The following is a 143,717-nucleotide window of genomic DNA, read 5'->3' on the forward strand; positions in this document are numbered from 1 at the left end:
CAGAATACAAACAAATTTTAGGGCAGTGAAACTATTATTATGATACTTTATGGATACAGAATATTATGCATTTTTCAAAACACAGAATATACAACATGAAGAATGAATGCTAATGTAAACTCTGGATTATCATTAATAATAATATATTATTTAATTAAAATGATTTTACTTGTTTTCATTATTATCGAAAATGTTATTTAATTATTAAATTTAGATGCTACTTAATTTTTGCTTTATTATTATGTTAGTATCATCAACTGTAACTAGTGTACAACACTAATGCAAGATGTTAATAGGGAAATCATGTTGGAGAGGGAGATATGTGAGAACTCTGTACTTTCTTTTCAATTTTTCTGTAAACATAAAGCTGCTCTAAAAAATTAAATCTATTAATTAAAAAAAAATAACTGAGTGGAAAAAGAGCATTTTGCTCATTGGATGGACTTTTTGTCCTCCATGTGATGGAGTCAGCTGGCTGGGCATAAACCTGCAGAAGGTGGAGAAGGCTCTGCCAGCGTCGCCTCTGAGGTTTCCGTCCTCCCATGCTCTGATTCCTGGGGTTATGCTCTATTGCCTCTGGTGAGAGGTGGTCAGTAACTCCATGAGCTGCTTCTAGTGCCTTTATGCTAGACAGATTTTGCAGAGGCAGGTGTGTCAACTACAACCAGAGGCCAATTTCCCTGGAGTCAGATTTCAGACCACATGCTCCTCTCCTCCTCACAATGTAATCTCCTCCCCAGGCTGAGCCCTGCCAGAGGGGAGAGTTAGGACTGGTGGGAAGGGCTTGCCCCCTTGGCTGCAGGAAGCTCAGGTGGCACCTTGGGGAGAATCCTAAAAAGATGCTCTTCTTCAAGATGCCTCACATCTACCTGTCAGAAAATTGTCACACTGTTCTGATGTTTCAGAAAACTCACTTTCATCTGCTGGAAAACTGTCTAGATAAATACAAGCCTGTGATGTCTGTACCTCTGATGACATCCCATAGACATGGTGTCCTCCTCCAGCTATTGTCGGAAGGTGGCCCATCTGACCTCCTGGTGGCCAGTTCCCTCCATCCACTAGGACAGGCAGGCTGCTGGGAAGCGTCCTTCTCCACACCCACAGGCCCTGTCCTTGGGAGCCAGGAGACATCTCAGATGACATACAGAATCCCTTCGTGCAGGCTCATCACGAGCCCTTTGTTCCTTAGAGTAACAGCAAACAAATGCACCGTTGTTCCTCATTTCCATGTATTTCCATCAGTTAATTGGAAATGGTTCTGCCTGAATAGGAAATTTTTCTATCTTGGGCTTCTTGAATAGAGAAGCTTTGGGGCACAATCCTAAATCTTCAGAGGACAGAGAGCCCACATGCCACCCTTCCAGTACTGAATAGCAGCTTGGGTCCTGAGAATTTCCAATATCCGTATTTTAGAGACTTTTTGTCTACCAAAAGTAACAGTTTCATTCAGGACAAGAGGTTATTCAAAAATACATAATTAATGGCCTCTACTGAGGACTTACATTGTGTAGAGAATAACTAATTGGGAAATGCTAAACTCCCTAGTGAATAGCAAGTATGGGGGCAGGGAGGAGGAACAGGCTTCCCTCTTGATTAAATGAAAAATAAAATAATGATGCTTTCATTTTTATCAGACAGGATGTCATATACAAAATCCCAATTTTTCTCTTACTAATAGAGAAACCCCATCTTGCTCTGCGGAGAGGACCGACTCTCTCGGTCCACTCTAAGCCTGTCCTCCTTCCTATCTCAGCATTTGCTCCACCAGCTCTCATTCAGCACAGAGCCTGGGGCACTGGTGCCATGAAGATGAACGCGGGAGAGATCTTAGCCTTAAGGGGCTCATGGCCTGGTAAGTGCATAAACAAAAGAATAATTTTTAATACAACACGGTAAATGCTAGGATACAAATTATGTACAATACACATGTGAGCAGAGAAGGAAATGTCTGATTCTACATGGGGGTTCCAAAGAAATCAGGTGACACTTGAGATGGTCATAGTAGAGTAGGTAATTAGGCAGATATGAGCAGGGCAGCATAGGGCCCCAGAGAACATCAGGTGACTGTCAGGTGACTGTCGGGTGATTGTTGACAGCCAGGAAGCTGGCAATAGGGAGGGGAAATTTTCCTAACAAACAGGAGACATCTTGAGCTTGTGGGCAACAACTTCCCAATAAAAACTTAAAATGGTGAAGTTTGATCTTCCTCTGGGACATGTCTAAGCATGCACAGTAAAGGGCAAAATGGCAGCATTTGACCTGTGTATGACCTTCCTCTGGGGGTGCTAGACCGGTGAGGGAAAATTGTCCTAAGACAGCATGCACATAGCTTCAACCACCAAATGGCACATGTGGTCCCTCATACACTAGCAAGTCACTGTGCACTTGGCAATTAGCCAACAGCCCACCCAAAGGGAAAGACGAGGGGAGGAGATTGGGAGAAACTGGGAAATTATAAATAAGAGCCCTGAGCCAACAATCAGGCAAAGCATTCGAATCTTTTGAGTTGTCCACTTGGTCCCTTCCAAGTGTACTTCACTTTGCTTCAATAAACTGTCATGTCTGCCTTACATCTACCTCTGTCTCTTGGCTGAATTCTTTTTCCCAAGACAAGGATCAAGGACTAGGAGAGCCCATCCAGACTTGCTACCAGTTAACAGTCACGGCAGAAATGATCCAGAAATAGCTCTAATTATTGCTAACCATTTAATTCTTTCCTGGACACTCAGGAGGATCATATTTACCCTTATACCTGAGTAGAGCCATGAAACTCATTCTGACCAAGGTGGGTATGTGGGCAAATGTGATGTGTGACACTTCCAGGCTATCCCATGAAGTGTCTAGTACATCCAGTCCTTTCTCCTCCTGTGGCAAATGTGAAGCTACATGTTGGGGACTGCAGTATCCCAAGATGCAAGGAGCCTGGATCTCTGAGTCACTCCACTGCCTGGAGAAGGATGACTTAACTGGAACATCCTCACTGGACAACAGGTGGGTGAGAAATAAACTTTTATTTTGTTAAGTCACTAAAATTTGGAGGTCGTTTGCAACAACTGGCATGATTTATTTAATACTATGGAAATTGGTATTCTGAAGTGGGTTGCTGCAGTAACAAAAATATGTGGCCATTTTCTTAGCAGCTGAGCAAGAGGTGGGGTGGAAACAGCATGCTGGGTGACTGGACATCTGTGTTACATAGTGACAAGATATCTGGCAAATGGTTATGTGCAGAAACTTGGAAGGCTCACTCCATCACTATAGGCTCATGGCAGTTATTGGACAATGGAATGTTAGAAATGTGTACAAATTAGAATTTATTCTCTTTGGAAAGGCAAGAAATACAATAAAGAGATAAGCACAGATGTAATTGGCTATTTTGGAAACAGAAAACCAAAGGTAACAAGAGTCCAGAAATTTAGGGCCTTATAGGGTTGTAAGAGGTAACCGCTTTTGGTCCCCAGACAGTGAAACATGAAAATAAAAAATTATTTGAGCTGACAAAGATCTAGTGAACTTTCTAAGCTAATTAAAGTAACTCAGAGCAAATATGTGAGTAAGGGTATAGACTTCCCACTGAAGCCCAGTGACATGAAAGAAGCTGCCATTCCACTGAGTGGGAGGAACACCGTGGAGAAGAGGTGGGAACCAAAGGAGATTAGAGAACAATGTCCAGGAAAGGTCTTTAAATGTGGTTACTGATATATGGAATTGACTGGAAGCAAATAGATCAGAAGTCACTAAGATTTTGGGATAACTGCACTGCCAAAAATACCATAACCTTGGACCAAAAAGTTCTTTGACTATTGGAGACTTAAAAAACAATCTTTGAGTACCCAATCTTTCCTGAACAGAAAGTGACTTCCAAAAGATGCACTGCCCCAAGCCAAACACATTGGCTAACATCTATTCTTAGGTGACTGTGAATAATAATGTGGAAGGAAGAGCCCCCAGAGGGTGAATTCTGAAGCCCCAAGAACAGGATCTAATCAGTTTTCCCGGCATTAAGAACAGGGAAACATCACCATGCAATATCTACAGGACTTAAGTACAGCTATGGGCTAGAGATGGATGTGAGACTTCCATTCCTCCATTCCAAAAGGAAGAATTACACACAGTTCTGTTCTTGAACCATCACTGTCTATCAGAAAGCAGGGTGGCAGATAGCACATCACTCAGATCATAGGAGCTCAGACCAACAGGAGCAGGAGCAGTTCAGTTTCTGGCAGACAGTCCTGAATGGCTCAGGGATCCTGGGTTCCAACTACGTACCATGACTGGGTGGGCAACTGTGCTCTCTCCCTTGGGCAGAGGGGGAGCAAGTTTTATCATATGGGAAGAGAAGCAAAACAATTTGGTGACCAGAATGGTGGATAGCTATGCCTTCATTAAACTGTTCATTTCCCTCCCAGGCTCCAGGAGACCACATTCCCCAATCCTGTTGCATATGGATGGAGCCATGTGATCGGCTTTGAGCAATGTAATATGGGTATTACAGCTGCTGGCGCCTGGCTAGGGCAAACAGGCAGGAAGTTTGGTCCTCTTTGCTTTCTCTCTTTCTTCTGGAAAGGGACACTTTTCTGCTCTGGCCTTTGGATATCAGACTCCAGGTTCTCCAGCTTTTGGACTCTGAACCTGGGACCAGCAGCCTGCTGGGAGCTCTTAGGGGCTCAGTGGGGGCTGCACTGTCAGCTTCCCTGGTTCTGAGTCTTTGGACTTGGACTGAGCCGCTGGCTTCTCTGGTTTTTCAGCTTGTAGTTGGACTATCATGGGACTTTGACTCTGTGATTATGTGAGCCAGTTCCCCCTAAAAAAAATCCCTTTTCATATATCCTGCTGGCTCTATCTCTCTGGGGGAACCCTGACTAAAATAGCCACTGAGACTTGGGAGTTATTATGGCTTCTCACATTACTTGCATGAATAGCATAGTATTGAATAATGATTGTGAGTTCACAAGGTAGACAAGGGGGAAGGAAGAAAAGTATTTCAGGTAAGAAAGGACAACAATGCTCAAACATATTTATTAGAGGGAGTTCAGGATAGTTTCTGGATGGCTGCAGAACTTGGTGATTCCAAAGGCCATGTGCAAAAGAGGAGGAAAGGACAGCAGGACCACATAATAAGGAGTCCTTCTGTCCCGATGGCAAGTTGAAGATGTTATTCTGCAAGTGATATGGAAGCATGGATGTTAGGCCAGAAATACTATGACATAATATTGTATTTAAAAATACTTCACAGAACCCAGATGAAGAGGCATTCTAAAATACCTAACCAGTGTTCTTCAACTATGTCAAGGTCATGAAAGACAAGAAAAGAATGAGGAACTATCACAGCCTGGAGAGGACTAGGGAGACAAGACAGCTAAACAAAATGTGGGATCCTGTATCATACCCTGGGGTAGAAAAATGACATTAATGGAAAAGCTGTCAAAACTTCAATAAGATCTGTAATTTAGTTAAAAGGGCAGCACCCTTGTCGATTTCCTGATTTGATAATTGCCCTAGGGATTTATGGGAACCCTGTACTATTTTGAAACTTTTCTCTGATCATCTAAAACTATTACAAAATAAAAATAAAACAATAAAAAAATAAAATGCAAAGCATGGGATCCAACTGAAAATCTAAATAGCTATCAGGGAACTCCACCAAAAGACCCCCAGCAAGAGATGAGGAGAAGGACCTGGTAAGACAAATAGGGAGATGAAGGTGACCAAGAGGATCCTAGCCATCAAGGAACCACACAGGTTGTTAGGGCAAAGCCTCCAACTCCAGGGCACCCAGATGTCCACGCACACATAGAGGGCATGAGTCAGACTCAAGCAAGTGGCAGGGGCGACTTGACACTCAGGCTCAGAGATTGAGCTGGTGCTTCTCCCATCCTTTATGTGTTCAGTCCAGAATCATCCTTGGAGCTGAGACATGGCTAAATCCAGAGATGGAGACCAGTGAGGTAAGTAGGAAAAAAGAGGCCGTCTCTGCCCACAAAAAGATTGAGATGGTCAACACTCAGAATTCTGAACACCTGGAACCTGGTTCTATGAAGCTGTCATGCACTGGGGAGCCTGAGGGAGACAGATGCACAAGCTTGAGTACAGGACACTTTATGAGCAGCTGGAGTTTTGGTCCCAAACCTGTGTGCGTAGGGCCCAGCATCGTGTCACTTTCTTTCCCTCAGCCCATCCCTGGTTCATTCATTCAGAAATTATTCACAAGCCCCCTATGTGTCTGGTTCTGTGCTAGGTTCTGAGAATCTCAGAGTGAGCTGAGCAGACATACCTCTGTATTGACAGAGCTTGGAGTCCAAGGGGGAAGACAGTACTGTTACTGAACTACTAGGTATACAACTAAAGACTCTGCAATGCTGCCACATATTTGTTCTGTCAGTCTTTCTCCAAGCATTCTCCAAAGGACCAGTGTCCATTCAGTAGGACAAATGTGCGGTGGAGAAAAGGAAATTCTCAGAATTTGGAGAATTGCTAGATGATGGCTCTGAATTGATGCTAATTCGTGGGAATAAAATGATAACACTGAGCTTCACTAGTGAAAGGGAAGGCTTATGTTGTTTAAATGATAAATGGAGTTTTTGCCTGAGCTCCACAGTGGGTCCAGTTGGCCATGGGTCCATTTTGCTGTTATTTTCCAGTGCCTGCCAAGATTAGTTGGAATACATGCCATCAGAAATGGAAAGACTGCACACGTTGCTTCTCTGATGTTTGGAATAAGAGCTAGTATGGGAGGAAAGAGCAGGTAGAATTCCTGGAACTTTTCCTTTCTTCTAGGACAATAAACCCAAAGTAATACCATATTCCTGAGTAGACTGCAGAGATTGGCATGACCCTCAAAGATATAAGAATGGTGGCACTGGCAGTATTTCTGCAGTAAACTTTGACCAGGTTACTCTCTTTGAGTAACTTGAAAGACTATTACATCCCCATTTAGCTTACCTATTCAGCTTTTTCAGAAGGTATGGGCTGTGGATTGCCATAAATTTAATTAGGCAGTGACTCCAAAAGCAGCTGCTCTTCCACCTTTATTGGAAAATATTATCACAGCTCCTGGCATTTGATAGGCAGCTATTGATCTGACAAATGCTTTCAATTTCTTTTCCAATTTGCAAGTACTGTATGCAAAGGGGTTTGCTCTTACCAAGCAGGGCCAACAATACACCTTCACAGTCCTGCCTCAGAGTCATGTTCACCATTTTTCACTCTGCCATAACCTAGGCTGTGGGGAACTTGATTATTCTGACATCCTGGAAAATGTTATACCAGCCCTCTATATGGCTGGAATTATGCAGGTTGAATTTGATGATCAGGAAGGAATTTTAGATACTATATTAGCTCAGGCTGCAATAACAAAATCACACACTGGGTCGCTGACACAACTGAAATGTATTTTCTCACAGTTCTGGAGGCTGGGGGTCCAAGATCAAGGTTCCAGCAGGGTTGGTTTCTGGTGAGGTCTCTCTTCCTGTCCTGTGTATGGCACCTTCTCGCTGCATCCTCACCATAGCCTTTCCTCTGTGTGCTCAGAGAAAGAGTGGGCTCTGGTGTCTTCTCCTCTTCCTGTAAGGACACCAGTCCTATTAGATGAGGGCCCCACCCTCATGGCCTTGTTTAACCCTGAGAGCCTCCTTAATGCTTCCATCTGTAAATACAGTCACACTGGGGGCAGGGCTTCAATATAGGAACTTGGGGACACAGTTCCATCCATAAGAGTTGGTGTGTGTGGTGGTGTGTGACTATATCTGTGGTGTATGTGTTTGTGTGTCACTGTATGTGTGTGTATATGTGTTGTGTATGTATATCATGTGTGTACATGTGCTGTGTATCTGTGTACCTGTGCAATGTGTGCATCTGTATGTGTGGTATGTATGTGGTATGTGTGTGTATGTATCTGTGTGTCATGTATGTGTGCTGTGTATGTGTGTCTTTGTGTGCTGTGTGTGTGTGGTGTGTGTGTGTGTATGTGGTATGTATGTCTGTGTGGTGTATCTGTGTGGGGTGTGTGTGTATGGTGTGTGTGTATCTGTGTGTGGTGTGTGTGTGCAATGTGTATCGTGTGTGTGTGTGTGTGTGTGTGTGTGTGTGTAGTCAACAAAAGCTGGCTACTACCACAGTGGGGAAATAAGCTTCTTTAACTTTCAACATGAAAAGTCCAAAATCAAGTAGCAAGTGGGTGGGAGCTACTGAAAGCCTAGAAGCCAAATTCAAGGGCTTGCTCAAATCCCTCACAGGAGCAGGGCTGCCTCAGAGGAGCAGGGGCCAAGCAGTGGAGCTACAGGGGTGCAGCTAGAGGAGTAGGGCAAGAAGGGTCAGGTTAGGGGTGGGGGTACAGGGATGGAGCTAGAGGTGTGGTGCTAGATGAGTGGGGCTAGAGGATGGGGCCAGAGTGGCTGGAGCTAGAGGGGTGGGGCTAAAAGGGTGGGGTTGGGGTGGGGCTAAAGGGGTGGGGTTAGAGGTGTGGGGTTAGACAGGTGAGGCTAGAAGGGTGGGGTTAGAGCAGTGGGACTACAGAGGCGGAGCTAGAGCGGTGGGGCCAGAGGGGCGGGGCTAGGGGGTGGGGCTAGAGAGGTGGAGATAGAAGGGCGGGACTAGAGGAATTGGGCTAGAGGGTCGGGGCTGGAGGGGTGACGCTAGGGCTCAGACTCCAGGACAGACAAGTGACGGAGATCGACAGGCTCTGGGAAGTCTCGTGCCTCGTCTGCCTCCCATGGCTGGCTCTGCTGCGCTGCTGGTGATTTGTGAACGTGAAGATTTTACTCTGAAGTGCAAAAGCTGTTCCATTTGTTGGCCATAAAGACATTTTTAGGCAAGTAAGTAAATAATTAATGAAATGTTTTGTTTTAATTTTTTAAGAGAATGATTCTATGCCTTACATTTGTATAAAGCAGTGAAAAACAACGCCCTATCCCCCCCTTAAGAGAACCAATTCAAAAAAAATACAAATGTTTATGCAGTTTACATTTTTATTCATAATGAAAATGCTTTATTAAGTCACATGGGAATAAAACGTAGATTCTTACAAATTAGATGACGTATTCAACGAATACAAGAGCATCATTGTCAAAATAAGCCGTGCAATGTTCGTTGTCTAAGGGCAAATGAAAAGTTACTGCAGAAAAGCAGGTTTCCAATTTTTTGCCCTGTTGTGTTGCACAGCGTTTCATACACTATCCAGTGTGTGCTGTGTTCAGAAGTCAACACCCAGCACTGTCTTGAATGTTATGAGTCTATATTTCAACAAATAAAACTTACTAGAAATTAAGACAAATAAATGTTATACTCTAGTCAAAACTTAGTAATTTATTCTGTAATATACATAGTAATATAGCTTTTCTGTAACTGGCACAGAATAGCTTCACATTTCATACTTGATGTTGGCAATAAGTAATTATTTTATTTGAGATAAGTTAGCACACTGTGTTCCTTCCTTTCCTTCTACCTTTTGGACATAGAGCAGATGTCACTGGAGCTTTTGGCTTGGACTGTGGCTAGCTCCAGGCTGCCCACCTTGGGTTTGTCATTAACCCTGCACAGGGGTAAGCTTGCACTGAGGCCTCAGTCCAGCACACTCGACAAATGGTTATTTGCACCATACGCTGGGCACGTGTGGCCTAAGGGCAGAAAGGCTCTGCGGGCTTGCGGAGAGCGGTCAGGCAGGCAGGCAGGTCCTGTGGCTCCTCATAGGTGGAAGTAGATGTGTGGGATGCGAGGTACCCACTCACAGCGGGTCTCACCTGCTTCTCTTGATTCTGCCTCGATTCACTCTCACAGAGGAGATTTATCCCCAGGTATTAGATCCCCTCTACAATAACAACAGCAGGATATTAATTTTCCTTGCAAAATGACACTATTCTGTAAAACAAGTAGTAATCAGATGTTTCATATGCATAGACAATGTGAAGTTAAATGTGATACATTAATACTGTTGTATATCAATAGGTTTCTATAAATAATCAAATCATAACATGTAGCTAAGTAACATTAATTACACATTAGTGATTTGATTTCATCTCAGATTCTTGAGACGTAAGAAAAACAAAAATGACAGAAATTTCCCAATTGACTTCATTCAATTGATTGATACAGAAAGTCAACCAGATACCTCTATCAAAAAGCTTATACTTTATATGGGTGTGTTCGTCTATTCCTAATGCAGGTGTTTTGATACCTGTATTATATTTTAAATATGTACATGTATCAGTCAGAGTTCTCCAGAGAGATAGAACCGATAGAATGGATAGATGGATAGATAAATATATTTATTTTAAGCATTACCTCACTGAGCTGTGGGGGCTGGCAAGTCTGGAATCTACAGGCCAGAAGGCTAGAAACCCAGGCGGGAGATGATGCTGCCATCCTGAGGCAGAATTTCTTCTCTGGGAAACTTCAGTTTTTGCTCCTGTGACCTTCAACTGATTGGATGAGGCCCACCACATTATCCGGGGTAATCTCCTTTACTGACATCTACAGAATACCTTCACAGCAACACCTGCATTAGTGTTTGACCAAACAAAGAGGCACTGTATCCTAGCCAAGTTGACACATAAAATTTACCATCACAGTAACCTTTACAAATTAGTGTCCTGCCCTTTTCAGAAGACTTGGAACTGGAAAATATCACGACATACACAAAAAATTACTAATTTCAATGGAGAGTAATTCATAGAAAGGGTTTAAGACCCTCCTGGTTTGAGGCCAGCCTAGCCAACATGGCGAAATGCCGTCTCTACTAAAAATACAAAAATTAGCTGGGCATGGTGGCTCGTGCTTGTAATACCAGCTACTCAGGAGGCTGAGGCAGGAGAATCACTTGAACCGGGGAGGCGGAGGTTGCAGTGAGCCAAGATTGCACCACTGCACTCCAGCCTGGGTGACAGCGAAAGACTCCATCTCAAAAAGACCCTCTGGGGCAGGCAGAGGCATAGACACTGTGCAGAGGCTGTCACGGGTGGCCCTGGGGAAGCAGACGTGCTTCTTCCCGCAGAGCAGACAGTGTGCGACGCACAGCCTGTGCCTGCTCCACTGTGTTCAGAGCATGACTCCAGGACCAGGTGAACGCTCAGGGCCAGGTGAACCCCACGGGTTCTTGGGTTTCCACCTGTGCCATGTGTTGGGGTGGGATAGGAGAGAAGCTGACAGTTCAGATGCTCGTGTTCCTGCCTCCAGGCCCCTGTGCCTGTGCTGTCCCTCCTTTCAAGGTGGATTCACTCCATCTTTGTGCATGCCACTCCTGCTGTGGGTCCTGGAGATGCGAGGGTGAGGAAACTGTGGGTTCTACTCCAACAGAGCCCACAGTCTGAAGGGGGTGGCTGCCAGGAAAACCATGACTGAGGGTGGAGGGGTGATTGTGGAGACACATTAGCCTGGAGGGAGGGCATTGGCAGCTCTGAGGTTGGCTTTCGGGGAGGAAGGAACGACCTTCCCACACTCCAGGAAAGTCAGGGAAGGCTTCTGGGAGGAGGTGACCCTTGGGCAATTTTGAGAATCCTTCAACAACTCCATAAATAAAGATCAAACCACACATGTCTCAAGGCTATTTGTGACAATTTTGAACTGTTGCAAGTAGTCTCAGGAAAGACGAGTACTGATCCTGAAGACTTTTTCTATAGCATAGATTATAAAAATATGAATTTCTAACCCTGGCTGCTCACCCTTGTCCCCATTCTTGTGTTTCTGACAGGGTCATCAGAAATTATCTCCTGGGGTACCATAAAAACCTCTCCAAAACAAACACATTTAATATGTAGTGTGATAAAGCAGCTTAAAGTTGAGCATGTTAGGGGAAAGTCACTAAAACTCAAACAGGTAACAATGGCATTTCCCATTTCCAAAAGGGATGAAATTCCCATCGCAAGTGTGAAGCAGGTCAGATGGCTGCCATGCGTGCCTTTGAAAAATCAATCAAGATGTGTTCAGGAACCAGAAAACTGACTAACCCAACAGGAGTATTTTTGAGTGTACATTTACTGTCTGAGCCCTTATATCTGAAGGAAATTAACTGCCTCACCACCACACTACAGTTATTTATGGAACCACTTGCTGGGTAGGCAGTGGAAGCCCCTATTGACGGGCAACTCCTAGATGAGAAAGCCAATGAGCCAGTACCCGTGAAAACAAATGTGCGATTAGAATCCAATTCACGCACGTGTGAACCTCATGGGGCACAGTGCTGGGAGGGACAGGGGGGCCAAAGAAGGCCTCTCCAAGAAGGTGACATCATAGCAAAGGTGAGGCAGGACAGGTGAGAAAGGTGGAAAGGAGCCCATCCGTCCAGGGCTTCCAGACAGGAAGTAACAGCCCAGTGCTCCAGGCAGGAGGAGCCTGGCCTTCTGGAGGCATTGACAGTGCTCCAAAGTGGAGGGTTGGAAAGGCAGCCACAGCAGATCAGCAGGACCACTGTAAGGGGTCTGGGTCGAGCTTGATGGAAATGAAGGGAGGACTCGGTACAGTTTTAACCCATAAGTTTTTCTTACTTTCCTGGTAGATATTTCCTATTATGTTTGGCAGAGTTGGGCACCTGGAATGTTCTCTTGGTCAAGTAATTTTGACGAGAGTTCCTTTCTGTCCTCAAGGTCAGCCAGATATGCTCCCTCTTCCCATTATCCCCAACAGGTCTGCTGAACAAGTGCACTCAACTGCCTGGGTGCAAGTTTTCCCATGACATCAAATGTCTAGCTTGTGAGGGCTGCACTGTCTTGCAGGTGCTTCTATTTCTTGCTCTCAGCAGTACTGTAGCGGGGCCTGTATCTTGATAGAGGCAAGGAAACCTGGGTCCTGGGGCTCAGAGGTTCTTGACACTGGCTCTTCGGTAGGATCACCATGAACACTAGAATGTTTCTGTAAAGCCCAGGGCCCCCACTCAAACCTGCCTTTCTGGGCTGTCCTGGCCCCAACTGCCTTGTTCAGGTTTTTGGGCATTCAAAGAGAAGAGTCAAGGTCAACCAACATTTATGCCGGCAGATGATCAGATTTCTCTTAGGAGAGTAGACATTTTCTTTTCTTTCCTGTGAGTCCCGAATTGTAAGTTGAAAATTGTTCCCTGCTGCTCACACACAGCCCCCGTGAAAAGCAGAAAAACTTTCTGAGGTTTGAACGAGGTGTTTTAACACCATGGACAGCGCCCCTGCTTCTTCGACCCGGATGCGCTTCCTAATAAAACGGCATTCCAGGTTCTAGAAAGTATTTCGGTAAAACAGGCTCAGAAACACCAGATTCAAGAGAATAACCATTATATGTGAATACATTTAAAAATAGATCACACCCTCTAACAACTGAAATGTACAGAAAAGATGAAAGTGCATCCGTGAACGTTTAAATGCCCATTTCTACTGATGGCACTCATCTGCACGCTCAGCACAGCGGAGCAGCTAACCTTTAGGACAGCGCCCGGGGCAGAGCCAGCACGGAGCCAGCGCTGCACAGCTGTGAGGGGCTGGCTTTAGGCTCACACCGCCTGTATCTGAAACGCTGGGACGGGTATTTAACCCCCTGAACCTCGCTGCTCTTGCCTGTGAAATGTGGATGCTCCAGCGGAAGTTTCTGAAGATTGGAAGCTTGGCATGTAAAGGCCTTAGCAGAAAGCTGCCCTTGGTTTTAGGACCACTTAAATACACAATCAGGTTCCCTTCACCGCTTTCATTAAAGCTTTTTTAAAAATATGATGCTTCTTCAATGGAGCTATTTCCTCCTTCTCTCCACACCCAAAATGCAAACAAAAACACACCCACCCGCACACATTCGCACATGCACTCAGTCACATTCACAAGCATTCACACACTCATATCTGTGCTCAATATCACTCACACTCAGTCACACCCACCTGCACACTCTCACACTCCCGACGCACATATTCATGCATATGTGCACACACACATTCACTCACGCACCCTCACACACACACAGCAGGCTCAGATAAATAGGAGATGTCCCTCCAGCTCTCCCACATCTCAGGGATTATGCTCAGAGCTCCTGGCACTGATGTTTGGAAAATTTGAGATACCTCTGCCGCTAGACCACATTATTATATTATTCATTTTCTATTTCTTCTATATTTTTGAGTTTTATGTTTTTTATTAGAAAAATGATGTGTGCTCATTGCAGCTGAAGGGGGGGTGAGAGAGAGAGAGAGAGAGAGATTTAGATACTTCTCCTGACTTCAAATCTCTCACCTCTGAGATAGCTGCTGGTTTGTTTATGTAGTTATTCCTAACTGTGGTCAACTGAAAAATAGCTCCAAATATGTCCTAATCTCTGGCACCTGTGATTGTGAACTTACATGGCAAAAGAAATTTTGCAGCTATGATTAAATTAAGGATCTCGAGATTGGGGATTACTTTGGATTTTCCAGGAGGACCTAGTGTCATCTCAAGGGTCCTTTAAGAGGGAGGCAGGCAGGTTGAAGAGGAGAAGGCCACGTGATGCTGGACGCAGAGGACTAAGTGATGCGCTGTGAAGAGGGAGGAACAGGCCACAAGCCAAGGAATACAGGCCACACTGGAAGCTGAAAAAGACAAGGAAAGGGACCCTCTCCTTAGAACCTTCAGAAGAAAGCAGCCCTACCAACACCTTCACTTTAGCCCAGTGAAACTCATTCTGGACTTCTGACCTCCAGAACTATAACGTAATAAGTTTATGTGGTTTTAAGTCACTAAGTTTGAGGTAATTTGTTACAGCAGCAATAGAAAATTAATACCCCAAATGTTTCCTATACTCTGTGTGTGTGTGTGTGTGTGTGTGTGTGTGTGTGTGTGTACTTCACTTTTTTGGCCAAATGAAATTATATAAAGTATGTATTTTTAAAAACTTGATCAGGAGGCTGAGGCAGGAGAATGGCGTGAACCCGGGAGGCGGTGCTTGCAGTGAGCCAAGATTATGCCACTGCACTCCAGCCCGGGCGACAGAGCGAGACTCCAACTAAAAAAAAAAAAAAGATTGATATCAATAATTCCTATAACATTATCTTTTTTAAAAGTTCTATGGTAATCCTTTGCATGGGTGAACATATTGTATTTAGTCTATTATCAACATATGCATACTTATTATCTTTGCATTTCCACTATTAGAAATGATCAATGAATACTCATATCCATGTCACTTTGGCCACATATGGCTGTGTTTCTGTAGGACAGACCCCCAGCGGTAGAAGGATGTCTAGGTTTGATAGACACTGTTGAATGCACTTCACACACAAGATGCTACCCACATCTTAGCAACAATAGATAACATCATCCTTTGCCCACTTTTTTCTACTGGAAATGTCCATTTTTTTCTTATTGATTTGATATAGATCTTTATATATTAAATATATTACTTATATGTTGGATAAGTTGCAAATATTTTCCCTCTTTGTGTTTGTCTTTTAACTTTTTCCTTTCAGCAAGAAAATGTGCTCAGTTTTTATGTCTTAGAAGTAGGTAAGGCTTTTTTAAACCCAAAAATCTATCAGAAAAAGATTGTCTAATAAATACCCTCCTATAATTACATCTAAACTTTGTAGTTTCACTTTAAAACATCTTAATCTCTAATACATCTGAAATTTGTATGTGCATTGGGAAATAGAAATACAGCTTTATTTATTTATTTATTTTTATTTTTTTTTGAGAGGTTGTCTCGCTCTGTCGCCCAGGCTGGAGTGCAATGGGACCATCTCGGCTCACTGCAAGCTCCGCCTCCCGGGTTCATGCCATTCTCCTGCCTCAGCCTCCAGAGTAGCTGGGACTACAGGCGCCCACCACCGCACTCGGCTAATTTTTTTTTTTTTTTTTTTTGTATTTTTAGTAGAGACGGGGTTTTACCGTGGTCTCAATCTCCTGACCTCGTGATCTGCCCGCCTCGGCCTCCCAAAGTGCTGGGATTACAGGCATAAGCCACCACACCCGGCCATTTTTTTGTCTTAAAGAAAAGCCAGTCATTTGTATTTTCCTCAGGTATTTTAAATACTACCTCTTTTCATCTACTGGGTTCCACAGCTATCTGGGTCTGTTTTAGTGTCGTCTGTGTGCTTATTAATTTACTATATATGAAGCCAGGTGCAGTGGCTCACAACTGTAATCCCAGCACTGTGGTAGGCTGAGGCGGGTGGATCACCTAAGGTCAGGAGTTCGAGACCAGACTGTCCAACATGGTGAAACCCCGTCTCTACTAAAAATACAAATTAACTGGGCATGGTGGCACGTGCCCGTAATCCCAGCTACTCAGGAGGCTAGGGTGGAGAATCGCTTGAACCCGGGAGGTGGAGGTTGCAGTGAGCTGAGATTGTGCCATTGCACTGCAGCCTAGGTGATAAGAGAAAATCTCCATCTCAAAATAATAATGATAACAATAATAATAATTTACTAGATGTAAGATTCTGGGAATACAACATTCTTACAGTATTTTTGGATCTCTAGAAGGTAAACTCTTCCCTAATTATTTTTCTTTTTTTTATTTTTAAAACTTTTTGAATGTTTTAATATACTTATTCTATTATTTTATGTTTTTAGTTTATTTCACTTTAATTTTTAGTCAATGGAAGCAGCCAAAACAACCCATAACAGACTCTGCCAATGTGTACTGAATACTCAAGTTTTCAGCAGAATGAGTTACATGAAAATGTGCTCCTACCGGCTGAGACAAAGCAAAAGCCAGCACTGAGAAAGACAAAGTTATAGACAAGGCTGGGAGCGAGCACAAGACTGTTAGAATACAAAGAACAAAATTATTCTCAAAAGAGAAGATTTGGAATGCAAAATAAAATAACAGTGCAATTAAATAACTGCATATGAGATGCCAGATTCTGTTAAACATGTGGAGAAGTGACAAACAGAAGACAATTAAAATCATTGTGGAGTATGTGTGTGCACTTGCAGGTATGCAACGGGCAATTGGGTGGATTAGGGCACTTGGTGGTAAATTTTCAAAAGCATTTAAATTTTAACTCTGAAAATTAAGGAAGACACTTATATTTAAAAATCACCAATATAACCATTTCTAGAATTAAAAGCCAAGATATATAACTTCAAAGTAGTAGAGAATATAAAGTGCCTCCTCAACACCAGCAAAAAAATTAATTAATTAAAAGACAAAGGATGAAACAATAAGGAAGTGGAAGATAAATCCAAAAAACAAGATAATAGAAGCAAGCAAAAACGCATCAATAAGATTTTTAAAAAATAGATGGTACAAGTACCCATGTAAGAAAGAAAACTTTCAAAAAGTTCTTTAAAACAAAGCACAAGCAAGTGGCTGGGAGCAGTGGCTCATGCCTGTAATCCCAGCATTTTGGGAGGCTAAGGCAGGAGGATTGCTTGAATCCAGGAGTTTGAGACTGGTCTGGGTAACACAGCAAGACACATCTCTACAAAAAGCAAACAAAAAAACACCACACACACATACACACACACACACACACACACGCAGGCAAGTGCCATTTATGAGTCGTGCCTACAAAAAACTGATACTAACAGGCTGGAAGTTGAAGGGACAGAGGTCTACAATTTTGTTCTTTTAATTCAAGATTCTCTTGGCTAATCTTAGCATTTTGCATTTCTATATGCATTTTAGAATCAGCTTGCTAATTTCCACAATAATAATGTGGGAATTTTACTTAGGACTGCATCTAACCTATAGATCAATTTGAGGGAATTGTGGCGCCTGTAATCCCAGATACTCAGGAGGCTGAGGCAGGAGAATCACTTGAACTCAGGAGGCAGAGGTTGCAGTGAGCCAAGATCACGTCACTGAACTCTAGCCTGGGCGACAGATTGCAATATTGGTTTTTCCAATCCACGGAGATGACGTATTCCTCCATTTACATAAATATTCTTTAATTTCTCTAAAGAGTTTTGCAGTTTTCAGTGTAAAAATCCTATACATCTTTTGATATATCTATTTGTAGGTATTTTATTTTTATGATATTGTAAATAATATATTTTTTTAAATCCATGTTCTACTTATTTATTCTTAGTATGCAGAAATACAATTAATTGTTTTGTGTATTGACTTTGTATTCTGTACCCTTGCTAAATTTGCTTATTGATTTGAATACTGTGTAGATTTCTTTGGATTATCTGTGTACACAATTATGTTACCAGCAAATAATGGGTTTTATTTATTTCTTTATAATTCTTTTGCCTTTATTTATTCATTTTTCTTGGCTTATCACATCAGATAGGACCTCTAATATAAGGGTGAATAGAAATGTGATAGTGGATATCTGTGTCTCATTTCTAATTTCATGAGAAAAAGTTTTAATATTTTATCATTAACAGGTTTACTTTAGTTTTTTTGCTAATTTTTAAATTAAATTACAGATGTACCATGCTATTTCTGATTTCTATTAGATTTTTGTGTTTTCTTTTTAATCACAAATAGGTGTTAAATCTTATTTTAAAAACTTTTCTGTATCTACCTAGATGATCACATATTTTTCTCCTTTTTATGTTAATGTAGAGATTACATAGATTGACTTTCAAATATTAAACCCATCTTATATTGTCATAAACTCACATTAGACCTGATGTATCATCATTTTTATATATCGCTAGATTTAGTTTATATTTTATTTAGGATTTTTGCATCAATAGTCCTAAAAGAGATTGGCCCATAATTTTCCTTTCTTGTAACATACTTGACAGATTTTGGTTCAAGGTTACACTGGCTTCAAAAGTGACTTGGAAGCTGCCTCTTCTTCATTCTCTGAAAGAGTTTGTGTAAGATTGGTGGCTGTAGGATGTATAGTAATTTCCCTTTCTCTATTCTTGATGTTGGTTATATATAGTCTTCCTTTTTTCTTTTTCTTGATCAGTTTTATTGTGTGTGTGTATTCATTTTCAAAGAATGAGCATTTTTTGCTTTGTTGATTATCTGTATTGCATATTTGCCTTCTATTTCATTAATTTCTGCTCTTGTTTTTTATTGCATTCTTTTTTATTTATTTATTTATTTAATATTTTTTGAGACAGAGTCTTGCACTGTCGCCCGGGCTGGAGTGCAGTGGGTCAATCTCGGCTCACTGCAATCTCCGCCCCCTGGGTTCAAGGGATTCTCATGCCTCTGCCTCCCGAGCAGCTGGGATTACAGGCACCCACCACCATGCCTAGGTAATTTTTTCTGTATTTTTAGTAGAGATGGGGTTTCACCATGTTGGCCAGGCTGGTCTCAAACTCCTGACCTTGAGATTCGCCCCCCTTGGCCTCCCAAAGTGCTGAGATTACAGACATGTGCCACCACGCCCGGCCTCTTCTATTTTTAAAAATTTGTTATTCTTTTTCCAGTTTCTCAAGATTATGATGAAAACTAAGATTGACTTTTGGTCTTTTTTTTTTTTCATTGTAATACATGAATTTCGGGTTGTGCATTTTTATTTTAAGAATGGCTGTTTTAGTCCATTCTCACACTGCTATGAAGAAATATTTGAGACTGAGTAATTTATAAAGAAAAGAAGTTCAATTGACTTACAGTTCTGCATGGCTGGGGAGGCCTCAGGAAACTTACAGTCATGGCAGAAAGCACCTCTTCATAGGGCAGCAGGAGAGAGAAATGAGTACCAGCAGGGGAGATGCCAGAAGCTTATAAAACCATCAGATCTCATGAGACTCCCTCACTATCATGAGAACAGTATGGGGGAAACCGCCCTATGATTCAATTACCTCCCACTAGGTGCCTCCCACAACACATGAGGATTGTGGGAACTACAACTCAAGAGGAGATTTGGGTGGGGACACAACCAAACCTTATCAATGGCTTAAAATCTTTGCCAGGTTTTCATGTGTCATATAGTCTTTATCACTCAGTTCCACATATTCTCTAATATTCTTTCTGATATCTTCTTTCACCCATAGGTTATTAGAACTGTATAGCTTAATTTTCAAACAAGTAGGGATTTTCCAGTTTCTTTTTTCCCAAGCTAACTTTCTGAGAAAATTATCTTCATTATTTAAATTTTTTGAAATTTTGGGAGCTTGATTTACTGACCAGCTATAATCAATTCTGGGAAATGTTTCACATGCAATTAAAAAGAATGTGTATACTATGGATTTAGAGTGCAGTATTCTATAAATGATAATTAGGCCAACCTTGCTAATTGTGTTATTCAAATTATCTGCTTTGAAATAAATGCATTAAAATCTACCATTATGGTTGTGAATTTATTTACTTGTTGTTCATATTTTGTTAGTTTTGCTCTACATGTATTTTGAAGTTCTGTTATTAGATTGATGCAGATTAAAATTTATGATATCTTCCTAGTGAACTGACCCCATTACCATTTTCCAATGTTTATCTTTAGTAACACTTCTTGCCTTAAAGTCAACTCTGTCTGATATTAGTATAAATATACTAGCTTTCTATGCCTATAATCCCAGCACTTTGGGAGGCCAAGGTGGGTAGATCACTTGATTCCAGGAGTTCTACACCAGGATGGACAACATGGTGAAACCTGGAGTGTGGTGGTGCATGCCTGTGGCCCAGCTACTTGAGAGGCTGAGGTTGGAGGATTGCATGAGCCTGGGAGGCAGAGGTTGCAGTGACCTGAGATTGCACCACTGCACTCCAGCCTGGATGACAGAGTGAGAATTTGTCTCAAAAAAAAAAAAAAAAAGAATATATATATGTACATTTATACTAGCTTTGGTTTGGTTTTCTTGGCATACCTTTTCTCATCATTTTACATTCAATCTTTTTGTGTCCTGATATTTAAATTATTATCTCTTGGAAGCAGCATATAGCTGGTTTTAATAGCCTCAACTGACAATCTTAAATCTTTTTCTTGGAGCGTTTAGACCATTTATGTTTAATATAATTATTGATACAGTTATGTTTATATCTACCATGTTACTATTTTCTTTCTGTTTGATTCACCTGCTTTGTGTTCCTTTTTCCTCCTTTCATGACTTCTTTTACATTAATCAAATATTTGTATCATTTTGTTTTCCCTAAGGTAACATGCCAGCTGCTATATAAACTTGAAATCTCTGATGAAATAGACATTTTGTTATAAAGGTGCAAATAATTCAAATGGATTTTTAAAGAAATAGAACACCAGAAAGGGCTCTTGAAAATTTAAAATTTATCAAAAATCTGTATTCAATGTTGGGATGGCCAGATAATTCTTACAAATAATCATGATGATAACTTTAAGAAACAAATACCATGATTTAAACTACAGGAGTATCACAGAAGTGAAACTTTTAATAAAATATTACTGTATATTGTCTAGCAGTATAGTCTAGTAATAATATAGCATGGCTAAACAGATTTTATTGCTTGAATGTGAATGTGATTTAACATAAATGAAGTCTCTCTATAATTCTTGAATGAATAAAAAGGTCAGGAGAGAAAGACTATAGGATATTTTGATAAATATAAAAAAGGTACTTCAGAGTATTTCTTTCTGAATTTTAAAAAGCTTCTAGAACTAGGGATAGAATATCATTTTCATAATAACATAATAACCCACTGGAAGCAGCAACTAAAGAATATTTAACAATTAAAGAATATAATGATTTTCATTAAAATCAAGAACAACAGAAAATGCCTACTATTACTCGTATGGTTCATCATTGATTTGCATTTGCATTGTGTAATGATTTTAGATAATGCAATAAGATAAGAAAAATATGAAGCTGCATACTGCAAAGTAGGAAATGATACTATCTGTCTTTATAGATGATTTGATTGTCTATCTGAAAAATCGAAGGGAATCAATTGATTAACACTACTTTAATTGATAAACTCTAATTGGATGGCTGGTTAGCAATCCAAGACACAGAAATCAGTATTTTTCCAACATAGCAGCAATAACTTGAAAAGCTGAAAAAAGCCTACATATTTTCATTTAAAACTATGTAAATACTAGCAATAAACTTAAAAAATGTGCAGAGTCACTGCAAAGTAATTAACACTTTACTTCAAGACATAAAATTTTTGAATAAGAGCATTCTTCTGGATTGGAGACTTGTGTTCTTTTTTTTGAATTATAGAACCACAAATTTACATAATAAAATATGATTTGAAGCCTCTCTCATGCTCACACTCATCGGCAACTTCACATACTTTTAGTTGTACATTTACATCTAAACACAAACATATAGCTTCCATAAAAATAGAATCATACTGAATATGCTATTCCCCAGGTTGCTTTCCATTCAAGAACACATTTAGGAGTTCTTTTTACAGTTGTATAGTTATATCTCATTTTTAACTCCTACAAAGGATTTCATAGTATGGATATGCATGATTTATTTACATATTTCCTTTGTAATGGATTGTTTATAATCTTTTAATTTATTAAAGCTATTTACATATTATAGATATCAAACCTATGTCTATTTATTTTTTGAATTTATTTTATGTTTTAATTTTAACTTTAAATTTTTAATTTCAATAGCTTTAAGAGTCCAAGTGGTTTGGGGTTACATGGATGAATTGTATAGTGGTGAAGTCTGAGATTTTATTGTACCCATCACATCACCCAAGTAGTGTATGTTGTACCTTATAGGTAGTTTTCTATCCCTCACGCTTACCCACCCTCCCCGCTTCTGAGTCTTCAACGTCCACTATACCAGTCTGTATGCCTTTGCATACCCATAGCTCAGCTTCCACTTATAAGTGAGAACATGTGATATTTGGTTTTCCATTCCATTCCTGAGTTACGTCACATGGATAATGGCCTGTAGTTCAATCCAAGTTGTTGAAAAAGACATTATTTCTTTTTTTTATGGCTAAGTAGTATTTCATGATATATATATGGTTATATATATATAGGATATATATGACACATATATCATATATATGATATATATATACGATATATATGATATATATATCGTATATATATGGTGTATATATATATATATTTTCTATATCCACTCATTGTTTGATGGGCACTTAGGTTGATTCCATATCTTTGCAATTGTGAATTGTGCTTCGATAAACATACATGTCCAGTTGTCTTTTTGATTTAATGACTTCCTTACCTTTAAGTAGATACACAATAGAGGGATTGCTGGGTTGAATGGTAGGTTTAGTTCTTTGAGAAATCTCCAAACTGTTTTCCATAGAGAATGTGTTAATTTACATCCCCACTAGCAATGTATGAATGTTCACTTTTCATCACATCCACTCCAACATCTATTGTTTTTTGACTTTTTAATAATGGCCATTCTGGTTGGGGTAAGGTGGTATCGCACTCCAGTTTGAATTTGTATTTCCCTGATGATTAGTGATGTTGAACATTTTTTCATATATTTGTTGTCTGCATGTATGTCTTCTTTTGAGAATTGTCTACTCATGGCACTTGTTCGCTTCTTAATAAGATTATATTTTTTCTTGCTAATTGGTTTGAGTTCTTGTAGATTCTGGATATTAGTTATTTGTCAGAGCCATACTTTGCAAATATTTTCTCCCATTGTGTAGGTTGTCTGTTTACTTTGTTGATTATTTCTTTTGTTGTGGAGAAGCTTTTTAGTTTAATTACGTCCCATTTATTTATTTTTGTTTTTGTTGCATTTGATTTTGGGATCTTAGTCTTAAATTCTTTGCCTAGGCCAATGTCCAGAAGAGTTTTTTCTAGGTTTTCTTCTGGAATTTTTTTATGGTTTCAGGTCTTAGATTTAAGTCTTCAATTCATTTAGAGTTAATTTTTTATATGGTGAGAGACAGAGATCTAGCTTCATTCTTCTACATGTGACTATCCGATTTTCCCAGCATCATTTATTGAATAGGGTGTCCTTTCACCGGTTTATGTTTTTGTGTGCTTTGTCAAAGATCAATTGATTGTAAGTATCTGGCTTTATTTATGGTTCTTTATTCTGTTCCATGGGTCTATGTATCTACCTTTATACCAATAACATGCTGTTTTGGTTACTATAGCCCTTGTCGTAAAATTTGAAGTCAGGTAATATGATGCCTCCAAATTTGTTATTTTCGTTTAGCATTGTTTTGGATATTCAGGCTCTTTTTCAGTTTCATGTGAATTTTAGGATTGTTTTTCTAATTCTATGAAAAATGATGTTGGTATATTAATAGGAATTGCATTGAATCTGTAGATTGCTTTGGGCAGTATGGCCATTTTCACAATATTGATTTTTCTAATCTATAAGCATGTGATGTACTTCTATTTATTTGTATCATCTATTATTTCTTTTAGCCGTATTTTGTAGTTCTCCTTGTAGACATATTTCACCTTTGTGGTTAAGTATATTCCTAGCTTTTTTTGTGGTTATTGTAAAAGGAATTGAGTTCTTGATTTCATTCTCAGCTTGGTCATTGTTGTTGTATAGCATTGCTATGGATTTCCCTACACTGATTTTATAACCTGAGAGTTCACTGAGTTTATTTATGAGATCTAGGAGTCTTCAGGGTTTTCTATATATACATAATTATATAATGTATATAATTATATCATTAACAAACAGATAGTTTTGACTTCCTCTTTTCCAATTTGAATGTCTTTTTGTTTCTTTCTTTTGCCTGATTGCTCTGGCTAGGACTTCCTGTATTAATTCTTACATGTATTTAGCACAAGTTGATAAATTCCATTTATAGAATCTAAAAATGTAATATAATACATTTAAATTTATAGAACTCCGTTGGGGTTTTGTTCTTGAACTTACCAAAATTGTCCTGATTTATCTAGAACAATACATTTGCTTGAATATACAAGATTTTTTCGGTAAAATAACATTTAATTTTGGAGGAGAAGTATCCTCTTACTAGATAGTAAACATCAATTTACAGTCTAATAATCAAAACAGTATTTTTTTGGTCAACAAATAAATAGACCAGTCACTGGAATGCAATAGAAACTTTAGAAATGTACTCAAGTTTCTGTAAGAATTTATGATATCATAATCTCAATAACTGGAGAAATAGTATATTGGAATGCATTATCATTTAGAAAAAAATAAATTTCCTATTTTATGTCTTACACAAAATAAATTCAAAATGCATTAAAGTTTTGTTTTGCTTTTTTTCCTCTGGAGACAAGGTCTCGCTCTATTGCCCAGGCTGGAGTACAGCAGTGTGATCATAGTTCACTGCAGTCTCGAACTCCTCAAGCAATCTCCCACCTCAGCCTCTGGAACAGCTGGAACTATACAAGTGCATGCCACCACATCTGGCTAATTTTTTAATTTTTATTTTGTAAAGACGCAGTCTCGCTATGTTGCCCAGGCTGGTCTTGAACTCCTGGGCTCTAGTGATCCTCCTGCCTCAGCCTCCCAAAGTGCTGAGATTACAGGCATAAGCCACTGCACCTAGCCTGCATTAATGTTTTAAATGTGAAGTGTAAAGGCAGATGGTGAATATATGTATTTGATTGGGTGAGGAAATTCTAAGCATGACTCATGGTCAGAAAAGGTACTCTAGGAATATTTTTCCCCTTCACAGTGGTTGGTCATTATTCTTAAAATATTATACTAATCCACTGAACCACTGCTTTATGTTTCATGATCCACTAGTTGGAAACTTTTTTTGTCTTCAAATCTTTCTCTCATAAAAAACGTGCATATTTAGAAGATTTATCCAATAATGGGCTTACATTTAACATAAATATCATTTTTTTCTCCCATGAAATTATAGGTCACATTTTAGACATCAGGAGACTTTCAGTCCCAAGAAGTTACAATGTGAAATTAAACTTATCTAGTTTTTAAGAACTTCTAAGCTAGCAGGATATAAATAATGTGCTAGTGTTGGCAATAACTGTTCATAGCTGTTTCAAAAGTTTGAATTCTGGAAATGAATTCCCTCGGCAGCATGTTTTGTTTGCTTCAGGCATTTTGCAAATACAATACTTTTAGAACACAGCTTTCTATCTCCCCCATGAAATAATTTGAGAACCACCTTTATGGTTTGTCATTTTATTGTTTAGACTTGAAATGGATTCATCTGTCTTACTAGTCAAGCCTTTAACTAATAATATAATTACAGCATTTATGCATGTATTTCTTATGACACTCCAAACTTCACAAACTCCTCCTTAGGAATTAGTGTAAAAGAAAGAGGTGAAATTTCTCCCATCTCCCTCCAATAGCTGTGTGCCTTCTGGAAAACACGTGTTATGATCTGTGTCTCTAAAATATGCTGAGTGCTTTGTCCTGGAAAGAGTCAGCTTCTCTGGAAAAAAAAGTTAGCCAAGATCCCTCTCTAACTTTACGATGCAAAGTATCATTCCAGTTGAGAAGCACAAGTCCCATTCAAAAGGAATGGAAGTGAATTTTACAAAGATTATGTGATTGACCTGAAGAGGAAGACAAAGCAAATTGAATATATCTTCTTGTACCATATGTGACAATTTCTTTGAAAGTTTTAGGGCCATGAATATGACTTTCCTAATTAAGCAACCCATTTCAATTTTTTTTTTTCCTTTTGAGATAAGGTCTCGCTCTGTCACCCAGGCTGGAGTGCAGTGGTGCAAACGCAGCTCACTGCAGCCTTCGTCTCCCAGGCTCGGGCCACCCTCCCCAGTAGCTGGGATTACAGGTGCACACTACCGTGCCCGGCTAATTTTTAAAAGCGTTTTGTAGAGACAGGGTTTTGCCATATTGCCCAGGCTGTCTCAACTTCCTGGCCTCAAGTGATCCTCCCGCTTTGGCCTCTCAAAGTGCTGGAATGAGCCACCACACCTAGCCAATCTTTTAGTTTTTACTTAGTAACTACTTACATTTTCAAGCAAATGTGAACACCTAAGTCTTTTGTGCTCTATGTTGATCTCTTCCTGAATGTGGTTTGGCTCAGAGCTCAGCATCCTTGGCATTGACTCGGTTACTCCTTAAATATTTACAGTCGTCAATACTTTTCTTGTCCTCAGCCTCACTCTTTTGCTGTTTGGAGCACTTGTAAGTGCATAATGTCTCTCTCAGTTTAGTTTGAGACTTTTGTGGAGAGTTTCTGCCCTGTGATGCTGGGGATGCCTGTTGCAATCCCTGCTGCAATGCCTGTTGCATTGCCCCTCCTGGGAAGCACAAAGGAGTGGAGAGGCAGGGGGGTGAATTCACACCACGCCAGCCTGTGTTCACTGAGGGCTTCCTGCCTGCAGGCCATGGAGCTGGGTCTAGTGAAGGGCTCAGATTCCGGGGGGTGGCAAGGCTCCTGCTGGGACAAAGCCTATAGTTCACTGGCGATGCTGAGCAAAAGGGTGAAAATTAAAAAGTGGAAGAGCTAACGTAATTCAAGGCAATAAGAAAAGCCCTATTATTCATTTTCACAATCACCACAGTAATTTTCACAATTGTTACAAATTTCTCTCTCCGAATTTCATTACTTTAAGGTTGATGCAGCCAGGAAAGCTTTGCAGAGGTTTTGGTTGGACCTGGGTCTGGAAGGCTGGCACTGCACTGGGAGAGGCAAAGGTGAGGTGAGGGGAGTGTCCAGGAAGCACTGCACCCTGAGGCACAGGTCAGAGACAAGGCAGCCCGAGGCTTGCGCAGGGGCTACGGGCAAACCAGCTCTGGTAGGTTCCAGGCTTCAGCAAGTGGGTGAGTGGCTAAAAGTCAGGCTGGCCTGGAGATGAGGGTCTAGGATTAGGGAGAGTCAGCGACTTTGTTTTTATTCAGTCAACAACTATGCATTGGACACAGCTGTCTGCCAGGCCCTTTGCTGAGCTTTTCCATACAAGAGTGGACAGAGTTGGCATCATCGCTATCCCCAGGTACAGGCAGCTAACACAGGGACATAAGTGAGTAAACCGGCAATGAACTGACTATGTGTCAAAGGACCAGAGACACAAGAGAGGGCCTCCCTGAGGACAGCTGAGCCAGATTCCAGGGTTGACAGAAAGTTGGGGGTGGGGCGCTTGAACGGCTCACGGACAGCTTTCCCACACAGAGAGGGCAGTGCTCAGGCTCTGCAGCGTGGAAGCAGGCTGCAGCCGAGGGTCTGAAGGGGTTCGGGGTGGCCGGGGTAAGAATGCCAGCAAGGTGGTGACAACACTAGAACCTAGAGAAGGAGGAGAGAGTGGAATCATGACAAATGGACCCAATAGAGGTGTCCAGGCAGGGGCTGGACCGCTGACGGTAAGGTAGAGGCTGTGGAAAATGCCCCTGAATGAGAAACTGTTTGTGCAATGCACATGACAATTTGTGTCAATGGTGCATCTTTTCTGCTGTTTCCAGTCTCTAGAAACTCTTTTATTACAGAACAATTACAGAACAAAGCCAGCATCCCTCCGAGGTGACTCACATTCTACCCGCTGCTCACTCTGTTAGTAACACTGACGTTTTTTTACACAGAATATTGAACACCTGCCCTGAAAACCTTGCCTTTGTGCCTGCTTTCAGGTACAGGAATAACGCTGGGGCCGTGAGGGAGTCTGACCGTCAGTCGTGATTCTGAGCCCTTGATGGGAAGCGCCACGGGGCTGGATTCCTGCCATCCATCGCTGGCCATGCACCCTGCACCCACCACATGGGAAGAACCACAGGTAGAGTCATTGAATAACTGAATATTAAACGCACAAGGAGATGCACTTAACCATCTAAGAATCAAGAGGTTGCTGGCCACAAAGACAGGGCAAAATTTTTGACAGTGTTGAAATGTTTTTTTCCTCTTGTTTCTGGACATCTTGAAGTCAGAATATCCAGTGCTCTTTAAGGTGATTGCTTTTTATCATAAAAATGCTTAGTAGTGGCTGTGTTTAAAGCTAGCCAGACCGAGGCGGTAAACAGCACTCCATTTATTAGTGTAGGGGCTGTGAACCTGAGCACCAACTGGGACCTCCACGCGTGGACTGGGCCATGGTGAGAGAGAGGCATGGGGCATGGTACATGGGAGAGGCGTCCTTGGTCCAAAGGATGAGTGAGATGGTATTAGAACCTCCCATTCCTGCTGCATCGAGACGTCAAAAAAAGAAGAAAAATAGAGCCTCCCATTTATTCTCAAGTATTCTGTCTGTCCTCTTAGTCAGAGGCTCACACATCCCACCCTCACTACGTGCCTTGCAGGGCTCCCTGGCATTGCGTTGGCCAATGGTATGGAATTTGGCATGACATTGCTACATCCAGCAGAATCTTGAGGGCAAATGTGTAGTTTCGCCATGTCTCACCTTCCTTTGCCATTGACTGAGATGGGTTGCTACTCCAGCCTGGGTGCCCAAACACGGGAGACAAGATGAGGGGTAGTGCCTGGGAGGAGAGCCACCACCAATGTGTGCCATGTCGTTCCTACGAGCCGCTGAGGTCCTGGGGATGTATAAATGAGCAAGTATAAGTCCTGGGGATGTATAAATGACTGCAGCATAAATGAGCAAGAGCTAACTAATAAAGAGATTCACTAAACATTGAAAAAGCATAGAGCGGGCCAAACAGAGCACACCCTGGGCCAGCATGCTCTTTGACACATCATGACTACTTCCCACTTTCCAGAGAGGTGCATGGGATCTTCCGCAACGCTAGGCAGGCTGCCTCTTTCCTTTCCTTTTTCCTTTCCTTTCCTTCCCCTCCTCCTCCCTCCCTCTCCCCTTCCCCTCTCCCTCCCCTTCCCCCCTCCTCCTCCCTCCCCCTCCCCTCCCCCTTCCCTCTCCTTCCCCCTCCCCTTCCCTCTCCTTCCCCCTCCCCTCTCCTTCCCCCTCCCCTCTCCTTCCCCCTCTCCCTCCCCTTCCCCCCTCCTCCTCCCTCCCCCTCCCCTTCCCCTTCCCTCTCCTTCCCCCTCCCCTCCCCTCTCCTTCCCCCTCCCCTCCCCTTCCCCTCTCCCTCCCCTTCCCCCCTCCTCCTCCCTCCCCCTCCCCTTCCCCTTCCCTCTCCTTCCCCCTCCCCTCCCCTCTCCTTCCCCCTCTCCCTCCCCTTCCCCCCTCCTCCTCCCTCCCCCTCCCCTCCCCCTTCCCTCTCCTTCCCCCTCCCCTTCCCCTCTCCCTCCCCTTCCCCCCTCCTCCTCCCTCCCCCTCCCCTTCCCCTTCCCTCTCCTTCCCCCTCCCCTCCCCTCTCCTTCCCCCTCCCCTCCCCTTCCCCTCTCCCTCCCCTTCCCCCCTCCTCCTCCCTCCCCCTCCCCTCCCCCTTCCCTCTCCTTCCCCCTCCCCTTCCCCTCTCCCTCCCCTTCCCCCCTCCTCCTCCCTCCCCCTCCCCTTCCCCTTCCCTCTCCTTCCCCCTCCCCTCCCCTCTCCTTCCCCCTCCCCTCCCCTTCCCCCTCCCTCCCCTCTCTTTTTCCAGACAGGGCCTTACTCTGTTGCCCAGGCTGGAGTGCAGTGGCGCCATCATAACTCACCGCAGCTTTGACCTCCTAGGCCCAGATGATTCTCCCACTGCAGCCTCCTGAGCCTGGGATCATAAGCATGCACCACCACACCTAATTTTTTTTTCTTTTTTTAATAGAGATGGGGTCTTCCTATGTTGTCCAGGCTGGTCTCCAACTCCTGGGAAACATAGGAAGACCCCATGTCTATTAAAAAAAAAAAAAGAAAGAAAGAAAGAAAGAAAAAAGAGGCCGGGCGCAGTGGCTCACGCCTGTAATCCCAGCACTTTGGGAGGCTGAGGTGGGCAGATCACCTGAGGTCAGGAGTTTGAGACCAGCCTGGCCAGCATGGTGAAACCCCGTCTCTACTAAAAATACAAAAATATTAGTCAGGAGTGGTGGTATGCACCTGTAATCCCAGCTACTCAGGAGGCTGAGGCAGGAGAATCACTTGAACCCGGGAGGCGGGGGTTGCAGTGAGCCGAGATTGCGCCACTGCACTCCAGCCTGGGTGACAGAGTGCGACTCTGTCTCAAAAAAAAAAAAAAAAAAACAAAAGCAAAACAAAAAAAGAAAAAAGTGACCCTCCGTCTCAGCCTCTGTGCCTGGCCTAAGACAGATTGCCAAGATCACTACCAGTATGTGCTGTCCTTTCTCAAGGTGTCTTCAAGGAGAAGTAAGTACACTGTGGACAGCTCCCTGGCAGTAACACACCTCCTGCAAGCCTCTTTGTGTAGCAGGATTCGTTCTCCTGGACCCTCCTTCCAATACCAACGCCTTGAATTACAGTTGTAAAGCAGAGTCCGGACCTAGGGTTGAGGTCCTCAAATACTCTCATGGAAGAGACCATGTTCTCCCAGCTGCATGGAGGCATTTCACAGCTAAAACCACTCTTCCAATTCAAGGAAGTAAATGAATGGACAACAGCTGTGAATAATGTCTTCTGTGTTTTTCCCTAAACATTGGTTTTGTGGTCATGTCTTTGCTGGTGTTGAAACTCTTTTTCACAACCAATGATTATGTATGTGATTAAAACCTCAGAAATGGATTGCCTCAGTCACTCACTGATTTTCAGGGATGCCACCACCATGTCTAGAATGTGGCTGTCCCATGCTTCTCCCCACCCTTGCCCCTGGCCTTTGTGCTTCTGTGCCCTTTGTGATTTTAGCCGTCATCCGGGTAATGGCTAAAATTCAGAAGGAAAGTAAAATTACAAGCAGCATTTTTCTCAACAAACAGCCCACTGGTGAGGGCACCAGCCATTGCCTATGCCTGTCCTTCTGGTGGCACAGAATTCACTGGAAAGGTCTCGGCCAACCAGGCTCTGTGTCCAGCCTCTGTCTGTGTCTCTAAGGGGGGCCTGCACCTCCCGGGCTGCCTGGCAGGGCCTGTGAGGCCTCACTGTCATGAGAAAAGAATCCACAGGTCTGTAAACTTGCTATTTTTAGGCCTCAGTGGACTTGCGCCAGTTTCCTGAGTGTAGTAATTACCCAGATATTTTATTGAATAGGGCCTTGAAAACTTACAACACAAACCTCAAACCTACTCAGAAATTTAAACAGGTTTAAAATGCCACGCAGCGAATTCTCAAAGACAAATGACAAGCCCACATCTCCGTCCACCTCCCCCCACACCCTCAGGCTGCTCTTACCCTGCTTCTGTGTGCTTTCCACACCCATCCCCGCCCGGGTGAGCTCACCCCATGCAGCTCTGCTACATGCCAGCCAGGCAGGGCTTGCTCTGTGACGGCCCTTTCCAGACTGGCTTCTCTTCTAAATGCAAGCCTCTGTGTCCAACTGTCTCCTGGGGATGTACGAGGGACATCTCCAACCTAGCGTTTCCTAAAGAGGGATGCTTCCTGCTCCGCCCAGTGTCCCCCATCTCAGGAAATAAGACTTTCATCCATGGCTGAGGCCACCAACCCGAACGGATGCTTTGTTCACTCTTTGCCTCCCTCCCCACTCGCTCCCCATGGCTGGCTCTACTTCAATATCCATGCTGCATCCAAATCCATGCTGCTTCCCATTCAACCCCCACCCCCAGAATCTCCTGCGGGACTGCCATAGCCTCCTAACTGAGCCCCTGTCCCAGTGGGTCGCCTGCCCAGTACTGTTCCACACGGCATGTAATCTTCTAGAGTATGTCAATTTGACCTTGATCGCCTGACTCACAAATTGACAAGTCTTCACCTTCTTACCATGGGAGAAGGAAAGCCTGGCCTGCGAAGAAGGCGCACAAGCCTGTGGGTGGTTTCCTTTCCGAGGCCCATGAGGCTGCACTTCCTTCTGGTTGTTGAGTGTGACGTATAGAAGATAATGACTCAAGTGCCTGGATTAGCAATTATGGGGACTAGCAATGCCCCCAGCCTACCCTCAAAGTCCGGGCTTGAACAATAGAACAAAACAGACACCCAGAGGGTTTGGCAGGGAATAGAGAATGATTAGAGAAATAGAAAAATTAATTAGTTCATTAGAGCTGGGAGCAGGAGAGCCATTCTCTTCCATTAATGGGGAAGTTGGAGCCCGAACCAAGAGCAAAAAGCATGGAGCAGAAGCCATGGACTGATTCTTCCTTCAGTTAGAGGAAGCAACAGGAGAAGCAGAAGACTGAAAGAAAACTCCAGCTTCTTCAAGAACCAGGGAGAAGGAACAGTGGATGAGTAGGACGCACAGAATAGGTACGCTGCGCTGGTCCCTCTTGTAAGCACTTCACGGACATGCCTGCTTTTCATCTTCACATAATCCCAAGCATGAGTTACAACAATTTTCCCCATTCTGAGGACAGTAAGTTTAATCAGTTTGCCTGAGGCCACACAGCTAGGAAATGGCAGAATGACAGCAAAGTCAGGCAAATTCGTTCCACAGCCCCTGTTCTTAACAAAAACAGAAATCTAAACTTGAGAACGGGCTGTATGCCCTGTTGAAAGACTCTTAAAACAGAGAGAAAATCCAGCAAACTTACCCTGAGATGAATGGTCTAGGTTTCTTCCCATTTCCTAGAACTGCTTACCTGTGCGGAGCCATGCTTACTAACCCGTTGCCCTTGATGCCAGTGAGGCTTGGTGCTGGGCTGCCAATGATCTCAGTTATGGGCATGGCAAACTTGGTGACTTTAGCTGCAAAAAGTGTCTGGGGCGGCGGTGCCTGCAGTCTGGTGTGCTGTAATGTAAACACCCAGGAAGGCTTCTGGTTGTTGCTTTAGGCCCAAGGCAGGGAGCCAGGAGAAATAGAGAAGGGAAGGGGTCTTCATTAGATGAGAAACGAATATTGAAAAGTGAGGATTTTTCTGTGTCACTTTCATTTTATTTGAACTTTTACATTGTAAATTATATTCATTTAAAAAAATAAAGAAAAAGAAACATTTCTCCAATAAATGGAATGCAGGACACATGTTAAAACAGGCAGTGAGTGTTAAGCTACACAGTGATTTTAAAATGAACGCACCATCTTACTTGCTCAGGCAGTGGCTCCTGTGTTCATGATCTGAGGCATCCTGTTCTGACCTCCTTGGTGGAAACCTGGAAGCTCTCTGAACTTCCTCTCTCCTTCTTCCACGTTGAATCAATTACAGAGCCCCAAAGATTTTACCTCCTAAACATGTTGTGGCAAACTCAGTGTGCTGTGTTTGCCAGACCCAGTTCCTTTTTGTTCTGGGCTCTCAGCTGGACTATATATTCCAGCCTCCCTCAACTTGGATGTGGCCAGTGTCTGAGTTCTGGCTACCAAAATATGCGTGTGAGTGATGTGCTGGCCACCCCCCAGACCTGGAGCCTAAACCTCCTGCAGGATGCTCCATCCTATTTCTTCCCCTCACCCCTTTGCTGGCCCTCTGCAGAGAGCTAGCTGAAAACTCCAGGACCCAAGGGAATGGCAGAACTTCTGCATGAAAGAGCCAGGATTCCTGAATGACTGTGTGGAGCAGAGTTCTCCTTCCCCATACCCCAGGCCCCATGCAGGCCCACAGTGGACTGGGAAGTGAGTAAGAAATAAACTCTTAACATGTCATGCCACTCTGATTTGAGATCGTTTCTTATAGCAACTACAATGACTGACCCTAATTTATTTTCTCCTAAATAATCCTTTCCATACCTAATACTGTGCCCATTACTGATTTTCTATTTCTCTCAACAGGCAATGCCCCCAACCTTTACCTCCATCTTCAATCTTGGTCTCTCATAATTCCATCGTTAAGACAAAGTGAACTTTTCTTAAAACGCAAGTTAGACCATACCCCTCTTCGGGGTACATCTTTAAAAGTGCTGTCCATGGCACACCCTTCCTGTGCCTGGCCTTGGCCAACAGCCTCACATTGGATTTCTGCTGCCGTGCTTGGCCCCTGGCCACTGACAGCCCTGGGGAATTTCTGTCCTCAGGGCTGTATCTCCGGACATTTCTCATCCTGGAATGTCCTCCCTCTGTTAGGCTAATACTCTGTATCTTCTAGGATCAGTCCGGCAACACCTCTGGGTTCCCTTGCCATGTCTCCCACTAGTACCCTGCACATGTGTGTACATCACACACGTCTCCGTTTGTTGAGCTGAGAGCTTCTTCGGGCCCTCACTCAGAGACGGAATTTGTCATCTGTATGTGCTTGATGCTGGGGCCCAGCAACTACCCCTAGTCATGACAATCCAAAGTGTCTCCAGACGTGGCCACACGTCCCATGGGAGACACAGTCAGCTCTGGTTGACAACCTGCTCTAGAGTGGTTGGAAAGAAGAGGCATTTCTTGTGGGTTGTATTCTCTTGGTGGGGCTACTCTATTCAAGGACAAAAACTAGACTTCATCAGAACATTCAAGCCTCTGTAGCAGGCCAAAAAGTGTCCTCCCAAAATTCACGTTCACCCAGAACCTCAGAACAAGACCTTATTTGGAAATAGGGTCTTTGCAGGCTCTCAGAAACAGACTTGTATGGACTGAATTCAGAAGAGATTGCAGGTGGCAGACACTGGCAGGACATGAGACCCACTTCCTGCTTCTTTACTAACAGACCCAGTTTTTTTTCAACATGGTCATAAGTCCACCACAAACAATGGCTCACGATTGGTTTAGGTCATTCATGATCATTCTGTGTCTCATCCTGTGTCTTAATTTCCCAGACTCTCTTGCAGTTGGGGTGGCCTTATAACCAGCTCTAATCAACAAGATTTGAGGACAAATCTGACACGAGGTTTCTTGGAAAAAGTTTGCTTTTCTGATACAAAGGGTCACAGACAGCAGACACTGTCCTTCTTCCCCCACCTCCTTCCTGTGGACATGAGGGCTGGAGCCAGAGCAGCCTTTAGGTAAAGGCCAGGGGAATGTCAGACAGGTCAGCTCGGACATCCTGGGGCACTGGGCCACCATGCCAATGGCCCTTTCTTGCTGGATTTCTTATTGCAGGAGTAAAATAACTTTCTTATTTAAGCCTCTGTAGTAGGTTGCAAAGTGGTCTTCCCAAAATTCTGGGTGAATTTTGGGAGGACACTATGCAACTTCCTAGTGTCCACCCAGAATGTCGGAACAAGACCTTATCTGGAAATAGGGTCTTTGGCGGTATAATCAGTTAAGAATCTTCAGATGAAATCATCCTGGATTTAGAGTGGGCCCCAAATCCAATGACTGATGTCCTTACAAGAAGAGAAGGCATAGAGAGATACACAGGGGAGGATGTCACGTGATAACAGAGGTAGAGGTTAGCATAATTCACCCCCCGATTCTCCCCCTTCCAGTGCCCCACACCCCTTGCAATGTGATGCAGCTCCTTCCATCAAGAGGTGGAGGCTTCTTTCCCACTCCTTGACTTGTCAAGTCCTCGCCACTTGCTTTGTCTCACAGAATGGTAAGGAAGTGATGGCATGCCAGTTCTGAGCCTCGTGCATGTCTGCTTGCACTCCTGAAACGCTGTTCAGCCACCTGAGAACAAGCCTGAGTCAGCCTGTTGGATAACAAGAGACTGATGGTCCTTGTCAACTCTGTCAACTCTGGTGCCCCAGCTGCCAGCCAGGCTACTCTAGCCCAGCCAGCCTTCAGCTGATTGGCCAGCTGAGTGGAGCAAGATCAGCTGTGTTTGACCCAGAGCAGCAAAACCACCTAGTTGATTTGTAGACTTGTGAGCAATACCAAACACTTATTTTAAGCCACTAAACTTGGGGTGGTTTCTTACCCAGCAGTAGCTGACTAATACCTACACACTTTCAGTTACTTGGCACCTGTGAGCAATTGAATTTGGGAACCCCGTTTTAGGTAGAGGTTTTCAGAGTTCACTGTGTTTTAGAATTACTCAGAAAATTTACTTAAAATAGAGATTCCTGGGCTTGCTCCTAGAGAGTTTCGGTAGATTGGGTGAGCTCTAGGTATCTGCATTTTGACCAGCATTGCTAATTCTGGCATGGGTAGTCCATGGAATACACTTTATAAACCATTTTTTTCATGGGAATAAATCACTAAAATCGTGGTGTAATCTCTAATATTATTCCTCTTCCAATATCCGAAGAGAGAGAGGAGAGGGTTTTGGCCCAAAACGGGAATGGGCTGCACTTCTCTGTAGAAATTGATAAAGAGAAAGATCTCCCTTGCCCAGCATCTCAAAAACTGCATTTTACATTCAGTATTGTTTCTTGATTGCATTAAGAAATACACTGCAGCCGGGCACGGTGGCTCATGCCTGTAATCCCAGCACTTTGGGAGGCTGAGGTGGGTGGATCATTGGAGGTCAGGGGTTCAAGGCTAGCCTGGCCAACACAGTGAAACCCCATCTCTACTAAAAATACAAACATTAGCCAGGTGCGATGGCACACACCTGTAACCCCAGCTACTCAGGAGGCTGAGGCATGAGAATCACTTTAAACTCTGGAGGCGGAAGTTGCAGTGAGCCAGGATTGCGTCACTGCACTCTAGCCTGGGCGACGGAGTGAGACTCTCTCTCTCTTTCTCTCTCTACACACACACACACACACATATATATGTATATGTGTATATATACATATATATACTGCTTTTAATTTACATAAAAATATGATCATATATAAATAACAAAACCTTGGTTTTAATTACAAAATGTTGTTTGGTGGCTGGTGGATCAAATTAAGGAGGATTAGCTAGAGGCAAACTGCAAAGACGGAGTATGAGGCAATCAAGAAAAACTTAAAATACCTAAACAATGACAACCTGTGTAACAGATCCTGGAAGCTGGACAAGGGCAACTGCCCGTGTCCATTCCTGCTGGGCCAATCAATCAGCTGCCAGTCATTCTGCCAATGTTCACTGAGGACTGATGTGTCAGACAATCCTTCAGCTGGTGCACAGCAGGGACAGGCCAGTCCTATCCTCTCTTCACGGAGCATGCATTCCAATGGGGTGGGGGACACAGATGATAAATGAGATAAAATATATATGAGGTGGTATAGTGTCCCCTAGAAAGATATGTTCAAGTCCCAACCCTGGGTGCCTGCGAACATGACCTTATTTGGAAACTCTTTGCAGATGTAATCAGGTTAGGAGGAAGACACTAGGGTGACCCTAATCCAATGCCACTGGTGTCTTTCTGAGAAGAGACACGGACACAGGGAAAATGCCATGCGATGATGATGACAGAGAGTGGAGCGATGCATCCGCAAGTCAAGGACCCAGGGAAACGTCATGCGATGACGTGTCAGAGAGTGGGGTGATGCACCAACAAGCCAAGGAATGCCACGGTTTGCCAGCAACACCAGAAGCTGAGAGGAGAGCATGGGCAGACTCCCTTACAGCCTTCAGAGTATACACGGCCTTGATGACAACTTGATTTTGGACGTTCAGCCTCTAGGACTGTGAGAGCATGCGTTTGTTGTTTTAAGCCACCCAGTTTGTGATATTTTGTTACACAGCTCCAGGAAACTAAGGGAGAAAAAGCAAACAGGGAAGGGAAACAGCGGATGCTGAGGGTTATGTTTGCAGTTTAGACTAAAGAGCCACTCGGACGTCCTCACTAAGATGGGGAGGAGGGAACGCATGCCAGGCAGATGGAACAGCAAGTGCAAAGGCCCTAAGGCAGGAGTGTGCCAGCTGTGCTTTTGGCTGGTATTGTTTGGGTTAGGGAAAGCACTGGGAGGTGAGGGCGGGGGAAGAGGGGAAGGACCAAGGAATAAGGGACTTGCAGGTCATAGCAAGGTTGTTCCATTTTGCTGAGTGAGAAAGAAAGCCACTGGAGGGTTTTGAGCAGAAGAGTGGCATGAACTGAATTTTTTAAAATGTCAATTTTTAATTCTGGGATACACGTGCAAGACGTGCAGGTTTGTTACATAGGTAAATGTGTGATATGGTGGTTTGCTGCACTTGTGAACCCATCACCTAGGCATCAAGCCCTGCATGCATTAGCTATTTATCCTGATGCTCTCCCTTCCCCTAACCCCCAACAGGTCCCGGTGTGTTGTTCCCCTCCCTGTGTCGATGCGTTCTCATTGTTCAGCTCCCACTTATTACTGAGAACATGCGGTGTTTCGTTTTCTGTTCCTGTGTTAGTTTGCTGAGGATAGCGGCTTCCACCTCCATTCATGTCCCCACAAAGGACATGATCTCATTCCTTTTTTACGGCTGCATAGTATTCTCAGAGTGGCATGAGCTGATTTTCAATAGTAACATCTTTTTTCTTTTTTAAAAAGGATCACACGAGCAGCTGTGCGGAATGTGGGAAACCAGCTAGAAGGCACTGCTTTAAAATGGACGGGTGACGGGAAGGAGAGTAAACAGGGGTGGAGGGAGGAGGAGGAGGGGTAGCAGTTGGGTTCTGGATGTTTCGGGCAGTGGAGCCAAGAGGATGTGTTCATTGTGGACAGAGAGAGGAGCCAGGCATGACCAAGGATTTTGGACTGAGCCATTGGAAGCAAAGAGCTCCAGAATAACGGCTGTTTGATTTGTGTGTGATTTTCTGTTTACTGAATGCACGTTCTAATCCTTGGTCATGATTTCCACATGTACAATATGAAGGCATTTGAAAACGTCTGAAACATTCATTTTTATTACTAAACACCACCACTTGCCCCAAAGCCTTTGTATGGAACACACGGACCTTTCCTGTTGGAGCGATGTTTGGAAGGTCAAGTGCTTAGTAATGTCTACTCATCTGTGCTAGAGACGAGGGGTAGCATTTACAACACGCCGGTAGGAAGGCCAGGTCCCGTTCTACCTAAAAGGCTTGGAGCCCGGGCGCCACTGGGCAGCTTCAGGGCCCTGGCCCCGGCAGTGCACTTGCGGGGACTCCCCCTGAAGACAGGTCGGCAGCCGCGGGGCCTCACGTCGCCCAGGCTCGCGGGGCACAGCGATGATCAACAACGACACTGGCGTTTGCTTTGGACCTCACAGGATGTGTGGTTGGCGCTGTATTCCAAACAGTGCCACTGTCAACCCGGCTTCCATCGCGCTCGGGACACCGGGATGGCAAACGGCAGGCTGTGGATGGCGGGCGGTTTCCCACTGACTCCTGCCCGCTCGGTGCAGCTGGAAAAATCGAAGCCGGCGGCCGGACGCGCCGCCCACCAGCCGTTCCTCGGCTAGCACTGCCCATTTTGCCCAGGGAATTAACTTGGAAGTTTTCACTTCACTTTGCGCACACAAAATCATTTTAAAAAGCAAACCAAACGCCTGTAGGCAGACCCGCTAGGCAGCAGGACTCCGCCGCGCGTCCTTCCCGGCTCCGGAGCGGCGGAGCCAGCCACCCGGCACCGCACGCTGGCTGCTCACCCCGCGAGGTGCAGTGAGCACGTGGGCCGACGCGCGGACCCCAGAGAGCGCAGCGTGACCTGCTGCACGGACCCTCGAATGAGAGACCTGGGGCGGGATCTGCGACCGGGGCCCGCCCTTACGTCAGGAGGGAGGGCCGGCCGGCGGGGGAAGCGCCTGCGGTGGCGTTCGCTGCCCCTGCCCGGCTGCTCGGAAACTTCCACCGGTGGCGGTGGCGCTGACGGCCACGCTGCCTTGCGCACGCGCAGCGTGGCTCAGGCGGCAGCCCGGCGACACCGGCCCTAGCGCGCATGTCTGCACGCCCCGGTCTGCGTGCCGCGACGGGCCGAGGGCGGCGTGCGGGCCTTCCAGCGGCTGCCCATTCCACCCAAACCCGGCCTAGTCTGGAAGGGCTCAACGCCGCCGCCTCTCCCTCCAGCCCCTCCCAGTCGCGTAGCTTCTGACGCCGTCCTCACCCCGCCCGCGCCGACTGGGCCCCAACGCGCAGGCGCGGTAACCACGGCGGCGGTGTCTAGTGAGGATTTGAAATCGGTCGCGCGTGCGCACCGGCGACACGGCCCGGCGACCAAGGCCGCGCTTCCTCCTGCCGCCCCCGTCCCCGCCCCCTCCCCCGCCCCTCATTGGAGCGGAGGCGGTGGCGGTCCCCTCCTTCCCCCGCGCTGTCGCCGCCGAGAGTGTCTTTTCACCGCCGCCGCCACCGCAGGAGCGCCGAGCCAGCGGCGCGAGCGTGACTGAGGGTTAGGCGCACGGGCGGCGGCGCCTCCCGCGGGTCCCTCAGCCGCGCGGCGCCTGGGCCCGCCCCCTCGGCCCCGCCGCCCGCCCCTCTCCGATGGCCTCTCCCCGCGGCCCGAGTGGAACGCCGCCGCCGCCGCGGCCCCCGCGCCCGCCCCGCGCCGCGTGAAACAGGAGCCCCGAGACCGCAGCCGCCCGCTGGGACGCGCCAAGCGCCGGAGCCGCCCGCCGCGGCCTGCCCAGGGCCATCACCGCCGCCGCCGCCGCCCCACGCCGGAGCCCGACGGGAGCGCGACTCGAGCAGGAGGCCGGGACTCGGCCCGCCCGCCGCCGCCGCCACCGGCCCAGGCCCGTCCGTCCGTCCGTGCGCGCGCGGCCGGGCCTCGGGGCGCGGCGGGGGCGGGGCCGCGTCGGGGCGGGCGGGCGCGCGGGCCCCGCGGGGGCGGCGCGTGGATGGATCCGCGCGTGGCCTGGATCCAGCCCGAGCAGAAGGGGCCGGCCAATGCCCTGTGGATGCAGATCTGGGAGACCTCGCAGGGCGTGGGCCGCGGCGGCTCGGGCTTCGCGTCCTATTTCTGCCTCAACTCGCCGGCGCTGGACACGGCCTCCGCGGCGGGGGCGGCCGGGCGGGGCGGTGGCGGCCTGGGCACCGCGCTGCCCGCCGCGTCGCCCCCGCCGCCGGGCCCCGCCGCGCCCGCCGCGCTGCCCCCCGCGCTGCTGACGGCGCTGGGGCCCGCGGCCGAGGGCGCGCGGCGCTTGCACAAGTCGCCGTCGCTGTCGTCCTCGTCGTCGTCCTCGTCCAACGCGGAGTCGGGCACCGAGAGCCCCGGCTGCTCGTCGTCGTCCTCCAGCAGCGCCTCGCTGGGCCGGCCGGGCGGCGGCCGCGGCGGCGCCTTCTTCAACTTCGCCGACGGCGCGCCCAGCGCCCCCGGCACAGCCAACGGGCACCCCGGGCCGCGCGGCCCCGCGCCCGCCGGCTCCCCGTCGCAGCACCAGTTCCACCCGGGTCGCCGGAAACGCGAGAACAAGGCCAGCACCTACGGCCTCAACTACCTGCTGTCCGGCAGCCGCGCGGCCGCTCTCAGCGGAGGGGGCGGCCCCGGGGCCCAGGCGCCGCGGCCCGGCACCCCCTGGAAGAGCCGCGCGTACAGCCCGGGCATCCAGGGGTGAGTGCGCGGGGAGGCCGCGGGGGCGGGGACGGGGACCATGGTCCTGGCCGGCGCCCGTGGTGCAGACACCCGTCCCAGGCGCCCAGGCTATTGGAGGATGGATGTTGAAGGCGAAGGCCAAGGCCCTACTCTGCACTGAAAGTTTTTTTTTTTTTTTAAATGTCAAACTCATTTATAGTGGAGTGACTTGCCCAGATCCTACAAGTAACGGTGCAAGAAAGGGGTTGCTGAGTAGGACCTGCAGGTATTTGTCTTTTTTACTCTTGAGATTGGGAACGGGAAATCGACTCTCTCCCCCTCCACCCCGCCTCCGGGCAAGTGAGGAACCCCTTGTCAAAGTGGGGCGTAGATAAGCGTGGAATTTCATGTAAGTTAAGTTGCAGAATAATTTAGTATTGCCAGGAACTCAAATCACGTCGAAGGTAAATATTAACCTTTTTAATTTCATTTTTTAAAAAAATTTAACTGTCAAGTTAGAGGTGATTCATGTTTTGGGGGTGTTGGGTGCTTTAATTTCGTGCTGCAATTAACATAAGCATCGCCTATGGTTTATAATCATTGGCTTAATTCAAAGAAAAAACAGATTTGTCATATGTGTCTATTCTTTGGAAGATGCCATTTTTATTTTAAATATTTCTACATCCGCCTAGAGGGAATTAGAGGCTCTACTTAAGTTTAGTGCACTTACAGACTGCAAGGAATGAAACGAAAGGTGGTGTGTGTGTCGGGGTTGGAATTGTCCCAGGTGAGGCTGTTCAGGTGTGATGCTGTTGACGCAGCCCCTTTGCCATTTTGGGCTTTTCTGAGCGTCTGCAAGTAATTTATGTGTAGATTGTATGTCAGTATTTTAAGACTTAAATGATAATTTTTCCTTGCACAATTTTTTCCCCCAATTTAAAAAACAATTAAGGATTTGCCGGGGTATGAGGGTTGTTGCATGCAGTAGAGTCCTACAAATAACCACAATTGCTAGGTGTTGGGAGTTCTTACAGTGAACTTTTTCTTGTAACTCTGTTTCTCATTTGAAGTATGTTGGGAAACACGAGTTGATACTTCTTTAAAGCGTGTGATACACTGTAATAGCTGCATGTTCTGTAACTTGTTTCACCTGGCTTGGGCTACAAGCGATACCTTCTAAATTCCCCGAAGTGTAAACAGGCAGTGCAGACGCTGGCGGGAGCGCAGACTCCTCTCCTCTCCCTCCAGTTCTAACCTGTAGAACTTTCTGAGAGCAGGTGGTTGGGAGCAGTTTCTTCTTGATGAATAGCAATATATATACCTAAGGGCTCGCTTGGGGAGGACCTTTAGGTTTCCAGCCTGTTATGTAACTGGAATGGACTCCGTTTGTCTTAGCACTAGAAAAAACAGGAAGACACGTGGTCTCTGCCAGTCTTGGGTTGTACCTCTGCTCTTAGAAAGCGGTAGCGCATCAGGCCCCGTGCACCTCACTTGGGCTCCCCGAGCTGTTTCCTCCTGGTAACTCTAGTCAGGCTCAGTAGGTAGTGTTGCTTTTGTTAGTGAATGAACCCACTAGGGTCAGGTGCTGTGCTAGAATCTGGGGATCTGGGGCAGGGACGGCATGGGAGACACAATCTCATGATCTTGACCCACCCTGAAACCTGCCTGCAAGTGCCGCCTGCCTAGAGCACAAGAGTACCCTGCTCAGTTGTGCAGGTCCCCTCTCACGCTCTTCGTCACCCACGTCCAGTCTCTCATCACATGCTGTTTGTTTGGCCCTTTTAATCTCTCCACCCCTCATCCTCCCTCATGCAGGCCTTGTTACCTCTGTGGAGATTGCTCAAGCAGCCGGAGGTGCCTTTGATGCACTCTGGTCGGTCCTGCTTGAGTCCTTTCCCATCACGGCTAATGGGGCAATCTTCTCTGCCAGCAGGTCTGGTCAGATTCCCCTTCACCCTGTGATGTCACCTCCCCCATCTCCAATCCCCCACATTAAAGACTAAAGCCTAAAACTCAGCAACACCTCCAGGGCTCTTCTGCTCAGATGGCCCTGGGTCCTGGCTCCTGGCCCCACCCCTTGCCAACCTGTTAGAACGTATCTGTAAGGCAGTATGGTGTAGGGCATGAGAGGGCTCTGAAGCCCGCCAGGAGGTCTGGTTTGATACTGCAGTCATGCTCTTGGAACTTTCCTTTTCCCCTTTGCTGGAGACCTCTCCTTGCCTGTCTCTGGGTGGTGTGTACCATGCCTCCAGTATGGCCTTGGGTGCATCCGCTTCCTGCCGTCTCTGCCCAAAAGGGCCTGTGAGGACCACCTGCTATGTGCCCAGAAGGGCACGGTGACCTCTGCTTGGGCTGCTACTCCAGCTACTCTTTCAGAAGTAAATCTAAGCGGTGGTAGAGTTGGGCCTGTGGCTAGAGGAGGTAAGGTCCCCCCGGTGATCATTTCCACATGGCCCCTTGGTCCTATATGAACTAACCTTTTTGTATGAAGAAATAGTTCTGTCTAGAACTTGCTTCTGGCCATTAGCTTACCCAGAGTGTTGAGAAAGGACACCAAAAAGTCTTTCAGTTGTGGCTTAGCTAAGGAAATAACTGAGTTTTAAAGGCACACCTGGGCTGGCCAATAGTAAAGGACCTTGTTGCTGAGAAGCTGCCTGGGGTTGTGATATAGTCCCAGGACGTGCACTTCTGAAAATGCAGTGTGCATTCCTCATGGGAGGATGAGCCTGCTGTGGAGCATTGACTGAACCCAGTTGGGTCTTTGCCTGGTAGCCCATGTGGCAACCCGCACTATTTGTCCTTTTCTAGGGAGGAGTTTTCTGCCCTTGGACACTTTGCCTGGTGGCTTGGCCTTGTGAGACTGCCAGTCTGCCTTCTGCCTCAAGTAGGATGAAGAAAAAGCAGGTGAAAGAGGACAGGGTTTGGTGCAAGAACCTTCAGAGGAGAGGAGGTGAAATGCTCCTTTTGGCTCTGGTTCTTATTCCATTGTTTGATTGAAATCCCAAGCCTTTGTTTTGGGAATGGTGTGCTTAGCGTGAGCTGTGCTGTCTACCTGGGCTTCTGACCTAGAGATGTTGGTCAGGTGTGTGGACGGGCCCTGGGCCCTTTGCATCCCAGCCTCTGGCTGCTGTCACTTGGAAGTGCTCTCATCCCCTGACCCAGCAGGGCTTTGGGCTGTTGTTACTTTGTCATGGTCGTTCTAGCAGCTTTGGAAACCTCTTCAGGTTAAAAGTCTTGCATAAGTGAGAGTGGGAGCATAGCCCTCAGATATTTGGCCACATCCTTACTGGTGTGTTACAGAGACCCAGGAAGAATGGAGTTGAACGAAGACACGTGCAGGTGTCCCGGGCCCTGAACAGCTTCTATTCAGAGTTTGGCCTTTCGAGGGCTGTGCCATCTCAGGTGTGCCTGCAGTGTACAGCAGGTGTATGCAACTTCCTCTCTGCAGGTTTCTTGGTATTTAATCTCATCTTTTGATATCTTCTATTAACTCAAAGGAAATTCTGTTCTTAGTTTGAAGTCTGAGAGAGACCGACCACTGTCGGCGTAGGACATAGTCAGCCATGCCCCACAAGGTCCCTGGTGAGAGTCGTTTCCAACTTGGTGCATGTTTTTCTCAATTCTTTCTTGCGAAGGAGTCAGAGCTTGGAGGCGCAACCAGGATCCCCCCTCTCCCTCTAGCCTGACCTCACTGACATAAAGTAGAACAGGTGTGACCTGTCCGGAACATCCTTGTGATGCTCAGCAGGGCCTGCTGCAGAGCACGGGAGGCATCACTCTTAGGGGTCTTTCCCTCCCGTACTTTCCTGTGAGTGTCCAGGATGCATGAGAGAGGTTGTTGTGAGACCTGCGTTAAAGGGTGGCGGTGGCATTTGTGGACCTTGCTTTCTGAGTTTCACTCTCTGAGTCCCAGAGGTATAAGCTTGTGAAGAGAAGCGTGCATGATCACACTAAGCAGATACTTGCTCCTGCACTGTTGCAGGAGGAAGAGGAGTTAATTTCATCCATCAACTCTTCCAACACTCCTTCCATTTAGTAATAGCATCACTTGTTCCTGTCTTTTGTTCCATGGCCAAGCTCCACAAGGTGAAATTGAAAATCGACTGCAAGACACTGGCTGTGCTGGAGTTGAGGAAAGTTTTGCTGGAGAACTGCTTGCACCGTATGTCCAGTCACTGATAGACGAGGACTGGCCAGGTCAGGACAGCTGACACTTGGAGAAGGGGCTGCCCAGGAGGGCATGACAGACTCTGGAAAAGGAGGGTCGGAGTATTAAACTGGCTGGGAATGAGAGGCCTCCAATCTTTTAGCAGAAAAAAAAAAAAAAGGCTTAATGCTCGTGCTGTGGAAGTCAGAATGAAGCAAAGTGGGTTCTGTCTTGCTGCTGTGAGCGTGTGATGGAACAACAGTGTCATTTGCTTTTTCTCAGAAATATTTAATGCATGTTTGTGACATAATTTTTCAAAGTAATTTTAAGTAAATATTTTAAAGTAAAAAGTTCTAAGATTTGTGTCTCAAGGTAAAGTCTCAAACGTTCTTTGGTCACTATTTAATATGAGATTTTGTCCTCATTTTAAATGGATTCATGTAAGCGTCCTGTGGAAGAAGAGTTAATAGTTATCCTTGGAAAATAAGAACTTTTTATGCCTCAGTTAGGTCATATGGTTTAGGATCTGATTTTGTAATTGTGGAGTAAAAAAGGTTAAGAAGAAAAAAAAACAGTAAACCTTGAGATTCAAATTCAGAAACTTGATTTTTGAGGATGCAACCAGAATTTGGACTAAAGGTACAGAGGGGTGGCAGAGTCAGACCACCCAGACTTGCAGAAGATTGAAGAAGCCGCAGTGCTGCCGTGGAGAGGCCCTTTTTAGGAGGTGTGGCTGGCTTGTCAGTGCTTCCTCTTCTTTGCAGTGAATTGGATGGCAAGCCTCGCCCTCTTTGAAAGCTGCCACTCTGAACCTGCCTTGAGAAGCACCTCAGGGAGGGCAGGCAGGTGGTCTCAGTCAGCACTGACAGGTGTCCAAGTTACCTGACCTGTTGTGGACATGTGCTTGAGTGAGGTGGCCAGGATGCCTTTTCTCCCAACACTGGGGATGCACACTCATGCAGCATCCTATTTTTGAGATTTCTATGTTGTGGTAGTTCTCTGTTGCTGTGTAGCAAATTAGCATAAACTCAGAGGCTTAGAAGAACACTCACTTATGGTCTGGCGGATTCTGTGTGTGAGATCAGGGATGGCGGGGCTGGGTTCTCTGCTCAGGCTTTTGCAAGGCTGAAGTCAAGATGTTGGCGAGCTGTGCTCTCAGCTGGCACTCAGGGTCCTCTTACCAGCACATTCCTGTTATTGTCAGAATTCAGTTCCTTGCAGGATGGAAGTCCTTGATTGCTTGCTAGCTGCCAGCAGGGAAATTGGGTAGGGCGCTGTCAGCTTCTTAAGGCCACCTGCATTCCATCTGCAAAGCAAGGTACTTTGAATTTCTCTGATGTTTCCCGCCAGCTGGAGGAAGCCCCCTGCTTCTATGGGCTTGTGTGATTGAGTCAGGCTGCTGCAGATAACCTGCCTACCTGAAGGTCATGTAGTAGTACAACATGATCATGGTGTGATAACCTCATCAGAGCCACAGGTTCCAAGGAGTAGGGTGTAGGACCTTGAGGGGAGGAGGTTCTTTTGTGGGTAGACTTCCCCTGGCGTGGAATCGGTTGATGAGGATGTTGTGGTTCTTCTTGTCCAACACTTTTCCCCTGACTGGACTCCAGCCCATCGCAATGACTCTTGCAGATTGCCGGTTCCGTCCTCTGGCTTGGTGGTTACTACTGAACTCAGGCAGCCACCATAACCAGGAGAACCTTTCTGTGCTGCACTTAGATGGACATTCTTTAAAATACGTCATTTAAGAAAAGTTTGCAGGACTACTCGGGAGGCAGAGGCAGGAGAATCCCTTGAACCAGGGAGTTGGAGGTTGCAGTGAGCCAAGATCGTGCCACAGCACTCTAGCCTGGCGACAGAGCGAGACTCTGTCTCAAAATAAATAAATTAAATAAATAAATAAATAAATGAATAAATAAATAAAAGTTTTCAGGAAAGCTGTGTGAATATATGAAAATACGGTGATTGAAAAGTCCTGTTCACAAGGTGTCCTGCATTGGCTAGCTTAGGAAAGGGGTCTTTCCTATGCAGGTGGGTGTTGATGACTTACCCAAGAGTCACCTCTGGAACCCTGTTCTCTTAAGTTGATAACAGTCCATCTTTGCTTTGCAGAAGATGTGGGGAACACTTGTCCTGCAAGCCCAGGTTCGTAGGAATGTTGGCTTCCCCAGAACCTTGGCTTCAGAGCACCGTGCCTCCTTTAGGAGGCACAAGAAAACTCCCACACGGTTCTTCCCTCTGTCCCTTCCTGAGCCCCCTCTGAGTGTTTGGCTCTTGTGGAGTTGCTGCTATTGCAAAGCTGACCCCACTGCCCTCCTGAGTCTCCTCAGGGAAGGCGGGGCTGTATTGTAGCCCGCATTCTTAGTGCCAAGCACACGGTAGCCACTAAGTAAGTATCTCCCAAGAAAGAAGAGCAGGAGGAGGATCTGCCAACTCAGGAGAGCAGGTGGGGGATGGCAAGTCTTCGGAGTATTAATAAACCAAATGCTAAGGGAAACTTTTGTTGTTTGTCTTAGAATTTTAAAAAAGTCTGTTGCAGTTTATCTGCTTTCCTTCCTGGAGAGTGGCTAAACTAGTGTTCTGTTTTACAGTGTAGAATGCAAAAGCAGAAAACAGTCAAGAAAATTCTATACTGTATTTGAAAAACGTCATCATTTAGTTTTAACTGCTCTTTCTTTCTTATTATAAAAATTAATACCTAACTATGAAAAGTTAGAAAGCCTGGAGAAGTATGGAGATGAGTTGTCCACTATTGGGCCACTAGAGAGCGCCCTATGAGCCTGTCCCTGGTGTCCTGGACTCTGGTGGTGTGCACTGCATTTGCTGGCAGTGAGCCGGGGGTGGGCCACATCTGGGCCTGGGCGGGGTGGGTCTCTGCAGAGGTTTATCCGTCTCTCGGCTGACAGGGTGGGTGAGATGGGAGCAGCTCTGAGGGGCCCTGTTGGCAGAGAATGTCTTTGATTATCAACAACATGCCTTTTTGTTGTGGGCTTGTGATCCTTTTCTTTCCTAAATCAGCTGCTGTGCACAACCAGTTAGGCTCTCCTGTGGCTTCAGATTGGAGTTAGTTTCCCAGGTGCTAGGATGTGGGTGTTACGTGATTTCTGTCTTTCTGTTTGAAAGAGATTTCAGATCATTGTAACATTTCTGGAATCCTGTTGATCTGAAGGAATGGCTAGGATGTGAAAAGTCGAATATATTTTGATGTTTCTGCTTCACACCTGCTGGGTGGAGTCCATTTCTCAGCTTCGGAAGTCCATTTCTCAGCTTTGGGAGCCACGTGCTTGGCTCTTGAGAGCCTAGCTCCATCAGCCCATGTCACACATTCACAGGTCTGGCTTTGGCTGGTTTCGCCACGGTTTCTAACTTGAGCCTCAGTTTCCCCACCTATGAAGCAGAGCCTGTGGCACCCACCTCAGAGAGCACATGCAAGACTTGGAAGCACTCTGTGAGTTGTCATGCGAGAGATTAAAAAGGCCACCGCTGCCCTTTTCTCCTCTCTTTAAGGAAATTGAAACCAAAAATTAAGTCCTTCTTGTTGCCAGCTGGACAGGAAAAGCCTTTTTCTTGGTTTTTGAAATACAACTTTCACTTTCAGACCAAAGTGAAAACTGCTAAAGACTGAATGTTCTGAGTCTTGGGAGTGGGGGGCTGGAGGGGTGTTGTGAATTGAAAGATACCTTTCTATTTTTAAAACATTTTAACAATGCCTTAATAATGAATAATGTTTGTTCTAGTTTTGTGTTTTTTTTTTTTTTTTTTAAACAGTTCTGAAGGTACATCAGCACTGTTCTACAGCTTTAAATAAGAATCTCATCTCCCCAGAGGCAAGGGTACTCTTGATGTATTTGCTCAGGCTTGTATGTGCTGCTCTGTGTAACTCGCTTAAAGTTGGTTAAGGTTTTTTTATTTCATGCACATAGTAGGAGTGGATGAAGTGTTTTCTGAACTCTTTGCAGCTTCTAACATAGTGTTCTGTGTATAGCGAAGGAAAACAAAATTAAGGGCCAGGGAACATTATGTAGGCAACTGGAACAGCACTGTCCAGTAGAACTTCCTGTGGAGATGGAATAATTCTATTTTTGACTAATACAGTAGCCACTGGCCATATGTGACTTTTGAGCACTTGAAATGTGACAAATGCAACCGAGGAGCTGAATTTTAATTTTATTTACTTTTAATTAAAATTTAAATGGCCATGTATTTAGACGGCTCTGAACTGCAGTAACTTTAGACTCTATTTGAAGCAGTGTTTGATTCACTAACTGTTGCTGAAATAAATTGAAACTCATACAACAGTAAAAGCTGTGTTACTCAGCAAGTTACCACTGTGAAAGCTCTAGAAATTGTTTGCGTTTCCAATGCAAATCCTTTTCAAAAAGCCGCTGTTTTAATAGCACATGAAGCCTAAAATAGGTTCGTAGCAGAGCGTAACACAGAGCAGCTGTTGTGACCTGGAGTGTCTCCAGTCCAGCATGCAGGTGATAGGTCTCAGCGTTTTTGCACGCAGGTTAATGATGGTGCAGACGGTCACTTCCTTCTCTCAACAGTCTTCCTGGTCACCAGCACCACTGTGGCTCATGTGTGTGGGACTCTTTTGGCTTAGCTCTCTGCACGAGTTTGCTCCTTGAGTTCCCAGAGCTGACCCATGAAATGAGTGATATTACTCTTGTTTTGTAGACAGAAAACTGAAGCCTTGACAGGCTGACGTGACCTGGCAAAAGGTGCTGCAGTTGGAAATGTGAATTCACGGCTGACATCTGGGTACTTTACACCTAACAGTGTTCAGTGAGCAAGACGTCGCTAACATGCGGGGGATGGAACCTAGCAACTCTTTCTACAAACGTGGTTCAAATATGTTGGTACAGGGCCTTTTGCTTTGTTTTCCTAAAGAGGTTAGACGCAGATGTGGTGGAGCGCTTTGACAGCCACCACAGGACAAAGTCGACAGCTGTGGGGTTGGGGAGTGTTGAGGATTTCGTAGGGAAGCCAGTCCTGCGCAGTAGTACGCTCAGGTTCGTGCTTTCTTGAGGTGTTCCAGAACTGGCCTGGAGGGAGCCTGCAGTGCGGGAATGGGATTTCTGTCACCTGGAGTATTCTTAGAAGTTGCATTCTATGAAGAGTGGAGCATCTGATGAGCTGTTTACTCGCTGTTTAATCTGACGGCAGTTGAAAGACAAAGCAGGACTGGCAGCGCAGCCGCCTCAGTCAGCACTGCTGCACTGGGGACTTGACCTGCAGTCTCGCAATCCTGGACGATAACTCATTTTGAAGAGAGAAAAATTAAGCATTAAGTGATTCAAGCGTCTTGCCCAAGGCGCTACTAGAAGATAAAGGCACTGGTGCCCAGATGCAAGTCTGCATGGTGTGCCAGCCTGGGCTTCTTCCCACCTCCCCCACAGAGAGGGCACTGGTATGTTGGAGTGAAGAACCACGCAAGACCTCTGTGAGTGGTCAGAGATGGGCCCGTGGCGCAACACAGTAAAGTGTATTTTGGTTATAGGCATCGTCTCTAAACTTACGTAAAACATTATAAAAAAATGGAAGGACAATGATGAAATGATGGCCAAAAATATAGAAAAGGATACCTTGCACGTCCTGTGAAATGCAAAGAAATTCTAAAGTGTCATTATGAGTTACCTCATGGAAGAAAGCAAAAGGTGAATCTGTCTGGAGTTTGTGGTTCTGACTCACAAGACACTGATGTTCATGCTGAAGGACAAGTGTGGCGGGTGGAAGGATAGAGCGCCGAGACCACACTGAAGAGTAGGAATCTATGGGAACTATTCAGGGAGATGAAAGCATGGAATGAACTGAAGCTTGCAGACTCATTGAGTAAAAAGGGCATTTTAGGATTGGTTTTAGAATAAAATAACAAGGCCTGTGGTTGGGGAAGACGACTTGCTGTTCACAGAGCCTCCCTTAATAGGTGGGGACCTCAGCTTTTCCTTTGCTGTCATCAAGTGAGTGGTGTATAGTCCTAGCCACAGTAGTGATCGCCACTGGCCCGACTGAGCCCTCACCCTTTATACAGTGTCTCCTGCCACCCTCCTGGGAGAGGCTGTTCTCGGCACAGCTGGCCTGGGGTCACACAGCTGGTAGGTGTAAAGCCGGCGTTGGAGTCCAGGTAGTCTCACTCCGTAGCCTGTCTATTTAGCCACTGCAGATGTAGAGCAAAGCGATAATTGTCCAAAGAGGTAAGCTAATAAAGAGGAAAACAGGCTGGGTGCAGTGGCTTATGCCTGTAATCCCAGCACTTTGGGAGGCCGAGGAGGGCGCATCACAAGTTCAGGAGATTGAGACCATCCTGGCTAACACAGTGAAACCCCGTCTCTACTAAAAATACAAAAGTTATCCGGGTGTGATGGCATGCACCTATAGTTCCAGCTACTTGGGAGGCTGAGGCAGGAGAATCTCTTGAACCCAGGAGGCGGAGGTTGCAGTGAGCCGAGATCATACTACTGCGCTCCAGCCTGGGCGACAGAGCGAGACTCCGTCTCAAAAAAAAAAAAGAAAACAATTATGCTGAGTTCCAGAGAAGTGATGTCTGGCTTCTCAGGAGAGATGCCGATGCTGTCTGAGGGCCTGCCCAGTCTCCAAATGATTCAGAGACTCCAGAGATGGACAGCTAGTGCCCTGATTTTCCCAAGAGGATTCTGAGGGTGACGTCTGTCAACCAAACAGGAGGACTTGGTGCTGTCATCACCAGTTGGAGAGAGGCTGCTTTATGAGGCTGGGGACCACCTGCTGTGTGTGCCATCTTACACTGCCATTTGCTGATTGCTTTAAAGCTAGAGGTTGTTTCTAAGAGTGCTTTGTGCTAACTAACTAAAACATAATGACATTGTTTTTACAAAACTGATCCGTGGTTTGTTTTTTAAAGCAGAAAGCTCTAAAGTCACTCAATCCCACCACCCAGAAGCACAGTCAGGTGACTGCCACTGTAGGACCTCTCTCTCTAGGCTCGTGTAGATGGACACATGGATTGGTCAGTAGAAATACTTACATTAAAAGTCTTATCTTTACATAAATTTGCCAAATTATTAATTTTGCTTGAAAGGGAAAGATGTCCAACTTCAGTTGGAAATACTAGTTTCTAAGAGATACTGCTGAGACTAAGAGCATAAAACATGATGAAAACCTGAAGTGGCTAAGTGCAGCAACGTCAGAGTAAAAGCTTTGATGAAGTCTTGGTTTGCTTGGGCTGTGTAGGTTGGAGGCTCAGCCTTTGTTTCTCCCTCCTGTGGTGCCCAGTGGTGGTGTTTCTGTGTCCATGAATTTTCAGCCTCTGTAGTTTGTTCGTAGTTAAGACCACTGTTGCACCGAGCCCTTACCGAGGGCCAGGCCCTGTGCTAAGCACTTGCCAGTGTGGGTTCATTAAGTCCTCATGACAGCACCATGTAGGGGGAGCTGCGTTCCTGTGTTGTACTTGGGACGCGATCTGACCTCAGGCACTTCAGGCTTCTGAAGGGTCTGCAGTCTCGTCTCTGCCTGGGAAACCACGATTTGCAGCATATTCCACAGACCTCATGCTCATCACCAGGAGGCTTCCCGGGACTGCTGCCTGAGATTTCTAAGTTCCTAATGTGGTTCATGCTTCTGGTGAGTTTCTTTGAGGCGACGCCCCCCGTGTTGCCTCTGGTCAGCTCAGTCCTGTGGTCCTGCAGGGCATGCTGCAGTGTCCTCTGTCTGTGACTTGTGCCGCGCCACCTTGACCTGGCATCCACTGTCCTCTACCACGTTTGCAGATAGGAGCCACTGTTGGTGCCTTTTTGTCGTGTGTGTTGAATGGTCAGGGTCCCAAATAGCTGATTGGGAGTACTCTCCTTGAATCTGCCATGTGCCTGGGTCGCAGGTGACTGGGCCCCTCTTTGCTTCAGAACCCACGTGTGTTGCCTGTCCTCTCTGGCTTGGAGGGTTGTGTGGAATCAGAGGTGAGACCCAGTTCCCAGGAATGGGCGGTTGCCTTTGATTGCCCAGCTGTCCTCAGCGCCCTCCCTCCCGCGCCCAACTGCTGCCTCAGTTGCTTGCTTGAGGATCCGGATATAGACTGAGGTCAGCCTTAGCGTGGTGGGGGGGTTTCTCTTGAGTCTTGGATACTTTGTTACTGGTCCCATCTTCCTGTGGGTGGGAGTGTCTGTCTTGCTTGGCCCAGCCTCCCAGAGACCTTAGCTGTCTTAGTACATGGGCTCTGCCTGCCTTGGTCCCCAGCTCACCACCCTAGTGCAGTTGCTTCTTCGCTCTTGTTCCACTCCTTGTCGCCGTCCACCCTGTGCTTTCTCAATGTGTCATTACTCGGTGTTTCTGTGGAGCAGGGCATCCTGGGCGTCCTTTCTGATCCCTGGCTCCTGTGCTCTTCCGTGCTGGGCTCCCTCTTCCCTTCCCTTTTCTGCTGTGTTGCCCTCACACAGCTGGCATGCCATGGATGTCGCTCACCCAAGCCCTTCCTAGTGTTGCTCACCGAAACCCCTCCCACCTTGCCGCCGGGACCTTCTCCCCTTCCAGGTTGCATGCAGGCTGAGGGCCTGGCATCTCAGCAGGAGGCGGTGGGGCCTTTGCTGGCACCTGGGCTCTGCATCCTGACCTTCTGAGGGCTTAAGTCCTTTTGGTCCATCTTGAATCTCCTCCAGGCTTCAGACTCTCTGCTCTGTAGGTGGCCCATGGGGACGGGTGCACTCAGGCCTGGTCTTAGACTCTGCTGCTTGGGCTGTGCTGGTGCCTTTGGTGCCCACTTAGTCCATCCCACCTGGGGGCCCCGTCCTGCTGTCCATTGTGCCAGAGTGCTATCCCCTTGTCTTTCCATAACTGGCTGCTCGTTACCTTTCCCATGTCAGCCTCAGTACCAGCCACTTGGTATCAGGGAGGCTCTCCCTGACCAACCTAAAGTTCACAGCCGTGGTTACCAGTTTAAATTTCTGCATAGCAACTTTTTGGTTTATTTTGGCTACTTATCTCCCCCATCATGCCCCCCTGTCCATCTCATCATCCTGCCCACAGCTCTACTGTCTGTATCAGCCAGGGTGCGCTGCGCAGAGGCTCATGGTAAATAACTGCAGACCACGAATCCCATCTGCTTGCTGTGCTTTAATATTGGCTTACATCTTTGGATTCAGTGAGTTCTTTTCTCTCTCTCCTTCTCTCTCACTCACTCATACTTACTTTATGTAATTGGTGATTTCCAGCCTTTTGTATAGTCCTTTCTCGAATAGTTGTTTTCTGTCATCTTGGCGGGGCCTCAAGGGGTTGACTGTGCAGAGGGCAGGGGCTGCAGAGCTGCAGCTGCTGCCTGGGGTCTCATGGCGCCTGTGAGGTGTAGGCAGGTGCTTTGCCTCTGAGCCTTCTGTAGAATGGGGTGACGGTGGTTTCATCAGACTCAGTGAAGCGTGTCATACAGTGAGTGCCTGGTCACAGCAGGCAGATGGTGAATGTCAGCTAATGAGTATTCATCACCAATGAATAGTAACAGTTTTTTCTACTAAGGCTATGTAATGTAGCCTCAGAATCCCACTCAGCACAGCCCCCTGGCAGCAGTGCCTTTGAGAGCTGGCATGATGGAGAGAGCCTGGTTGGCCTTACTAGTGTGGTTGGGGCACTTGAGAGAACACCTTCCTCACAAAGCTCATCTGGAGGTTTTTCAGGATTGTAGGATAGCTTTTTCAGGGGCCTTGCCTTTGGCAGGGCAGGGACGTGTACTGCTGCAGTCTGGGGTATGGGATAACTTTCTAAACCAGACCCAGAACTTTATGGCCGAAGGGGCCTTTTAGCCATGCGGGGCTAGGAGCTGACACAGGGTCAGCAGCATGAGGGCCTGTGGTGCTGGGCGGCAGAGCCCAGAGGGAGCCCCTGCTGGTGTGACTTTAGTGTAAAGGCTGGGGGATACCAGATTCTTACAGAAGACTTAAGACGGGCACAGTGATGTCTGCTCTTTGACCCTTGCAGTATGAATTAGTAAAACTGAAATTATTACATTTCCTTTATTAGGATTATAAAAGCAATGATGACTTATTGAAGAAAATTTGGAAAATACAGAAACTACCTATAAGTTTTCCATTGTTAACATTTGAGCATATTTCTTGTCACTTTTAATGGTGCTTTAAATATGTAGCAAATGTATCATTTTGTATTTAAAAAAATGCTAGGTAAGCATTTCCTCCTGTCCTTAAAAAGCTCTTTTAAACAACTTTAAAATATTGTATAGATAGATGTACACAATTTTCTGAATAATTGGAGTTATATTTACATCTTTTCACTCTTTAGGAAAGGACTGGCCTATTTCTGTGTTGGGTTCCTTCGTGAGTGTGGCTTCCAGCTCAGTGGCTCAGACTTCAAGATGAAGACTGCGTCCTGGTTGTGTATGATCTTGGGCCAGTTACCATATGTCTAATGAATACTTAGTTTTGTCATCTATAAAATGAAAATAGTAATATTTGCCTCAAAGACTATTATTTGGGAGGATCTAGTGTGAATGTTAGTAAGGATATTGTGTAGTGTCCCAGGATATTAATGTTTTTAGCCTCTAGGCTCTTATTCTGTATTGTTGCCCTAAAAGATGATGCTCGCTTATCTTTCATCCAGTGTAAGGATATCTGGAAAGACAACAGAAAGTATAGCTCTTTTCATTTCAAAAGTGATCAGCTGCTTGAGCTAGCAAGCAAGGCTTGCGCTAGCTTCCAGGCGCAGTCACGCAGTTTCACAGCAGGTGCGGTTCCCTCGGAGCACCCAGAGCTGCCCTGCGGTAGTCAGCAGTTGTGCTGTGGCTGCACTGCCAGGCTGGGTGGCAGGTGGATCGGAGCCAGCAGACGTGGCTCAGGAAGTGCCTTCTTGGCCTCTCCTTAAATCTCTTTCAGAGTCTGTGGGCCCTTGATTGCACTGTGGGTTGTTTCAGACTCCAGTATTAGGAGACTGAACCCCTTGGTGGTTTTTTTTTTGGGCTGAGCTGGGTTGAGGACATGTTAGGCAGGTGGGGTGCCTCCCCTGGGTTTGCTTCAGGTGGTACCTGTGGTGTGGGGTGGTTCTGAGTAGTTCTGGCCCCACTGCTGGAGTATCTACCCACTCAGTTTGTGAGATGGCAGGGCTTCATCCTGGTCTGGTGCCTCATTTTCTTCTTTAGCAGTGGGCTTAGAACCAATGCAGATTCCCAAGTTAAGTACTTTTTCTGTAGCTTAATTATTACAAGCTTCTGGTACCTAAGCCCTTTCTTACTTTCTGTTCTGAGGGGAAGAGAAGATTTTGTTGTTTCTCCCCCCACCCTTCGAGTGGCCCCAGGACCTTTGCATGGCATTTGCAGCATTTGCAGTGTGCTTGGGTTTGCTTTACCAGGGTGAAAGTGTCGCACCTCCCAGCACCCACAAAGGCACCTCTGCTCACCCTCCGGTGAGGTTTTGACTGACCCTGGGACATCACCTGCTCCAGGATCCTATATGGCTCATCCCAGGAGAGATGTGGGAGGGAAGGGGAAAAAAGGCTTACATTTGCTGGGTGGAATTCGTGTAGATCTGAGTTCCGCATTGATTCCTAAGCTGCAGAGCCCTTCTGCCCTGGCTGTTTTGTGAATGTTAGTCGGTCTTAACCTTTTTAACCGAGTTAGCATTGGTTGTCTCAGGAGACTCACAGCTCCTGCTCCTCCTCCAGGGGAGTGCACCCTCCTCCTCTGTCGGTAGCTGTCAGGCGCCCCTTTCCTCTGCAGCAGACTCTCCTGGGTCCTTGCCTGGCCTTCCCCTTAAACGTGAGCCTGCAGCTTCATTCGTAGCCCCTGTGTAGAAAGGCACATCGATAGGTCCCTCCCTGCCCAGAGTGGGAGGAACTGAGGCAGGCAATAAAAGCAGCTGACTGGCAGCCCTAGAAACATGAAGGGTTTCATTTATAGTTTCAGTCCTTTTCCTTCTTTCGAGCCTTGATTTAAAAAAAAAAAAAAAAAAAAAGCCTTGAAGGCCTGCTTCTGGGTTTTCTAATTTGTGCAGGTATTAGTTGCCTTGTAATGTAATCAAAAATAAATAAAAATGATTTATAATTAGCTCATTAACTGTATCAGTAAATGGATGCTTTAAAGAGGATCATTGATCCCTCAAAATAGAAGCAATGCAGACATTCCCTCATTATGCTTTACTTGTGATTTGCTTACAACCCACTCTTCCTAGTTAAAGTTAAACATTAATCCAGACCCTATCAGTGCGACGTAGTAGTGTCTGAATCAGTTGTTGTTTTGGTGTAATCGTATCAAAGCATGTTATAAAATCTACAAAATTGCAGTGGTTAACTCCAAATATTTTCACTAAGGTATTTTTTTGGGGGCAAAAATGCATAGTGAACATTTGGAGCTGAAGTGAGGGAACTTCGATTTCTGAGAAACCACTGGTTTTAAGGGTTTTGAAGGAAGAGTTGGAGGAGGAGAGGGAGAGAATAAATTCACAGTTAATGAGTTTCCAGTATTTTCTGTCGCATTTTACGTTGTAATGGAAAAGACTGGGAACTGAACTCACATGCAGTTTGTAAAATCACTTTTTCCCTAGCATTCAGGATTGATGAGATTAACGGGGTGTTAAAGGTAAACTGAGGCACATAATTAACATGGACAGAACTGTAGACCTGAGTGTTGAGAGTTGTGAAATTTCAGTGAGTTGGGAAGACTGGAAGCACCTGTTCTTCAGAGTGCAGCTCCTCATATTCAGTGGGTTTAAGGTGCTGAAACTTTTTTTTTTTTTTTTGAGATGGGGTCTTGCACTGTTGCCCAGATGCCCAGACTGGAGTGCAGTGGTGCAATCACCACTCACTGTAGCTTCGAATCCTGGGCTGTCAGCCTATCCTCCCACATTAGCCTCCTGACTAGCTGGACTGCAGGCCTGGGCCAACACTCCTGGCTTGAAACTTCTTGTAACCAGATTGGAGGAAGAGGGCATGTTCATTTTTGTGACGTTTCCTTTCCCTTAAACATTGAATGAAATCTGACCTTTGACCATCACTTTGCTTAAAAGAAGCTACTGGATTTAAAGTCTAGGAGAATGTCCTAGACAAGCAAGCCCATAGTATGTTCCTGTATGTTCCCCACCCAGAGACCTGCGTTATGAAGTGTTTGGTGTGCCTCTTCCAGCCCCACTGTTCTTTCTGTATAACACTGTAAAAGTGTTTTATTTTACATACGCTGTCCTGGCTTCAGGGCTATGACCTTTGCCTTTTTTGCCTTTTAGTTTCTTTGCCCTTTACCTACTGCAGTGCAGCTGCCTGTCCTTGGGTTGACTACAAAGAAGTCACCTTTGAACAATTTAGAAATTGTGCCTTTTGGGGAAGGCAGGGCAGAGCCTTGGGGCTGAGATGGGGGAGGAGCCAGCTCTGCCCTGGGAGGGATACAAAGCGCCCACCTGGGTGAGGCAGTGGACGGGTGGGGTTGCTTCACCTCTTTGGCACCAGCTTCAAAACCAGCCAGTCCTCCCTGGCTTTGGCTTTAATTCAAATTTGTACAAACTTGAAAACCAGTTAATCCCATTAGCTCAGCTTCTAAAGCTGAAAATCATCCCCTAAATGGGTCACCTGTTGTCATCAATAGCTTTATTAGCTATGGAATAATATAGTTTTGTTCTCTAACCGTAGGATCCTTCTTTTGCTCTTAAAATAGCTCAGTAAGTTGGGTCTCATAAATACGTACAGCAAGCATATACCAGATACTAAAATACAAAAACATTGCTGATCTTGCTTTTTAGTACTAAAAGCAGAAAATCGGGAATATACTAAATTGAGAAGTCAGTCGTTACCTTTCGATGGGTTTGGACTCTTGCAAGGTAGTGATTGTAAACGAGAGTGATCTTTTGTTTTTCAATGAACTTTATTCTCTAATTTTTAGTAAAGCACACTAGGAAATAATGCTTCAGAATTCTGTTTTCGAGTAGTTTCCTGATTAAAATGAAAATTCGCTTAAAAAAAAAACTCTGCTGTCACCATTTCCTTTTTTCTTAAGATAACTAGGAAATGAATCATTCAGAGTTTGCTCCATGGCAATGGATCGGGAAGCTGCCCCTGCTCTGTGTGGGGCTGGAGCCTTGCTAACGTCCCAGGATTTCACTTCGCGGAGACAAGCATCAGAGGCTTGCTTCATTTATAGATCCTACTTCCTTTCTACACCACAGCCAACTCAAAATGGTGACAAAATCTAAGACGAGGCTAGAAGTCACCACGGAGCAGTTGGAAACTCTGCTCCTGGTTCTGGGGGCAGTGTTCCTGGCGTGGTGTCCTTTGGCCCCACCTCAGTTTGTCCGTTTAGCTCCTCAGCTGAGAATGAGATGTGTATCATATAGGAGTTTCCTGGGCCACTCACAGCCCCCAGCTGGAGAGTGCCAGCCTAATGTGTCAGGAGTAGAGGGTGAGGCCAGAGGGCTGTGTGCCAACTCCTCCCTAAGAAGCCTCCAGGGAAAGCCCTCCCAGGCACTTACCAGGTCTCAGTGGCCGCCTGAGGCTGCAGGGGAGGATGGTCAGGCCGCCTCTTGGCTGGTGCTGCTTCCCGGCGTGCCGCCAGCCTTTGTCGAGGGGAATGATGGCATGCCTGGGGGGCAGCAGGGCCCCGGGGCTGCCTAGGGCTGTCACTGTGTCCTACTGGTTCTGAGATGCCACCTTTGTGATCCACTGTAGAGGGATTTATTCTATTATGGTCGATGCATAGAAATTTCTTCAATTTGGAGACTGAACACTAGTGAGCAGAACTGAAATTGAGCTTTAAAAGATATTGATGACTGGTCTGTGGATAGGAGACTTTAGTGTGGTTTTTATGCAGACGTCCTACCAGCTGTAAATTCCCTGGAGGTTTGGTATGTGAGAACATAAGACTAAACTTATTTCTGTTTTGTTGAGGAGAAATGATTAAAACTTTTCATTGATGTACTTCTGTGGCAGACTTTTGGAGAATTGAACCAGTGGGCGTAATCAGTATTTGAAGTCATAGATGAGTAAAGGAGGTATGTTGTAGTTGGCGCTGGCGGCGTGGCCTGTGGTCAGCAGGGCTTATCTGTGAAGGTATGTGCACAGCTTCCTAAGGCAATGAAAAGTCCTGGCAGTGTTAGTATTGAATGAGATAATCCAAAAAATGTAAAAATGTTTACATTTTTAAAGAGATAATTGGCGATTTAAATGGTTTCTGCTAACAAATCAAATTATTCAGTGCAGAGGTAAAATATTTTCAGAATGTTAATTTTAGATGTCATCTTATAGAGAGTGTACATCAGCAATGACAAGGTCAGCAGAATATCTTAGCAAAACTTGATTGATTGATTCCATGCACCGGCAAGTGCTGTTCTGGGCACCGGAGATGGAGCCAGTGTGCCGTTGCGTCCGTCCACAGATGGCCTCCAGAGTCGTGCAGTTGCAGGGAGGCCGAGGGGCCAGGGAGGCCGCTGGGTGGGCACGGCTGGGCGGTGGCCTCACGTGGGTTTTGTTGGGCTGCTCTTACTGGGCACTTTTTCTCAGTTTGGTCAGTGTTCCGCCTCGCTGCCCGGCCCCCACCCCTCGCCCTCTGAGGGCCTCACAAAGAGCCAAGCAGAAGGCAGGCTGGGGGCTTTTCAGGCCGGCCCAGAGGATGTAATGATGATGGTTGGCACTGTCCCGTGGCCGCCACCAGTCTCACGCTCTGCCTCGTGGGCAGTCCTGGAGTCGTGCGGCACCTTGCTGGTCCCTGCTCTCCTTGAAGAAGGGCCAGTGGGGTGCTTCACCAGAGCCTTCTTGTCTGACTCCCTCATCCAAGAGGCATGGATGGCCGGGCCCCCGGCAGTTTCCATTCTGTTCTGAGAAGGCAAAACAAAATTATTCTTGGCTCTTATTATCTAATATTTGTTAAAGCAGTTGCTCACTTTTAGGTGCATTTTATTACAGATTTCAGACAGGTGTGGTTATTAGTGCATCTTATTGTTTAGACACAATGCCAAGGTCAGGAGGACAGTGTTCCCCTGAGCACCACTTCTGCTAGGAGCATGGGCAGGCCACGCCTCGCCATTTATCTCTCCTTATTTAGGGGAGGAATACCAGGCCACCCCCTCTTCTCCCTGTGCAAGGGAACAGACATTTGACAAAAACGGATGCTGTGTTACGCTGATTTTGTGTGTCTAAGGCAGACTGCAGCAGGTGTTATCTCCGTGCTTTTCCTTTCCTGGAGTGTTGAGCATGTCTTGATAGTAGGGGATGCCCCTGAGGGTGGTGAATGTGGCTGCACAGGTCGTGAAAGCTATTTGATGTTGCCGTTACTTCAGGTAGAACTTAAAGTTGACAGTACATTCTACTCTGCAGGTGGAAACGTGGAGTGCCATTTTGACAAATTGGAATGCCCTGTTTACAGTATGCTTTAATGAGTTAAATCTGGGGGATGTGGATAGAATTTTAGCATCCTAGCTTTGGCATTCTTCCATGACTTTGGGCCAATTATTTAATAATTCCAAGCCTGCATCTTTGTTAGAATCTCTCTAAATTTCTCTACTCCTGTTATTATCCTCAGAACAGGACTGTGAGGTGCAGAAGGCCACATGGTGTAGTGGTTTAGGTGGACAGACTTCCCAGTGCTGTTCTCATGGATAGCCTAGGACTGTCCCTAGCTCTCTGCAGTGACAGTGATAGTGACTGGTCAAGGTGAAGGGATCCACCCAGACGTTCTTCCTGATGGAGAGAGGCTGGCCTGTGGCTCTTCCCTGGGGTGGATGTTAACCTGCTAACGTGGCATATCTAGTCCTGCTTACATTACTAAGTGGTAGGAAATTTTAGGTAACACCTCAGACTTTAAAGTGGCCTACTGAGCTGGTAGGAAAGTATGTAGTTGGTGCTCAGTAATTGTTGAAAAGATAGAAGCTTTACTTCAAAGCTCTTGTAGTTTGATCAGTTTGGAAAAAATATTTTAATGTTGGGATCTGTTAACAGCTGGACTGGTGGCTGTCTGAATTGGGACCATGCTTGGGGTGAGGTTTTTTTCTTACTTTTTTTTTTTTTTTTTTGGTGAGACGGAGTCTTGCTCTGTCGCCTAGGCTGGAGTACAGTGGTGCAATCTCAGCCCACTGCAGCCTCTGCCTCCCAGGTTCAAGCGATTCTCCTGCCTCGGTTTTCCGAGTAGCTGGGACTACAAGCATGTGCCACCACGCCTGGCTATTTTTTTTTTATATTTTTAGCAGAGACAGGGTTTCACCATTTTAGTCTGGATGGTCTTGATCTCCTGAACTTGTGATCCGCCCACCTCAGCCTCCCAAAGTGCTGGGATTACAGGCGTGAGCCACTGCATCTGGCCACATATTTTTTTAAATTAAATGTGATAGATAAAATTAGGCTCCAGGCATGGCCTGATTTGCAGGTGCTTCATAAGCAAGCGTGCCCAGCATTTATTTGCTGCTACTGGAGTCTCGTGTGTGCTTGTAGCCTAGCCTTAAACCCTCTGTGGACGGCTTGGAATGCTTACTCCAAATGACTCTTTTGGCGGGGTGGGAAGTGGCAATACTTTAGGTGAGAGACCGTTGAAATTAACCTTACACAAGAGCCAAAAACTGTAGGCTGATGTGGGGCCACTCACCTTTGGACTCACCCCTGGCAGGTCCTGTAAGAGGTGCTACTTGCTTCCACTTTGCCAGCTGTTCGTTGGCCCTGTTTTGTCTTCTGCTGTATGAAACTTAGAATGGAAACAGGCGAGTTTGATTTGTTATAATTCCTAGGAGTCATAGAATGGAAGCAGGTGAGTTTGATTTGTTATAATTCCTAGGACTGGATAATTTGCCTTCCCCTCGCTCCATCTTTAATTAATCCCTTAAAGGAAAAGAGGACGACAGCACTTTTCCTGCAGTCATCTGTGTAGGCCTCAGCCTTAACTCATGACATAGGCTGGTGCCACTGGCCACAGGGCTGACCTCAGCTCTTGGAGCCCATGGGGTGACAGGAGATCAGCACCTTTGAGGTGGCGGCATGAGGCGTCTTCCAGGCCTTGCTCCTGGTGCTTGAAAACACTGCTTTAGAGCTTTGTTAAGAGAGAGAGGCCCTACTTACTGCTGTCCCACAGGCATTTGGGTTTTGACCTCCTTGTTGGCCTCTTAAGGAGAGAATACTTGAGTATTGAATTAGATCAGCTTTTCTGCCTCCAGGGACCCTGTTTCTCTCTGCTGAGACTGTGGCAGATGAAACCAGGATTTAGTAGATGGTCACCAGGTAGCTTGGGCAGACCTGGGCCGCCGGGCCCCTGAGGACTCATATATCTTTTTCCTGTTCGCATGTTCCTTCCCCACACCTTGGCCCATTCTCAGTCCCTCCCATGCTCCTTAGCGTGAGGCACTCAGGGAGGTGCCGATGGGGCCTTGGGGCATGTGCTGGAGCTGGTTCCCACCCTCAGAACTGTGCCTGACTGTGCCACGTTCACTGGAAAGCTGCTTTCACATTTCCGTGGAATTCTCTCATTTTTTCAATATAAAGTCACTGAGATGATTTTTTTGGATAAGTCTTTAAAGGCCAGTTGTACATTTATTGATACTTGGTATTGACAAAATTCACTTGTTTAGTGTTGCTAAGTCATACTGTGTAAGTTTGTTGAGCACAGAGTTTTCATTTTATACTCTCAGAGGAGAAATGAAACTGAATTTCGTGGCCAGAAATATGTTTGAGTGTCATCCTGATGTAAGAACAGAACAGAAAGTGTGGTGACGTTTCATTGTAACTCTAGTATGTTTTCTCTTTTGTCCATTAGACTACATGAGGAAATAATTGACTTTTATAACTTCATGTCCCCTTGTCCTGAAGAAGCAGCTATGAGAAGAGAGGTGGTGAAACGGATCGAAACTGTGGTGAAAGACCTTTGGCCGACGGCTGATGTGAGTATGTTCTTTGGAGTTCTGTGTTGCACGTCACGTGCAAGTAAATTTAAATACACTGTGATGATGATGTGTCGGCTAGATCCACACAGACCTTTTCTCGTTGGCCCGAGGCAGCAGTTCTCCAAGTGTGCTTTGAGAAGGCCTGCGTCGCCTGGAATGCATGGCCCCTGGCCCACCTGCACCTGCTGCCTTAGACACCTGTGGTGGCCGCACATCTTTGTGACGCTGGCGCACACTCAAGTGCGAGGACCATCGGCTGAGGGATTTGTTGGGTTTTTTTTTTTTTTGGAAGGGGGAGAATGGTGTGATTGTTTCTCTTAAGTTCACCTTAAAATTTAGAAATTTCACCCTGTCACCCACCCCTGCTTCTCCACCACCGCACATGGTAGCATATAATGTGTTCATTTTTGTAAAACTTGGAAGTGTTCCCTCATCACACACCACTCTAGCAGTGAAGGAACAAGTGTTTTTTGACATGTGGAGTGGGGCCTTCTGGAATGCTTGGTGCAGGCAGCGTGAAGCCTGCCCCGGCCAGCTCTATTCAGCAGCCTTCCCTACTGCTGGCTGGGCTCAGTGGACCAGCAGGGCTGGCCGTGCCCCAGCTGTGAGGGGCATGTGTGCTCTTGGTGGGCGGTGGGCAAGGGAGACCCAGTTTTCTGCGCCTCTTTTAAAATGATACATATTTTTGGCTTTAAACTTCAGAGCCCTAGGACAAAGCCCTGCCCCAGTGCCTTAGCTGTGGGTTTAAGAAGAGGTTGAAGGGTTTGAAGCTAGCTCTGAAAAGTCCTCAGCTTTGAAGGGTTATAGGGTGAGGACAAAACTTGTTTCACCTCTTAACTTAATTTTGAGTTTTTAAACATTCCTTTTTGGGGCATGTCTTTAACTTAAAGGGAATTTTCTGGTTGATTGTTACACGGTCCCCTCCATCAGTTTCCAAGGTAGTTTTATTTTTTACCCAAGGGTATAGTGAGGGCTTTCTTTTAGTAAGAAATAATGGTAGTGTGACTGCTTGGTTTGTGGTATACATTTTAAGGCAACTACTCTTTCTTTCAGGTACAGATATTTGGCAGCTTTAGTACAGGTCTTTATCTTCCAACTAGGTGAGTACCAGACTGCATGGCATGGGCTAGTGGGGGGCTGGGATGGTGTCCATGCAATATTAAGGGCTACAAATAGATTCTTTGTAATTGAATCTAAGGCGAGAAATGCCAGCTAAAGGAAAAGACTGTGGTTACAGAGGAAATTGGCAGAAAGATTTAATTTAGTGTTATGATGAATTCATTGCTTTGCATTTTGCTTCTCACACTTAATTTGTTGGGGTGCAAAAATGCTTCATGCTGGAAACATGAAGAAGACAGGTGGGAGGACTGTGGGAAGTAAACGCAATAGAAAACATTCTGCTGATATTTTAGGACATGTGTTTGAAAAATTGATCTTATGTTTTGATGAAGATTCAAGCAAAAATTCTCTTTAAATAGTATTTTCTAAGTATTTTTACCCGATAGGAAAATGTCAAACAAGTTTGCATTCTAAAATACAAACTAGCATTTTCTCATTAAGGATTCTTGATAGCCAAATACATTTCCTGTGCACTGTCTGATTAAAAGTTTACCTTCTATTAACCCACTGCTAGTTAGCATTTGGTGGCTGAAGAGGCTATAATCTCAGGATTTGGGGGTTGACGTTAGCAGGGTCAGTGGGTAATTGAACAGGTTTGGGTATCCAGGAATCTCTGGGTCCGCAGAAGTGATCCAGTGTAGGCAGTGCCGGAGTAGGTGCTGGGAGAGCGGGGCCTCAGCCTGGTTTGGAGGCAGGCATTTTCATCTGAATCCCCTCACATACCTAGTGCTGTTGGGAGAATCATTTAACCTTCTTGCTTTCCATCTTATGCTACAAATACGGAAGTCTTCCCTTCAGTTCAGCGAGGACTTGCTGTAGTTCATGAACTGCATTTCACCTCCTTAGGGGCCATAGGCTAGTGGGATTGTGTCTTGGCCTTTGGGGGAGACACAGGCACATGTGCCATGGTGCTTATCCTCCCCACACGAGTGTGTGGGCTGTGGCGAGGGGAGCAGCGGCTGACGTGCGTTTTCTTCTGTCAGCGACATAGACCTGGTGGTCTTCGGGAAATGGGAGCGCCCTCCTTTACAGCTGCTGGAGCAAGCCCTGCGGAAGCACAACGTGGCTGAGCCGTGTTCCATCAAAGTCCTTGACAAGGCTACGGTGAGTGCCTGGCTTTGGCCCCTCTGACTGGGCAGGAGCCTTGTCACATCCCAGGTGGTCACAGGTTACGCCTGTGTCACGAGCTTGTGGTATTTTACACAGTTATTGGCTATAGTTTTGAAGATTAATCTGCTTCTGGTATAGACATATGTTTTATGTTTTTGTTTTACAGTCATGATCACCAACTGAGAACATGTGTAGTGACAGTCTGAACTTTTGGGATTTGTGAGCCCATTAAACTGTTCTTGGAATGAAAATATATGATTGTGTCTACTTATGTTAGGATGAATAGGAAAGGAGAGTCATCTGAAACTGGACACTGACATTCGGGTGCTGCCCATTATGGAGAGTGTGGCTCAATGATTAAACCATGGTTTTTATGATTACCATTTGCTATGTTCTATTAAAGAGGAACAACTTAGCTGTTCCTTTCATTGTTCCAAAAAATATACATATATGAAAAGCCTCTTATCTTTGGGGGAAGTTTGAAGATGAGACTGTTTCTGGTTGTGTACTTGTTAAGGTTTATGTCAGTTCAAGATTGTAAGCCCCCCAGGGACTATGAGGTACTTGCCTGTTGTAAGACAGTTCTTAGCTCACCTGTGCGACCGGCTAGCATTTCATTTTTAAATTTGTGTGTCAACTTGTGTGTGATTCACATCCTTATAGTGTTTAGCAGAGTGTAAGTTAAGGCAGGAGCTTCCTCCTGCCTGTGTGGTGATAGGGGAGGGGGCATTCACATGTTTCTCATTGTCAGGTGCTTTTGATTGAGGCTGGGGGCAAGTTTTAAAACATGATATATGCACTGAAAAGTGCACATGTACCAGGTGCACCAGTTGGTGAGAGTTAATGAAGTGCACATGCTCATGTCACAGTCATGTGGACCAGAGCGAGCAGGCAGCACCAGAGGATCCCTCCAGGCCCAGGTTCCAGAAGGGGCTGTTGGCTCTTCTCATTAGCACGAGACAAGCCCTGGCCGGCCACTTTCTCAAATGCTTACGGGCCTTATTGCACTTAGCTCTCCCAGCCACTCTCATCAGCAGATGCTGTTGCTGTTCACATTTTACAGGTGAGGAAACTGAGGTGCGGGAGAGGTGAGGTCATTAGCCCAAGGTGGGTCAGCAGCGTAGCCCAGGCCGCTGTTGTCTGCTGCTCCTCTGTGTGTGCCAAGGGGCAGCGGGGAGGTGGGTGGGAATCCTGACCAGGCGACCACCTTTGGAGTAGAGGAACTAAGGCGCGGCTGTCCTGAGGACACACAGTAGGTTGAGCAGTTACAGTAACTGCTTAGTCCCAGTGACCTCGTTACTGTCCCATATTGGCTACTAAGTATCTTTTCCTCTGGAGCCTGCCACTGCTCCTTTCCGGGGAGCACCGTGCAGCCGGCCAGTCATGGGCACCAGAGCCCCAGGGCGAGGGCTGAGTTTAAGGTGAAATCTTGTCTATTTGGAACAACAACCCAAAACTGTGTTACAGTGTTAACTCCTCACCTCCAGGATTTGGGGTTCCTGCCTTGAGTGAGTGTGTACAAGAGTAGGGCAGGAGAGTGCCAGGAGTGATTGTGGGGAGGAGTCCATGAGATGGAAAGGAAGCTGCTTCCTGAACTGTGGGTGTCAGGGAGGCATAGCCGTTGAGTGTTGGCTTCTTCCAAAGCGGTTTCTGATGAATTCTGTGGGAAAGTATTTCGTTTCTGTGCCTTCTTAAGAACATGCTGGCCTCAGGGCTTACCCTGCCTGGTGGTCGCAGTGGTGTCCAGGTGACACTGTCCCCACTGGCCTGTCCTCACATGCCGAGTCCTTGGTTGTTTGCCCTCAAGTGTAGATATTAAAGCCCAGAATAGGTGTGTACTGAATGCACTGTCCCTATGTTGCCTATCACTGGCATTTAAACTTTTCGTTAGACCCTGATTGTTTTGGTTAAAGGAATTCCTTTTTTATCAAGGCTGAAGGAAACAAAACATTGCCTTTTCTTCTGGAAGAACGCAGTTTTACTGGTGGGGTGGAGGGTGGGGCATGAGTGTGGTCTGGACAGTTGCTCAGGCAGATTTTGAGTGCCATTCGGTGACAGTTCTTGTTGGTGAGAATATTTCTAAAATAGCCTTTTATTTGCTGAATTTTTTAGGGGAAAAATGTTTTTAGTAAAGTTGTCTTGAAGGGTGAAAACCCAAAGTGAGAAACAATATCAGTATAACATACAATTTAAAAAATGGCTTCGAAATTACATTAAATGATTTCAAAAATTCTGCCAAATAGAAGTCAGGGGCCAAGCACCTCTCTCCATCCCAGCACATAGGGCGGGCGTGGCAGAGACTAACTCCTGTTCCCTGTTGGCTCCCTCCCCTCACTTCTCTTTGATGCTTGGTCACCTCCGGTGCTGATCCAGGGGCTGGGCAGAACGTGGGTCGTGCTGTGAGGGGCTGGGGCCTGAGAGTCGTCCTGGGTTCAGGGACTACGGATGCTGACAGTGTTCTCTGACCCCCTTTCATTACTAAGAAAAAACACCAAACCTCTGTACAGCTTTGGCAGCATTTTGATGCCTGGCTGTGGAGAGTCCTGCATGTTAAAGCAGTTTTTAAAATGAAATCTTTACAGGTACCAATAATAAAGCTCACAGATCAGGAGACTGAAGTGAAAGTTGACATCAGCTTTAACATGGAGACGGGCGTCCGGGCAGCGGAGTTCATCAAGAATTACATGAAGGTACTGCGCTTGGTGACCCAGCGTGGCGAGAGTGCAGGACTGGAGTGCTTGTGCTTGGTGGCATCCTACGATGTTTACAGCTGTCAGCTGCACACGGGAGTCTTTCGTAACACAGACTACACTTACAGTATTTCTCCTACAATATTATTTCTAGAGATACTTTGAAATTACATAGCTGTTTTTAAAATTTGCTTTTCCTGAGTAACCATTTTATAAAGTTAACGATTATTTTAGAGAGCTTTGTTAAAATGTTCTTTCTAGTTATTACAAAGAGACTTTGCTTCTAGCTCAGCGTGCCTCATTCGCAGGTTTTACCCAGGTGGAAGTTGGTAAATCATGAGGTGCCTTAAATACACTCAATTTGGGTGGTCTCAGTGCCTGAGGATGAGCAGAGAGACTTGGTTGCGCTGACATATTTGGGACTCTGACCATGTGCCTGGTCTTAAACGGGTGGTCATGACCTCCTGTTACAGTAGAGGCCGTGCAGTCCTTAGCAGGGGCAGACCCACCCCCGGGTGGTCATGATCTCCTGTTACTGTAGAGACTGTGCAGTCCTTAGCAGGGGCAAATCCTGTTACAGTAGAGGCCGTTGCAATCCTTAGGGGCAAATCCACCCCTGCAGTCTGGTCCCGTCTTGTTCCATTTTCAAGGGCCTTGCCCTTCAGGTTCCCCCTTCCCCCTTGTCATCTGGTCTGAAGGAGCATGTCTGCCCCCAGCGCAACATGAACAGCAGCAGCCAGGCTTTCCCTCCCTCCCGCCATCTCCTGCCGCTCTGCCTTCCTTGCCACCCTCACTCTGCTCTCCTGCTCCAGGGGCCCCCACTGTCCTCATGGCCTGTGTAGCAAGCACATAAATACTCCAGCGAACGCGCCGGTCTCTCCCTGAGTTCCTTTGTGCCTGTGGACTCTTCATGGTGGGGGTGCACCCCTGCTGAGTTGTAACTGAGGGAGAGCTCCACAGTCTCGATTTTCACAAGCCCCTCGGGAAATTAATTCTTAGCGTTCCCCAACCAAAGTTTGAGACTTACTGGCTGAGAGCCTTCAGATGGGCGAGAGGATCGAGGAAACTTCCCTTTCTGTCTTGTGTGATTTGCTATGTGAAATCTCTTTGAAAGTATGGTAACTACTCAGTAAATCTTTTTCTTTTGGAATTTACAGAAATATTCATTGCTGCCTTACTTGATTTTAGTATTGAAACAGTTCCTTCTGCAGAGGGACCTGAATGAAGTTTTTACAGGTGGAATTAGCTCATACAGCCTAATTTTAATGGCCATTAGCTTTCTACAGGTACGTATGCTTTCTTGAGACCGTTTCTGTTGAGACATGTGTAAGAGTAGACTCTTCCAACCAGTTGTCTGGTGGGTCCCAGCAGCCTTTGCTCTCCTTTTACTGTATTGTTTCAATTTGGTAGAGGCTGATTTCTGATTCTTACAATCAAACCCTCTTGATCAATGCACCTTTCTGGATGCTCCTTTGTAGCTCATTTTGTACTGGGTGTAACTGTTAGTGCAGGGGTGCCCATCTGGTTCTGTGAGTACAGTGCACATCAGTCCAAGCTCAGGGAATTCTCTGTATTCAGAAATGTCCATTTCATGGTAAACAATAAACATTTCTTGGTGCTTGTCTGTGATTTATATTGAAAAAAATATGTCTCAGAATAAAGTTGAGTACCACATATGAGAAAAGGATTTATAAGAGAGCTTTCTCAGACTGATGAAACATCATTATTTTGTCTTAAATTATATGTGGTCCTTATTTTGTTGAGTAACATGGAAAATCTATCAATAGAAAACCTACGAGTTTTGAAAAGTATTGTTAAATGCTGTGATGTATTGATAAACTGTAATTATACTTTTTAAACATGTAAAATTATCTCTAATTGAAACTGATTATTCCGTTTATATTTTCTTGAGTGAAGAATTCTGTTCTTTACAAAATCTTGCCTATATAATTTAGCTGCACGACTGTATTTCTCCATGTTTACCCTTAATTTTGTCTTTGTGATTGTGCTGAGATTACCAAATCTGTCCATGATTTGGTAATGTTCTCACTGTCATGAATGCTGTGATAGTAGAATCACTGGGTAACCACCTGTGATGATCGCAGCTTCCTTGGTCTGTCTCTGCAAAGATGCTTTAAAAGTAGTGAAAATGGAATTCCATGTCTGTTTCCTTACAGTTCTAGTCACACTGTCCTGTCTTCACTTTCCCCTCTGAGATGTGGCCGTTATATATAGCCTTTTTTCCATAGTTTTTGGACATTATTTTGAATTAAACATGGGCCTCTGTTCTTTACTGATATACTCCTGACTTGCACTATTTTCATGGCCTTGTAGTAAAAACAGCTACTTAATACTTTGATCATGCGCGTGCCATGTGCCAGGCCTGGGTCCAGGGCTTCCTGCCACCCCCTCAGGGGGTCCTTTCAGTGATCCTGTGACCCCACAGGAGGCCACCATAGCATGGGTGGGATATCCTGTGTTCACTGCCACATCCCTGTGCCTTGTCCAGTGCCTAGAGCTTGTCCTGCCTCAGCGGTGTGACTAAGTGAGGGGAGGAGGCCCACCCTGGCACCGGCCAGGCTCTTGGATATGTGATTTTGGCTAAAAGACAAGGAATAAGAAAGGGAATAAAGATGAGGCCAGAATTGGAATCCTCCTCTTGCGTGGTGGAAATATGCAGAGAACTCCGGGATTCTTCTGAACCCTAAAAACATTTGTGTGCTTTCGAGCTGCAGCTCCTCCTGCACTCTGTGTTATAAATAGTTTCAAGCACCGTGCTTCTCTGAGGGCTTTCTCTCATGTGCACTTGTCCACCCCTTTCGAGTTGGCACTGTCCGATAGAATTCTGAGATGGTGATGGCCACTTCTGCATGGTGCGGCAAGGGGCTGGGCACCACACCTGGCTACTGAGTATTGCAGCGTGGCTGGTGAGAGCAACAAGCTGGATTTTTAATAAATTTGTTTTAATTCATTTAAATAGACATGTGGGCAATGCAGGTCTGGACAGCTGAGAATAGTGACCCTCAGGTGTGGTGGACAGTGGTTTACTTCCGAACAAGCCCAGTGCCTGCCTTTGAAGATGATATGGCACTGAACTGAGAATGGTGCTCATCTGTGTGACAAGCAGGATGGAAGCTTGCTATAAATATTGTGATATAATACTAATGACCTATACACAGCTAAAATCAAGCCTTTCACTTTCTGGTTTTATGTGATACTGCCATACTTTTCAGTCTAATACTGACCCCTGTTGGTTGTGCTTCAGCATAACGAAATTAGGATGATGAGAATCTGAAATTATATCTACCATCCAGGTGACTTAAGTTATGCAGAATATAGTCAACTTATTTGCCAATATTTGCTTAATCAGATATCTGTGTTTGCAGGAAGTTTGCTGTATGGATTACCAATTTCAAAAATTAAACGACACTAAAATTCAGATTAGTACATTGTATTGCTTTTGAACACTCCTCACTGAAGAGGCTGCTGTTCAGGCTTCCTTGTGGTGCTGGTGAGTGAGCGAGTGCCACTCACTGGTATTGCCTTGAAGAGGCTGCTGGACAGCAGACTTCGTCGCATGCTATTTTCTTTAGAACATGCCATGAATCCATACAAATTGTGGGTGCATTGCTTTTACAGTTGCATCCAAGAATTGATGCCCGGAGAGCTGATGAAAACCTTGGAATGCTTCTTGTAGAATTTTTTGAACTCTATGGGAGAAATTTTAATTACTTGAAAACCGGTATTAGAATCAAAGAAGGAGGTGCCTATATCGCCAAAGAGGAGATCATGAAAGCCATGACCAGCGGGTACAGACCGTCGATGCTGTGCATTGAGGACCCCCTGCTGCCAGGTAAGGGCACCCTGATCTCCACTGCTGGGAGCTAGGCCAGCCTCGGGGGCGTGCTGGTGACGGGGGCTGTGTTGGGGCTCTGAGAGCCCTGGGCAGTTCATTTGCTCTTGATGCAGGTTTCTCTTACACTAACCAGTTAATAATCACACTTTGAGAAATCATTGTTTAATGCTTCTAATTAACTTTTGTCTTTCCAAATGTTTACATTCTATAATAAAGCAGAATTAAGGAAAATCTTTTTTTCTGATTATTGAAGTATAACATATCCACCCTAAACCATTTGTTTCCCAGAAGTCTGTAATGTAGAAAAACCATGGATGCCATAATCCCCTTTTATTTGGACATGTATTTCTCCACTTTTTCCCTATATGGATATTAATGTTTATTATTGTTATCTTGTTGAACACATCCCACAACGCAAACACGTTTGTCACTTGGCTTTTGACTTAACATTTACCCTCGACCCTTTCCTATGTGTGTGGGTTGTGTTTTGTCGTGAGGGTTGCCGCATTGAAGAGTCTAAGGCTGGGCTAGAGGTTTCCTGGTTTTATTCCCATTGGCGTATTCAAGGGTACTTAGGTCCTCATTCCTTTGGTGACCGCCTTTTAAAATCTTTGCCAATCTGATAAAACCGTGTGTTACGCTTTTAAATTTACATTTCTTTAATGAATAACACATTGTTATGAATTCCACAAATATTGATTGAGCGTCTGTTAAGTGAGATGCCATTCTTACTGTTGGTGATAAAATCGTTGACGGACAGGTGACAGAACAGGTGGTGGAGAGCCCAGCTCCAGGCGCATGGCCCTGGGCCTTCTCCTCTGTGTGGCTCTGTGTGCTGTCTGCCTGGTCGCTGGCTGCCCTCCCCTGCTGTGTGCAAGGCCTGTGTGTGTTGGGGAAGCCTTTCTCGTCACACATGTCATACTTTTTCCAATTTGTTTTTTGCATTTGTATTTTTTTATTCAGCTCCTATACATTTAAAAAAACACCTCAGATTTAATGGTTATTTTTGTTTTATGGCTTCTGGGATGTGAGCTTTATTTATTTCCTAAAGATCATCTCAAGGAAAACACATTGGCTGATGTGTTTTGTTGTTGTTTGTAGATGGCGTGATTTATGCAGGCTCTTGAGTGGTTTTCTTGGTAGCACGGTGTGGCAGTGTATCATCCATCTTTTTGTCTGTTGGATCAGTCACATTGGAGACATTGGCATTGTTTTCAAGTGTCTGCTGAAATGTACTCAAAAAACAAAGACCCACATAATCGTTGAGTTATAATATAAATGTAGAAAAGATAAAATTCCAGTACTTAGAATATATGTCCTTTAAAAGAAATCCACACTTAACCTGATTGTGAAGAATGAGTTGTATGTAAATTAAAATTCGAAACTGTGCTTTTCTTATGAAAATTAAGCTTCTCCTGACTGGCTTCCTTGGTGACTTCTGTGACAGATTCCTTTGATTTGCTGTCCCAGTTTTCCACACATGAGAATTCACATTCCGTTCTAAAGGATTTACTTCCTGTAGGTTCCATTAGTGTTGACTGAGTTGTGATGCACTTGGGGTGAGCTGCCCTTCTACTTGCCCTGTTGGGGCATTGTGAGGCCTCCTGATTGTCAGATCAGCGATCACAGTGGGTCGGTGCTGCTGGTCTGCACAATGATAGTCTTTGGCTTCCTCATGTTTCTGCCACCTGGAGAGGTGGCTTTTTGTGGGCTGTCACTCTGTCTGTGAATGGCAGCTGCCTCCATGAGGTGGGCCATGAGCACATGGGCACTGATGATGCAGACCACTCCTCTTGACACTCACAGACCGTGCCCTGTGCATGGTGATTGACAGGGCCTTTGCCAGTGCCAAGTGCCATGCGTGCCCATTGTGTTCGCCTATCTGGGCTTTGCTGGTAGGGTCTGGAAGAGTTTCAGTGGTGAGGGTCTGCTTCAGAGTCACTTTTATGAGAAGATCTGAAACATGTGGACAATGGTGTGCATGTGGGGAGAGTCTGACATAGCCTTTTTGCCGCAGGGAATGATGTTGGCCGGAGCTCCTATGGCGCCATGCAGGTGAAGCAGGTCTTCGACTATGCCTACATAGTGCTCAGCCATGCCGTGTCGCCGCTGGCCAGGTCCTATCCAAACAGAGACGCCGAAAGGTAATGGGTTGTGTGTCTGCGTATGGGCTCAGCGTGCCTGTGGGATGGTAGTTAACCCCTTTCCTGTGTCATGTACCTCCATGAAATTTATGAAGGGATGTTCTGCCGTGTTTCAGTAGAATCTAGATATGTTGGTGAAGGAAGGCCTTCTAGGAATGTGGGATGGCTGTGTGGGATTCATCCATGGTTGACAGTTGAAAATTTCTTTCTTGGAGATTTGACATTTTCTTCAGGGTCTTTTGTTTTGGGGAGGTGATTTCTGGCTTTTAAAATTCAGTCCCTACCATCTTCTCTTATGTACACTCGTCCCTTGTTCTACATTTTGGGGCATTTTTACAGTCCCGAAATGTTGTCAGAAGTATTTACTTCTCACCCAGATCATGCTGTGGTGACGGAAGTGGTGGTATTTGAAGGGGTGGGAGATGAGATAGGAATGGGAAGGAAGAGTAACGTGGTCGTCAAGAGTGGAATTCCAAACAGTTTGATAGATCTGTTCCATGGTGGATGATGGAATAAACAGGTTTCACAGCCTGGCTCAGCAGCCGCTGCTGGTGCTGGTGGTGCTGGAGCTCTGTGTGTTCCTGAGCCGCTGTCTGCTCGGTGTTTTCAGGCGGAGCTCTGGGCCCCGTGTAGGGCACTCGTCTCGGTACCGTCTCCATTCTCGCCCGTGCAGTGGGAAGGGAAATGTCAGCACTGTGTGATCATCGTGGGTGGGAAGGCCCCGCTCCCTTACTTGGAGCTGCGTTTCACAGTGGTCTTTTGTAGGCAGATGTACTGCGATCCCAGGGTATGCTTGAGCTGAATCATTAGAAGTCATAGATACTTGTCAACGTATTTTAGCTCCTTTTCTACTGTCCTTCACCTAGCGAGATGATCTGTTAGGGGTATAAGGTAGCTGCTCGAGAGGGGTTCTCAGCTCCCTGATACCTGTTGTACTCTGTTGATCTCCAACAATGTCCCTTTGCAGTACTTTAGGAAGAATCATCAAAGTAACTCAGGAGGTGATTGACTACCGGAGGTGGATCAAAGAGAAGTGGGGCAGCAAAGCGCACCTGTCGCCGGGCATGGGTGAGAGATTAATTCATTTGTGTTCATCCTAACCACTGGCTGGCGTGTTCATGCAGGAGTGTCTCTATTCCTCTGTGGTAAATTGGTCAAATTAAGAAAATCACTGATTTTTCTGATGAGCATTAATTAAGAAGACAATAAGATCTAGAGCAGCACTGTCCAGTAGAAACAATATAATGCATGCCACACATAGAATTTCAAAGTTTCTAGGGCTGTGTCAAATGTGAAAAGAAACAGGTGAAATAATTTTGATAGATTTTATTCAACTCAAGTCAAAATATTAACATTTCAACATGTAATCAACATAAAAATAATTGAGATATTTTATAGCTGTTTTTTGTACTGTCTGAAATCCAGTGTGTATTTATTTGTACTTATAGTACATCCTAATTAGGATGCTAAATTTTCGTAAAAAATACTTGATCTATATTTAGATTTTAGAAAGTTCACAGTTGAAGATGATTTGCATACCCAAGTTATTACAAACATGTTTAATGTTTTCCAATAACTGATTGAACGTGATTTTTAAAATTAAGCAAAACCTAATGTTGGGTTTGTCAGTCACATTAGCAGCGTTCCCGGCTCAGCAGAGCCCGTGACTGATGCTGCCGGGGTGGCTCCACGCTGCAGTTCTCAGGAGTTATTAACCAAGTCTTTTTCCCTCCACAGACAACAGGATCAAGATCAAAGAGCGAATAGCCACGTGCAATGGGGAGCAGACGCAGAACCGAGAGTCTGAGTCTCCCTACGGCCAGCGCTTGACTTTGTCGCTGTCCAGCCCCCAGCTCCTGTCTTCAGGCTCCTCGGCCTCTTCTGTGTCTTCACTTTCTGGGAGTGACGTTGTGAGTGCCCTCCCCTCCTCTGTGTGTCTGTTGGACAGTTTGTGTCCCTGGTAAATGTCCATAGCTGTGAGCTTAAAATCTCCCCCTTGGTTTTGCCCAGGTTTTGTTTCCTTGTATGTGTGTGGAGGGGGGGAGGGGGGGCAGCCCCGTGATATCGGCACCAGGCTTCCTTTCCCCTGCCGTGAACCTTCAGAACCTGTCTGTGTGGCTCATGCGGCTGTCGAGGGCAGTAATCCTCTTCATGGTTGAACTACAGTGGACTTTCTTGAGTAGTTTTTAAAAATTTATTTGAAGATTAAAAAAAAAAATAAATCCAAGTATCTCTTCTGTATTTCCTTTAACATTCTTTTTCAGTTTTGAGGAAATTACTTGAAAGGAAGCCTGGGTAGGTTTGGGCTGCCTGTTCAGAAGTTAGACTTAATTTGAATAATCTTTCATAGCCAGCCTGGATGCAGGCGTTTCTTTTCATAGCTTTCAGGAAGTAGTAGTGCGCCTTTGTGGTACAGCTGTCCTTGTTGTTTTTTGTACCGGGTTCAAGGATTCAGACACACCACCCTGCACAACGCCCAGTGTTTACCAGTTCAGTCTGCAAGCACCAGCTCCTCTCATGGCCGGCTTACCCACCGCCTTGCCAATGCCCAGTGGCAAACCTCAGCCCACCACTTCCAGAACGCTGATCATGACAACCAACAATCAGGTACGTGGCCCTCTGGCACCCTTCCCGCTGGTGGCCCCTGGGAACAGCATCCGAGCTGTGATATGCACTAGAGAAGACAGATGGTCCTTTGAATTAGAAGAGTAACTTTTTGAGTCTTTGGCCATTGCTGTGTTGTTCTGTGAAATCCTCTGTTTTATGGTGTTGAGGTCCCCCATGTATAGTTTCAGCAGCGAGGAGACTGGTTCTTGAGTGCTGCTGTGGCTTTTCGCGGGGGCCAGGTCGACTGCCCTCCTGCAAGTTTCCTCACTGCCCCAGCATGAGACTGCTGTCGAGGTCATCTTGAGAGAGCGACTCAGTCGCGACCCACTTAGCCGGGCGCCAAGCAGCGCCAGACACTTGTCCCTACTTCCTCTCAGAATCTCAATGAAAGTTTTAATGTGAACTTATTAGACTTTTTTCATGTTTTAAATTAGGCATAATTTCTAAGGCTTTTTCTGTTAGAATATACTGTTTTTAAAATTTAGATAAAATTAGAAATCTAAAGGATAATTTTATAAATACTAAATTTTATATCTACTTCCGATTATACATCACTTGAATGTGTGCGGGTATAAAACCCAACATGTTAATTGACTTAAAACCATTTTCTGAAATGTGGGGTATAATTTGAGCATAAAACTATGTAGGTACATGCAAAAGTGTTTTGACTCATTTCTTTTGACTCATTTGTTGGAGTTTTGCACTCTGCTCTGGGGAAGACATTCTCACAGGATCCACCCTGATTCTGGCAGAGCTTCTGGATTGCTGGCTCTGTAATGACCCACAGAGTTGATGAGCAGAGCCATGGCCCAGCCAGACACCATAACGCGTCTAATTACAGCATAAATGTAAAATTCTGAGGCAATTATTTATACTCTTAATGAATTATACCACAGATAAACTTGGTTGCCTTTTTATGGTCATTACAGTGGCCCTGACGTCCTGGCCATGTGTCACAAAGGTGTTTGTTTTAACCACCCACAAGCCTTGGGGTCCTTGAGAGCCCAGTGCGGCTGCTGAGCTACAGACCCACACTCTGCAGCTGCTTGTGTGGTTCGAGTGTGAAGTCTAGGGACGCTGAGGGTTTCTAGGTTTTTATCTAAGAAGACTCTTGGCCACAGTCGATCTCCAGAGGTGGTTGGGGTAAATGCATGGGATGCCAAGATGCAACCAGGTCAGTATTGCAAGAGAAAAGGGGTTCTCGTTAGCGCCCTTCTGCTGCTGACAGTAACAGGTGATGCTGACATAGAAGCAGCCTGGGACCTGGACAGCAGGCAAGGAAGGAACTGCCAGCTGTCCCACGGCCCCTCAGGCCACCAGGTGGGCCAGCCTCGGGCTGTGACCCGAGTTCAGCGTGCAAGTAGGGGATTCACCATGGGGATGACAGTTGTTATTCCGATGACTCTGATGTCTTGATCGTTTGATCTTCAATGAGTTTTAAACTTTATGACTTGGATTACTGGGCGTACTTTATATGCCAATTGCTGTTTCAGAATATGAGGTATTTCCAATTCAACACAATATTGTTAGGTTATAGTAAAACAGACTGCTCTATGGAGCCCACATGCAACTGTGCCATTTATGAGCTGCCCTTTGGTGGTGCTGAGCTTAGAAGCCGGATGGTTTTCCTCTGATTGATTTGGTACCCATGGCTGTGTCTCGTTTTGTTCCTAGACCAGGTTTACTATACCTCCACCGACCCTAGGGGTCGCTCCTGTTCCTTGCAGACAAGCTGGCGTAGAAGGAACTGCATCTTTGAAAGCCGTCCACCATATGTCTTCCCCGGCCATTCCTTCAGCGTCCCCCAACCCGCTCTCGAGCCCTCATCTGTATCATAAGGTATAGCTCTGTCCTGGTGCGTTCACCTGTTCAAGCTGCCATGTGAGAGGCCGTGCTGAATGTTTTCTCCTCCAAAGAGAATTCCAGAGAGATCATTTGAAAATGGAATTTGCTTTGTTGTCATTCAGCCTGTTTGCTTGTCTTTCCAAACAAAACTTTAAAAAGTTAAATTATTTTAAGATGTAATATATAGTTTAATTGGTTGCCACAAACATCTCTTAATTCCTCTGTTGAACTGATTAGCATAAAACTGAAGTTTGAAATAAGGCTCAAAATGAAGGCTTTTCCCATTTACATAATTATTTATATGCTAAATACCTTGGTTTTCAAGAAGCAAATGATAAAACGAAGAGCAGATCTTGCCATGATGTCCCATGTATGCTGCTGTCATTGCCACGTTGCCTGATCCCTGCCTGGGGCGGGAGCAAGTGTCAGGGCGGGCAGAGCTGTGTGCTGGGCCTCAGCAGCGCCCTGGCATGCCTGCCCCTGTGGGTCCTCTCAAGTCCAGCTGTGTGCACAGAGGAAACAGGTCACGTTAAGTCCCTATATTCTTGAAGTACCTGAATGATTGGGAGAGCCATGGCGAGGATCTTCCAGGTCAGCCCCCATCATGTGTGATGTTCCCTTGGGCTCTGCAGATGCTCAGTGCTTTCATTGGTGTCCACATCTCTTTACTCCGCTCCTCCTTTGCTTGTCTAATCCTATTTTGCCAGTAAGTTTTTTATTCTTGAGGCTTGCTTCTTTGGCCCTGTGTTGTATGATGATTGTTTTTAGGAGTTAAGTAATAGAACATTTCCTCTTGGATTTATCCATCCCCGATAGACACATTCAGGGTGAAAGAACAACTTCGCACAACGGCCCCTTCTTTGCATTTTGGCTTTGCATTCCCAGCCTCCTCCTGCTGTTTGTCTTGCTCTGAGACTTTCTGGAAGCCGGCGTGTGTTTCCTCTCAGTCTGCTTGGCCGTGACTTTGCAGTGCAGGGAATGTGCTTTGGGTGCAGCCCAAGCACAGGCTGCTGCATGCTGGGATCGACAGGCTGCTGAGGGCGAGAGCGCCAGGCCCTGGCACGTGTGACTCGTTCGGTTCTTTCTAGAAGGTCACAGCTGGGAGAAGAACATGACAGGGACCTTCTTGCTTCTTTTTTTTTTGGAGACAGAATCTCACTCCATCACCCAGGCTGGAGTGCAGTGGTGTGATCTCAGCTCACTGCAACCTCCGCCTCCTGGGTTCAAGCAATTCTTGTGCCTCAGCCTCTTGAGTAGTTGGAATTACAGGTGTGTGCCACCACACCCAGCAATTTTTGTATTTATAGTAGAGACGGGGTTTCACTATGTTGGTCAGGCTGGTCTCAAGCTCCTGACCTCAAGTGACCTGCCTGCCTTGGCCTCCCAAAGTGCTGGAATTACAGGTGCAAGCCATTGGCACCCGGCTAGGGACCTTCTTATTTCTGTGGATAAGTGGAACAAGTTAGAAGTGAGGTTCTGCTGAATTTGTGTGGTTTGATCGTGGTACATGGTTCTTGCCTTCAGTCATTCACGGAATGGGAAGAATGCTTTTCTCTCAGATGGAGGAGTTGGGAAGTCCCAGAGGGCAGGTGTCCATCCCTCCTCCCTACGTAACATCACGTCGGTGTTTAGTGTGGTCACTGCCCGAGGACGTGGGCATTGTGCCTGCTGTCTGGCTCCAACACTGCTGTCTCTGTCTTTCTCCAGCAGCACAACGGCATGAAACTGTCCATGAAGGGCTCTCACGGCCACACCCAAGGCGGCGGCTACAGCTCTGTGGGTAGCGGAGGTGTGCGGCCCCCTGTGGGCAACAGGGGACACCACCAGTATAACCGCACCGGCTGGAGGAGGAAAAAACACACACACACACGGGACAGTCTGCCTGTGAGCCTCAGCAGATAATGGCTCCTGGCTGCGTCAGCCTCCCCCACCCCTCCGCAGACTGCCCCGCGGCCTCGGCCACCGGCAGGGGAACCGAGACCAGCACCCCGCACATCAGCCGGGCTCGCGGCACGCCCGCCGCTGATCACTCTGCATGTTTCTTTGTGTGGTGGTCGCGTCCATCTTCAAGAACAGCTCGTTGTGCTCATCTGTGAAGCCTTGTTAAACGTGGACGTTGTTTTCTGCCTTCCCAGGATTCTTCCTTCAGTGCTGAGGCAGGTCGGGCTCAGGAACTGCAGGGACGTGAACATGCGCTTGCGGTTTGAGGTAGCCGTGTCTGTTCCTTCGCGGTTTGCTATTTTCATTTCCTGTTTGTCAAAGCAGCAGAGGAGATCAAACCCCATTCGTGTGTCTTTCCTCCACGGATAGGCTTGGGAGGTCATTGTTTTACTGCCCTCACATTTTGTTTGAAATTTCAGAACTGTTTTTCTATGTAAATATTGAAAACTTATGATTTGTGCAATAACTCAGATATTTTTTATTTAATTTCCTATTTTCACATAAGTTATATTTAAGGGAGGAGGGAATTTTTTTTAAACAAGCTTAGGTCCTTTCCCGAGCTGCATTTTCTAAGTTGGGTCATCGTGTCGGCTGGTTGTCTGACAAGCATCGTTACAAACACCATGATGAGGGGTTTGGGGTTTTATTTTGATGTCTTTTCTTTTGGTCGGAAGTGAGTGAAGGAGCCAGGTCGCCCTGAAGGTTTTCCAAAGGGCTTGGCTCTAGAGCCACCTGACGGACTGCCCGTGGCTCTGCTGTAGGGCCCCAGGCCGTTGTCTTGCTCTGACCACAGAGTTTTAATGTTTTGGTTTTCAGTTCTTTTAAACTGGACAACAAATCCAGCATTTCAAGTGCCAGAAGTATAACTTTCTAAGGAGAGAAGGGTTGTCACGTTATAAAATCTTTAGGAAAATGTGGACTGGAAAACGCTTCGGTCAGTTTCAGTGACATAGCCTGTGATGATGGGTCTGGTGACTATTATTGCGGACCGTGGTACCCAGTTTTAGGAATGTGGAGAAAGGAATTCTGTTGATTCCGTTGAGGAATCTGTAGCGTATGCATTCGTTCTGTTAAGAGCAAATCTAGGAGAAGTGCTTCAGCTGCCCAGTGCGCCGTGGGGAGTGTTTTAACGGATCGTGTCGCAGGAGAGCACAGCCCAGCGTTGGGGCCGGGACCGCTGGCGCCCGACGTCGGAAGCATACAGGTATACTATGCAAGTGTATTCTGCCACAACAACCACTGTCTTTGTTACCTTTTTTTGAACAAGAATATATCCATCCTGCCTAACCCTGAGTTTTTGGAGCACCACAGTTGTCCTGGGAGTTGGTTGCATCTTGTAGGCCATCTGACTTCCTGTTTTTAAAACGGGGGTCTGGTCTTGCTAAACACTACAGGTAGGTTGGTCTTTGAAGTCCACTAGTGGAGAATGTCGAGACAAGATACTTATTACCATGACATCTGATGGATGTGCAGCAGTGGGGAGTTCTAGATTGATCTCTGAATGTGATCGACGCCCAGCAAGGACAAGCTTTAAAATGTCTGCGGTCTGCCCTGTTGAAGCAGGACTGGCTCACTCTTGTCATTGGGAGCTGTCAGCTGTGACTGCCGGTTCTCTAGGAGGCATTCCAGAATAGAGTAGCACACTGTGTCTGCAGTTCTCGATGACCGAAAGTTATCAAAAATATTTAAAATATTTAAATTGTGAACCTATTGATAAAGAATATTTATAAAAACTGATCTGTAGGCCTGTACTAATCTCTACACATTAGCAATATTGACTGTAAACCCACATTAAGGAAACCACTACGGGGCCGGCAGTGTGTGTCCCGTGGGGTGTGCATTTTAAAGCTCGATTCATAGACACAGGTACCATGTTCCATTTCCGTCATGGTGAAGCAAATGAATTGGCCTGGCTACCACTGTGGTCGCGTGCTACAGGTTTGACAAAAAGATATCATGTTTTGATTTTTTTGTGTGTGGACAACAATATGGAAGCTAAAATTGACATATTTTTATGTAAAGTTTTTCTATTCTTTGATTTTTAATAAACTTTGGAAACCAGTTTTGTGTTTGTGTCCAAGTGTATGCTTTCAAGGGCAAGAGTGGCTTCTACATTTTCCGTATTGAATTTCTAAATTAGGGCAGTGCTTTAGCCAGTTATTCTAAACAAGATTCCAGAGAAGGCAGATGATTCCAGTCCTATAAAGCAAGTTGCAGCAGGGAGATTATGTTGTCACTGGTCCATTGAAGTAGGAGGAGGTAAAAATAAAAAAATTAGCCGGGTGTGGTGGCTCACACCTGTAATCCTAGCTACTCGGGAGGATGAGGCATGAGAATTGCTCAAACCCGGAAGGCAGAGGTTGCAGTGAGCTGAGACCGTGCTACTGCACTCCAGCCTGGGCGACAGAGCAAGACCCTGTCTCAAAAACAAAAAAAAAAGGTGGGTGGAGGTTCTAGACTTTGCATAAGGCCTATGTAACAGTAACAGAAACCTGCCCTCTGTCCTCACATTCTGATGCTAACAGGAATTCAGTAAAACTGTTTAAATGATTCTTATATGCAGTTTCTGGCAAGTTGCTATGTGATACTATGTACTTAGACTGCCCAGGGGCAACATTTTAGTTTCTTCATTTCTTTTAGGTCAGCATTGCATCACTTGCAAACAAGACATTACAAACCAAACAATCATAATGTAGCTTAAAAGGTAACTGACGTTTGGGATTGATTGATTTATTTATTTTGAGACAGAGTCTTGCCCTATCGCCCAGGCTGGAGTATAGTGGCACCAGCTTGTCTCACTGCAGCCTCCGCCTCCCAGGTTCAAGCGATTCTCCTGCCTCAGCCTGCCGAGTAGCTGGGATTAGAGGCACCTACCCCATGCCCGGCTGATTTTTGTATTTTTAGTAGAGGTGAGGTTTCACCATATCGGCCAGGCTGGTCTCAAGCTCCTGACTTCAGGTGATCTGCCCACCTGCGTCTCCCAAAGTGCTGGGATTACAAGCGTGAGCCACCGTGCCCTGCCGATGTTTGGAATTTATAAGGAAAGATACAAGAGTTCTTGTAGGCCAGTAAGTGACAGAACTTCATGTCCCAGCCTGCGCAGCCCCTGGAGTGCATGTTCTAGAGCCATTGGCTCCAGAGTCCTTCTGGTTGTCAAGGTGGGTGTTGTGGGTAAAACACACATTCCTTCCCCCTGGAGAACAGAGCAGCCCTATCCTCATGGCACCTAGTTTCTAGAGTCCTTCCAGTTGTCAAGGTGGGTGTTGTAGGTAAAACACACATTCCTTCCACCTGGAGAACAGAGCAGCCCTATCCTCATGGCACCTGGTTCCTAAGAGTGTGCAGAAGCCGCTGACAACACCATATGGTGGTGCTGTGGGAAAGACGACAGGCAGCCGCCAGGTGGGACTCCAAAGCCTCTCCAGGGGGCAGAGCCCTGTCCAGCTTCTGTATGAGCTGCAGTGGGCAGGGTGGGGCTGGCAGGAGTTGAGCAGGGCCTCCGAGGGAACTGGAGGGCTTATAGCTAGGGGCATCTGGAGGAGGAGCCCAGGACAGTGCTGAGGTGCAGGGCACTGGAGGCGGGAGACGTGGCTGAGTTAGCCTCTGTGTTGGAGGCGGGACTGGTGGGTGTCGGGGGGAGGCACTCTTGACCTGCCCTGGATTTCCCCGTGAGTTGTGATGCTGCCTACTCAGCCACTGATACCTGCAGGAGAGCTGCCTTTAGGAGGTTTCCAGGAGCAGCCTCTGGAGCAGCCATGTTACCAGGGAGCCTGAGGCCCTACAGAGGCACCTGAGGTGTCAAATGGGTCCCAATCTCCTCGGAAGCTGGGAGTACTGGAGGGTAAGGGCTTTCTGAGGGCAGAGTGAACCTGTCCAGGCCACTGCGTGAACATCACCAAGCCCACCACGTAGTCTCAGGACCCCATGCGCTGGATCTCCTGGTAACAGGTAACCCTCTCGTGACTAGCTTCCGTACGTTCCTTTTGATTTGCCCAGGGTCTTGAGTGCCACCTGTCTACCCTGTGAGATACGCAGAGGACCCTGTAAATGCTGTGCCCAGTGTGCCTCGGCCTGGGCATGAGCCGTATGCAGGGGAGGTGGCGACGTTTGTAATCCAGACGTGGTTTCATTGTGGCTGGGTCACCTGTGATGCCCTAAGCCCTGAGAACTTGTCAGGTGTGTGTCATTATCCTCCTGCTGTCGATAACTTGTGAGGTTCTTGCCAATCCTTAGGTGACTTTGACTACCTTTGGTCAAAGGTAACTGCCTAGAATGGACAGTGGCTCCCATTAAACAGACACACATCCCAGACACCACGCTAGGGGCTACGCCTGTTGTTTAAGAATGGCCGGAAAATGTGTTGCCTGCATTGTGTCTCCAGGGCCGTATGGGAGGGTTAGCTTGGGAGGGGCGGGGTCCCGCTAGCCCTAGATTGCAAGGGTAAACTGCCTGGTGTCATTCATGGTGAGTCTTACTCCATGACTTGATCCTAGAGAAGGACCAGCTAAGGACTTCAGAGGTCTTGGAGTGAGTTCCAGGCAAGGGCAAGAAACCAAGGCTTTTCATGGGGTTCTTAGGTAAAGGATGGGGGGTATGGACCAGTCGCACTGGGAGGTTGAGTCCTGTCTCCTGGGAAGCCACGTGGCTGTGGGGTGATCTTGCCCAGGGTTCCTTCCCGCCAGTGTGGATATGGCGCCCTCTGCCCAGGCCTCTGAGATGGAAAGCTTGGAGCTCAGCCAATGCTCAGGTCATCATAGGTGCTGTGAGGTCACTCACACTTGGTTGAGAGGTATGTGACTCGAGGCAGATTCCTGTCATTCCTGCTTGTATTTCATCAAGTCCTGAGTGAGGTTTGTGGTAATGGGTGCAGGTGGCTATGGCCAAATCCAGGTCTCAACAGACAGGAAACCTCCACACATCCTGCCATGTCACTGTTGGAATTTTCAAGTTGGGAGGAATCTTAAGGACCAGCTAGAGCAGCTCAGCCCTGAAAATGAGAAACTGAAGTCCTGTGACGTGACAGGCTTCCAAAGGTCATGTGGCACATCCGCCAGGCCCCCGAGAGCGCGCTGGGCCTCGCTCCCACACCACTGCTCTTTGCAAAGGCCTGTGGCCCCTTTTTGTTGTCTGACAACATCTAGTGAAATTGCTGTGAGTTTAGGTGGAACACTGGTGCTTACATTATGCTTGAGCCCCACCAGGTTCTGAAGATGTGTCTTGTGCCTGTGGCTCACGTCAGGGGGAGCCTTTCAGGGACACAGCGGCATCACCAGCCGGGCCCTGTGTGTTGAAATGGTTATGGTGGAACTACGTGGGCCCATGAAACGTGAGAGGCTTCCTGTTGGACTTTTTGTGGCCAGTGTTTATAGGATCCTGCCAGCAGAGAGCCCGGGCCTAGGGCCCAAAGGCTGGAGTTAGGAGCTGAGGTGTGCAGAGCCCTGGAAGGGTTTGGCAGGGCAGGGGAGAAGGGAGTAGCAGTCTCACTCTGTGCTTCAGACTTTTTCTTGCTGGTTCAAGTGTCCACTGAAAGCAGCTAACATAATCAGTACAGCTCCTCTATTTTGGGAAATCAAACCCCAAATCTTTGATTTAAAAAGCTTTCCAGGATCTTGCCTTTGCCTCCCTTTCCAATCCTGCCACTCGGCAGTTATTTCTGTTAGAAAATAGATATTTCCCTCTCAGTGTCCCCAAAGTGTGAAAGAAAAGTCATCGTCATCAATAGTCTTGGGTATGAGAGAGGCAGAAGGGGACCAGTGAGCAGGCTGTTCACAGAGCAAAAGGGAGGGTGGATCTCCACGGACAATCACCAGCTTCAAGTCTCGCTTCTGCTGCTTCCTGGCTGTGTGTCCTTGGGCATGTCACTTGACTCCTGTGCTCCAGTTTCCTCATCCCCCACAATGGGCCGTTGTACAGACTAGACGAGTAAATGCACATAAAGCACCTGGAGCCACGCCAGGCCCGATGTGAGCACTTGGGCCGCATGGACTCATGTTATTAGACCTGGTAGGCCCGGCGCAGAGAACCAAGCCTGTCAATTTACAGGTGAGTGGCGGGAGGAACTCATTTTTAATGACAGGCAAAAAGGGAAAATATTGTAATACACGGCTTCCTATTTTCCTTTCCCCCTTTTCTTACCTTTGAATTTATAATGTTGCTTATTTGGTATTTAAGATTCTTGCTCTAGAGCTTTGAACATTTTGAAAGAAAAAGTGTCGTTTAATAAATGCTATCATTTGACATTCTGGTTACTATTTTAGGGCAGCATGGTAGGTAGATACTGCTAGTTACTTACCCAGTATCTATTTTCCTTTATTTCTTCCAGGATGGCCAGATTTAGAAAATGAAAACGCAAAATTCCAAGTTAAATTTGAATTTAAGTAGACAATGAATACTTTTTTGGTATATGTTCCAAATATTGCATGGGCAATTTAACTGGGTGTCCTGTATTTTATCTGGCCCAATTTTGTTTAGACAGCAGCATGCACAGCTGAAAAGATAACTTTTATAACATCCTTGCAGCTAGGGGTGGTCACAACAGAGTGCTTTCCTTTGGAATGAAACTTTTCTAGGGAAAAGTACTTTGCTTCCCTCCTTGGATTCTGGCTGGAATTCAAACACAATGCCTGGCGACACAGCAGCCATGTTGTAACCAAGAAATGGCTAGCTGTGTAGTAAGGCTGACAGAGCAGGAAGCTGGAAAGGACCCAGAGTCCTGAGGCTTTGGTCCTTCTTTATATGTTCATATATAACATTTGCATGAAGAAGACACCCACATCTGTTTATGCCACTGATACTCAGGGCTCTCAGCTGAATGCAGTTTTAACTGATATGTACAGGAAACACATATTTCAAACAAAATCTCATGTGAAACTCCATATGGGTTGAAGTTCTGGTTAAAGCAGTCTGGTAGGGAGGAAAAAGGGGACATAGCTTCATTGCTTGAATTTCTGCTCCACTCCCTCTCCCTTTTCCTGGATTTTGGGGGTTGCCCTGTGGAGCCCCTCACTTTCCATGGAACACATCTTTAAGCCAGGAAACCACCAACTCTTTCCCACTGTTACTTGCATTTTTATTTTCTCAACTCTTTTGGACAGGGGTTGAGGAGGGTGTCCTGCGGATTGCACAAATGCCTGCTGGACTGATCAGAGCCCTGGATCTCATACCTGGAGTCGGGAGCTTCCCCCAGGGCCCTGCAACTCCCACCCTGGTTGCTGTGCACCGCGGAACGGGCCTGTCAGGAAACAAAGGGAGCCTGCTCCACTTAGGTCATTTGTCTGCCTCCTAATCCAGCTAAGGCATAGGCTGGAGACCTCAGGGGAGTCCCTTCCCTGCCCCCTTGGGAACGCTGGCCCCACCTGGGTGCTGGTTTCACCACTTTGTTACCAAAGTCTGTCACAGACAGGCATCGGGTGAGCTTACAGCTCAGCCTGCAGACATAGCCCCAGGGCAAAATGGCTGGACTGAGCTGTGCACAGACTCCTGCTGCGTGCTGTGGCTCCCCTGCGGGTGGAAGTCTTGGCCCCTGGACCCGGCATTCAAGGCCTTTCGAGACACTCTGCCCTTGGAGTGCTTGCCTCTCAATTGATCTGTCCTGAGTGGCTTGTTATTATTTTTTAATATTCAATCGGTCATGTATCAGTAGTTATGTAAAATGTGGCAAAAATGAATGACTGAAGAAAAACGAAATGGAAAAAAAAAAATCTGAAAATACACAAAATAAAAGCCCACACTGTTTTGCCATTGGATTCAACAGACCTGAAACTATCCTTGCAGGAGCCCCTCGGTGCCCACCCGTAGGCCACGCCCACCAACCACTGGAGCCATGCTTCCAGCACCCACAAGCTCCCTCCCTGAGCCGCACCCACGCCTGCTCCCCACTCTCCTCCCCAGCTGCACCCGTTTCTCCCACGGCCCACCCAGGGTACTATTGATCCTTTAGTCCTCTTCTGCCAGTGTACCCCATAGCTCGGGACAACCGTTAGTACACAATGGCTCTTTCTTGTGGGCAATGCGTGGAGGCACACATCAGGGCCCTGCTTTTAAGAAGGAAGTACTGAGACCTGGGTGCCGCCTCTTCTAGGAGCCGTGGATGCCGGGGCTCACCTCCAGAGACTCTGAATTGAACGGTTAGGAGGGAGCCTGCACACCGGAGAGCTCTGAGCACCAGGCGAGTCTCCCATGTGGCCAGGTTGGGAGCCGTCGCTGTTCACGTGGCCAGGGCTGACTTGCCAGAGGAACTCATCTTACTTTGCCACCGTGCGAATGTAACTGTTTGTGTTTATCACGTCATGACCTCCCTTGCTACAGTCGCTCTTGTCTTTTGTGTTCTATTTAATTTTTTAAAATGCTGGTGGCCTCAGTCACTAAATTTTTTTTTTACCACCACTCATGGGCAGGACCTGTTACGTGAGACATGCACCAAAGCACGGAGAGGGACAGCCACGATCCTGCCCGGAACGGGTCTTCAGAACTGGGCAGAGCATGGCTCCTTCTGGTGGGGGCCCCAGAACTCCTTTTCAAAGGCAATGGCAGGACGGGATCCACAGTGCTTGGCCCTTTGATAAGGAGGTATCCTCTGGCCAGAGGTGACACCACGTGGACAAGGTCTCAATGCTGCTTAACACTGTTTTGGGTGCAGAACAAAGAGCGGTTGGAACATTTCCCATCTAGTCTCCCCCCTCTCTACGTGTCCTGAGTTTCTAGCTTGTTCAAAGTGGTCAAAGACCCAAGGCTGGTCTGGCACACAAGGGGTCGTGCCTACATGTAGGGAGGCGCTGACCCTTCTGTCTCCCCTTGTAAGTCCCCAGGGACAGGACAGCCCCCTGCCTGTTGTCCCCAGTGTCCTCTGTGAATGGGGACCAGCTGTCCTTCGGGTAACTCCCTCCTCCTTCACCTCTGTCCACCCACTCCGGTAGCCACCCCTTCCACGTGCGGTGCGGCTCTGCATCCCTGAGAGCCTCGATGACTCCTCTTTTCTCTTCTCTAGTGTTGGGTCCCATATCTGTCAGTTAATTACCTATGCATTATAAGAGCGTATTTCTCTTGGGTCATTATTTAACTTTTCAAATTTATTTTCTTTACTCAATAAATTGTGAGCGTGGGTGTCTGTTCCTCATGGGCTCAACACTGCCAGGCATGTAGAAATCCTTTGATGCAGTTTCACTGGCTTGTGGACAGGCAGTCATGCTTCTCTGTGCTTCTGTGATTCCATGCCAAAGAAAGTCAGTAGCAAGCAAATAGCAGAGCTTTAGTGAGTAAGGACAATATTTTACTTTGAAAAAGGCAGCAGGAAAGAGAGTTAAGATTCAAGTTTCCTTTTTTAAGGAAAATTGAAATCTAGGTACCTACAGATGCTCTTTGACTTATATGATGTGGTTAGGTCTCAATAAACCCATTGTAAGTCAAAAATGCTTTTAATACACCTAACCTACCGAAAGTCTATGTTACATGTGCGTAGAGCACTTATATTAGCATCCAGTTGGGCAAAATCATCTAACACAAGCTGATTTTATTAATATTAAAATTGATGTAATATATGTACATATTTTAGCACATGTGATAGTTTAATATGCTCATATAATTTGTATAGGTCAAATCAGAGTAATTGGGAGATCTATCACCTTAAATGTTTCTTTTCTTTATGCTAAAAACATTGGAATTATTCTATTTTGAAATATACAATAGATTGTTGTAAACTTTAGTGTCCCTACTGATCTAGAACTACCATGTGATCCAGAAATCTCACTATTGGGCATATATCCAAAAGAAAAAATTATTGAAGAGACATCTGCACTCCATGTTTTTTGCAGCACTATTGACAAGAGCCAAGATGTGGAATCAACCTAAGTGTCCATCAGTGGATGAATGGATAAGAAAATGTGGTGTAAATACACAGTGGAACACTCTTCAGCCATTTGCAACACAGATAGAACTGGAGGCCATTATGTTAAGTGAAACAAGCCAAACAGAAAGGTAAATATTGCATGTTCTCGGATGTGGGAGCTGAAGTGGATCTTCTGAAGATAGAGAATGGACTGGTGTTACAAGGGGCTGGAAAGGATTGGGAGTGAGGGGATGAAGAGAGATTGATTAATGGGTACACAATCTCACATAATGTATTGTATGCTTTACTGAAATAAAAACAGAATGGTTGTATGGGTACTCTTAAGTATGGTTTCTCCTAAACACATACGGCTTCCACACCATCATAAAGTTGAAAAATCATTAAGTCAAGTACTGTCTGTAATATAATTTAATACAATGCTAAGGTCCTTCATTTAATTGTAACGTAAGTCACTCAAGTGTTGCCATCCTGGATGATTTTCTTGGATTTTTTTTTTTTTTTTAGACAAGGTCTTCTTGCTCTGTCTGGAGTGCAGTGGTGTGATCACAGCTCATGGCAGCCTCATACTCGTAGGCTCAAGCAATCTTCTCATCTCAGCCTCCAGAGTAGCTGGGACTATTGGCATGTTCCACCATGCCCAGTTTATTATTATTGTTTTTTGTAGAGACGGGGTTTTGCCATATTGCCCAGGGTAGTCTCAAACTCTTGGGCTCAAGCGATCCTCCCTCCTCAGCCTCCCAAAGTGCCATGAGCCACCATACCCGGCCCCTCTTTGATATTTAAAAGTGCCTGCTAGCTCATCAGCACAGGAGGAAGGCAACTTGGAGCCACAATGAGACAGATGATTGCCAATGTTGTTTCATTTCAGTTCTTAAGTTCCTGGATGGGGTGCTTATTGATGAGTCTGTCTCGCCTCTCAGGTAAGCCAGGCCTCCATCCACTCCTGCACAGCAGGGAACGCTGCACGGTGGCCCAGGGTCCGGGGTGGGCGTGCCGTACCCCTCACCCACTCCACGTAGAGTCTGGCTGAGGGCTCCCTCCCGCCTGCCAGGCCTGGCGCTTCGGCGCAGGCCCTTGCAGTTCTGGCTGTGCTGCGCAGTCTCACCCTTGAGAAGAAGGGGGCGCTGTTGCCTCAGCCTTGCAGAGTTTCTCTGTGGTCAAACCACCCTGCCAGCCTCCCTGCTGCAGCCGGCAGCACGTCACTCCATGCAGGAGGGGAGCCCCACCTAAGGTAGGCTGTGAATTAATATTTTTTAAAGCTCCAGGTATTCAGGTTTAAAAAAGGCCCAGGGACATGAGGCTGCAATTTTTTGCTCTATTGAAGAAAAGAAAAACCTGTAGAATTTTAACAGTGACAATGAGGTTGAAGCTACAGATGCTGCACCTTGTGGATCTTGGGGTCCCTCCTGCTCCCCAGGGGGTCCATCAGTTCCCACAGAGGGTCTGCTAGAATTGCTGAAATCAGACTTGCACCCACCCAGCGAACCTGCACCAAGTTCTGGGGCCACATTCTGGTGTGGGCAGGGGATTGGTGGCCGCTTTGTCATTAGGGTCCCTGATGTGCTGGGAGGGGGACATGAGCTTGATGAGTGGAGGAGCCGGGCCCCCTGAGGATGCTAGTCTGTTCTTCCCCAGAATCTGCCTATGGCTCAGCCTCAGAACCTCAGGAATGGAAACAGGAACAGAGAGCTGCCTATGGGAGGAGGTCCTGGGTCCTGTTTCCGTCTCACTCCCCGATGAGCTTGTGAACTGAGGCAGTGGCATTCTGTGTCTGGCCCTTTTGTCTGGTTGGAGAATGAGACCTACTGCCTGGAGTGGTGGGGCCTGGATGCAAGCCTTGGCGCAGGGCACTTTGCAAACTGCCTGGTGCTTTGCAGATGCCTCTCACCGTAACCTTCCCCTCCAAGCCCGCAGCCTTTAGGACTTCCTGCTCCTCTGCTGCTCCCTCCTTCCCTCTCCCCTCCCTGGCACTCTCTGTCTGGCTGCCTGGGCACTGACTCACCGGAGGGCCCCTGGCTCACCGCCAGCAGACATTTCCCTGTCACCGCCAAGGGCTGAGGAGGTGGCTGAGGCTCTGACTGGCCCTGGAGCCTGGAGTCCGGGGCAGCTGCAGAGGAGCAGCTGGGTGCCACGCGGGCCTCAGGGAAATGTCCCAGACACCTGCCTTGGAAGCCCCGGGGGCAAAACAGCCACTGAACTCTACAGGAGCCCCACCCTGAGGCCACTTCTCCCTCAGGGAACCAGTGCACTGTGTGGGGTGGAGCGAGTGAGGTCGGGAAGCCAGGGCCATGGCCGGTGACAAGGAAGATCCCTCCTGGACATGGGCGAAGCTGGGAGTGGGCAGCCAACTAGCCAGCCATGGGTCCTGGGAGCTGGCTTATTTTGGTTGTTAGGTTTATGGCCATATTAAGAGAACAGCAATTTTGGCGAATGCCCCACAAGTAGACACTCAAAACCTACATTGGTGGAGAATAAATATTTCTTATTTTATCAGTGCAAAAGAACACAAAACTGCCTTTTCTCTTTCTCCACTTTTTTTTTTTTTTTTTTTTTGAGACAAAGTCTTGCCCTGTCACCCAGGCTGGATTGCAATTTGCAATGGCACGATCTCGGCTCACTGCATCCTCAGCCTCCCGGGTTCAATCGATTCTCCTGCCTCAGCCTCCCGAGTAGCTGGGATTACAGACGTGCACCACCACTTCTGGTTAATTTTTTGTATCTTTAGACAAGGTTTCACCATGTCAGCCAGACTGATCTCAAACTCCTGACCTCATGATCTGCCCACCTTGGCCTCCCAAAGTGCTGGGATTACAGGTGTGATCCACCACTCCGGGCCCTCTCTCTCCACTCTTTAAAATAACCTTTGTCTCCTTTTTGCTGTGATTTCACGTCCTGCAGGTTGGAGGTACTGGCAGGTCTGGACAGGTGGGACTTGCCTCGTGTCTTCCAGGCTGGGCTGGCTCCATGGCTGCCCTTCCCACCAGGCCTCCACATTGGTGCTGGGGGACGAGGCAGCAACTTGGTCCCCAAGTTGCTCTGATTTGTCCTTACGCAGTAGCCCTTTTCTCCAGCAGGCGTGTCAGGGTGGTCAGGAGACAGGAGACGGGAGCTGGGGAGGGGTTAGGCCTCAGCCCGCATGGGGGATGTCTTCTGCAGGGAGGTGAGCAGCTTAGCATCCGTCAGCACCAATCATTTGGTGAGCTTCAGGCTGTAGCAGGGCTCTAGTTGCCTGCTTCCTGGCCCTGGAATGACTTGGGTATGGGGAGTGTTGGCTGGACGTGCAAGAGTCAGATAATGGAGGTGGGTGGGAGATAGGGCTGAGATGTTTTGTCCCCTCCAAATATGTTGAAATGTGGCCACCAATGCTGGAGGTGGGCCTGCTGGGAGGTGTTTGGCTCATGAGGGCTGACGCCTCCTCAGTGGTTGCTGCGTCCTTGTGGTAATGAGTTCTCACTACGAGTTCATCCAAGTTCTGGTTGTTTAAAGAGGCTGGCACCTCCTCCCTCTCTTGGGCTCCTTCTCTTGCCAGGTGAGGTGCCTGCTTCCCCTTTGCCTCCTGCCATGAGTGGAAGCTTCCCAAGGCCTCACCAGACTCAAATGTTGGTGCCATGCTTCCTGCACAGCCTGCAGAACTGTGAACCAAAGAAACCGCTTTTCTTTATAAATTACCCAGTTTCAGGTATTTCCTTGCAGCAACATGAAGGACTAATACAGTGGGGCCCACCAAGCTGCCTCGTAGCCGGAGGGAATCTCTTTGGCCAACAGTTGGCCTTGTGGATGTCAAACAGACATGCAGAATCTAAGAAAACACAGGACAGGCAGACAGCGGGCTTTTCCTTCATGTTGGGTATTAGAAAAGGGGAGATTCCCATTCCTGAGGCTGTGTCAGGGTGTGGGGGTGTGGCCTGCCCTGGCCTGAGGTGTGCTGCTTTTAAGACTTCCCACTCGTTGGTCAAAGCGTCCACCCTGAATGGACTAGGTTGCTGGCGGACACTGATCCCTGTAGCCGGGGCCTCCGAGCATTTGGTGTTCAGCTCATCGGGGACTCTGTGGACACCAGAGGGCAGAATGGGGTCTGACTGTCTGCCCCAAAGCCCCATGGGGAGTGAGCTTGAATTACCCCAGAGTCTGTGTAGGGAAGGCTCCTGGAGCCTGGCGCTTTCTCCTTTACAGTGGCTTTCAGTTTGTGGATTTTTCTGAAGTTATTGGCCTTGGAGCTTGTGTCAAGTTTCCCGAAGACCACCCCCAGTGTTGGTGATTTTCTCAGGAGGACTCACAGCCCTCATCATGCGGTGCTATCCTCACAGCATGGTTCATTACTATAAAAGGACACAGAGCAAGCCAGCAGGGGAAAGGCACGTGGTGGGGAGTCCGGGGATCTGGGCACAAGTTCCCAAGAGCCTGTCCCAGTGCAGCTACACAGGACAAGGTTATTTTCTCCAGTGTCAGGTTATGACAACACTTGTGAACTGTCAGCTACAGGGATATTCTTAGGGACTCAGCACCCAGGGTTTTTACTAGGGGTGGGACTCTAGGCACCTTCTGCCTAGCATGTACCCAAATTCCAGGCTCCCTGAGGGAAAGCAGGTGTTCAGTGGAAAGCACGCTCGTTAAAAGTGGCTGAGACACAGGGAGCCACCTGTACCATCTGGGGACGCCGGGGACCCTGCAGCCCACTGTGCAGGGATGCGGGTGCCGTGCTGCATCCCAGGGGTGAGGAGGGTTGTTTGGCTGGGGGGCTCTGTCAGTAGAATGCAGAGGGGAGGGTCCCTTCTGATGTTCCCAGGAGTGAAGGCAGCTCTTCATAGTGAGTCTAAGGTTGGGCCCTGCACTAACACAAGCAGGTGCCTGGCAGGCATTTGCCGAGGGAGGGGAGGAATGAAGCAGTGTGTGGTGGGGTTTCCAGAACCCTCCCTGGGGATGGCTTCTCCATGGAGGGTAGTGAATCCCACAGCCCCACAAGGCCCTCAGCTTGGGTGAGTTTCAGGCCACACCGGCTCGCTGGCCCTGTGACCTGATGTGAGGGCCACCAGGGCAGGGCTTTAGATGCTTACCCTGTGCTGTGTTCCCGGAGGCCTGAACACACAGAGGCTCACTAAATACTTGCTTGTTGAGAAAGGCCAATCCCTAAACAAACCACTGTGATGGGGGCTTAGCAGGTGCAAGTTGACTTAGCTTGTCCCCGCTGTCCTTGGAGCCTGAGGCAAAGGGAGCTTCCTCTCATGCACCAGAGACCCTTCCCTTCTGTGGGAAGAGGAAAGGGTTACCTGGGAGACTGTCCTGTTCTGGCACAAGAAGGGGGAAAGGACGTGGCTAGCAAGCTTGGCGGGGGCCACTGCCCGTGGCTTGGGCTGCTGCCCATAGGCTGAATGTCCTCTGTGGCCAGGGCCCGGCTAATTTCCGCCTTGTGTTTTTGCCTCTTTGCTCTTCTGGGAGGACGAAGCTGGATCTGGGAGTGGGGCAAGGGGAGGTTGGCGGCTACAGGAGGGATGCCTGAAACCCAGCCTTTCTTGGTCTGTGGCCTGAGGTGGGGCCACACAGGGTGGTGATGGCCTGCCCTTGCTGGAGCACGTGCAGCTTCTGCGTCACGAGCTTGGAGACTTGGGCCACACTCTGTGTTGTTATCTGTTCTCCTGCTTCCCTGTCCCCAGGGCTACTTAGCCTCTTCAGGAACTGCCCCTTCCTGCAGGGGTGACAGGGATCCCTCCCTGAGGCAGAACTCCACCCCCGAGGACCATGTGGCCCTCCCCTGGCATGTGCGCCCTGCCAAGGGAGTGACTATGGAAGGTGTCTCATGGGCTCCTGGGGGCTGCCTCTGAGCTGTGCAGGCTGTTCTCCACATGAGGGCCCTGGCAGAGGGACCACTGGGCTGGAATCCATGCTCTGCACCCTGGGCTGGGGCTGTTCTGTCCGGAGGAAGGAGCTCCTCCTCCTGCTTCTCACAAAGGGACCCTGTGGATGAGCAGGGGCAGGGGAGCCTGGCACAGCCCAGATGGGGCAGGCTCTTCTCCCTGTAGTGCCCAGATTATGACGAGTGGCCCGGTTCCTGGGTTGCTGTTACATGTGCGGGGCTCTGAGCTGCTTCTGCAGGTTCTGGTGCAACCACAGTATTAGGGTGCAAGGAACATGGGGTGAGGGTCTTGGAGCTTTGTCCTTAGCGCTTGCCAGGTTTGGAGAACTTGCCTGCAGTTCCCAGTGTGGCTGAGAGTGCAGACTTGAAGGACACACAAAGAAAGGGCAAGGTCGAGCTTGGCCTTTGCATCTGCATGGTGGCCAGGCTGCTGGCCACGCCCTGGGGGTAGTTTATGTGACAGCTGTTGCCTCCACTGGTTGGGGCAGGACTGCTGGGTGGTAGCACTGTGGAGAGCTCACGTTGGCCTCACTGCAAGGCGCGCAGTTGCCCCTCATGTCTGTTCCTCTACTTGTCTATCTGGAAACTCTACCCAAGCTCCAAGACTCAGCCCAAAGTCACCTCCTCTGTGAAACCACCCTGCCCGTAGCCTGACTCTCCAGGGAGAATTCATTACTTTTAGAAGAAACGCACACTCATTCCACCTTACTGGGACAGCATCTTGCTCTAGTGACTCAGTCTGGGAAAGACAAAAACTGATTTGATGGAGTGATTGTTGGTGCTCTTGGCAGTGTGTGTGTGTGCACATGGAGGTTGTGTGTGTACATGTGTATGTATGCATGTGTGTACCAGCACACACAGGAAAGTGCATGGGTAGGCTTAGTAATCCAGAACCTGTTAAGCATCACCCAGGGCTTGTGATGGGGCCTGTTGATTTATCATCTTATCATGATGTTTTTACCTGAAACCATTTTCAGCTCAATTTCTGTTTGACAGGGTACCGAGTGAGACCCAGCTGACCTGAAAAGTGACAGGGACACTCTTTATCCTTCCAACTTAACCTTTCCATCCTGACTTAACCTTTCCCTCTTTGACACAAATGGAGAAATTAGGGCTCTTGACTGCTACTGATTTAAGGGGATTACAGAGGCACCGCCAGTGAGCATGAGCACAAGAGTTTAGCACAGCTGAGAGAGGATGCTCCACACTTGGGGCCTGGGACCTCGAGAAGACCTTCTTCAGCCAAAAGCACACCTTATTCTTGTCCCCGTTGAAGGCTTCCCAACGGTCTTCATGTGGCGCTTGCTGTGTGCCAGGCCCCACTCTGGGCACTTGGTTTATTTAATTCTAACCACGGCCGCAGGCGATGGGCACTGGTATGACTGTGGGAGAGGGACAAGGTGGGAGATGTGAACGAACTTCCTGAGTCCTCCCCCGGGCAGCCTGGCTCCCCGCCTCCTCTGCCTCCTTCAACACCTTCTGTTGCTTTTCCAGCACAGCCAGTACTGGGCTCTTGGGTTCAAGCACGGGGCGGGGTGAAGGGTGCTGGGAGGTCACATTCTTGCTTCCCAGCACTGAAGACTGGAAGAATGAATGGCACAGATGAACAAGGCTGTCCCGCATCTGCTGCTCACTAGAGGCTTCACAGCTGCGTAGGGACACAGGGCATCTGTACAATAAACACCAATGGTATTAGTGCCCTAGGGCTGCGGGAACAAAGCACCACAGACTGGGGGTGCTGGAACAACAGAAACTCAGGCTCTCCCATTTCTGGTTGCCAGAAGTCCAAAATCAAGGTGTTGGCAGGGCTGTGTTCTCTCTGAGGTTTCCAGGGGAGGAGGTTTCCTTGCTTCTCTGGCTTCTGGTGGTGGCTGGCAACGCTCGGCATTCCTTGGCTTGTGGATGCAGCACTTAAATTGCAGCCCTTATCTTCGTGGGGCCTTCCTTGTGGTGCTCTTTGTCCAAATGTCCCTCTCCTGTAAGGACACCAGTCATCAGACTAGGCCAGCTCTAATCCAGTGTGCCTCATCTTGATTTAACTAACTACATCTGCAAAGACACTATTTCCAGATAACGTCACGTTCCAAGGTTCCTGGTGGATGTGAATTTTTAGAAGACGCTGTCCAACCTGGGACACCAGCCAGCCCCTCACTGGCTCCCTCGGTCCCTCCACCCTTCAGAGGTGGTAAATGGTGGCTTGCTAACAGCGTCTGTAGCAGCTGCCTCCTGGTGATGGCAAAGGAAGGGCCCTCTCAGTTGTAGGGGCCAATGGTGAGGAGGACCTGGGATGCGGTGTACTGAGCATTGTCCCTTCTCAGCAGCTCACTCCTTTGTGTGTCTGTGATGTGAAGGCTGTGACATCAGTCAGCCTCATGGAGAACTGGAACAACGGGCTCTCTGTGTCTTTGGAGAACACGTCAAGCCCAGGGCCCCTTCTCCTGCTCCCGTGGTTCCCAGTGTTCTTGTCTCCTGAGAGAGGATGTAGTGGGTGTTATGTCCAGCATCGCAACTGGCCTCCGTGGAAACCAGGGTGGAGCTCAGACGGGGGTGGGGGGAGCATGTGACTGACTGAGCTCCTTCCCACTCTCTCCCAGGCGCACACGGAGTCAGTGTAGGGAGGTGATGGGTAAGGGCTTGAGTTTTGGGGCTGCACAGCTTGTGGGGACCCCACCTCATTTCCTAGCTAGGCAGACCTGGCCCGGTGTCTGACCTTTCCCATCTGTAAATTAGGGATGCAAACAGCATCCACCTCCGGGGTGTGGTGAAGGCAGAGCCAGTACCCAGCCAGCCCAGCTCTTTTTCGTTAGGATTGCCCCACTGCGGCCACACCCTTCCGTCTGCCCGCTCCTGTTCCCGCAGGTAGACTCACAGCCTGTGGGATTCCGGCCTGGCTTCCCGGCAGTGAGCAGACGCTTCAGACGCTCATTCCTGCCGCAGTCGGCTGTGGCGGCGTCTCGTTCCCGTTTCTGCTCGAATGATGCCAGCTGTCCTGCTGCGCCACCTTCGTCTGTCCTCGCATCCGCTGATGGGATTTCGGGTCGCTTCTACTTTGTGGCTCTTTTGAAGAATGCCGCTAGGAACATTCACATGCAGGTTATTGGTGTGGACGTATGTTTGTATTTCTCCTGGGCACACCTGGGATAGAGCTGCCGGGTCGCACGGGAATTCCACCTGTGACTTACTGAAGAACTGCCAGGCAGTTTTCCAGAGTGGCTTCATCGCTCTGCCTCCCCCTGCCACTTCTCACCCCGCCACTCCTCACCCCCGCCACTCCTCACCCCGCCACTCCTCACCCCCGCCACTCCTCACCCCGCCACTCCTCACCCCCGCCACTCCTCACCCCCGCCACTCCTCACCCCCGCCACTCCTCACCCCCGCCACTGGTCATGGGTCCACCCTTCAACTGCAGCCATCCCAGGGGGTGTGAAATGGATCTCACTGTGGTTTTTATTTTCATTTCCCTGATACGGAATCCACAGAGACATAAACAGACGAGTGGTTGTGAGGGGTGGGGTGGGGCGTGACGCAGGGAGAAGAGGGAGAAGGTTCTGGAATTAGATGGTGGTGATGGTCGCACAAGGTGGTGAATTGAACATACTAAAAACCACTGACTTGTATATTTTAAAGTGGTGAATTTTATCCCAATGGAAAAAAACACCTTGTTCCTCCTTTGAGACCCAGCTCTCACACCCACTCCTCCAAGAGCCCGGGGCGTCTCTGCATGTCATTCATATCACTAGTGTGACTTTTGTATCTTATGCTGTGATGTGGACAGTGGACCCTTCTCCGTTGCATGTTTATCACGCGTGTTGTGGCATGGTGTAGTGTTGGCTGCTCAGGACACACCCTGCCGTCCACCACACTCTGCGTGACACTGGGGTCAGCAGCGTGGTTGGAATCTGGTGATGGAGCTGGCCCCTGCCCACAGCCCCCACCGCATCAGTGGCTTTTCCCACAGCTCCCCACAAAAGGATCCACCGCCTAGCAGAGATGAGAATCAGGTTTTCTTGTAAGAAAGAGTTGTTGAAGGAAAGCTGGTCATTTGTAGCGATGTTGTGAAAGAAAGTGATGACACGCTAAAAAAAGAAGGACACTGAGGAAACATTATTATCAGTAGAGTTTATCTGGGCCAGATTTGGGGACCGCAACCCCGGGATGCTACCTCAGGAGTGTTCTGAGTTGCAGCGGTTACAAGCAGATTTTTTAAGGACAAAATGAGGAGATGTGGCAAGGTGGTCCCAGCCCGTTCACCTAGAGGGGCCCTTGTTGACAGAGGTGAGCTGATGGATGATCAGTTGAAGGCTCCCGTGCTTCTGGGAGTAGTCATTGTGAGCATGCGGTCAGCCCGGTTGCTAGAATTCTTCCCATGAGCAGGCGGGGTCCAGGAACTTCAGGGGCTGACTGTGGCCTCATGCCCAGTACCTTTAGCCATTTTAATTTACCGAACCTCTGATTGTCCCATTCTGTTTTCAGGTTCTTGGCCATAAAATATTGCTTTTGGAAAAATAAAGCTGAGACTTGGAGTTCACGGTGGGGGCTCCCCCATCTGTGAACAGAAGCAGAAGTTTGGAACTGCCTCCTTTACTGCTCGAGAGGGAAAACGAGTGAAAACCAGGATGCTGGCGAATGTTGAGTAGCTAAGCTGCACAGGAAATATGACTTGATGATCTGCGATCCGGGGAAGCTGCGCCAGGGCTCTGCAAAGCTGCGGGCAAGGGAGGCGCCGGTGCGGGGGCTGCAGCTTAGCTCTGGGGGGGACGCGCCTTTCTCCGTGGGACCCAGCGCTTGGGTGCTCACGAGGCTGGGGCGCCGCAGGCCACCTGCAGGGGAAACTGATGCCCTCCATTTTGTGGGGCTGGAAGACCTGTCCTTCCAAAAGCAGGTGTAGGCGGGAGCACCTGTGCAGTCCCTCTGTTCAGATCCTCACCCACTTTTAAATCAGGTCATTGCTTTTCTTGTTATTGCATTGAGTTCCTTATATATTTTAGATATTATCCCCGAGAACATTTATTTTAAACACTAGCTAAAGCTCTCATAAGAACTGATGTCTTATAAGGTCAAATACTGGCTTAAGAAAGAAGTTGATAAAGGGATAGCACCGGACAAAGAGCGGCAGCACCAACAACCCGTGCAAGGGCTCCATTCAGAAGGATCTAGATGGTCGCCTGGACGTGCAGCCGTGTAGTGTCTTAGGTGGTTAGTCAATCCACATGATGGTTTTACATCAAATTCCCAGCTTTGGGACCAATCCTATCACCCATGGCAATCCAAGAAACCCAATCCAGGACTCTTGCCACTGGGAGTTGTCAGAACTGTGTCTTCATCCAAGACAATTGGTTTCCCATACTCATACTTAGAGGGAGCACCGGCCCCTTTAAGGTGGGGCTCCCTCAACTTAGGACCCTTCACTCCTCAGTTCAGCTCCCCTGCCATTGCTGGCCTCCTTGACAGAGTTCAGAGGATGCGGCTCCATCTTTCTCCCTCTGTCCCAGCTTCTTATATGTGAAAACAAACCAGGGAGGCTGGAGGCCCTGAGTACATTTTTTTGAATTCTGGGCAGCAGCGTCGGTGGCCTCGGTGGTGCCCCGTGTTCAGGTGGTTAACGATCATGCTGATCTGTGGTGATAGTGCTTGTTGGCACCACAGTGAGAGTTGATGCTCTCGCGTGTTTCAGAGATGGTGGGAGGTGCCCACAGGCAGGTGAGGAAATATCCTCCCTGGAGAAAAAGGCAGCAGGAGAGTGTCAGGAAGCTGGCAGAGCTGTCTGCTTCCACTAATCTTTACTATTGAGAGGCCGTGGCTCATTGTACAAATTGGGCACACGGCAACAGTGCTGGGATCAAAGGCAGTTGTATTCTATCATCCCATGGCATCGCCGGGTACCCTTCGTCTTACTCCTGAGGCTGTGACTTGGACAAAGCGCTTTCTGCTGCTTTGGATTAAAAATTCTTTTCCTCCACAGGAAACAGCAGATGAAATGCATAGCGTGAAGGACAAGGATTCTGCTGAGAGAATTGCTCCGAGGGTTGCTCAGGTGATCATGGGAAATAATGCATCAAACCATTCTTTAGGTATTTTTTTAAATTAGGAGGTAAAAAATCTTTGCTGTTTGCCAAAATGATTCTTACACGGACAAGCTGGGAAAATTGCTCTGAAACATGACACAGAGTCCTGATTTGGCCCAACTGGGGTGTGAAGGATGAAATCCATCCTGAGCCCTTCATCCCTCTGCTTTCTCTGGTGCAGATGCAGCTCAGGTGCACCTCTTTGCCTGTGCCCATCCACCTGAGATGGACCATAACCATAAAAGTCAGAAGGCACTGACCCTTCAGAACATGACAGGGTTAAAAGATGCTGGAGGAAAAGTCTGTCATTTACTTTTATTCACTTCCTTTCTCCACTCTGCCATTTGGAAGAAGGTAAGCAACTTAACACTATTTTAGACTACATGTTGTAACTAGCAGGAAAATGCCTTTGAGCTGATGATGGTGGCCCCAACACAGTGAACCTGTCTTAAACCCCTACTTTAAACCCTTAAGGGTGTCACTTACAAGAGATACTATTTGAAGTCTTCCCATGCAGGTGTAGGGCGGGGGGAGTACCAATAGCTCATCGAATAGGCTCCATTTGAAAGATCTGGATGGTTGCCTTTATTTGTAACTAGTTTTTTTTTTTTTTTTTTCTTGAGATGGAGTCTTGCTCTATTGCCAGGCTGGAGTGCAGTGGCGCAATCTCAGCTCACTGCAACCTCTGCCTCCCAGGTTCAAGCATGTCTCCTGCCTCAGTTTCCCGAGTAGCTGGGACTATGAGCGTGTGCCACCACACCCAGCTAATTTATTTTTTATTTTTTAGTAGAGACAGCCAACCATGTTGGCCAGGATGGTCACGATCTCCTGACCTCGTGATCCACCTGCCTCAGCCTCCCAAAGTGCTAGGATTACAGGCGTGAGCTACCGCACCCGGCCGTAACTAGTTTCTTAGATGACAACTCAGTCCACAGGATTGAGTTAAGTCAGATTCCCAACTTTGGGACTGATCCTGTCCTCATGGCAACCTAAGAAAGTCCATCAAGGATGTTGTCCATTGGAAGTTGTCAAGACTTTGTCCTCATCCAAGACAATTAGCTTCCCATACTTACATAGAGGGACCCCCTCCCTACCCCTGAAGTGGCTTCACACTCCTTAACTCAGCTGCCTGCCTGGAACAGAAGGAGAGTTGCTGGCCTCACTGACAGAGTTCAGAGGATGGGGCTGTTTGACAGTTCTAAAAGCTTGGCCTGTTCCTCTGATTGGCTACTCAGATATGAGAACCAGAGCAGTAGCTCAGGCTGATAATCAGGAACGTGGGGGCCTGGAGTTACCTGCTGCTCCTGGTGTCTGCTAGAGCTCCCTAGACATCTTTTTAGATGGAGGTCTGCTGCTCACTGTGCCATCACGCTGTCCTGTTGGCTGCAGTCTCAAGCTGGGACAGAATGATCAGACTGAATGTTTGTGTCTTCCCCAAACTTGTATGTTGAAACCTAATCCCCAATATAAGTGTGTTTGGAAGTGGAGCCTTTGGGAGGTGATTAGCTCATGAGGGTGGAGCCCTTATGAATGGGATTAGTGTTTTTGTTGTTGTTGTTTTTGAGACGGAGTCTCGCTCTGTCATCAGGCTGGAGTGCAGTGGCGTGATCTTGGCTCACTGCAACTTCCGCCTGCCGGGTTCAAGTGAATCTCCTGCCTCAGCCTCCTGAGTAGCTGAGACTACAGGCATGTGCCACCATGCCCAGCTAATTTTTGTATTTTTAGTAGAGACGGGGTTTCACCATGTTGGCCAGGATGGTCTTGATTTCTTGACCTCATGATCTGCCCGCCTCAGCCTCCCAGAGTGCTGAGATTACAGGCGTGAGCCACCGCGCCTGGCCTTGAATGGGATTAGTGTTTTGAAGAGGCCCGAGACAGACTCCTGGCCACTTTTGCCGTATGAGGACACAGTGGAAAGGTCCCATCCCTGAACCAGGAAATGGGCACTTACCAGACACTGAATCTGCCTGCAGCTTGACCTTGAACTTCCCAGCCTCCAGAACTCCGAGGCATAAATTTCTGTTATGTGATAAGCCATTCAGTCTGTGGTATTTTGTTATACCAGCCCAAACGGACTAAGACACAGAACATAGCCTGTGCCTCTTCCAGTTTCTTCAGGATCTTTCTGGGCCCAGAGAATGGAGCTAAGAGGAAGATTCTACCATTAGAGCTGGTCTTCACCTGTCTCTTAAGACTGATGGGCTCCCCATTTGAATGACATTGATCAACCTGACATTAACCCATTGGTATGGCTGGGGCAGCTCCTTACCTGTGAGGTGGGAACCAGGTTGGTAATGTTGCATCCTGTTAGCCAGGTTCCTAGTTCAGTTTAGCTGGTGTGCAGGTCAAGGACTCTTAAGGATTGAATTGCATCCCTTCAAAAGATATTGAAGTCCTAACCCCCAGAATCTGTGACTGTGACCTTATTTGGAAATGGCTCTTTGCAGATACAATCAGTTAAGATGAGGTCATATTAGATTAAAGTGGTCTGCTATTCAATAACTGACCTCTTTAATGAAAAGGGAAATTTGAACTGAGAAACATGGAGGGAAATGCTATGTGAAGATGGAGGCAGAGATTGGAGCAATTTGGAGCAATGTGTATGTCTGCAAGCCAAGGAACACCAAGTATTGCCAGCCATCACGAGAGCTGGAGGAGGGGCCTGGAACAGATTCCCACTAGAGCCCCCAAAAGGATCCAACCCTGCTGACACTTTGACTTTAGACTTGGGGCCTTCAGAACTGTGAGAGAATAAATTTCTGTTGTTTTGAGCCACTCAGAGTGTGGTATTTTGCTACAGAAGCCCTTGGATCCTAATAAAGACATTAATAGCTAGATTGGAGGCACCCACTCCAAGGCCTGAGAGAAGGTTGTTTTATGGAACTCTGGTTTAGTAGCTGGGACCACAGATGCGTGCCACCATGCCTGGCTATTTTTTAAAATTTTTTGTACAGATGGCATCTTGCTGTGTTGCCCAGGATTCTGGCTAGGGACTGTGGTTGCAGGTGCTGGGGCTAATGAAAATGGGCAAGAGCATAATAGCACAGTCACATCTATTCTCTAAATCAACAATCTTTTCCAGACTACGGTTTAAGAATCTGTGCCTGAGGAAGCTGAAGGGGACCTCAGAACTGGTCTCATGGTCCTCCTCTCAGCTCTGAGGTACTTGTGGCTTGTGGCAGAGCCGCTATGGATGTAGCTGACCTAGTGGTCAGTGCCTACATCTGCAGAAAGGTCACTCTACATTCAAGTGAATCAACAGAGTGTCTAGAAATCTCAATTGATGGTGTGTGGGGGCAGGATGCCCATTCCGACCCTTTAAGGGGACATTGACATTTCAGAGGGTGGTAGGAGTGGTGATGAGTCCTCCTTAGGGTGAAAGCTCATCCCTTTGGGCTACTAGAGGGCAGTCATTGGCATAATTTCTCTATTTTAAGCATTCTGATTTTTGATTACAACTTACCCATGGAAGGCTGGGTTTGTAGTTACTGAACCTTTCCAAGGCTGGGTAGCGTGCCTTCTCTCCCGAACTCTACGGAGTTGTACAGTGTGCCAGCATCTGTTTCTGTAGCTCCTTCTTCCATCACTGATGGATGTTTAGATTGTTTCCAGTCTTCTACCATCACAAACAATGCTTCAGTGACCATCCTTAGCTGTGGCTTCTTGTGTATGTGTGAGGATTTCTTCAGAATCAGGTCTCCACCTTGGACACTGTCCACATACTGGGCCAGATAATTATTTAGTGTTGGGGGTGCTGTCCTGTGCACTGTAGAATGCTTAGCAGCACTTAGCAGCATCCCTGGCCTCCACCCACTAGGTGTCAGTAGTGTGCACTACTTATCACGACCAAAAATGTCCACACATGGTGTCAAATATCCACTGGGGGAATAATTGGCCTTCCTGTCTGTTCAGAACCATTGGGATAGATGAAAAAAGTGAGGCAGTGTTTTTTTTGTTGTTGTTTTTTGTTTTGTTTGTTTTAAGACAGGGTCTCGCTCTGTCCTCTAGACTGGATTGCAGTGGCATGATCACAGCCCACTGCAGCTTCAGCTTCCTGGGCTCAAGTGATCCACCCACTTCAGCCTTCACAGTAGCTGGGACCACAGGCGTATGCCACCATGCCCGGCTATTCTTTTTTTTTTTTTATAGAATGGCATCTTGCTATGTTGCCCAGGCTGGTCTCAAACTCCTGGCCTCAAACAATCCTCCTGCCTCAGCCTCCCAAAGTGCTGTGTTTACAGGCATGAGCCACTGTGCCTGGCCAAGAGTGAGATTTATGAGTCAAAAGCTGCTATGATTTGAATATTCATCGTCTCCCAAACTCCTGTTGAAATTTAGTTTCCACAATGGCAGTATTGAGAGGTGGGGCCTTTAAGAGGTGATTGGAATAATTCATTCATGGATTAATGGATTAATGAACTAATAGATTATCATGGAGTTATAAGAAGAGAACTTGAGCTTGTACTCCCAGCCCCTCGCCATGTGGTTTCCTGGGCCAGCTCAGGACTCTGCAGAGAGTTCTCCATCAGCAAGAAGGCGCCTCACCAGATGTGGCCCCTTGACCCTGAACTCTTCAGCCTTCATAACTGCAAGAAATAAATTTATTTTCTTATAAATAGCCCAGTTTCAAGTATTCTGTTATAAGTAACAGAAAAGGGACTAAGACAAAGGGAATGCATGTTGAGTGTAATACACATGCCGAACAGTCATTCAGGGGCTGGGCACATTGCATGCTCCTAGAGGCAATGTCAAATAGACATTCCCACACCATCACCATACTTACTGGCCATGCTGATGGCTGAGACAGGGAAAATCATTTAGTTTTGGGTTTGATTTTCTTAATTATTACCTAAACGTCTTCTCATGTTTATTAGTCATTAGAATTTCATTTATTATGAGTTACATATTCAGTGTCTTTGTCTATTTGTCTATTCTTCTTCTCATTGATGTTCAGAGAAAATACTCAAAATATTTGGCAACCATGAGGGCACTGGATCTTCAAATGCCCAAACACCTGCCCCCATAGGATGGACACCAGCTGTTTACACCAACACAGGAGTCCTGGGTGCGGTGAAAGAACATCTGCCATGTGGATTTGTTGCTGTTCTTAATTTACTATGGAAATTAAATTTCTTGTCTGTGATAGAAATCACACATATTATCTCTGATTAGTCCCATGTCTTAAAGCTTTGTTTGTTACTTAAATTTCAAAGTAGACAAATTGAGATGTCTTCTCCTCCTTTGTACATTATTTTATTTTATTTTATTCTTTTCAGATGGAGTTTCGCTCTTGTTGCCCAGGCTGGAGTGCCATGGCGAGATCTAGGCTCACTGCAACCTCTGCCTCCCGAGCTCAACCAATTCTCTTGCCTCAGCCTCCCAAGTAGCTGGGATTACAGGCATGCATCACCACGCTCAGCTAATTTTTTTCGTATTTTTAATAGAGACAGGGTTTCACCATGTTGGTCGGGCTGGTCTCGAACTCCTGACCTCAAGTGATCCACCCACCTTGGCCTCCAAAGTACTGGGATCACAGGCGTGAGCCACCGTACCCAGCCTATACCATATTTAGAATGTCTTTTCTATCTTAACATTCTCTTTTATGTTTTTTCCCTTATTGGCATTTTTTTTTTTTTTGTATTTAGGACTTTAATTGAGGAGAAACATATTTTCTGGTGAATGCTGTACTGGTAGGGATTTAACATGCCAACGCCAAACTTCCAGTGCCAAAAACATAGTAGCTGGTCAATTTAACAATTGTTATTTATCCTTAAATGAGCAAATAAATGAGTTTCTAGGCTTTATCTCTCCACGGATGGTGTCGCCCCTTCCTCAACTGGCACATCCTTGTACCTTTTAGGAAGTCTGGTAGGGTGCACAACCATCCCTCTTCATTCTTTTCCTTTACAGGTTCTGACTATTACATAGTTCCTCTTCCATGTTACTCTGAGACTCAGCTTGTCTAGTTCCATTAAAATCTTTGCACTGCTGAATCTTTTCATTTGTGAATACAATAAATCCCACAACATAGTCAGGTCTTTTAAATGTGTTTGTCAGTAAGGTTTTATAGTTTTCTCTGTAATCTTGAACATTTCTTGTTAAGTTTCTTTCTTGGTTTATTATAGTTTTTTTATTACATATGAGATTTTTCTATGCATTTCTAATTGGTTCTTTTAGATGCATAGGAAAGTTAATGGTTTTAAAGATATTGATCTCGGCTGAGTGCTGTGGCTCATACCTGTAATCCCAGTGCTTTGGGAGGTCGAGGCGGGTGGATTGTCTGAGGTCAGGAGTTCGAGACCAGCCTGACCAACATGGTGAAACCGTGTCTCTACTAAAAATACAAAATTAGCCGGGCATGGTGGCAGATGCCTGTAATCCCAGCTACTTGGGAGGCAGGAGAATCGCTTGAACCCAGGAGGCAGAGGTTGCAGTGAGCTGAGATCACGCCATTGCACTCCAGCCTGGGTGACAGAGTGAGACTCTATCTCAAAAAAAACAGAAATATGTATATATCTTGTCTAGCACGCTGTTCATAGCCAGTGTTTAAAATATGACACCTTGTTTAAATGCTATTTTCTAAAGACAGTTGTGTAGATTTTTAAGAGGCAGTCGCAGTGGTTCGTTTTATATGTTAACCTGACTGGGGCAACGAATGCCCAGATAGCTGGTAAGACAGTATTCTGGATGTGTCTACAAGGGTATTTCTGGAAGAGATTAGCCCTGGAATCTGTAGCCAAGTGAAGATTCCCTTCCCCCATGTGGGTAGGCATTCTGCAATTCACAGAGGGCCCAAGTAGAACAAAAAGACTGAGAAAGGGGAAATTCATTCTCTGCTGGAGCTGGAACGTCCATCTTCTCCTGCCGTCTGGTATCAGACCTCCTGGCTCCCTCCCTTTCCCCTACCTCACTTCTCAGGCCTTTGGACTCAGAGGCTGAATCACATCACCAGCTTTCCTGATTCCCTGGCTTGTAGATGGCAGACAGTCTGACTTCTGGGCCCCCATAATCACGTGAGCCAATTTCCATAAAAAATCTCTCTCTCAAACTCTCTTCCTCCTATGTATGTAATATATCCTATTGATTCTGTTTCTCTGGAGAACCCTGATTAATACACGGTCTGAACTCAGAACATCGTGCGTGTCCATACAGTGAAGAGTGTTGCACAGAGTTGCAGAGTGAATGGCAGAAGCAGCCAGAAATTGCTTGTCCCTGGGAAAGAGCCGGAATAAAATGCTCCCCCAGGCTGGCCAGCTGTGCCGTGGCTACCTGGGCCTCAGGGGAGGAGGGAGCAGTGGGGAGAACCAGGGGCCTGTGAGCAGGGAGGTCCAGGTTTCCTCCAAAAGAGGAATGTGGAGGCAGAATGGAGATCACGTTGGGACTGTTGCTTCCAACTGTTCTGGAATCTAGAAGCACTCAAGTTGGTGGCTGTGTCTGGCTAAGGTTCCAGATGAGCTAAGAAGCGGAAGACAGACCACTGTTGCCAGTCCTGTTAGAGAAGGAGGGAGCCAGGCTGAGAGAGGGCAAATCTACTGACCCAGGACAGCTGGAAGCTACGGAGGGATGAGCTCCCATGCATCGCAATAGACGCAATGGACGTGATATGCAATCATCGGAGTCGGGGTTTAAGGCTGGGCTGCTCAACCTCTGCTGAGTGCTAAGAATCCCCTGGAATGTTTTCTGAAAACATGGCTTCACTCTTTTGATCCTAAAGATTATGATGCTGAGAGTCTGGGGGCAAAGCTCAGAGCTCTTTATTTTTAACAAGCATCCCAGGTAACTTGAAATTAACAAATACTGGTTTAATGTGCATTATCTTTGACAATTTGCAAGTGGGTTCTTAAGTTAACATATTAAATTGAAAGGTGAGACAGGTGCGACACATTATTCAGGGACACCCTTCTGTTTCAAAGAATGACTGCTTGGCCCATCTGACCTGTGGTAGTAAAGGCAGGAAGATGAAATAAAGCACCCAGCGTGTGCAGTGTTTAGCATGAATGAAGTTAGAAGGAATGAAATCTATGTACAATTTGCCTACATAGCAGCTGCATGAAAGTGAGTTGGCTTGTGATACGGCAGCTTAGAAATAGGGCAGCTTAGAAAACCAGATTGGTGGGGGCGAGCAGGTGAAGGGAGGCCGGGGTCCCCCATGACCTATATTTCCTTTTCCCTTTGCAACCCCTAATCCACTGCTCCTCCAACCCTTGACCAAGGGAGAGGATGGGCTCCCCGGGGAGGGCTGAATGAGGGTGGGGCATGGGGGGGTGTGTGTGTGTGTGTGTGTTGGGTGGATGTGTGTATGTGAGGTATGTTGTGTGTGTGGTGTGTATTGTGTTTTTAGTGTGTTTATGTGTGCTGTGTGCTCTATATTGTGTGCATGAGCATATGTGCATGTGTGTAGTATGGTGTGTATTGTGTATATGTGTGTGTTACATATGGTTTGTATTGTGTATGTAGTTGTTTATGTGTGGTGCGTGCTATGTATTGTGTGTATCAGCATATGTGCATGTGTGTAGTATGGTGTGTGTGTATGTGTGGTGTGTATTGTATATGCAGGGTGTGAATGTGTGTGGGGCATATTGTGTGTGTATGTATGTAATGTGTGTGTGTGTTGTGTTGTGTGAGTATGTGTAGTGTCTGGTGTGTATTGTGTGTGTGTGTAATGTGTGTGAGTGTGCTGTGTGTGTATGTATTGTGTGAGTGTGTAGTGTGTAAGGTGTATGTGAGTGTGCTTGTGGCATGTATTGTGAGTGTGTGTCTCTAATGTGAGGTTTGAAGGGCCTCACAGTTATGCCCACAAAGGTCACTTGGTCTTTCCTGGAGACGCCTCATAGGAGTTTTCACTGTGGCTTCCTGCCACTTGCTGTGGTCTTAAAAAAAGTAAAGAGAGTTACAAATCATTCCTTGTTTGCAGCATAAATTGCAGATGATAATTCAAATTCCTGCATCAGGTGGAAAGTAGCAGATTTAAAAGGCTGCAAAGAAGAGGCTGAGAAGTGAGATGGATGCTTTGGAACAATCGAGAAAGTAAGAGCCAGCTGTAAGGTTGCCTGCAGCCATGGAGTGATGAAGTGTCAAGGTCAAAGATCCCCCCAGGTCACGCAGTCCTGCCACCCTCCCTCCCTCTATGGCCCTGTGCACTCCCGATGGCGTAGCTAGGGTGGATGAAGGGGACACCTCTGACCATATCTCTCTGCCCTCTGACTCAAGTCCTTCCTGCTATAATGAAATCCCCCATGCTCCCTGAGCTTGGCATCTACTTAATCAAAGAGTGTGGGGACTTAGTTCTCAGAAGGGCCGCTACTGAGTGGGTATGCCACTGGTCAAGAGGGTAACAGGAGACAGAAGACCCGGGAGGAGACTTTGGCCTAAAGGGATCAGCAACACCACAGAGCATCCACTCCCCCAGAGCATCACCCGGAAGGACCATCCGTTTGGAAACATCCTGGGAGAACAAGAGGTTTCTTGTCTGACTCTAAAATTTATTTTATCAGTGTATCTGGGATTTGGCTGACTTTAAACAGAAAACCTTCAAATAAGCACTATATGCCTGCTAGACATATTAATGCAATAAAAGAACCCTGTGTCTTGCTAAACCAAATTCTCAAAAGTTAACATTAAAAAATGATTCACGGCCAGGTGTGGTGGCTTATGCCTGTAACCCCAGCACTTTGGGAGGCCGAGGTGGGTGGATCACTTGATCCCAGGAGTTTGAGACCAGCCTGGGCAACATGACAAAACTCTGTCTCTATGAAAACTACAAAAATTAGCTGGACATGGTGGTGCATGCCTGTGGTCCCAGCTACTTGGAAGGCTGGGGTGGGAGGATCACTTGAGCCTGGGAGGTCAAGGCTGCAGTGAGTTGTGATTGTGCCATTGCACTCCAGCCTGGGCAACAGAACAAAACTCTATCTCAACAAAACAAAACAGCAAAACAAAACAACAGAACAAAACAAAACAAAAAAACCAAAACACACACACACACACACACACACACACGGAAAGCGATTCACTTATTTTTTCAATGTAGACCACTTTTTAAACTTTTTACTTTGAAAAAAATTATAAATTCACAGAAAGTTGCGGAAAAGCACCCTGTGCCGTTTACTCAGTTTCCCTGATGATTACATTTTACATAACTACACTGCAATGTCAAAACCAGGAAACTAACATTGATACAGCGTGTGTATGGTTTTATGCCATTTTTTTCCTCTTAAAATTCTGTTTTCTTTTTAATTATGATGGATATACAAAGAAATGACATGCCATTTCATCACATGTAAATTTGTGGAGATTTTAACTTAGAGCAGGGGTCCACAGACTGTGGCCTGAGCACCAGATCCAGCTGGCCTCTGGCTTTTGCAAATAAAGTCTTGGAACACAGCTGTGCTCGTTCATTTGCATATTGTTCGTGGCTGCCTTTCATTCTGGTGGTGGAGCTGAGTAGTTGTGACGCTGGCAAAGCCTCAAATATTTCCCTTTTGACCCTTTATAGGAAAAGCTTGCTGATCTATGATTTAGAGAATCATTGGAATTTTTTTAATCTAAAAAAATCTTTGGGGTCCCTATATTCTAGCCGTTTTATTTGATAGAGGAGGAAGCCAAGCTCAGGGCAGACAGAGGACATGTTCCAGGTCACACGCCAGTCAGCACCAAGTAAATCTATGGCCAGGGTCTCCTGGCCTCCCTGCCATTCTGGCCTCAGCAGGGCACTCAACTGGCCACTGGACCACTAAACTGGATTTTATATTTTGAGCATGTTTGGGAGATGGGCAGTTGGGTAAAGTAGTTTCATGTTCTCAACACAAATATTTCTTCTGAATTTCTTTTGCAGCTTGAATTCCACTGGGCAATCTGTTTGCTTATTTTCTTATTTGAGTAAAAGAAAATATGTGTCACAGCATTAAAAGTGGTGAAATGAGGTCATAGACCAGGGCTGCAACCTCAGTGTCCTTGGGCAGCCAATGTAAATGAGCGAAGCAGGAGAGGAATCTGCCCAGGGGGCTGCAGGGCAGGGTGGGGACTGTGGCAAAGGGCATGCCCGAGGTGACCCAGCTCCAGTTCATTGTTCCTACATATGAATGCAAGGCAAGAGTGGCCACATTGGATTTTCAAGTGACCTTTTCTAATATTTAAATGTTAGCAACTACTTAAAAAATCCACAGACCCTGAGCAGTTCAGCCTTGGCCCCAGGTTTCCCATTTACCACAGTTTACTTTTGGTTTGGCCTCAGGGATCTTACGAATTTGAGCCATCAGAATCAAGGGGTTGACTGTGAGAGGACAGGGATGGTGAAGATCCCCATCGCCACTCCAGTTCAATCCCTGGTGGACGAACAGTCATCTTCATAGGTGCGCCATGGTCCAGCATTTCTACATGTGCTCACCTACTGCTGGGTGAGCTCCCAAGGAAGCCGATGGCTCAGGCTGCACTGACCTCTCCCAGGGAAACAGTTGCTTCCCTAAGACCTTCTTACTAAATACACTTCCTAAAGACAAGAGCTGTCATACCCTCAGGTATGTAGGCGTGACCAACACTTAGTGTTCTCAGTGGGGGAACACTTGGTAGTACCAAAGACATTTTTGGTTGTCACAACCAGGGGCCTGCTGCTGGCCTCCAGGGTCGAACCCGGGAATGCTGCTAAACACCCTACAATGTACAGCACAGCCCCCACGCCCAACAAAAGACAATTTTTCTCTGGCCGCCAAACTCAGTGGTGCCCAAGTTGAGAGACCTTGATCTAGAGTGATGAACACGACAGTTGTAGTTAAAGATGAGGTGCTCCAAAATATCATGGGCCAGTGTTCAGTGACATTGAACGTGGTTGGTGGGCTCTAGATATTCAGCCGAATTCAGGATTTCCTAACCTCCTGCTGCGGGTGATGTGCTCAGAGCACATCAGGAAAGGTTGGTAGAGCAGAGAAACCTGGCCCAGAGGGATTCCGCACTGATATGGGCGCACAGGAGGCCACACGGAGGAGGGAGTGGTGCCCCTAGAGGGGGCCTCAGGAAGTAGCTCCTGAACCCCTTTAGAATTTTAATTCTCTAAATGAAAATGCCTATTATTTTTGAAAGGATTTGCTTAAACTTGTTATCTGAAAACAGTTACATTGCAGGGATCAATTTGTTGAAAGTGAATGCAAAAAATCCAACACAAAGAGTAAACTGCCTTTTATCTATGTGTGAGCAGAATGCTGGAGGGGGGATTTGACTCTCCTGGCCTCATGTATTACTGTGTGCCCAGTTCTGCCTGTCTGCAGGATTTCATCACACTGTGTGCAACAAACCAAAGTGGCAGGAGAAGAGACATTTCAGTTCAGCCCATTTTTCCATTCTCACTACGTTTGTAGTGTAAGAAATAATAGTAAATTTTTCTTTGACTTATGTACTGCCAGTGAGACAAGGAAGTCATTTGAGGAAAATGTAATGGAAAAAGGAATTTCATCCATTTCCCCAAGAAAATCACTGTGTGTGTGCGTGCATGCAAGTGCCTGCACTGATTACAAAAAAGGTGTGAAAGAAAAAAATCTTTCCATTGGAGCTTCAAACAAGCCAAATATTAACTGTTCACTTACTGGCTACTAACAACAGTTTTTGGGTTTTTCAAGGATGGCTGTCTGTTTGGAGGAGTAACTTTAATCAGTACAGCTGACCACGATATCAGCCATTAATTTCCAACATTAGCTTAAATCCTGTTTCTGATTATAAATATAATGTACATGTTCATTATAGCACACTTGGAACATACGGAATAATTATAAAGAAGAGTATCAAAACTACCTGGAATCCTGACATTGACAGATAAGCCACTGTTAAGCATTGGTATATTTTAGGGCATGGTTTAGTAAACTATGGCCTGTTGGCCAAATCTGACCTGCTGCCTGTTTTTATAAAGTGTTACTGGAACTCAGCTATGTTCATTACTTTTTGTATGCTGTTTTCAAGATACAATGTCAGAGAGACCATGTGGTTGCAAAGCTTAACATATGTACTATCTGGCCTTTTATAGAAAAACGTTTGCCAGTCTCTGCTTAGGGAAGTCTTTATCGTGTGTGCGTGTGTGTGTGTGTATGTGTGTGTGTATGTGTTGTACATATGATAGACCCATTAAGTTGATAGGTTCAGTAATCATAGTGAGGAATCTCTAGGAAGAACAAGTTTCAAGTTTTCTGGGGACATAATGAATGGTTTTGGCTATGCTGAGTGTGGGAGAGCTGGGTAGGTGTTCCCAGGGGAAGCAGGAGCATGGTCTGAGCTGGGGCAGAGGTCCAGGGCTACAGCCTTGCTCGGTAATGGTGGAAGCTGTGGACACAGAGGGACAAATGTTCAGGGAGAAAGAAAAAGATCAAAGTTGGCTATGGGGAATATGGTGTGGTAAGTATTCTTATGCAGGAGAGGGAGGATGAGAGAGGGAGAAGGCAAGGAGCCTCGCATCCCTTGTGGAGGATGGTGCCCAGCAGTGACAAAGGCTTCAAAGAGGAGGACTGAGCTAGTGGGTGTGAAAGGGCCCCTGGGCTTGAAAATCAGCAGGTAGTTATAACTCCTGCACTCACGCACAACAGAAACATAGAAACACTCACCAGAGTGGGGTGGGGAGGGAGTACAGGGGAGCCAGTGTGTTTTGGAAGGTAATGGGTATTTCATGGGATTAAAAGATGGGCCAACAATTTTGTACTCATATGCATAAAAATCCACTTGAAAAGAGCACTTCTATTGCACCAAATTCCCTTTTATAATTATAAAAGTATTTGATTTGGTAGCATTGGTTACTGGAAAGTTTTCATTTCCATCATTTAAACATAGACCTAAATATAATCTTATCAGTGATTTATAGCTTTTTTTTGAGTAAAGATGCTGCTTCATCTATATAAGAAATTTTAATATGGTATTATTCATCAACTTATATATAGGCTGTGTTGCCTCAATGTGCATGTAAATAAAATCTATATTTTTAATTGCTGTAGGATTCACAAACCCTCGGGAAATAAATTAGAATATGAATCAGTCTACAAAGTCAATAATTGCAACCCAATTTTGTGTAAATTTGTATTTTCACATGTAGGTTGGCCTAGAGATGCAGGTATTAAGCATCTTAAATTTCAGGTAGTAAATGATCGCTTTCCAAAAGGCATAGAAATAGCTTAGTTTGAAGTTTAATGAATAATCTCCCAGTTTCCAGTAAATTAGAACAGATGCCAATGTTTTGGATGTCTTGTGATTTAGGGCCACCTCATCAGGTAGTTATGTGATTTTTAACAGTTCAGCCACTTTTCTTAGCTCAAGTTTTACAGGAATAGTGGTTTTTTAAACCACTCCCAACCAAGGACAGTGGCCTCAAGGGTATGTCTTGAGAGGAAGGATATGGGGGAGGGGAGTCAAAGGCCTCTGTTGAAGGAAAGGGCATTGTGGGGGGATGGGAGAGAGGAAAACAGGGTGGTTGGGGAAAGAAGATGGTGGGAGGTTTTGAAGAAGACCTCTGAAGAGGTAAATGCCTTTACTTTCACAGCAAGATCCTATTTCTAACGTTCACCATGCAGCCAATAGGCCCTGGCTTTTCTAATGGATGCACATACAGTGGAGTTTGCTGGGTCAGGATCGGGAAAACCACCCAGCCTTGGTCCTCTGAGGACCAAGGAAACAGGTCTTCAGGAGATGGTCTGGAGTCTCCCTCTGGCCTCATCTCCCCTTCACTCCACCCTCTGGTCTAGTTCCAGGCCACACGGGTTTCTCTGCAGTGTCCTTGGTTCTTGAATTAGCAGATGCCTTTCTGCTATGTCTCCACTACTTCCATGTTTCAGGTTGAAATTTCTATTCTTGAAGTGACTTGACAATCAAGTCAATGATCTCCCTGAAGTCAGACCACAGGAAAAGAAGCAAATAACAATCAGCTGGTCAGAGGAGGGTTTCTCTTGACAAGCTCTTTTGTGGGGAGGAAAAGATGATTTCAGACTCTCCCCCCAGAAGATTCCCTTGTCTCCTTGGCTAGAACTGCTTGCCAGTTTCTGCCTCGTCTGCGGATGATCCCACCTTCTCTGCCGTTAAGAGACCCCTGTCTGGTGGATGAACCACATTGGGGTTCAGTTGCTAAAGGAGGAAGTGGAAATGAGTTATGGTTTGAATATGTCCCCTCTGAAATTCGTATGTTAGAACTTAATTGCCATTGTAACAGTATTAAGAGGTGGGGCCTTTAGGAGGTGATTAAGTCAAGAGGCAGATCCCCGATGGATGGGATGAGAGCACTTATACAAGGATTGAGAAAGTGGATTTTCTCTCTTCCACCACGTGAGGATGCTGCCATGGGGAGTTGCAGTGGATGGTGCAGCCCTCACCAGAGGCTGAGCCTGCTGGTGCCTTGACCTTGGACTTCCCAGCCTCCAGAACTGTGAGCAGCACATTTCTATTTCCGTTTATAAGTCATAGCTATCATGTATTTGGTTATAGTAGCACAGACAGCCTAAGCATGTTTTTGGGGTAGGCAATGAACAGTGCATGCCTCAGTAATTTAATTGTGCATTTTGTGTAATGCACGGATCTCATCTTCAGCAACGAGGCATTACAGTGAAGCACAAGGAAGAGGATTTTCCTGGTAGCATCTTCCCTGAGGGTTTGCTTCCATGTGTGCCTTCCACCCTCACTTTTCAGGGCTTCCTGGCTTACATATGAAGAAGCATGACACACTCATGAAGATGCCCACGTTGATTGGTGGACAGCTTGGCACCTGGTGTCTTACCAACTCACTGTCCTGGTGGGGAAGATTGTTTCTAATGTGAGAAATATAGGTGTCTTCATGGTTAGGAGCTGCACAATGACCTGGAAATCCAACACCCACTTTCACTGTTGTGGACGTCAGCTCTTCACTGTGACAGAAAGAAGTGGAGACACCCCCTTGCTTGGTGTGTTTGCCATACTCCTTGTATCTAAGTTACCAAGACACACAATTGATAGCAGATTCATTATATAATTCCTCCTTGAGAGAACGTTCTTCTGAATGCCTTATACCTATTTCATGAATAGAAGCACTGAAGCATCGTGAAATTTAGTAACTTGCCAAAGTCACAGAGTAAGAGACAAACCAGGATTTGAGGCAGGCAGGGAAGTTTGTCCTGCCCAGATTCCTGTTTATTTGTGTCCACTTAACTGGCATTAAAGAATGACGCTCACCTGTGTGTCAAAAATGTGCTAGGATTGTAGACGGCCTCAGATGTCCCAATCCTACCTTCTCGAACTCCCGACCTCAGGTGATCTGCCCACCTCGGACTCCCAAATTGTTGGGATTACAGGCCTGAGCCACCCTGCCTGACCGCCAATCCCACCTTGTCTTCAGAGCTCTTCTGAGATTTCTTTGATGCCCTAGTTGGGAATAATCATGCTTTTCTCCCTGCACTTTCATGATGTATCATCTATACCCCTCTCATTTATGGAATTGTGTCCTTCTAAATGATACATTGATGTCAGCCCTGGAGCCTGTGAATGTGACTTTGGAAATAGGGTCTTTGCAGATGCCATCAAGTTAAGATGAGGGTGGGCCCTAATCCAGTGATTGGCATCCTTATGAAAAGGCAAGTGAGGGAAGAGTGACTCAGAGACACAGAGAGGAGAGCTCCATGTAAAGAGGGAGGCAGAGATTGATGTGTCTCCAGTCAAGGGACGCCAAGCACTGCTGGCAGCCACCAGAGGCTGGAGAGAGGTCTGGGACAGAGCCTCCCCCGGAATGTCTGAAAGGAACCAGCCCTGCTGCCACCTTGAGTTCCAACTCCGGCCTCCAGAATGGTGATAGAATTAAGTATCTGTTCTTTAAGCTACCCAGTTTCTGGCAATTTGTTATGCAGCCCTAGGGAACTAACGAAGTCTCCAAAGTGGGCATTTTTCATTTTAGACTTTGTTAGTTATTTGTGTATTTCTGTGATTGCATTTCAACACTGGCATTCTTCACCCGTGAGTACCATCTTCAGGCGGGCCTTCCTTGTTGCTGGCCCATCGTCAGTCCACTCACTCTTATTCTCAGCAATGGCTATTTCCAGCCTTCTCCCTGGACCTCTGCAACCACAACCCCATCTCCCTGCTCTGATAACTCTGCTGCAAAGAGAGGAGCAGCAATCAAAATAAAATCCCCGCAGCTCCAGGGCCAAATGCACCAGCTGCCGGGTGTGATGCTTCCTCCTTCCCCTCCCTTAGGGGAAGTGCTGGTCTCACCTGCAGCTGCTTCTCGCGTCCCCACAGCCTCATTCATCCCCTCCTCTGGATCCTTCCTGGGAACACGCACACGTGCTGTCATGTCTTTTATTGCAAAACCAACAAACCTCCCTGGCCCCTGCAACTCTGTCTAGATTCTGCCCATGTTTCCTGCCACTCTCTCAGCAGCAAGGTGTTCATGCCTCACTGCCCCACTTCTCTCCTTCTCTCTGCAGCCCTGGCCACACTTTCCCATCACCTCCTCCGGGTGGTTGCGGCAGCAGAAGGAAAGGCTGCTTGAAGTTGGTTCAAAAGAAAAGAGGAGGGGAGGAATGAATTTCCGGCGTTGAGAGCTAGTAACTCTTTTCAAGGAGATAGGATCGTTGCTGGAGGGGAGAAGGAGTATCAACAGAAGTCTATTTGGAATTTCTTTTTTTTGTGTGGGAAGATGCATGTAAAATAAAATTTGCCATTTTAATTATTTTTTAGGTGTACAAATTTATTAGCAATAAGTACCTTCGCAATATTGTGTACCCGTCATTAGTATTTCCAAAACTTTTTAATCTTCCCAAACGGAAATTCTGAACTCATTAAATAATCCCCTTCAGCTGCCTCTCCCCAGTCCCTGGAAACCTCTAATCTACTTTCAATCTCTGAATTCGCCTATTCTAGATATCTCAGGGACATGGAACTGCAGGAAACGTGCATGGATCAGGTGCACCTGCTCCATCTGCTTGTTCTTCTATGAGGTAAGGATTGTCCACCTACATGAAACAGAGAGAGGCTCTCTGAAAGCAAAGATGATTATCTGGGAAGAGAGCATTGCAATGGGAATATGCACATTTTAGTAAACTATGCCTGTATTCAGGGAGATAAACGAAGGCAAAGGTTTTTTGAGGGAAAAAAATGAGGAGGATTACTTAATTCTTTTGAGATAATTATCCTTGGCTACAAAGATCAACACCAGGGTGATAGCAGTCTGAGGTTGGACAGGCAGCTGCTGGACAGATGTCCTTGCAGAAGTGTTTGTTTGTTTGTTTGTTTGCATAAGGTTATAATGGTCTTTGAGCAAGGTTGTGATTTTTGTGGAGTTTTTGTTTGTTTGTTATCAGGCATATGGTTTTAGAACCCACTCTTCATGGCTTCCCTGGCTCTATTTGTGAGAGTTTTCTTAACATTATTGACTCTGGATTCTGAGAACTTTCACAGGGCAGATGCTTTCCCAGTGGATGGGCTTGCAGATTTGGGGGTCGGTTGTTTCCAAGAAGGGGGCGAGCTGCCCCTTTGCTCCCTTGCCTGAGCCGTCTTCTCTCACTCTGCTTTTCCAGTACCGTGACTGGGATCTTCCATCTTTATCCATCTGACTCCAGCAGCTTCTTCTCAGTTCCAAACTGGCCGGGGGTAAAAGTGAGTGTGATGAGCTCTCACGAACTCCAACAATTTAGTGCTTCACACATGGCGGGTCCTCACTGAAAGATGGCTGAAAAAAGGAAAGGGTGAATGAGCCAAATAGAGCTATATTTTATTTAGTTTTCCATCTTTTATGATTTTAATGAAAGACTATCTAGAAAGCAGCAGAGTAGTTAATAACACACATGGTCTCTGGAATCCGAAACACCTGTATCCAAACCCAGACGCTCTCTCTAACCTGTGAGATTTCTCAATGGGGCTGAGCCTTTAGTCGCTAGATGGTAAAATTTTAGCAAATGGCTTGCACGTGTGATGTGCAAGGACTAAACAAGGTGTGCCTATAAAGTGCTGAGTGTTCTGTAACTGGTAAGAACTTACTTTGTGTCACCTGCCCGCCTCCAAGGAATCTCATTTCCTAACTTGACAGCTGCCTCCCGGATCCTGCTTGGACACATCCCACTAGGGAGGTCCACGCCTGTGAGAGTGGCAGATGCATTGTTGTCGAGCTCTTCCTATAGGTAGAGGAAACCGAAGATGGGGCATAATGACTTCCTGGGAGTGGCAGGAAAGGCCCAGACGCTACCTGACATTATTTGTGGCTGCAGTTGAAGATCTGGGTGTGCACCTCCAGACTGTGCATAGGGACTCATGGCGCAGCCGAGTCAAAGCCGTGCCTCTGCTGCCAGAACAGAGATCTTGACTAAATTTATCCTGAATTTCTTGCTGTGCCAGATCCATTCTGACTTTGAACTTTAAGAAAACAGCTCCTTGGGTTATGCAACTGGCACCACTGAATATGAGTTGGGAGGAAGTGACAGGAAATCTTGTAAAGAGAACGGAAGAGCATTTCTCCCCAGCTCCGAGGCAGGTGGTGTTGGCAACTGCAGCAAGGTTGGGGGAGCGGGTGGCGCGGCCCCTCACCCTCACTGAGCCTCTCTTTGGGCTTCTCCTCCCACATCCCCTCTGTGCTGAACAAAACTCACCACTCCTGGGCCCATTGCTTCAGGCTTTGCAAGGGGTCTGGCAGAGTAATCTGAAACAAGTTTAAGCAAGATATGGGTGCTGTAATGATTTGATGCAGTCATTAGACTCACCTGGGGAGCTGGTAGAACTATTGACGTGGAGCCTCATTTCCGGAGATTATAAATTAATTAGGCTGGGGGTGAGCCTGGGTATCAATATGTTTTAAAGCTCTCCAGGAGGTTTTGTTGTGCAGCCAGGGCTGAGCTCCATTGATTGAAGGCATTGTCTTCCAGACGATATTTGCAACAACGGAAGCTTGGGAGCCTCATTTCCAGATCTGTAAACTGAGGGGCTTGGCGTATATGATTTCCAAGATCTTCTAATCCCAAAAAGGGTCATGATTCTGGCATTCCAATGCCTTGAGCCAAGTGTCTTCCCATTGCCTGTGGGTTTCCTAACGGTGTTTGAGGCCACAAAAGCTTCCCCAAAATGGCATTATAATTTTGGCTGTGTTACATTAGCATCCTCCTACACGGAGATTTATAAATTCCTATTGAGCTCATTTACTGATTGTTTTCCATGGGCCTATTTATCAAATGTACAGCCCCATGAATTTTCACATACTAAATGCATCCATGTAACTAACCACCAGCTAGAGCAAGACACAGAATATTGCCAGACCTCAGAACACCTCTTTGGACTTCTTTACAGTCACATCCCCTGCCCCCCAGAATAATGTTTACCCTGACCCCTCTGATATGGTTTGGTTGTGTCCCCACCCAAATCTCACCTTATACTTCCTATAATCCTCACATGTCATGGGAGGGACCTGGTGGGAGGTAATTGAATTATGGGGGCGGTTCCCCAATGCTATTCTTGTGATAATGAGTAAGTTCTCAGAGATCTGATGATTTTCTTTTTTTTTGAGCTGGAGTCTCTCTCTGTCACCCAGGCTGGAGTGCAGTGGCACGATCTCGGCTCACTGTAACCTCTGCCTCCCAGGTTCAAGCGATTCTCGTGGCTCAGCCTCCCAAGTAGCTGGGACTACAGGTGTGCGCCATGACGCCCGGCTAATTTTTGTACTTTTGGTAGAGGTAGGGCTTCATCATGTTGGCCAGGCTGGTCTCAAACTCTTGAACTCAAGTGATCCGCCTGCCTCGACCTCCCAAAGTGCTGGGATTATAGGCATGAGCCACTGCACCCAGCTGATCTGATAGTTTTGTAAGAAGCTTTTCCTACTTTTGCTTGGCACTTCTCCTTGCTGTCGCCCTGTGAAGAAGGATGTGTTTTTTTCTCCTTCCACCATGATTGTGAATTTCCTGAGGCCTCCTCAGCCCTGTAGAACTGTGTCAATTAAACCTCTTTCCTTTATAAATTACCCAGTCTTGGGTATGTCTTATAGCAGCCTGAGAGTGGACTAATATACCCTGTCACTATAGATTGGCTTTGCTTGGTTTTGAACTTGACATACATGGCATCACACAGCATCTGCTCTTTTCTGTGTGGCTTCCTTCACTTAGCTATGCCACTGAAACTAATTCATGTTGTTGCAGCCATCAGGAGTTCATTCTTTTTCATTGCTGTGTGCTATGGACTGAATATTTGTGTTCCTCTCAAATTCATGTCTTGAAGCCTAAATCCTCATGTGATAGTATCAGGAGGTCATGAGAATGGAGCCTTTATGAATGAGATTAGTGCACTTACAAGGGGATGAAGAGACCAGAGCTCTCTCTCTCTTTGCCATGTGAGGATACAAGAAGATGGCCACCTCCAAACCAGGTGAGAAGCCCTCCTCAGACATGAATCTGTTGGCACCTTGATCTTGGACTTCCCAGCCTCCAGAACTGAGAAATAAATATTTGTTATATAATCTGCCCAGCCTATGATATTCTGCTATAGCAGCCTGAACTGACGTAGATACTGTGTCATACTCCATTGCGCAGGAGATGTATCCTTTCTCTTGTTGATACACATTTGGATTGTTTCCAGTTTGGGGGTATTTTAAAGCTGTTAGGAAATTCTTGTGCTCATTTCTAATTTTTAGCAAGTAATATTAACTTGAATTTGTTTCATCAGACCTTTAAAATGCAGGTTTGAACATTTAGGAATATTGTACAGGGAATGGATCCACAAGATATCTGCTTGTTTTTGATGCAGTGTGAAGAATGCATGATCATTGCATTCACATTGAGTTGAGCTGGATGGTTGTAAAGATATGCTTGGCCGCTATTGAATTACCTAAAAATTAATTTGTAGCAGGCAGGAGCAACTGTGGCATTGCCAAGTCTCATTCCCAGCCCTCATGTCCTAGAAGATGAATGGGATGGAGCCAGAAGTGATGTGTAAAATGGGATGGAAGCAGAAGATAGATTCCACTGCTAAAAACTGCATGGATTATGGGTGTGTATTCGATAATACACAAAGGTGACTCCATAGACTCTCAGTTGTGCTTGTTGCTCAGGCCAAATCCTGCCTTTTGAAAAAATAGCATGCGTGTTTACAGATAAATTTTGAAAGCCCGTAGTTAAAGCTAATGACTATATTATTTTCTAGATTTCTCCGGGCTTGTGGCTGTGTTGGGAAAAATGGCTAGGCCTTGACTCCGTAAGCTGAGTTACTTGTTTAACACAGGAAATGTGTGGAACATTGTTAGAAGCAAGAGCAGAACTAAATTTTCTTCTGCTCTCCACACTTCTCATTGCTTCCATCACCACCCATTGGGGCAATGCTGTACACCATGGTGTTGGCTTCTGATGGTCTCGATCTATGATCCTTCTTCTTCGCTTAGATTTTAATTATGAGATTGCCTGTATCTTGATCTGAGTAATAGCTCTCCAGTTCAAGGAGAGGGTATTGGAATGGATTCCCTCAGCATCGAGTTCATTGGGAACCATCCAAGGAGCAGCCACCAATAATCTCACTGTGCCTCCCAAGAGCATGGTTCTGTTGAGCACCTGCCAGGGATGGCATGGGGATGGGTAGGGCTGGGCATGGTCTAGCACACTCTTTATTCTTCTTTCTAACCCTTTCTCAGTTGAGAGCATCTTGAGGTTATCTGGCCCAACCCCAATAGCTCTGCGTTTCACCTCTACTTGCACACCCACTGTGACAGAAAATTCTCCACTCAGCAAGGAGTAAATTGCTTTTTTTAAGATGTCTAATTGCATTTCAAATAACGAGCTTCCATTCTGCCCTCTGTGTCCACACGGAGAAGCCTTGTCCCTTTTCATGAGTTCCTTTTTGGACATTTTCAGCCAATTAAAAAAAATCTTGCTTTCATTTTCTAAATTGTCTCCTATTTAAGTTTATCTTTCCCTGCTCTTTCTATTCTTTCATGGTAGGATTTCTAGACTCAGTCTTCTGGGTAGCCCTTTCCTGGATGGATTACTAGCTTTTCAAAATAACTCTGTTAATGAATGTATAGTCTTCTAACCATATCACACGAGCAATACACACACAAACAGCTTTCACTTACTGCACAGTGCACATATAACACACATACAGTGCAACACAGACATATACCACATATACACCAAAGAATACACACACTACACACATCACGTAATACACTACAATACAATGAAACACAATGCCACATGTGCCACACAATACACACACACCACACATACATACACAACACACAGATATATACAAATATGCACAGACATCCCTCACACACACCAAATGCATATTACACACACTCACATACATAATAACACAGATCACCTAGAAATAAACACAATCATGTTATACATACACACCCCAAATACACTCCACACACCTTCCTTCCCTCAGTCCTTCTTTGCATCTCTTCAAATAATTGCAAACTCTCATATCAAAAAATTGCAAGGCCCGTGAGAACATTAGAGATAATATATAACTGCATTGTGATGGGTAAAATAAATTTATGATGTTGGAATCCTATTTGTTCAGCATTCCAGCCGTGCAATCGAAGGATGTAACACATTTTTCCCTTACTAAACCTGTAAATGAATCATCTAAAGATAATAAGTCATTTTTATAGAGTAAGACTGCATAGTGTTGTTTCACTTAAATTTAAAGATGATGTGGGACATAATGAATGTCCAGTTGTGAACACAGGTGCAGACACTCATCACAGTTTGAAAAAAATAAGTTCTTAATGGGATTCATGATATTCAGGTTATCTTACTAACTTCCCCAACTTCTTCCTTTTTTATTTACATTTTATTGTAAAATAAATCATAGACACAGAAAAATCCCTCTCAGAATAAATGTATAGCTTAGCGAATTATTTCAAGATGGAAGCCCTCACAATGATAACTCATATCAAGAAATAGATCTTTGCCATTTTCCCCAAAGAATCTCCATATATATTGTCCATATTGCTAGTTTGAGTTTTTATAAAAAATCATGAATGAGTGTTGAATTCTGTCTAATGTTTTGCATTAACATAAAAGCGTGATTTTTCCCCAGTTTTTTTCCTGATGATGTGATGAATTAGACTGATTGCCTTTAAAAGCAAAACTGTTCTTCCAGTCCTGAAATAAACCCTATTTCTTCATAATATGGTATCTTTTGTATATATTACTGAACTTACTATGCTAATATTTTAAAATAATTTTTGAGTATATGTTCCGAGGGAGATTCATCCATAAAAGTTGGGAAGTATTTCCTCTCCTTATAGTCTTTTAATAGTCTAATATATTACTTGATATTTGTTCCTGTGAAATGAAAAATCCACCTGTGCCTGGGTTTTTTTTTGTGGAAATATTAATAATAAATTCAATAATAATCTACTGAAAAAACTGAATAATAAATTATGGTAAATTATATAATAATTTCTTTAATATATATCAGACTATTCACATTTTCTATTTATTCTTCTGTTAGAATTGGTAAATTGTATTTGAGGAATTTGTTGATGTAATCCAGATTGCCACATCTTCTGGAGTAAATTTGTTCATAATATTCTTCTATCTTCTTAATGGTTGTAGGATCTGTAGTTATAGTTCATTTTTTCTTTCTTATTAGGTAGTTAGTGTTTTATTCTTGTTCAATTTTCCTAGAGATTTATCATTTCAAAGCATAACTTTTGACCTTGTTGATTTTTAAAGATTTAAAAAAAATTTACTGAAATTCTTTGTTTGTAATTTTCTTCCTTTTTCTTTAATAAAGCATATAAGGTTACACATTTCCCATTGTTTTCTGTTTCCATGATTTCTCCTCCCCCTCCCCGTCCTCCTCCTCCTGCTTTTTTTGATGGAGTCTTGCTCTTTCACCCAGGCTGGAATGCACTGATGCGATCACGGTTCACTGCAGCCTCCGCCTCCAAGGTTCAACCAACTCTTCTGCCTCAGCCTCCTGAGTAGCTGGGATTACAGGCATCTGCCACCATGCCCGGCTAATTTTTGTATTTTTAGTAGAGACGGGGTTTTGATGTTTCACTATGTTGGCCAGGCTGGTCTTGAACTCCTGACCTCAAGTGATCTGCCCATCTTGCCCTCCCAAAGTGCTGGGATTACAGGCATGAGCCACCATGCCTGGCTTGTTTTCTGCTTCTAAGATTTCTTTTGAGAAGTCAGCTGTTAATTTTTTTCTTTTTTTTCTCATTCCAAAGGAATGTGTTATTTCTTTGGCTGATTTTAATATTTTCTTCTTGTCCTTGATTTTTAGAAAGCTGACATCGATGATGTATCTAGGTGTGATTTTCTTTATATTTATCTTGCTTGAAGTTTGCTGAACTTCTTGAATGTGTGGGTTGATGTCTTTCATCAGTTTGGAATGGTTTTAGTCATTATCTCTTTGAATATTGCTTCTCATTCTCTCTCCTCCCTGGTAATGCAATTATATATTGTTTAGACATTTTGAATATATCCCATATTTCTCTTAATTTCTTAAAATCATTTTTTTTCTTTTTAGTTTCTTTCCTTCAGTTTGGGTATTTTTCTACGGCATTGCTTTCCAGTTCACCAGTTTTATGTCCAATCCACTGTTAAAACTATTCATTGCATTCTTAATTTTGGATATTATGATTTTAGTTCTATAGTTTATTTAAAAAATAATTCTAATTCTTAATTGCAAATTGCCATTATTCTATTTATATTGCCTCTCATTTCCTCTATTTTCTTGAATATATTAATCATAATTATTTTAAAATAATTGTCTATTATATCTAGAATTTGGGTCACTTGAGAACCTAATTCTGTTGTTTGCTTTTAAAAACATTAAAGCACATTGAGCCTATGGTCTTATCTTTTCACAGATCTAATAATTTCTTGTAAGCTGAATATTTTGTATAAAAGACTGTAGAGGTTCCAGTGATGTTCTTTTCCACATGAAAGTGTTTTGTGTCTCCTCTCTAAGGCAGAGGAGGTTGATTCCCAAGGGCCAACCATTAGGGATTGATGTAGTTTTGATCAGACTCAACCTACCTCGGTTCTCAGGGCTTTATCTGAGAGCTTGGAAAGTCTTTGCATCCTGAGTTCTGAATGATTGTGGGTGATTCATCTTTGCCTTAGAGAAATTTAAGCTCAGCACTCACACTCCTGACCTCGTCACCTTCAGAATTTGGCAAAGCTCTTGATGGAGAGAATGGTTGGGTTGGATGCCCTACACGCTAATTTTGTCCTTGACAAACACTAAAGTCTTTGCTTTGTTTTCTGTCTCCAGCAGCAGCAGCCTCTTGCCAGGGGCTGAGCCTTGATACCCACATTTGTCTGGTGCCCCCAAAAGAGTGGCTGCAGATCCTGGCGTCAATTCACAGGCTTTCGTCTTGTGCTGGATTTCTTTTCAGTTTCCTTCCCTGGGAAGCTTTTTGTTTCCTAGTCACAAATATTGACAGAAATTTTACTTTGCCTTTCAGGAACTTTTAGCCTAGCTAGCTTTTTTGGCCTCCATTCCCCTGACTACTGAGCTAAAATAAAAAAAAAATCAGCAAATGTCTTGTGGGTAAAATCAGCTATGCACTGCACGGCCCTCACCTGAGATATGATTTGTCACCCTAGCCCTACCGCACCACTGAAAGCTTTTCTGGTTTTCCTTCTTCCAGTGGCATCTTCTACCTGACCCAAATCTGATCACTGGGCTTCTATCTATTTAACAGTACAGGAAGATGTTTCCAGGGAAAAATAGATGACAACCATCATCTCCCTCTTACTGGCTTTTCTCTCTGAAAGTTTAGTTTATTTAGTCCTTGTTGATTCCACATCTCTCCAATGCTTTGAAAACGATTTTTTATTCTTTCGTTTTGTTTTGTTTCTTAGTTCCTGAGATCAGGGGCATTGGCTGTGACCTACCACTTAGAAGTGGAAGTTTGGGGCACATGTTTTAACTTTCTTTTTCATAGTTTGATGACTTGATTTGACATCAGTACACTCTGTACCCTATGGCAGGGGACCCCAAACCCCAGGCCAAGGACCAGTCTGGTATGGTCCATGGCCTGTTAGGACCTGGGCCACACAGCAGGAGGTGAGAGGTGGGTGAGCAAGTGAAGCTTCATCTGTCTTTATGGCCACTCCCCATTTGTCACATTCCTGCCTGAGCTCCTCCTGTCAGATCAGCAGTAGCATTGGATTCTCACAGGAGCTCGAACCCTATTGTGAACTGTGCATGCCAGGGATCTAGGCTGTGGACTCCTTATGAAAATCTAATGCCTGATGATCTGTCACTGCATCCTGTCACCCCCAGATGGGACAATCTAGCTGCAGGAAAACAAGCTCAGGGTTCCCACTGAATTCTACATTATGGTGAGTTGTCTAATTATTATATATTAAATGTAATAATAATATAAATAAAGTGCACAATAAATGTAATGCACTTGAATCATCCCGAAACCATCACCCCCGCCCCCAGTCTGTGGAAAATTATCTTCCACGAAACCAGTCCCTGGTGCCAAAAAGGCTGGTGACTGCTGCCCTACGGAATCACTCGGGATTTAACACTTTAACTTGTAAATGTTAAGCGTGTTGCATCAGAGGCATCTTCAGTGGCCACAGGCTGGAACGTTTCCTCCTTAAGCTGAGTAGTCCTTAAAAGAATGGAAACTGTGTAACTAACTTCATTGCAATTATAACGGAATTCTCAAACTCTTGGACACTTATAGCTCTAATTTGGGGCATAATTTCTTAAAGATTCTCTATGCCATTGCAAAGTAATGGTGTGGCTAAAGTATCCCATCAGGGTAGTGTCCTTTGATTACTGCAACTCCTGGCATTTTGGAGTGTCTTTTTTAAGGCATGAAGGTGAAGGAGGGCTTCAACTGGGACTTTTGAGCTCTTGGTGTGTGTAACTTACTAAGATTGGTGAGGGATTAAGTATTAGGCTAGGGAAGGAAGAGAGGGAGTCAGATCCAAGTCTTCCCAAGCTTTCTCTGTTGATCCAAATCAGTTTTCTTTTCCTTTAATTTTTTTTCTCTTTTCAGGTGGATCATTGAGGCACCAGCATATGCCACTCTTGATTCTGGGTTTCATTGATAGACTGGATAAAGAAAATGTGGCACATATACACCATGGAATACTATGCAACCATAAAAAAGAATGAGATCATGTCCTTTGTAAGGACATGGTTGGAGCTGGAGGCCATTATCCTTAGCAAACTAATGCAGGAACAGAAAACCAAATACCGCATCTTCTCACTTATAAGTGGGAGCTAAATGATGAGAACACATGGACCCATGAGGGGGACAACACACACTGGGGCCTATCAGAGGGTGGAGGGTGGGAGGAGGGAGAGGACCAGGACAAATAACTAATGGGAACTAGGCTTAATACCTGGGTAAGGAAATAATCTGTACAACAGACCCCCATGACACAAGTTTACCTATGTAACAAACCTGCACTTGTAGCCCTGAACTTAAAATAACAGTTAAAAAAATTAAAAAAGAGTTTTTCTGTTTCAATTATACATCAAGAAGAGCTGCTCTCATTACCTGTGTCACAGGCAAATGAAAGCCTTGTTTGATTACTTAAGTAATCCAGGAGAACATGTAGCTCATCATTTTCAGGAAGGTGGTCAGTGAAGAGAAGAGAAAGAGGGTAGAAGCTTCCTTTAGAATGGAAGGGAAGAAGACAGTTGGAGTGGGACAAGTCCCATTTGATGGTGTGTGGTCGCTGGTACAGTGAAGTGGCTCCTGTTTTGGAAATGAGGGAAGCTCTGATTCCCCTGAGAGAGTAGAAAAAGGTCAGGATGGATGCTAATGGGATGTACCAGGTGGAGGGCGGCTGGGAAGCTACCTCTGTGCTTGCACAGTCTCCTCAGATGGGAATTATTTCTCTACTTCTGTCATATTTGTCTTGGTGTAACTGATCCCGCATCTTAAAATCCCTTGATTACCTCAGTTGGAAGTGCGTTCTCCTACATTTGTGCTCCTGAAACACGTGAGAATATTAGTTGTTCTGAATGAGCTGTTACTGTACTCACGGGTGGTACAGTTTAGAGAGGGTGACGTGTTTGTTATGAGTATGGGCTCTGGACCTAGCCTCCCTGGGCCCAAATCCCCATATCTGGTTTTACTTGCTGGACCTAGGGCAAGTTAACTTTTCCCATCTGCAAAATGGACTAGATCTTGAAAGCAATGTCAGTGCATTTTGTGAGGATAAAGGAAGTCACTGCATTTAATTTGATTAATATGTACAAAGCACTTTGAGTACACTGAGTACTCACTAATGCTAGCTGCTACATTTCTTACTAGTGTAATTGAACTAATACACACAAACACTTAGAGTATATATTCCACTTTAAATAAATGTTATTGTATGTACTTGATTGTCACTCTTTGGTGATAGAGACCCTGTCTTCCTTGCAGTGAAGGGCACCATAGTAGCTAAACTTAGAGTTACCTTAGAAAAACCAGGTGTTAGGGTGCCCCCAAGAGCATTGCCAGTGTGAGGGAACAGTATCAAAGAGGACTTCACAGATGATAGTTAAGGTTTCAGGTCCACGTAGGTCTTAACTATAAATTGTGACAGCGTAAGGGCTGAAGGTCTGAGAGTGTGTGTGCTCACTAAGGGGCTAGGGGTTTCAAGTTTCCTGAAATAACTGCAAGAACTGCACAACACAGAGAGAACCTACAGGGAAAGAAAGGAAGGGGCCAGGGGCTTGGAGTCACAGTAAGGACCTGGGATGAGGATTGAAAACCAAAAGCCACTGTGATGACACTCTGCTCCAGCTGGCAGGCAAGGCTGGGAAGAGCCAGAACCCTGGCTTCCTGTTCCACCTTCATAGGACCCATCCCTGCTGCTCCATGCCCTGTCTGAGGATCCACCAGTGCAAATGGTCATCTCAGGCTCCTAAGAGTCAGCCCTCTTGTGAATCCTCCTGCAGATACAAATAAGGCTGGGATGTTGCTTGCCCTTCAGTGAGGGGATTGTCTCAGGCAGAGGCCCTAAGGGATGGTGGTGACACCAGGCCAGACAGGAGAGCCTGGCTGTTTGCCTGAGAGTTCCAGCTTTGCCCCTAACAGCCATGAGACAGCTGTTCTCATGCCAAGAAAATGAATTTATACAGTGAAGTAAATCAAATTGTAAAGAACAATGTGATTAGAGAAAAAAAAATCGTTTGTTATCTTGCAGTCCCCGGACATGATATATTCACGGCCCAGGACCTTTTAAACAAAGAAATAATAAGAAACCATTTAGAAAAACAAATAAACTGGCAAATGTTTGTGAAATATTTATAAGATGCAGAGCCATTTTATATGCAAGAATTTATTAGCTAATTTTTTTTGTCTTGTGAAGGACTATTTTTGGAGACAATGAAATTGTTCTGGAAAAATACTTAAATTGGTAAGGATTAAAAACACACAAGAAAGCCAAGACTTTAATTACTATTATGATTTAGTTATGTTTTTTGGGGAAAAATTATGCAAAGCTATTTGTACTTTTAATCTTTTGTCAACATTTTCCCTATATTCATAACTTATCCAACTTATCAAACAGAAAAAAGTCAGATGTATGAGGGGAGGAGATCTGGCTCAGCTAAAATTACTCGGTCTCTAACTCTGTGATGATGTGAGACCTTAGGAATCTCAGACTTGCTGTATTAGTGAGTAAGTAAAATCCTGAGTTTTAGAACATTTAAAGGAAATGGTGTTTATTCTCCCTTTTTGTCTCACTTTGTAGTGGAATTATTGCAATTTCAGGGCAATGTACTTGAACAGTGATGTTGGCAAAAGGGGAGTAAGACAGAGTAGACAGGATAGTGAATGATTAGAAACCATTTTGCAGAGGGAGAAGTTGAAGGAATGGGGTTCTTTACACAGAGAGCAGAATACTGGGTGGGAAGCCATAGGCCAGCCCTCCAATGTATGATGGTTTCAATGTCCTCCTTCTTTCTCTGTCCTCTTCCCAGGAGGGGCTCTTGACAAGATGGGTGAGAGAGTGCAGAGCTTTGTGCATAGCAGTGCCGACAAGTTGTGCAATAGGGTGTGGTCAAAACGACCAAGAAACAGGATTGCGTGTCATGTGGGTGCTTCATCTTGAGGAATCTGGAAATCCTAAAACATCCTTCAATTTTCCAGAGGACTTGAGATGTCTGTCCTTTTTGAGATGGACAGGTTCCCCTGAGAGCTGTCTCACTGTGGTCCACAAAGGGGGCACAGCAAGATGGTCTTGGGAGTTTCTGTAGCTCTGCCGGCCAAACTCCAATCCAGCCAGGGGGAAGCCCATGGAACATTGCAGGCAGTCCCAGCCTCTTAGAGTGGTCCCTTGGGAGCCTCCCAGACTTTTTTAAAGGGTGGGTTTGAGGAGAAGAAAGACACGTTGCTCCAAATTAGTCCACCAGTTTCTCTGCTAGTTCTCTGCAACACTTTGTGCATTTCTAGGTCATCTCTTACATACGCTGGAGATGCGTGATGGAGCTTGATGCTAATTAGCAGGGCTAGATCTGTGATGTTTTTATTAAGTTGGGTCACAAAGTGTTCAATGCCCCTCTCTCTAGAATGATGACGCACTCACCAACCTGTCCTAAGTTCTGCGGCTTTAGCCAAAATTCTTAAAGAATAGGAAAAGTCCCACTTCACACCCTGTTCCATCAGGCTTTAACTGGTCACTGTACTGCTCGGTACAACACTCTGTTCATTTGTGTAAGTAAATAGAAGTAAGAGTCATTGAACTCAAGGAGGTATAGCACTCTATTGAGCCTTGAGTCTTAGCAGGTGGTACCTTGGTGGAGAAGTGATTTCATTCTTAGAACTTTTAAAGGAACTTTCTGGGAGAGTCACCTCTTGGGTGGAGGTTGGGTTTGATCTCAAGGACTTTGTGTTTGAGTTTATAGCACTCTGCCTAAGCAAACATAGAGCTGTCTAGCCTAAGTGGTGTTCTTTGATGCACACTGGGGCTTTCTTGATCAGTTATTAAATGTAATTCATTGTTATAAATGTGCCCTTGACAAAAATGGATGTTCTTTAATTTTTGAATATAGAACTCTGTATCCATCCATTAGGGAAAGCTTGCCAATTGTATTGTTCAACTATTCTTGCTGAATTTTTTGTCTGATTGATGTATCAATAATTGTCATAGCAATCCAATATGATGGTGAATTTGTCAAACTTCTTTCTGCAGTTTTAACACTTTTCGCTACATCTTCTGAGTGTTTTCTTAGGTCCATACATTTGAAAAAATTTCTTTTTGTCATTTCAATAAACTGAATCTTTTCAAATTAATGTAGTGATAATCTCTATCCCTAACTCTTCATTTTGTCTTAGTATCTCTTTTATCTAGTATTGATGCAGCTGTATTAGCTTTCTTTCTGTTGGTAGCCATTTATGTCTTTCATTTCTTAAAACATTGAACCATATAAAATTGGCAATATCCATCCTTTTTTGTCCCACAAAAATGGCAATTTCATATGGCTGAACCAATGCCGTCAAACTGCTTTTACATGCCCCTATGCTTTAAGTGGGTCTCTTGTATACAATATGTAAACCCTTCTTTGTCTTTTAACTATGACTTTAGCCCATTTACGTTTGCTGTAACTACTGGTATAATGGGATCCATTCTACCATACTAATTTATTATTTTTGTTTGCTTACCTTTCTACATTTTAAAAAATTGCTATTTTTTTATTTCTTTGATAATAAGATAGAATTTTGTGTGCCCTCATATTCACATATCATATCTATCATATATATGATATATCTATCTACATACACATATATGATATCTATCTATATACATATATATGATATACATATATACATATATGAGATACATTTATACATATATATGATATATATAATATCACATTTTCTTATCCACTCATTAGGCAATGGGCACTTAGATTGGTTCCACATCTTTGTGATTGTGAATTGTCCTGCCATAAACATACATGTGCAAGTGTCTTTTTCATAAAATGACTTCTTTCCTTTTGGGTAGATAGCCAGTAGTGGGATTGCTGAATCCAATGGTAGATCTATTTTTAACATCTTCCCTACAAACATTGCCATCCTATTAATATTTTCTATCTTAGGGGTGGTGGCTAATGGAACTTTCTGTGATGATGGAAATGTTCTATAGCTATGCTGTTCAATATAGTAGCCACGTAGGGCTATTAAACCCTTAAAATGTGGCTAGTGTGACAAAGGAACACATTTTAGAATTTTATTTAATTTTAATTAACTCAAACTTAAATTTAAATAGCCACATGAGGCTAGTAACTACCATATCGGATAGTGAAGATCTATCTTATTAATTCTGTGTATTTTGGGCATATTTATCTCTTCCTTGTCCTAACGACTAAATAAAGATAACAAACTTTGCCAATATATTTGATTACGTTTATTTCACATCATTATTATCACTTGCAACATCTCGGATTTGCTTCTTCAATTTAAGCACTTCATCTACAAACTTTTGTCAGTGTGGGCCTCTGGGTGACAATATCTCTAAGGTCTTATAAGTCTGGTGATCATCTTATTTAATGATGTTTTGGCCAGATCTAACAATCTAGGCTATTTAATATTTTGCAAACACCAATCCAGTTTTTATTTTTGCATCCATTCTTCCTATTGAAAAGTCTGGTTTTGCCTGAACTTGACCTATTGTATATAATGTTCTTCACTTCTGGCCGCTTTAAAATTTTTCCTTTTGTATTTTCTATTTTAAAATTTTATTAAAATGTGTTTACTTATCACTCCTCTCTGGTACTGTATGAGATTTTTCAATATAAAATTCTAGAACATTTATATCTTATGTCTTCAAATAGTTGTGAGTCCCATTTTAATTTTCCTCTTTTCCTCCTGGAACTCCTTTTATTTGGATTTAGTGCATGTATTTCATTCCTCCATGTTGTTTTCATTTTTTTTGTATTTACCAATTACAAAAGTTTTAATTTTTTTCTTCTTCCTGGGATTAATATTCTTCCAATGCTCTGGTCTTCCAGTTTGCTATTTTGCTCCTCAGCTGCTTCCATTTGATATTTATCCTATTCGTTTCATTTTTTAGTCAACTATAACCTTTTTCATACCAAATGTTTGACTGTTTTCTATGGCTTTCTTTTTTATTCATATTGCTAATATATCCCCTTATCTGTTTTCAAATGTTTATTAGTCTAATTATGAATTCTTGGTTGAATATTTCTGCTTCTGATGGAGGCTGTAATCTAGTAGGTTTTTCTTTTTAAAGTGTTACGCCCATCAACAATCTTTCTTTTTTCTTTCTTTCTTTTTTTTTTTTTTTGTCCTAAGAGTGCCTTCCCTTCTGGGATATTGGCTACTCTGTCAGCCATGCACATTGAGGAAGGCCTGACTCCACCACCTCAGCCCCAGTGAGCTCAAAGGATGGGGTGGATGGACTTTGTAGCAGAGACTTGGCACCAGAAAACACAGTCATGGTTAGTCCCCACCCTACAAAACCACTCCTCAGCTTGGGGCTTCACCCACTACCCTGCTGGGAGCAGCAGCATTAGGGAGAAACACAGTTAGATTGGAATTCACCAGCCCTGGGGAAGATGCACGAGCTACCGCCTGAAGTGATCACTCTCCACTTAACTCTTTTCAGCTCCTCATAAGCACAGAAAATCTGGACCTCTCTGATGTGCCTTCTGTGGCCATCTGGACCAGGGGCCACAGTTGCCACGGTTTGGGGTGCAGACATGATCTGAATGAAGAACATGACTGAAAATTGCAAGTTGAGCTCTGGCTGCTCTTGCCCCAGGCCGAATCCACCTCCCCATGAGTTCAAAATAGCATTGCCTCCTACCTTCATTTCAGGGGTTTACCTCCAGAGTTCGCCAGCTTAATTTTGGCCAAGGAAGCCGGGCATCATGCTCATTCAGCATTTGTTGGAATCAGAATCCTCTATTCTATACAAATAATATATTTAAGAATTATCTAATGAGAGATTCACTTGTTTGCATATAAATAAGTACTACAAAGCCTTTATTCTCAAACAGGTAAACATACTGAACATCAGTCTAAATCTAGGCTTAATTCAAAATTTATAATAATTTGGATAGAGTTGGAGATGTTTTACCATGTATCATATGTTTCTTTTCAACAAAATTGTTCAACAAAATGAAAAAATATTTCATTTCAAAAAAATGAAAAAATGTTTTCAACAAAAATGTTTATTTTCAACAAAACTAAAATGGCATATTGGCTGTGGTCCTTCCCAACGTGATTTAGATGAGATAGTATGAAATGTTTTCCTTTCAGGTAAAGTTAATGGGAAAATGACTCCCCTTAGGACTCTGACAATAAGGACCTAAAAGTTATTTTGAAATGCAGTTAGACAGTTTGGATGTGGTTTTAGCTCCCGGCTGCCATTAGTGAGAGCTTAATTTTGGTCTCATGCAAATAATGCTGTGTCTGTGAGAGAATCGCCAAACATGAACTTTGCAGGGCAAGAAGCAGGGATGTATTTCAATTTCTAAATTTAAGCCTTGAGAGAGTTAACTCAAGGAAATGATGAAGCGTGTATAAAAGACGACTTCAGAGATTTGTGAAGAGGTTGCCATTGAGAGAATTTATCACTTACTGAAGATTATCGTTTTTAAATTTTGAAAGATTTAAAAACACAAAGAAGAATCCCGGAAACATACATATTCATGATTTAACAAATGTTAACATTCGGGCACTTTTCCTTTATGTTATTGTTTTCATATTGTTTTGTATTTTTCTGTACTTAATGCTTTTTAAAAAATAGACACATAGAAAATTACAAAAGTAATCATGATCATGCATTTGGTGAATATTCTTTAGCACTGCTAAAAGGGACGAAATAATGGAAACACACGGAGGCCTAGAAATCTGTCCTTCATTTGTGATGGATGTGTGTCCATCTGCTCATATCAAGACTGGGTCCATCTCAGCGGCCACCTAAGCACATAAAATGCACAACCTGGAAAGATTTTAACATAGAATCATATAATCCTAGTTTTGAAAGGGCTTCAAGACTGGGTCCATCTCAGCAGCCACCTAAGCACATAAAATGCACAACCTGGAAAGATTTTAACGTAGAATCATATAATCCTAGTTTTGAAAGGGCTTTTAGGCCACCTAGTCTGACACCGTGATTTACAGAGGAGGAGCCTGAAACTGAGAGATGAAATAACGTTAACAAGGTCTTATCGTTCAAGTAACACATATTTGTTCCCTGGACATCATCCGCTGAATAAATGGAAAATTACAGCTATGGGTCAGGAAAAAGCTCTGAGAAATGAGGACTGCCTGAGCATTTGTGTCATAAATGGGTACTTGGAGCTAATTTATTTCCTAAATAACAACAGTGAAACTGCTCTGCTGCAGGCCTGCAAATGCACGTGCCAGAGTCTAGAATGATTGTTGGCTGATGCCTCTCAACATTCTCTGCATGGAAATTTCATGGACTCAGACACATAGATTATGAACAGTTGACAGCTTCGCCTCCAGCACAAAGGAAGCGGCATGGGATAGTTGACTTGTTAGGGCACACACTTGGTTACAAAAAGTTTTGTTTTGTTTTAAACTGTGGGACTTTCAGATTCTTAAATGTGCCATGTGCAATGCTTCTCAAACTCAATTAGGGCACCCTTTCTCAGATTATGTTACAGGACAATGTCCCATAGAACACAGGGTAGGAAACTCTTGCCTAAAGGTAAGAAAATGTCAGGATGGGACAGACCCCCTTTTAGAATGTTTTATGTGCACTCTATGGAGCATTCACTGTTCTGAAGAATGTTGTAAGGTAGATTCTGTCGCGGCCCCAGTTACGGGTGAAGAAGCTGGACATGGAGGTAGTAAGGAACTCGTCAATGGTGGCTGCTGCTAAGTGGCAGGTCAGGCTCAGTCTTGGAGCACAAGCTGCTGCATGCTGCCCGCTGTGTACGGCCATTGTTTCCCAGCCCTGGCTCTCTGTCTCCATCTGTTCCTGCACCTTCACTCTCTGAGCTCTGGATTCTTGGCCTCATTTTCATCCCTCCAATGACCTGTGCAGCCTCCACTTCTGGGTCTTTGCACATGCTGTTCCCTCTTCCCTTCTTTTCCAGTTAATACCTACTCACCCTGAGATGTCAGCTCAATGTCACATTCTCAGAACATTTTTCTGGACCTGTCACACTATGCTCCTCTGTTGCCCAGGATCATGTCCCTTCCCAGAGGCCTTAGCATAGGCAGATGAGGATGCCCTTCTCTCCAGCAAAGGCAGGGGCAGACCGGGCTTGCTGTCGATGTCTGTGTATGGTGCCCAGCAGAAGGCAGAGGCTCAACTCATACAGCAAAGATGAGGGTCCCTTCCCACTGGCTAGCCACTCATATTCACAAGAGTGGAAAAGACTGGACCACTCCCTAGGTGGCTGATGATGTGCTTGCTCTGTATCTTAGAAGAGTTAAAGCATAGTTAGTACTGACTATGGTTTGTGGTCTCAAAGTCTGTCTCTCTGAAATGGAAAATACCCACAAATTTCTAATGTCTCTGCTTTTAAATAACAAAAGTCATGTCCCAAAGTACTAATGAAAGCATTACCTCTTTGGACCCTTACTGTCGGTGGTATTTTTGTATGTGTATTTTGATTATCTGGCTCTTATATAGTAAGAAGGAAAACAAACACCACACCTCTCTTATTAATGCAGCTGACACATTTACCTCCCTCTATTAACAACTTTTAAAAGTGGCATTCTGAACACAATGAAAGGGTCGTCATTCATCTCGGGCTCTAGTTACCATTATGTTATCTTTCTCTAGGGATCCAGTTACTGACCCAGCACCTCTCTTAGCATAGGAAATAATTATTGCTGACTCCCTACCTGCAGTGCTTTTGAGCAGCAATAAGAAAAGATGATGGGAAAGCAGTTTGCAAATGCCAGATATTACATGAATGCTAAATTATTCATTGCTACTGCTCACCTCGCCCCTTGTGAACTCTCTCTGACAATGGTAATTTTAAGATGGGAGTTTTTCTTACTATGCTTTATGAAAACTCAAACTCAAAATCCAACTTACAGATATCTTTTGCATTTGAAAAGTGTTTTTATAGGATAGGGCTAGGTTTTTATTTTTTGCTCCCATGTCTTAGCCGGAACAACAAGGTTCTGAAGTTTCCACGTTCTGTGTCAGCTGTCAATCTTTTGTTTGTCTGTCATTTCTGCAAAGACTCTCTCTGTCTCTCATTGCTAGTCACTGACCAATCCCCAAAGCTGAACAGAAAGTACATTCATGATTTGTGCCAGTCTGATGTCTGTACCTATCACCATGTGCACAGATCCAGGACTCCAAGCCGGGGGCTGCCAAGAGGAGCCTGGACCTGGGGAAGTGGAGGTGCCATCTCGTGAAACGGCACCTCTGGTGGAGGAGGGGGCTCCACGTCCAGCCTTGCTGATGTTCTCCATGTCTTGGAGATGAGAAGCCTCACTTAGATGAGGACCTGGGTCAGTAACTGGATCCCTAGATAAAGGTAGCACAGTAGCAACTAGAGCCAGAGATAAATGACAACCCTTTCATTCTGTTCAGAATCCCACTTTTAAAAGTTGTTAACAGAGGGGTTGGGCATGGTGGCTCATGCCTGTAATCCCAGCACTTTGGGAGGCTGAGGTGGGCAGATCACCTGAGGTCAGGAGTTTGAGACCAGCCTGGCCAACATGGAGAAACCCTGTCTCTACTAAAAAGAGAAAAATCAGCCAGGCATGGTGGTGCACGCCTGTAATCCCAGCTACTCAGGAGGCTAAGGCACGAGAATAGCTTGAACCCCGCAAAGCAGAGGTTGCTGTGAGCTGAGATTGTGCCACTGCACTCCAGCCTGGGTGACAGAATGAGACTCTACCTCAAAAAAAAAAAAAAAAAAAAAAAAAACTGTTGCTAGAGGGAGGTAAATGTTTCGGCATTAATGAGAGAGGGATAGTGTTTGTTTTCCTTCTTACTATGTAAGCATCCACAGGTGTTGTGAGGCAGGAATCACTGGCTCGGGGTATCAGTGAGACCTCATGTTAATCCCAGCCTGTTTACTCCTGCTCTTGGCTTCAGCCAAGCCCTGGACTCAGGTGTTTCTGCTCAAGATGAGTCGTGGTCTTCTCCTGCCATCTGTAGGTGGTTCCTCCTGAGGACCTGTATCCTAGCACCACCCTTGGAAAAATGGTGACTTCCTGGCAGCAAGGCCAGCTGGTCCATTGTGAGTGAGAGAAGCCCATTCACACCAGAATTTCTGTCTAGCAATGAGATCAAGCCAAAGACCCTTGAAACTGCAAGAAGCTTTGGCTAGACCACAAGACTTTTGCAATCAGTGTTGAGCCTATTCAGGGTTCGGTCTGCAAAACGCATGTAAGCAGAATAGCTCAATGTCAGATAAGGCTGGTGTTTGGTTAAGGTCCCGGGTTTTTGGCTGTAAGTGAAGTTGATAAGTATTTTATAAGGCATTGGAGGGTCTGCCTGAAATGAGGTGTGCGAGGCATTGAGATGTGCCCCAAACAGGAAATGTGCTCCGCGGATTATGGTTATTTCCGGGGGCCTTCTGTTTGATCTCTTCTGGCCAGGTTTTGTGCCTGATGATTATATACCTGGAATCTTGGCAGCTACCTGCCTGGCTCCTGGCCAAGCATGAGGACTTTGCCTGCACACAAATTATCCATGGAATGAGACAGTTATGAGCAAGAATCCTGATTTTCCCGTTAGCAGCTGGGAGACCTCAGGCATGCTACTTAACCTCTCTGAATACTCATATCTCTAAAATGGAATTCACATTTGTCAAGGTTAATAATAAAGCTTTGGAAAAGCCTGGTGTGGTGTATGCCTCACGATTGGGAGCTACTGCTAGTATGCTAAACACATGTGAGCAGAAATTGGCTGCAGGCCCTCGGAACCTGTGCTCTGGCCTGATCTGTTGCAATCATGGTGGGTTGGGGCCTGTGTTAGTCCTTAGACTAGCATCCCGATATCGGAGGGTTTTCACCTTCCTCTGAGGTTTAGGCCATGAAGTAAAATCAGATTTTCATGTTTGTCTGAGCAAAGTGGTTGGCTGGTGTCTGCCCAGCTGCTCTGCAGGTGGACGCAGTGATGGA

General features: G+C 45.9%; 1 protein-coding gene and 2 long non-coding RNA genes across 5 annotated transcripts; 2 read left to right on the top strand and 1 right to left on the bottom strand.

Annotated features, from left to right (window-relative positions):
- The first annotated feature begins 8,604 nt into the window (after window positions 1–8,604).
- Window positions 8,605–28,349, top strand: LOC129036898 (uncharacterized). The gene is made up of 3 exons (XR_008502679.2): window positions 8,605–8,813; window positions 27,254–27,335; window positions 28,263–28,349. It is a non-coding gene; the product is annotated as an uncharacterized LOC129036898 (long non-coding RNA).
- Window positions 14,171–32,415, bottom strand: LOC129036899 (uncharacterized). Of its 2 annotated transcripts, none has more exons than XR_008502680.2 (3): window positions 32,345–32,415; window positions 29,027–29,162; window positions 14,171–14,503 (listed from the first exon to the last, which is right to left on the bottom strand). It is a non-coding gene; the product is annotated as an uncharacterized LOC129036899 (long non-coding RNA). The 2 variants fall into 2 exon arrangements; XR_010126327.1 differs by lacking the exon at window positions 14,171–14,503 and adding an exon at window positions 28,175–28,376.
- Window positions 32,416–40,470: 8,055 nt separating this feature from the next.
- TENT4A (terminal nucleotidyltransferase 4A) lies at window positions 40,471–84,030 on the top strand. Of its 2 annotated transcripts, none has more exons than XM_054488274.2 (13): window positions 40,471–41,743; window positions 64,531–64,654; window positions 65,711–65,757; window positions 66,760–66,880; window positions 69,469–69,576; window positions 70,734–70,862; window positions 73,216–73,429; window positions 75,450–75,576; window positions 76,544–76,644; window positions 77,314–77,486; window positions 78,025–78,183; window positions 79,858–80,022; window positions 81,739–84,030. In XM_054488274.2, exons 1-13 carry the CDS (start codon window positions 41,031–41,033, stop codon window positions 81,928–81,930), a joined length of 2,373 nt encoding a protein of 790 aa, XP_054344249.1. In that variant the 5' UTR covers window positions 40,471–41,030; the 3' UTR covers window positions 81,931–84,030. The 2 variants fall into 2 exon arrangements, with proteins under 2 accessions (XP_054344249.1, XP_054344248.1); XM_054488273.2 differs by having other exon boundaries at window positions 40,472–41,743; window positions 81,736–84,030.
- Window positions 84,031–143,717: the final 59,687 nt, after the last annotated feature.

This window comes from Pongo pygmaeus, chromosome 4, assembly GCF_028885625.2.
Source record: "Pongo pygmaeus isolate AG05252 chromosome 4, NHGRI_mPonPyg2-v2.0_pri, whole genome shotgun sequence".
NCBI lineage: Eukaryota > Metazoa > Chordata > Mammalia > Primates > Hominidae > Pongo > Pongo pygmaeus.

What these genes read in the sequence shown, in the direction of transcription:
- TENT4A (XM_054488273.2), top strand. Translation starts at nt 41,031, where the DNA reads ATGGATCCGCGCGTGGCCTGGATCCAGCCCGAGCAGAAGGGGCCGGCC. An exon ending in ACCTTTGGCCGACGGCTGAT is followed by an intron (nt 64,655 to 65,710) that starts GTGAGTATGTTC and finishes TCTTTCTTTCAG; the next exon opens with GTACAGATATTTGGCAGCTT. An exon ending in GCCCTCATCTGTATCATAAG is followed by an intron (nt 80,023 to 81,735) that starts GTATAGCTCTGT and finishes GTCTTTCTCCAG; the next exon opens with CAGCACAACGGCATGAAACT.